Raw genomic sequence first — 144,179 nt, forward strand, 5'->3', positions numbered from 1 at the left:
GTTGTTTGCAAGATATCACTAAGAAATGATCTGGAGTTATGGGTCACAATGAAAGTTAAAGAGCAGGGATGTTGCAATGCCGTTTATTAAAATCTGCTTATTCCAGCAACTACTTTTCAGTGGCAGGTATGACTGTCCTGTGCAAATCACTAGTCAGGAGTTTCAGTGGCAGCTTGCCGATGCAAACCTGACTGATTATAATCACTGCTTCCCTCCTCTGCTGTAGAAATTTGCACTGTGACACAAAATACCAGATGCTGGACACTGGCTACTATAATAAAAGTTAATTTGCAGGATGGCATGGGCTGCATTAATTTTCCACGTGGCAAAACACTAACAGCTGGCCAGTGTTGCTTCATCAGCAAACTGAAAAAGGAAATAAGTAATGAATCATATAAAGGGCTTTAGATGGCAAGTGTTTAGATCAGTCAAAGCCACAGTAGGCTGGAGGGATGTAAGAATAACTTAAGAGCACACAGCAGAGCAGCACAGTGACAGCTGAAATTTTTTGTAGCTAAAACACAAAAAAAACCCAAAAAAAACCCAAGATGAAGGCATTTACCATGTGAAAAACATGGTTTATGTTAAATTTCTATGTGATACCAGGTAGATAAGGGATTAACACCCAAGCCTGTGATATTTCGCTATGTACTTTAGCAGCAAACCCTTAGGTTTTAAATTATATTTTTATGCAAGTAAAGAAAGTGCCCATGGAGCAGCTGCATTGCACATGGCGCTGCAGTGGTCACTGCAGCATCCTGGTCCAGCAAGACAGCTCTTGCTGAGCCCCTGAGTTGGCATGAACAGATGAGTACCAAACACCCGGATCCTTTCCAGGACATGAGCAGGGTATAGCATTACTCAAGGCACCCAATTCTGGATCAAAAACAAGAGTGGAGCTGCTCTCAGATTTGGGGTTGCCTTTAAATTCTAGGTTCACTTTTGTATCCCATCCAAAGATACTCCTATGAAAGTCAGACACAGAGAGATAAGGAGTAATAGTAATTTCTCAAACATGATTCCAAAGATTATATATATATTATATACCCAATGGTGTTGCTGTTAAAAGACAGCCATCCTTTACAGTTATAAACTGTGTTTAAATTGAACTACATCTTCCTAAACAGGCTTATGTTTTGTAAGCCATGGTCTGAACATGAAACAAACGCAGCCCTAAATGTTTGTGGTTAGGTACAAAAAGATATTCAGAGGACACTCTGGGCCGCTGCTCTAAACAGCACAGCCAAAGTTCACAGCCAGCAGGAAGGGATATGGGCAATGCCCACAGATACTGTGCCCTGGCTCCCCCAGGGAGTTTATACGGGCCCCTTTCTGTTTGAAGGCTGACTACCAAGAGGTTTGGCATGGGACTCAAAACTGTGTCACAAGTTACTTGCCATTGTCTGCCACAGCGTCCTCATTCATCTGCACTAAGCAAGGGATGATTAAAATAAAAAACAGCTTTGAGACCAGAAACAGTGTGACAGAAAGACCATGGCAAGCACAGACAACTGTTTTAATTGAAAATCTGGCAGTGACAGAAACATCAGTAAGAAAATCAGATCTTGACTAGTTTGCCCATCTTGTTCCCTCTCCGAAATAGGTTTAAAGCACACACCTGAATTATTCTAACTGAAAGCCAGTGTCATTTCAAACAAATAGCTTGTTACCCACACAAAAGCCATTCAGATAGTGCAATATCAAACAAGAGAGCAGCAGCAGACAATAAGCTAAACTAAGCACCCCTTTGAGAGCACTTCATTGAGAAAGCCAGCTGAGCTACAAAACTGCTGGGGATGATTAACATCAATGCAATTTATTGGCTTTCTTCAAATAAAGACCTCAGTGTAAGGAAATGATTGAAGAGACAACTAAACTCTGTTAGAGTCATAATTAACAAATTATAGGCTCCATTACACATATTGGTCTATACAACGCATTCAAGATAATGACAGAACAAGCTTTTTTTTCCACAAAAAACATTTTATTAACATTACTTATTAATTTTTATTTAGAAAATATTGTAGGTGAAATTAACTGAAATTCAGACATGACCAAAATACAAAATATAAAAGAATGTGCAAAAGTATTGCCATAGGCATAACCTACCATAAGAAATATAAAAGTGCCTCAAAAGAGGGACTACTCTTTTGTAGATGAAATTTGCAGAAATTTCTGCTACAGCTATTGCATTATCGCAAATATCAAAACTGTCTGCAGATGTAATCAGCATAGCTCCATTAAAATCAGTAAAACTATGCTGATTAATACCATATGGGGATCTGGAGTAACTTAGCAGAAATTTCAAATGTCATGAAAAAGTAATGGCTACACTTTTATTTTAATACTCAACTAGCTTATTCATTGCCTTTGTCAGAGTGTTTATCAAGGCATCCCTATTCCAAATTCTCTCTGTGAGATGAGCTGCATTTAAATTTATACTTCCTTTACTGTTATGAAGGCTTCTGAAAGCCTTTACTAAGACCATTGACTGTAAATGACCATTTATTTAAATGATAGGGCCAAACTATGTAAACGGCAGGGCAACAAACCTCTGAATACGCTTCTGAAAAGTTCCTTTTCTTTAGCAAGCAGAGGATTCAAAAAAAATTTTAAAAATCCATGCTAGATTTTCAGTGCTGGACTCTCCTTAGTTATAATAACAGACATTTGATTTTTCAAATTTTAACTGATTTGCAACAGCTGAAATATTCTCCCAAGGCAGCAGTAACATTCCCCCCATAAAAACATGGAAATCTAAACAAGCCTTTCCAAAATATTATTGCAAAGACAACACAGCAGAAGAATCAAACTTAGGTCCATTCTTCTATTAAATGCAGTTTCTTATAAAAAAGTAAATTGCATAAAAGGCAGCTCTGAAAGACAGAACTATGTCAGTATAAAACTTTGTGAAAAATATCTTACAAAAGAAGAAAGTGGAATCAACAAAAAGTGTTTCAAACATCCAAGTGCACATCAGCTTTAAGACTTCAGGCTATACATCTGAGATTTTTTCTTCAGTTTTCTCACTATTTTTCTGCGGGATAAATTTGTTGGCTTGTTGATACCCGGTTTCTGATTTCCTGCTAACAAAACAAAGGAAGCAGTTAGGGAAACTGAAGGACAAAACTGTTACTACTTGTTATTGTTTGAGTTTGATTCATGTTACACTGTTCACTGTCCAATAATAACAAACATAGCAGAAACTGTAACATGTGTTCTGCATTCCCTATTCTCACACTGTAAGGACACCAGTGTGTTCACCTTTGGCACTGCAATCCTACTTTGCTGCTCTTTTCCTGAGCAGGCATCAAAGCCTTATCCAAGTGTCCTGCAGTGACAGCAGAATGGAACTAAATACACTGCCCTCTATTAAAAAAAAAAAACAAAACCAAAAAAACCAAAAACCCAACAACCAAACCAAAAAAAAAAAACACACACACAAACAAAAAACTCCAACCTATTCTTACATTTCTCTGAACAGTGGGACAAAGGTTAAAATACAGCCAGTGCTTGTGGGAAATGTAAAGAGAAAATTATTTGAGTTACTGCACAAAACTCACAGAAGCTGCAGAGTGGCCCAAGACAGTCAGAGCTAACATCAGACATGCTTCCAAAAGCTGCATGAATTGTGTGAGAGCAATTCAGAAAACAAGTATTCTGCGATCTTGACTAAAAATCTTTGTCTTTCTGCTACCTATTTACCAGCATGTAGAGCCACTGTGGCCAATTCCCAATTATTTTGCTGTCACCCCAATGCATTTGCTTTCTTTTCCAATATAAACTTTTAAAGATGAAATTAATCACAAACCTTTTCACTCAAAAAGCTATAGATCAATTTAACAAACAGTTGTATATTTGCAGAGGGAAGGTCAACTGAATTCAACCTGAGACTCCAAGAGGTAACATGAATGCTGCTGAGGAGGAAATAATGGAAGCAGGAGAGGAGGAGTGGCTTAAATTGCCCGAATTATTTCCTTAATGTTGCTGTGCACTCCCAAGCTCTAGAAATGAATATGCATAGCACAACATTAATCAGCACTAATTATGCCCTTAACTTTGGTCTTCAGCTGTATCAAGCCTTACTGAACTGTGAAATCCCAGAGTTGATGAAAAAGCTTGTAACTGGTACTTTGCATGTGGCTATCTGGCGCTCTAGTTACAAGACAGAGAGTATCTCCTTACCTCTTTCTTCCACACACATAAAAGAAAAAGAAAAAAAAAAAAAAAAAAAAAAAGAAGTGAGGAAGAGAGAACCCCCGGGTGAATCTGGCTGGGTGTGGGCAGGGGAAGTGTGGAGGTGAGATGCTGAAGAAGCAGTTTCCTTCCTCCTCTCCCTGAACTCTCCACACTGGAGCCTGGCCCAACCACTTCACAGGTAGCAGTGGATGCAAATTAGATAATCACAAGCATCTCAGATAAACTTAACATACTATTAGAGACTCTCTCATAATACAATGGCAGAGACACACTCAGACTTGTCATCCACAGAAATATTACTGTCATGACTAACTGGCAGGCAGTATTTTTATTTCTGAGGACTGTGCTCAGGGTACAATCCTTGCCCCAGACCTGGATTTCCAGCCCATAACTGAAGAATCATCTCCCAGCATAAGGCTTCTGACTATACAACTTCAATACTGAGGTACTCCGATCTTGTGCTTATTATGTTTAAAACAGAGCTGCTTTTTAGCTTTTCCTTTTTCTCTTTCCCAAAGGCAATGTACATGCTTGATACAGCCTTAAATATTTTCCCATTAGAATCCATTTTTAAAATACTGCACTATGTCTGCTTCCTGAGTGTTCTGGGCAACAACATACAATTCTCTATCTCTCTCACTTATTTTCCTATCAAATTAATTAAATTAGAGTATTAAAACTTGCAATAGCTGCAATATGACTGCAAATAAAAGCACAACTGTTTTGATTTACAAGCACAGCCACTAGCTGGTTTCAATAAAAGCATTAGGAAAATCAAATATCATTCCAAGCTTTCCCCCCACAGCCTGAGAAACAGCTGACACAGCACAACTGATGAGGCAGAATCTTTAGTAATGGGAATAGGAAATGTGAGTAGGCAACAGGGAATTGAGGAAGGATGGTAACTTCTGAAAATGCAAAGGAAAAAAGTAAATTGATTTCACAACAGACTTTAATCCTATTTAAAACTATCCAGAATAAAAGGATATCTTCGTTTGTGGTTGTGGAGATACTGAACAGTTTAAAGACTGATTCCTTGTAGGCTCTAGGAAGTAGGCTTAGTCTGTGTGCCCTCCTCTACACTTCATTCAAATATGGTGCAACCACCTCGCATCACACTGATCTTGCCCGAAGGATTTAGCATTGCCTTTCAATTTTCCCTGCCCTTAAAAACATAAGAGTCCAAAAAGCATACCCCTGTAGCTAGCCAAGGTGAGTAAAAGAACACTATGAAATGGATTACTTTAAATGCTTATGACTGACAAAATATGAAAAGCAAATAAAAACAAGAAACAAAAAAACAAACAAACAAACAAACAAAAACCAACCCCGAAACCAAAAAAAACCTCACCATTTCTGCAGACATTGTAGCAATCCTTTTCAGTGACAAAGTTGTTGGCATTTCCACCACAGCCAGTATATCTGAACTCTTTACATGATTTAGTCTTGGTGTCAAAGTAATAGCGAGGCACAGAAGAGGAACACAATCCTTCATCCTTTGGGCTATAGCATAGCAAGGGGCCAGCTTGGGAAAAAGGACAAAGGAAAAAAAAGAGAGAGCAAGAAAAAGTATATAAATGTGATCACTGTAGGTGGCTTCTTAAAATTGATCCTGAAATAAATTTTGTGTCTAAACAGCTCCTTTTCCCCTTGAATTGACAGTATTACCGATGACTTCAGAGACTTTCTACATCTAATTCCTGGGAGCTGCGAATCTGAGAAAGCAACAGACCATCCTAGAAAACAGGATTAAATTCCATAAGTGAAATTCATCAGCTATCCCCATTTGTGATGCTATACATATGACAGCGAATATTTTTATGTACTCTTATTCTGTATATATAGGAATATAGCAATAATTTTAGTGGAACAACCTCTATAGAGGAAAAAAAAAGGCACAACTTTGCTATGATTTTCCCAGCAAATTCTGCTCGCAGCAAAAAGTACAAATACAACAGCTTTCCTCAAGAGCATGTTTCTTTTTGCCTCAACAAAATTTTATTTTTTCTGCTGTAGCCCCTTTATCAACTCATTGTATGTGCAACAGAAATAATTCAGCTTTCACCTAAGAAAATGCTGATAATATGCCATCAGCTACAAATAAATGTCATCAAGCACTAATACCACTTAGGGCAGTGACAGCTTTTACACAGTCTGGTAGATCTTCAAAGAGCCTGTCTTGAACTAGATATTAATCTGGTGTTCATGTCAAAACTTAGTTATAGTCACCTGCTCATAATTGCCACCAAACTTATTTACAGCTCAAATGGAGAGACAGTGAAGAACCACATCAGGCATCTCACTTTTGTAAGAAGCTGAGCTGTTGAGTGCCAAAAACCTGAGCCGCCTACCACCATCTCCCAGGCCTGAATTTTAAAAAGGCGCTTCTGCTTTACATTACACTTCCCTGAATGTGACTGCAACAATCTCTGACACATCTTCCCCAATATAGATCTTCAACCTTATTATTTCTCTTCAGATACACCTGTACAGCTCTCTGGAAGTCAAGAAATTGATTTGGTATAGCTGTGGGTGCATTTAAGATCTTTGCATTTTTGTTCTTCCAGTAACAGCTAAGACAACATATTAAAATTAAAGTCGACAATATAAACATCTGCTTTACACAAGTGTTCAAAAATACCACTGTATGGGTATTCAGAGGAAAATATCAAATGAAGTATCATCTTCATATTACTTTCAAACCATCTATTTTATTAAAAATTTGAAACAATCATTACTTTTTTCTGGCAGACAGTGGTCCACACAAGACTGCAAATCTCTGAAGTTGTTGCCATTTCCATAACAGCCACCATAGATGAATTCCTCACACCTCATCGAGCTCAAGTTAAAGGCATATCTTCTTAGATAGCTCCTGCAAGGTCCTCCATCAGCCTCCATCCGGCATAATTTGGGCACTTCTGCAGAAAAAAAAATTAAAAAAATCACCCTCTGTAAAGCCAGCGCTTGCTGCTTTGCATACAGAACAACATGGTAGTGTAGGCAAAACTGTATTACTTCAGTTGCAGACAAGTCCCAGTTTGTCCCACCTGCTTTTTTTCTGGAGGAATTCAATGCATTAATTAGTGAGTAAGTGCAATATTAAATCACATTTAAAATACTAATAGATAAATTCCACACATCATCTCTGGGTCAACTGACTGTATTTTCTGCCCAAAACTGACATCAGCAAGAAGCCGCAACAAGCAGGAGGGTCATTAGTTGGACTCGATCATCTTAAAGGTCTTTTCCAACCTAAATAACTCTATTCTAAGACTCTGTGATACAACGGGTGGGTGCAAAGCGTACCGCAAAGCCAAGCAGCCTCCCCGGTGTGTCCCCTCCAGCCCCTGCCCTGCCACTCCGGGGCCCTCTGGGGCACTGCCGGTCCCGGGACTCACTCTTGATGGTCCAGCAGCTCTTCTCGCAGTCGTCGAAGGTGAGGAAGTTGTTGGCGTTGCCGTAGCATCCCCCGTAGGTGAACTCCTGGCAGCTCTGCGTGTGCCGGTCGTAGTACCAGCGCGGCACCAGGGCGCGGCAGGGCCCCTCGTCGGGGGGCAGCAGGCAGGCGCGCTGCTTCTCTGCGGAGACACCAGCCACCGGGGCTGAGGCCACCGCGCCGGGGAGGCGGCCCCGGCCCCGCGGGGTCCCACCGAGGGCCCGTTCCTACCTGTGAGGGGTCGCTGGGCCAGCGCGGCGCAGGCCAGCAGCGGCAGCAGCGGCAGCAGCAGCGCGGGCAGCGGCAGGCGGCGGCCGGCGGCCATGGCAGCAGCAGGGTCCCGGCAGCGAGCGGCGCTTCCCCTCCGACGGCAGCGCTTTATATGCACCGAGGCGGCTTCCCCGGGCCGCCTCCTTGCGCAGGTGGTGGGAGGGGAAGTTCTGATTCAGCGGGGCAGGAGGTCGCCGCTGACCCGGCCGTCACCGGGGCGCGGGAGGCTGCGCGCTGCGGGATCCGGGGGCGCGGGGGGAGCAGCGGGGGCCGGGCGGGGGGCGCCGCCGGGGCTGCCTCCCCGCAGGGTGCACCGCCCACGGCCCAGGGGCCTCCGCCCCGCCGCTGCGGCGAGCTGGCTGGGGGCCACCCCCCGCCCCGCTCACGGTACGGGATGATGCTCAAAGAGCGTTTCCCGTAAATCACGGCGAAATCCGGGACAGGTCACTTAGCGAAAGCCCCCCTCTCTCATCATTGCGCGTCCCACCCTCGTCATCCTCGGCTTCACCCCCGAGGCCTCTCCCTATTCGGGAGCTCCGGGTAGAGGACGGTGGGACGCCGAAAATCAAACGCTGGTCCTGCTGCAGGTCCCGATCCAGCCGGATCGAGTAGAGGCTGCTTAGCGAGCGCCGCCGAGACAGACGCGCGGCATTAGTTTCCCTCCGTACAAAACGCTAATGAACTTGAGAAAATGAGGCATCATCAGAGGACTTGGACTCTGGGGAAAACCGAGGGGCCCAATGGATAACAACCCTGCCAGTGCAAAGAGGGATGGACTTCAGGAAATATCATGACCTGGTTTATTCTACAGATTGTAACCCCACCAGGCAATGAGGTGTGATCTGTGGGAGGAGGGGGTGAGCAGCAAACAGCATACTTTCCCTCTCTAATCTGTTAGACACATTGCATTAATTGGTGTTTACCCCAGACTGAATATAGCAAGAGAGATAAGAGTGGCTGCAAGTTAGGCGTGCTCTCCATAGATAACGACAAACTAATCTGATCTCCTATTGTTCTTCTCTGCTCCCTTTACAGCGACATTGGTCCATAGTCCTGCAGGCAGGCACTGCCCTGGATGGGTTGCAATACAGGGCCCAGGAAATCTGTGCCCTGCAGGAAAGAAGACACAGTCTGTATGGGCTGTAAGCAGGAGGCACTTCAGGGTACCCCGATTACTTGAACTGACTTTCTCTCCATGGCTTCTGTGCTTTACTTATGTCGTGAAGGACTACAACCTAGCTTCCTGACATAGTTTTATTTTTCGTAAAGGCAAGAAAGGAGCAAGTCTAATTCCTACTCCACCTACATGACTTCTGAAAGGATATGGAATGGCACTTCTTTCCCTCCTTTTTCAGAACTGCTCCCTTTTTCACAATCTCCAGTAGCCAAAGTATAAGTGAGTACTTTACTGACAAGAAAATAAATCATGGTGCAGCTTGAGTCATCACGATAGGACATATCTGCCATGCTTTAGATTCTTATAGCTACAATGGTAACTAATGGGTGTCCTCATTTTTAGGGATTTTGTTCAGCATATTAGGCAGAGCAGCTATATCAAAGCTTATGTCCCTCCCAAAGAAAAGAACCAACCAACAAACAAACAAACAAAAAAACCCCACATACTTTTTCTATTTCCAAAAGAAAGCTGACATTTCTAATATTGGGAAACTAAAGTGGTTTTAATATGATGTTCTTTAATATGTTGTCCTAGACTGATGTCAGTTTTCATGACATTTTTTGGACTTGCAAAGAAAGAAATTTAAATACCACTTTAAACAACAGCAGCAAAGTTAATGCTGTAATGCAAACACCATTTTCAATATTTTCAATTTCCTCTGTGCACAGACATATAGAAATCAAAGTCTGATTTAAAGCCACCTATCCATCAATGCTGCTATTCAGCTTCCCCTTTGCTTTAACTTAGATCAGGTAAATATCTGTACAAATATATGAACCACAATAAAACAATAACCACAATAACACAGCGAGTGGTAGAAAGTCCATTACTGACTGCCATCTGCAGAGCCAGTCACGTCAGCAGACAGGTCAGTGAAAGTTTTCCATTACAGAGCTATGGACACCAAATTCTTCCCACTCCAACCATGACAGTGGCATGCCAGAGCCCACCTTCAGCTCACTCCTGCACCCTACACCTGCCTCCACCACATCACAATGTTTCTGCTCCCACCGACAGCCCAGGCTGTTCTGAGGCACTGGCCAGCCAGCTCTTTCCACCTGTTTTGACTGGCCCAGGACCAGCAGCTGGTGGGGTTTGGGAATGCAGCTGTCAGTGTAGGTTATGGACGTGTAGAAAGTGCATGCCACCAGCTGGGGAGGGGAAGATAGTAGCCATAAGGAGAGGAAGAGAAACTGATTTTAGTGAACTGGCTGAAGTAAAATGAATACAAACCCCAAGGGCACTATAGGAGCAGCGCTGGAGAAGATGTAAATCTTGCATGCTGCTGACAGCTGCTTACATCTGGTGAGTGGGAAGAGGTTGGAGAAAGCAGTGTGTTTAATGGGAAAAAAACAGAGGTGGGAAGAGGGAGGGCTAACTGCCTATAAAGATCTTTGAAATGGCAGATAACAGAAGGACTGCAAGCCCATTTTAATGGCCTGTAGCTATGTTCAGTCTCAGGGGTCCTGAATTGTTCTTCCATTGCTATTGAAGGAAAGCAGCTGCTAGGATGAGAGATGCTAGGTGATGTACAAGCATGCATGGAGGGACCAGTTGGTTTCTAAAAGCATAGAAACCTATTTGGGATCTAGACCTCAAAACCATATGCAACCACAGGAGAAGAATTTCCTAACTCCTTCTTGCATTTTCTGAATGCATCACTTCCCTTATGTTGAGTACTCCACCCCAACACCTGTCATAACTCCATGTGTTCGGAGACCCTTGCGCAAGCCAGGCACAATAACCCTCTTATGCAGAGTTGCAATTCTGCTTTGCAGACATACCTACCAAAAAGTTGCCATGTCTGGCATTGACAGGCTGGCCACCTGTTGAGGCACTTTATATGGGAGTGGTTTCCTCCCCTCTCTACCTTAGTCCAGTTCATCTGTAGTGGTAATGCACAAGTATTGAGGAAAGTACCCATGCACACCACCTGCTTCTGCCTTAGCAGCGGGGGAGAAGAACACAGAGCCCAAGGATGCAGGTGGCACAGAGCATGAGTCATTTATATGGCCGAGAGGTGCATGGGAAGAAGATGGGGGGGGAGAAATATCTCACTGCTGGGCCAAAAGCTCCAGCCGACCTCGCTGCTCTTGCCCCGCACTGGAGTTGCAGAGGTTGAAGCCAGGGAGGTCAGCACACGAGGGTCTTCCAGCTCCCGGCTCCTGCTGGGACGGCCGGACCTCCCTGCGCTGGCAGGGCCCGTGTCAACGCCCCGGCAGCGGGGCCGGGCCGGGCTCTAATCCGGTTAGGGGGGATTAGCACGCAGGTTTAAAGGCCAGAGCGGGGAAGGGGTGCGGGCGCGTCGGAGAGGAAGCGGCCGCCGCCGAGTAGCGGGGCAGCCCGGCCGGCAGCGTGTGAGTGAGCCCGGGGGCGGGCCGGGGGCGGCCGTCCCACAGCCCCGCCACCGCCCGGGGGCTCCGGCCCCGGCGCCCTCGCTGCCCAGACGTAACCTTTTGTCCTCACTCCCTGCGCGCTTCGGTAGTGTAGACGATGCCAGCCATCAACATCGAGGACCTGAGCGAGAAGGACAAACTGAAAATGGAAGTGGAGCAGCTCCGGAAAGAAGTGAAGCTGGAAAGGCAGCCGGTGAGCGGGCGCGGAGAGGGGACCGGGAGCTGCCCGGGGCCGGGTGTGGAGCGGGGGACGAGCCCGTTCCTCCCCGGGCGGCGGGGCCGGGGGCGGCGGGGCTGTGGGAGCCGCTCGTCCGCAGAGCCCCGGCTGTTTTGGGACGGCCGCGGTTTGCACCGACGGTCCTGCCACCACTTTGGGTCAGGGGCCGGGGACGGCGCTGTTGGCACAGCACCGGTAACATCGCGTAGGAGCGCCGGTCCTTGCCGGGGGAGGCTGTGGAGCCCGGGGGAAGGAGCGCATCATCCCTGGGATAAAGCGCCCCGAGGGGCTGGCACGGGCCGGCCCGCCGCGGCAGGATTTGGCACCCCTTAACTTAATCCCGGTGGATTTGGCACCCCTTAACTTCCCCCTCCCCTCGAGTCCCTGGCGCCCAAGGCCGGCACAAGACCGCCTTGCCAGGCGAGGGAGGAGCACGTCGCGCTGTTCCCCTCTTCTGTAGGCAGAACGCCCAGGGACGTGCTGGTGCTCGGGGAGGGATCGTCCTCCCCTGGGAAGCCAGGGGAGCCCTGTCGCGGCACTGCGCCCTGCCTGGCCCGTAGCCGGGTCTCGGCTGCCCGCGTCCCCGCCCCGCTTCCCGTGCTGAGCAGTGCCCGGGCAGGAGCCAAAGCACCACCCGTGCCGAGCCGTGACCCACCCAGCCTTGTTCCATAGACATTTAGACATTTACACTGATTGTTCCTTCCCACAAGTACTTTCCCCTTAAAGGTTTATGGTTCTGTACATTTTCTATAGATGAAAGATGTGCAGAACTGGTCTTGGTCCATGATGAAACTAATTTTTTTTTTAAATTCTGCATGCCAGCAGAGGTAATTACACCTAAATATTACACCTAAATATTACACCTAAATTACACCTTCAAGTTAGGACCAAAAATACATTTGTATGTGGGAATCAGTAGCATGAGTCATGTTGATTACATTGAAGGTCTAGGTTTTACCCCAAGAATAAAAATGCCAATGCTGAAGTTATGTTTTAGCTGTGAGTTGGGTATCAGTGATTGTAGATGTTACAGTACAGTCTAAAGCTCCAGCAGTACTGAGGGCTCAACGTCTAACTAGTGTTGATGCCTATATCATCTCTCAAAAGATGATTCTTAGACAACTGAAATACACTCTGCAGGATATAAAGTTTTGGAAATAATAATTTAAATACTTTTCTACATGTTTGGAATAAACCAAAACCCTAATCACTTTAAAAAAATGGATATTTTTCAATTTTCCTGTAGTGAAGCATGCTTAATTCTACCAGTGCATTGTAACAGAAATTTCTCTGTGAGAATGAAATTGATGTTGTAGTTGCCACGGTCCCCTGGTACCTGTATAGGTGTTACAAGGACTGGGAAATGCAGAAACCACATTACTGTTGGTACCAAAAGAAAAACATCAGCCAAAATTTTCTTGACCCCCACTAACAACTTTACAACATAAAAAGGAAGTGGACTTTGGAATGAATAAAAATTTCTAAATGTATATTTAAGCAGGCTTTTTTTCTTATAAGTGAAAGTGATCTTGGCAGTGCTGGCTGAAGTAAAACCGTGGTCCTTCATATACTTTGGCGTGCAACTGTACTATGGTGTTAGGTGCTCCAGTTTGAATGAACAAAGTCAGCAAGGCACAGAAGAACAAGACACATAAATGGGATTTCTAGGTGCAGCTTCTTCTTTGCTCTAAAGCAGATCTTGTTTTATGCACTGTTTAATTGGGAATTAACTCTGTTCTTTCTGATGGCTTAAAGCTTAATTTTGCACAGGCCATGCTCTGTTGTTTGTGATGCAGCAAGTAAATTCAATGGTTCTCTTGTTGTATTTTTACCTTTGAAATAAGATATAATTAACAGAGGAGGCAAGGGGCCTTAAATTAGAAATACTAATCATCTAGTGGCCTGGCCAGCAGCTGGTTCCTGCTGCTGACTCTGCACAGCAGTACCACTGCAGGGCCTGTGGGTAGGAAGGGAGGAGGTGAGGACAGAGCAGGAGTGTGTCCTCAGACAAGCCAGGCGTTTGAGCATCTAGGGACAGCTTCTGCTGACACAGAGAGCAAGAGATTGTGTGTGCACAAGGAACCTCAGGAGCCCCAGACGTTCACTTGTGCACTCTCAGACTCCACAGACACCACTACCACATGTGCTGCATGTGCTCCAGTGTCAGTGAACAGAAACTAAACACCCTTCTTCTTCCTAGATGGGTTCTATGCAGGCTTGCCTACAGCAGTGCTAATTTGGTATGAATGCTATGGGAACTGTTATGGTCTCAAAACACAATAGGCTCTTTTATTAACCATTGTTTGAAATAACCCCAGGTAACCAGTAAATAAATTGTCTTTCCTAGTTAGACTCTCATTCAAGGTGCATCATTGCTGTAGTAGAACTGCAAAGTAAGAATTGGTATTACCACTGAAAAATCATTGCTGAATGTTTTGTTTGTGAAAAACATATAAAGCTATAAATACTTTGAAACTGAATTGAAAGTTACTGACCCTGAAACTATTGACCATAAGTCATGCTGGTGCTGAGGCAGAGTGTGATCCGCAGCTTAATAAAACTAGATTGGTTAATTATGAACACAAGTTTAACTATGCAGCAATGGCTGTTCGGAGAGGCGTTTACATTCTCAGAGACACTCACATGTTCTGTCAATATCAGGCTGTGAAAAGAGAGGAAGGAAGCTGAGTATGCACGTGCTTAGTGCTCTGTGGCCAGGTATTTTGTGCTTGGTGGGAAGGTGAGTGAGAGAGAATATAAATTCATGGGTTTCCTCCACTGCTGAACATTTCCCATGGCCGTAACGCAGCCACTTTTCTGTCCTTTCCCTCGAGGTGTCCAAGTGCTCCGAAGAGATCAAGAACTACATCGAGGAGCGGTCGGGAGAGGACCCGCTGGTGAAGGGGGTCCCCGAGGACAAAAACCCTTTCAAGGAGAAGGGAGGCTGTGTCATCGCTTAGGAGAAGGAGCCCCGCGCCTGCCCCTGGAGCAGACATTCCTCCCGTACCCGTAGGGAGTGACTAGCGTGTCCCCACCGCCGCCGGTCTGTGTCGAACGAGCACAGGAGCGGATTTCTTTTTATTTTCTATTTCTCCTTACAAAAATACAGAAACCCTCGCGAAAGCTGCCGAGCCCCGCGCCGGCCGCTGGCCAGGGCCGGCTGTGCCCCGCTCCCCGCTGTGGCCGGCCTCCGTCGCTGCGCGGGGCCCGCTCGCCACCCGCTTGTCGGTCGCTTCGTGGCTGTTCGTTGGCATTAAAGAAAACCTGCCCGTAACCCGAGAGCTGCCGTGACTTGCTGCAGGGGCGAGAGGGGCGGGGCGGGGCGGTGCGGGGGCTGCGGGGCGACCCGGGCTGGCTGTGGGGACGGGCGCCTGTCCCGGCGTTTGCCCGGCACCGGCGGTGGCCATGGCGCTGCGCGGCGGCAGGTGCTGGGCTCGGCGCCTGGGCTGGGCGCTGCGGGGCCGCAGCTCGGGGCCCCGGTACGCCGGGGGCACCCCGCGGTACGCCGGGGACACCCCGCAGCACCGCGACCTGCGGGAGGCCCTCCGGAAGGTACCAAGGGGCGGCCGGGCAGCGGCGGGACCGCGGGACACCCGGCCTCGTCGCCCTGTGCGGGGAACGAACCAGGGCAAGGGCAGCGAGCCGAGAGAACGGCTCGGGGTGTGCTTAAATGAGTAAAGTTCCCTCTGCCAAGGCCAGAAACGGAACCATGTGTTCCTGCCTGCGGGTGACCCGCCGGGTGGGAGAGCGCTGCCCGGCGTGTGCTGCCCGGGGCGGAGCGGGAGCTCGGTCCTGCAGAGCAGGGCCACCGGGCGCTGCCCGCGTTCTAGAGGCGCACGACGGACGCATAATGGGAGTCTCCTGCAAAGCTCAGTCATAAATCAAGAGGAAACGGAGCGCTTCTGGTAACGTAGCATGTAGATTGAATGCCAAGTGGCAACCTGCAGGTAGCAGTAGTGCTGGCGAGCTCTGTGTATTCCATGTCAGCGAGGTCAGTGTCACCTGTAGATCTCCGTGGTACTGTTCAGGGCACCTGCCAAAGCCAGAGAATCAGCAGGTTCGGCTGTAGGGAGCCCTGGTGTGGTGCCCACTGTAGGGCTGAGCACCAGTGGGAAAGAGAAATCCACCTTTAACTTATGAACTGCTGAGGAAAGTGCTGGAGTTCAGTACCTGCTGCAAGGGCCAAACACCATTATTGTGGCCACCACATAAGAACATACAATGGGTTCAGGTGAAGGGAATGTAAGGACTTATCTCAGATTATAGGCAAGTTTCCACATTCTAGCTGGTTGTGCAGTGCTCTGCTGTAGTTTTTTAAAAACAGTATGCTCTGGATTGCCAGATACTTTCATGTGACTTTGGAGCTATGCTGTCCTGTCTTTCATGGATGCTTTTAAAAAGTACTTGCAGAATCTTGTATTTCCTTGAATACACTCAATTATTTCCAAACTTCACCTCACCTCCAGTCCGCTGTGGACAAAAGATAGTGGAGGTACTTCTGAAGGTAAGATTTTTTTAAACTTTCACGCTTCCAGTGTTAAAATATCCCAAACCCAGTGTTTGGGTCAGATTTTCTGTCACTGAGATCTGCTGTCATCGAGCTTTGGGAGACGGGGATGTATCTTCTGTGTTATAAAAAAGAAATCCGAGCAAGGAGGAAAAGTGATGCATGACCTGTCTCTTTCTTAGGAAATTAGTTTCATTATTCTACATTCCTGGACTCTTTGCAAGGCAGAAATAAGATGATACAGAAAGAACCAGAAGCTGGAAATGAATCCTCACCTGGATTAAGAGTGTAGAATTTTGTAGTTAATACCATTGTGTAAAATTTGTGTTGATTCTGTCTGGAGAGACCCTTCATATATCTATGTATCTGCAGAGCTATCTCCCAGTGAACTTGTTCCCTGGCATGCTGCTCTTCATTACCTGCCAAGGGACAACAACTGCATTAATAAAAAATTCATGTCACGAAACGCACAGGACAAGGCCAGAGCTTGTAAAGGAGATAATCTGGTTCTTTGTCATGGATAGGTTAAGGCACACATTGTTTTGTATCTCAAGTATTTGCAACTGTGCATTTATTGAGGACAGGGGAAGTAGCTATATTAGTGTCTGCTAGTGCAGTGTTTGCTGCTCTGTTGTGTGACACACTGCTTTTTTTAAATAAAACTTTCCCCTCCTTTTCCCCTTGTTTTTGTGCCCTCCATGCCTACTGAAGTGCAGATAACAGTATGCCCTACCTTGCTGGGTTCAGTGCAGATAATGAAATCATGGGCTAAGAGGGAATGTGATGCTACATTTATCACATAAAACCCTGTGATGAATATATTGTAGAATAAATCACAGTAGACAATATAAACCTGCTTTTTCATTGCCCTGCATTTAAAAAATGCTTATATAGCACATATTTTAGATCTGCTCTGATCATGTTGGAAAAAAAGAAAAATCACTATTTTTGTCAAGTTCAGTCTGATGTTGTTACACAAAGCTTCTAGCAATCAATGTTTGTTTTGTCTTAAGTTAAGCCTTTCTCCAGTGACTTTAGGATAAATTGAAAAGTGTCCCCAAAATCTTTGGGAGAGAATGACCATTCAGTGTCTGCAACACATTTTAAGTATACCTGTTATATATTCTGGGGCACACTTTCCAGTAGCTAAATCCAGATGTGAGTACCACAGAAATAAGAGAAATGAGCAGTGCAATTCCATTAGTGAGAACTAGGGTTTTTGTTTGTTTGTTTGCATTAATTTTATTTTTTAGTGTATTAACGTACTTTAAATGATCTATAATTTCCCAATTGTTCTGAGCAGGATGAGGAAGAGACTCTTATAATTCCAGGGGGCTGTTTTTAGCAAGGGTATTGAAATAATTCTGTGAGTGGTTTCCTTTACAGCTTTATAGGTCACCACCCTTCCTCTTGGAAATTGAAAACGTAACTTTTCCTTAACTTGTTGAACAATGCTTGTAGTACACTGATATCCTACAGCTTGCTTCAGTAATTACTACAGCTGGTTTGAAGAAAAAAGTTTAACTTATTCTGTGTATGTGTGTCTAACAGTATTCATATACATACAGAATGTATATGGGCTGCTTATTTGTCTTTTTCCCTGGCATTAGTAGTAAGAAGCTTTGGGAAATGTTGAAATTTGGCCTACATTTTGCTAGAGCTGCATGTAATGTAAAAATGACATTTCATTTTATGCCCAGTGGTGACTGAGTATAGTTACACTGTGTTGTGTGTCTGTAGGATGAGAATTTCCCCCATGATAGTGAGACTCCACCAAAGGACACTGCATCATCGTTTGCCACTCTTGGCTTGTATGTCATGAGTTTCTATTTATTAATATATATCAATATATTTTTGCAGCAGTTAATGACTCTTTGTATTAGAGCGTGCAGGATCTGAATTTAATATTGACATTTCCTGTAACTTTCTGGTAAAATTTCTGTAAATTTTCCATCAAAATAATATGGCTCTTTCTGACTACCTGCAAAATAATGAAGGGTGACAACTATTAACGTTGGGGCACCTTGGATGGAGTTGGTTTATTTATCATTGTAAGAAATCATAAACCCCTGCCACAGGATGGTGAAGTAATAGCTTGTTGGTATTAGAAAGAATCGCTTAAATGCCAGTTTCTCACTAAGTTGGAAGAGAGAAAACATGCAGCTGAATCTAAACAATTACATGACTGGCGCTGGGATTTTAAAACCTAATTTATCATACACCCAAGTTAAAGGCTTCTGGAAGAAAACAGTTGGATGTGACACTGGCAAGGCTCACAGATTCTGCACTGACTGCCCTTTTGTCTAAGGGAAGCAAAATGTATTCCCAGGTTCTGGGGTATTGCAGTAGTCTTTTTCATCTTGTGTCTGCCAGAAACATCACACAAACATTTAGGGGCTAATTCTCTTGCTGGTACCAAGAATTTTTGGTAGCAATTTATCAGAGAGGAAATCTTCATAATTGAATTTTGTTGTTATTGGAAGAGGCAGTGGGGATACACCGCTGTAATATGAGAGACCATTAAGTACACCTACCAGTGCCCTACCAAGAAGTGCTTTTAAATTAGTGTAGGAAGAGTGAGAAAAAAATGAGGTTCAGTTTATTTAAGCGAGCTCTCTAAAAAGCTTTTTCTCATAATAAAAAAAATGTCACTTTCTGTACAAATGCTTCAGTGTGTAGCAAAAGTGCAATTAAGGCAATTTTGTAATCAGTGCTCCTGTTTGTTACTTGGTGTCAGAGTAGAGCTGACATTGAGTTGTTATGTCCTAACATATGTCCTAACGTGGATTTTTTTCCTGCCTCATATCAGTGTTAGAACAAATTTCCACTGTATCTAGTTAGACTTTCCAGTGAACAGTTTTTAGTACAACTATGCCTAGTGGATATTTTTGTGCCTCAGATCTAGCTATTGCTTTATCATTGCCACATTTCATTAGGCAATGCAGTTATGCATTTATGACAACTAAAATTGTGTCTTAATAAGCATTTTATGCCTGAGGGAAAAACTGGGGTTGAGACTGGTTTTGTCTGATAGTTCAAATGTGATGGTGTGGGCTGCAGTGAGAGAACTTCTTTTGTGCCTCCAGGGATGTCACCCCGATTCAGAAGGAGGACCCAAACCCCAGCATGCCAGCCTCTGGTGGGCATTACACTCTATCTAATCAGCTCCTCTGTGCTGGAAAGTATGATTTTCAGGAGCAAGAAAATCTCTGTGGTCACTTGCTCAGTCCTGTAACTCTTTCATAACTCAATACAAGTAGCCTGGATACTCTTCCAGTGGCCAGAGCTCCCTGTCACCCAAAATGCTTGTCCCAGATCAGTGCCTAGATTGGCACAGCACACATTTTTGGTCTTGTAGGACTACCTTGGTTTAAAAGCCTCTGCCCTCAGATCCTAGGAATAGCTCTGCCCTCAGCACTCGGTTTTTTCAAATTTTGGGATCCTCCCTTTTCTACCATACTCTTGGACAGGGCAGTTGAAAGGGGTGTATTTGTGAGTGTGGAGGGACTGCCAAGACACTCAGGTCTGCACAGGAGGGATTCGTCTTTGCAACTGTCTTTGGAAAAATGACAAAAGGAGGGAGAAGGTGTTGGCTGGGATCATGTGTGTCCCTTCCCAGCTGGAGCTGCCTTCTAGCCTCTCATTCCTCAGGAAATGGTTGAGCAGGGCTCAGCTCCAGGGTAGGGGAAAGCATTTTCTTAGCATGGTGATGATGTGTGCCCTCTCTGCTTCAGCAGTGGGGCCCCCAGATGTGCCAGCAGCTGCATGGGGTGGAGGGCAGGACATGCTTCTGCACTCCCTGGTGAACTTTTAGCATTTTAAGATTTCAGTAAGTGTTGGCAAAAACTTTGTAGTTGATTCAGGGTTTCGATTTTTTGGTTTCCTGAAGTAAAAACTGTAGTCAGATGTATGGGACCAAAAGATAATCAGTATTCAAATTTCTGAACCAGTAATCAGCCTTGCTTTACCTATTAGGTTTATTGCAAGGAACTGCATTGCAGTGAAAAGGAAGAAATACAATGATTTAAACAGAAACATGTCTAGATACTGACAAATGAATAGACCAGGCACAATTGCAGAATACTTATAAAGTGCATGCTTTTTTCCCATGGAAAATCAGATTTTGTAAAAATAGATGAGAACAGGTATGCTTTATTACGCAATGAGAAACTGCCAGCTCTTACATTATAGGGTTTTTCCCTCCACTATTTTTTTCCCTCTGAAAAAGGGAAAATTTCCTTTAATAACTGTTTGTTCCCGTATTTGGTGATCACTGCAGTCTTTGGTACCCAGTGCAGTAGCAGATTGCAGATTACTTTGTTGCCTGTGGCACAGCTTAATTGAGGTACAAAAATGAATTGTTGTGCTCTGATTAGTCAGTTTTAACTGCATGTATTTCACATTTAAGCCTTATATTTTCCAGCTATTAGGAAAACTTTCTGGGTTTTTTCTTTATATAAGCCTACTCAATATTGGTTTAAAATCCGTTGGAATCTTCTTTGGAAGGGCAGTTCTGGCCACAGCTCTGTGCAGCAGCATTGGAGAAACCCACTTTTTTTTTTCTTCTCAGTGATATATTCCAGCTGGCTTGAAGTGTACTCTTCATCCAGTAGATTTTTTTCTCTGTGTAGGCTATACCTTGTCCTGCAGGCACCAAGTAGAGCCATTGGCTTCTGCATATGACATGTATGAAAAGTGGGGGAAATAAAATGTTTGAAAAACTTTAGTCAAAAATACTTCATTTTTGTTCTTTATTTTAATTATCAGGAAATTCTACGTCTAGGACATTTTTTCTGCCACGTTTTTCACAGGGTCACAAAATGGATGTCTACTTTTAAACTGAACTTTTTCAGTTCAACCCCATATCATCATGGAAAATGTTTTCGTGGCTTGTTTCCAGAAAAAGTCTGATGACAGCTCAGGGTACAAAAGTTTCCATATCATCATTGAGGCCCAGCCTCAAATCCCATATGCAAATAGGGCAAATTTTTCATTGACAATTCTTGTAGCTGATCATTTGCCCAGGTGTGTCACATGATATATTTGGCTGGGTAGCCAGGAATATTGAGTAAGAGATGCATATTGTATCCAAATGCCAAATCTTCTATATGGTGGGCAAGAGGAGACTTGTCTGTGAGGCAGAGAAGTGTTTTGGCAGCATCTGGGACATTTGCTGGCTGGACATGAACCCTTGCATAGCAATGAGTTATGTTTTACATAGATCTCCTAGGTGAGCTCCTAACTAATAATAATGCATGTTTTTATAGGAGGATTGAGGGCTACCCCCCTTGTTTCAGTTAGTATTAAAAAATCCCCCAAAACAACAACAAAAACAACAACAAAACAAACAAACAAAAAAACCCCCACGTACACACCCCAAAAAAAAACTACAAAAAAAACCCCAACCAAACAACCCCCCAGATAACCCAACCACAAAGAAAACAATCCCCAGAAAACAGTCCTGCAAAACTTCCTGAAGACCTTTGCCCTGTGCTGGTGGTGCATCCTGAAAGAGGAAGCAGTAGGCTGCAGCTTTGCTCTCTAGATTACTGCAGACCACAGGCAAGCCTGTAAATGAAGGATTTTGCTTGCCAGAAGAAAGTGCACTAAATAACTTTGTATGAGCAGGCAAGGTTAGCACTGCAGGGAACATTTTCTGGCTGCTGTGTGGTTAAATCATATTTATTTAATGGGGTTATTTTTAGCCTGTTGTGGTGTTTTAAGTCACATACTGCCTCTGCTTCTGCGCCCGATGTCACCACAGACTGAATGATTGCCTCTTCTGCTGCAGCGCTGAGCCTGTCCGGTCAGGCTCTCCACCACCATGCTGGGTGATCCAGGCACGTGGGCAGCTCCTGGCTTCTGCTAGGGTCTCCTAGCATGTGTCATGGGAGCTGGAAGCACAGCACTGCCATCCATCCTGCCAGTGCTGGAGGGACTTCATAAAGGAACAGCAGGACATGGATTTGCCTGCTGTGTGCCGTAGACATTCTCATCAGTGAGCTGCCGTGGCAGAAGCTCGGTCTCTCCACAGCCTCTCTAGTAGGGAGCAGCTGCAAGGAGCTGACCTGCTTCTCTCACACACCTATATTCTTCCTAGTTCTGTCTGGAATATGTTTCCACACCTCAGTCTCCTTCCCTGTGGCCTTTCCCTACCTTTCTGAAGAGTATTACTGGGAAAGGATTGTCTATCAAACTTTATTTAGGACTTTGGAAGAGTCTTGAGAGAGTCAAGGAGGGCTGTGACCTCCATGTCCTGGAATGAGAAGAAATGAGTAATATATTCCGAGAAACTCATTCAGGTGTGCTTGGGATGCATGCCTTGGGGGAACCAAGATGGAGATCAGCATGTGGGAAGTGGGCAGCTGCTCTTTGAACTGGGGACTTTTTTCTTCCACATGTTTTTCACAGGGTCATGAAATGGATGTCTACTTTTAAATTGAACTTTTTCATTTCAACCCCATAAAACCTCGTGGAAAAACTTCCCTAGGTCTTCCTAGGCAGCAGCTGAGAAGACCTGCACAGGCTGCACGTGTGGCCAGTCAGGAGCTCACCAGTGGGGTCCTGGCTGCCTTGCACCCCTGGGGTGGGTTTCAGTGTCCAGGTTTGGTAGCACCAATGTGTGGCCCATGGGTTTGCCCACCTCAGCTTTGCGTTTATTTCTTTTTTTTTTTTTTTTGCCTTAGCATCTTTCTAAAGTACTGCCTTGACCTCAACACAGTGTTGCTACAATGCTGAGTTGTCTCCCTGTGCAGTCACTGCTTCTTGTGGTTTTGATTAAAACTGAAGGAAAAATGTAGTTTTGAAGGCTGTTAATTATTTGCTTTATTTATTGCTGATATAGAAAGCAAAGGAATCTCTGGTCTATTATCTCTTGTTCGAGTCATTGTTGAACTAATGTCTAGGTATAACCACTCAAGAACTGTCATTAGTGGTTTGTTGTTTATTTATTTGCTTTTTACATTAAAGATCCCATTAACTGTGTCATCTTTGGTTGTTATATCAATAGAGCTCGGTTCAAGTACTGTAACTTGATTTAAAGGGGAAAAAAATTCTGCTCCTAACATAATATGGAACAGTTATGTCATAAAATCATAGAATCATAGGATGGTTTGGGTTGGATAGGACCTTAAAGATCATCTATTTGCAGCCCTCCTGCTCTGGGCAGGGATGTTGGACACCAGATCAGCTTTCTCAAGGCCCCTTTCAACCTGACCTTGAACTCTTCCAGGGACAAGGCATCCACAACTTCTCTGGGCAATCTGTTCCCGTGTTTTACCACCCTCTGAGTAAAGAATTTCTTCCTAACATCTAATCTAATCCTGGCTCCACAGACTCCATTTAATCTTCTTAATCCAAAATACCTTTTTCTTAGACATTTTCTCTTGCTTCTCTAATAAATTACTCTAATCTCAGCTGAGGTATAACTCACAGGAAGCTGTAGTAAAAATCTGTGTAATTTTTTAAGAATTCAGGTTTTTGTTTCAAAATTCATCATCTTGCTAATAATGTGCTGAAACTGTACACTGTGCAGTCTTACAAGGGGTGCTTAGAAGAGGTACTGTGTGTAGAACTGGTGTGGTCTTTAATTTCTGACTTGCATGATAGGAGGTGAACATGCTGGTGAATAATGAAAATAATCTTAATTGCTGTAAAAGTCATCTGTACAACCCAAATTAATTCAGGTACAGTTTCTACTGTTGTAGAATGCATTTATTTTACAATTCAGAATTAAATGGCATTTCTAATTTTTCTGGGTAGTTGCTGATGCAACTACAATATCAGCAAAAATACTGCATCGGCATCATATATTTTTGTTACTTTTCTCATTTAAATAGCATACTAAGTCTCAGTGGAAAATAGTCAAAACTGTGGCAGTGATTTGGGGGGATATTTTCATTGTTGTTTTCTGAAGAAAAACTAAAATTACCTGTTTCTAAAAAAATCTGAATTTATGTCTCTGTCCCCTTTCCAACCCTGCCATGGCATTTCCCCAGACCTGGGCAGGAAGCTACAGGTGCTGTTTTCACAAAACTTTGTCAAGACAGTTTCTAATGAAAACACTTATTTTTCTTACCATCATTCAACATGAAGTAAATTTGTTGGCTTGATCCATTTCCGACTCGGCAAGTATCCAGAGTGTTTTTAATAATTCACAGCTGGTAAGAGCCCTGAGGCTTTTTTTTGGAGGCTCCCCAGAGAACAGCCTGAGCTTGTGCTGGGATGCAGGCTAAACCAAGGCTGCCTCCAGAGCCTAGTCCTTTAGGTTTGCATTTTTATTGTCCGGATGAAGTAGCCTGAGAACAACACCAGTTCCATACAGACTGTTCAAACATACAGTTCACATGAGATTTACTGTGCCCTTGCTGTCAGGAAAAGAACAGGTTTTGTTGTGGTATACTGGTAGTTCAGCAGGTAGGAAGGTTATATGGCTCCTTAATCAACTTTACATCCCAAATGCCATTGAGATTTGGCCAGCTAGATCAGGTGGAAAGATTTCTTTTGTGGCTGGGAATATCTGTCAGATGACATCTGTTGTATGCTGTTCTAAATATTTCTACTTTTAGAAGATTTAGATCTTGTTATAGTTGGTATCCTGGTGATGGAAGTCTAAGTGCTGGCACACATGATTTCCATGTTTCTCAGGATAAAGCACATATAAATAAGCAGAGCAGCTGCTCACATAGTGCTGAAGGCTTGCTTCTGTGCAATTACCAAACACTGCATGGATACCTTGGGTTTAAGTTAAGATCCCTACATAATATTTACCTGAAGTTCAAATGTAAAATATTTTTCTGAGGGCACAAATGCGAGGAAATAGCTAAAACCAAGGGAGGGGACAAATCAGATGGTTAAAGTACAAAGCATTATTTGACCTGTCCTCAGCAAGGTTTTAAACAAATGTTTAATTTTGTGATCATTCAGTCACTGCTGGCTTGACCCTTTAAAAATACCTCTCCTTGTTTCAATTAGCTTTTCTAGGAAGGGATGACAATGCCCAGTAATCAGTGCTGAAGCACCAGCCAGTTGAGCAGTACCATAGTTCTTCAGGAATTTGGCTTATGTTTTTATGAGGTTGTACAAGGGAAGGTGTTCCCATGAAACCACAGTGAATGGTCCAGTAGCTAAGAAGAAACTGTGGCTATCTGTATCTGGACTGTGATTTAAAAAAAAGGAAAATTAAGGCCATACACAATTTATGATTTACGCAGTGAGGTTGTCTTTGGGGGTTTAATTGTTGTGTCATGCAAGGAAGATCTTGTTTTACTCAATGTGGCAAACTCACCTGGTAATAAATCAGTTCTGTTAAGCAATTTAAGTTTTGCTCAAAGGCACAGGAGCAAACCTGCAGAAATCATGGCTTAGTCATTGAGAATCTGCTTAACTTCAAAGGTAGCTTTGTACATAGGCTACAAAAAAACTTGGCCTAGTACCAGCTACAACGAACAAAACTCTATGTTAGTATATTCACCACATATTTTTGCCAAGATCCATCAAAATACTGGAATAACTTTTTGTATGCTCTTTCTGTGGGTGTTGTCCAATGAGCATTGCCAGATGCTATAAGAGCCAAAAAGGTGTAACCACCTTCAGCATTGAGGGTCAGCGTCTTAGGGTCTGAGCATATGGGACATGGTAATACAGAAGAGAAATGTGAGCTCTCTTAGATAGGGTTCTGCCAAGTACTTTTTTACTACTGATCATTAGGCCTGTGTTAATCAATATAACAGTGGGAGAGAGATAATTACTGAATTAGTTGAATGAGTTGAACATTCAGTATATGAATTTCTCAGAATTTGGTGAAAGAAGTGAAAAAGTGATTTTCTTGTTACCAGCATTCAAGTATGCTTATTTCTGTGGCCAACTGGAAGACAGAAAGCAGCCATATATGGGCTGAAATTCTCCAAAGAATGTGCAATAAATACATAGTTTGGAAGAAGGTTTCGCAGGGTCTCAAGAACACAGCAGTCATGGAGGGAGAGGATTCTATTTCCAGCTCAAGAAATAGTTAGCACCGCAGGACTTGTTTATTTAGTGGGGAAAGAAGACTAAGAGGAGTAAGTTCTTGAAATAAATTCTCTCTTCATGAAACAGCATAGTAGTTAAATCATGGTCCCATGTTAAAGGCATTACCTTTCTCTTGGGAACTGGTGTTTGTTTTGGTAGGGTTTAGTCTGGGGGGAGGATGTTTCCTATTCAGACCCTCTCGTGAGGCTGACCGAGGTGTGTGGTGCCCTCGGCTGCATGGCAGAAGCAGCCTGTGCCAAGGCCTGGTTTGGGCTGCAGAGCTGGGTGGAGGTGGGCACAACCCAGCTGCCTCGTGATGAGCTGGTAGGCAGCAACAACACACCTGCAGAGTGCCCACTTTGCTCCTTTCCCATAGCCATGGAAATCTGGGACTTTGTGGAGCAAAACATCCAGCTCTTGTGCCCTGAAACCTGAAGGTGTTGCTGAATGTAGTGGCTGTACTGCAGATGTGTTTTGCTTGCAAAGGGAAGGGAAGGGAGCACTGCAGCCTGAGCAGTGTAAGGATGGTAGTCAGGCAGCTCAAGACACTGACTTTTGGAAGGTGTGCAGCACTAGCAGTAGCACAGACAAGAGCTGCTCAGGGACTAGATTTGGAATATTATCAATTCTGGAAGAAGGTCGTACTTTTCCAGTACATGTTCTGTCAGACTTCTGGGGAAGTCTAAATACTGACATGCTCCAAACAGCACCAACTTCCTTGAGAGTGTTTCAGGCAAAGGGAGAGGAAATTATTCTCTTCTACTTGACTTTCTTGGAAATGTGTATGGTCATCAAGAACAGATCAACCTTTTTTGCCAAGGTTCTTTTGAGGATAATCCAGATTTCCTTTCCTGTCACTTTCTAGAAACTGTACCTAAAAAGGTAACAAATAATGAGGGAAACAGCCGTTTTCATAGACCTTAGAGGCTTAAATTTGCCCTGATGGCCTGTTCTAGTAGTAATTGTTAAAATAATTATTTACATGTGCCTGATTACATTTGTTGTAATAGTTGTGGGTGAGTGGAAAACAAGGATATCCATCAGGAAGTAAGAAAATTAATGGGCTTTTCTCTGTATATTGTTTTGTCTTTTTCTTCTTGAATTGCAGTTTTTAGGTGAAAGTAGTCAAAAATTTTTGTGCAGGATGCCTGTGTTTATAAGTTGTACAATTTTTTTTTCCAAATCTAGATCATTGACAAGGAGATTAATCCCTTTGTGGATAAGTGGGAAGAAGAAGGACAGTTCCCAGCACATAAGGTGTTTAAAATCCTGGGACAGGCTGGATTCCTTGGTGTGGATAAGCCAACAGCTAGGCGAGTGTGTAACTCCTGACTATTAATGATGATAGACTCAAAAGATTAATTTGCTTTTGCCCCAGGTCAAAGCATGGGTTGGAATTCAGTGCAAAGTTTGCTTATATTCCTGTCACATACAGAGTTACCAACTCTGCAAATACACAAAATAACATTGTTGTACTTAAGTTGGTATTCTTCTAAATACAAGTGTTAAAACCTGTATGACTATTATTTTAAAACTAGGGAAATGAACATCACTTCAATTTTCAACATAAAATCTGTATAAGAACTTTTCTTCTGCATCCAGATACATATGAAATAATCCAGATCTTGATTAAAGAAGCCACAATTTATAGGCATTGGAAGCATTTTAAGATTTGGCTTATTGTACTGCCTGAACATGCATCCTCTCCGTCACTTCAAAGGATGAGGATAGTGTGGCCTTTTGGCCATTATACCCTAGATTGTCTTTAAAATGCATTATTCCAGCCCACAGAAGCCTGAACAGAATAGGAGGCTGATGACACAGAGAGCAGGTTTTTGTGTGTATGTTCATATATGTCGGTGACCCAAAAAGTCCAGAGGAATAGGAAGTATTTCTGCTCTTCAGCTAAGATACCTATACTGCTATCTATTTTTTTAATATGTGATATAATATATACTTGTTTTCTTTTCAAACGCTGCTGTTACATGTTCAAGTCACAATTCTCAGTGATTTTCTTTACCACCATTTTCCTGCATTCAGAGCAGCCCAAAGTGTTTAACAGTTAACTGCAGATAATTTTCTATATGGGGTAGCTCACATAATCTCAGCTATGCTACACCACATCATGATATTGCTAAGGCACAGGATTCTGTGCAACAAATTATGTCTTTTTATCACTTAATTTCAGAGGAAATATTCCCTCCTGAAATGAACTCAAATTCTTATAATGTGGAAGGTTGTCCCACAGCTGTTCAGCTGTTAGATCTCAAAGAACTGTTGGGCTGTGATTGTCTGACAAATCCAATTAGGTCTGAGCTGGTATTTCTTTACAGAAATGCTGACAGTTCAAGATTATGCTCAAGATCTATTTAAAGGACAAATAGGATTACTGGGGGAGAGAGAAAACCACTTCTACTTTCTGCCATAATTGTTTGATAGGCAGATTTGAATTTGCATCTCAGTGGGTCTCCTTTGCATTGCTGATATTCGTGTTGGGTGTAATAATGGTGCATTGCATGGCTAGCAGATTTCAGTTCTGCCTTCTTATATTCATCTCAGGGCATGCAGAGGCTTCAGCTGGGTTAAGCAGCCTCAGTGCTGAAGGTGCTGCACATACAACAATACAGAGGCAGGAACTTTGTATAACATTCACAAAATATCTGGACAAGAAATAACTGGAGTAAAATCCAGTGAAGAAGGGACTCGTGGAGGTAAAGGTGGCACAGAAAGTTGCATGCACTTATTACATGTGTCATACTCATATTTAAGACTATTTTAACTTTGGCTTTGATGTTTGCATCTAGCTGTTAATATAATTTATTTGACCTCTGCAGCTACATTTTATAAAAGGTGTAAAAAATTGATAAAATCCTCAGCAAACTGTGATCCATCTCAGTTCAGTATTGTTGGGCACAGAAAGTACACCAACTCCTTGGAAGCTGCTGTCTTTGCAGCATTCAGTTGTGCAACAGGATGGCACCAGATCCAGCTTTGCTCTGTAGTGGTGTAATGCCACCAGGTACATCTTGAAAGTCCTGAAACATTCTCCTGATCGTAAGTCAAAGTAAGCTGTGTAACAACACAGTGTATGTGACTGCACAACTTTGGCAAAGCCTGAAATTCTTTGTCTTCTACGCTTCTACACGGTGCTTAGGCATGCTGTATGATTAGTGTATACTGTAAAATAGAATTTAAAGATCCACTTCTATACTCTGCTCATCCACTTCTGTTATTCAGTTGCTGTTTGCAGAGGAGGAGAAGTCTTATGAAAGTTGAAGAAACCAAGAGCAGCCAGGAGCTTTGGAGGGGTGTTGCAGGAGAAGGGAGGTTAAATTGATTTGGAGAGAGCAATTGCAATGCAGAGCACTTGTGAGTTAACAGCCCTACTTTCACTTTCACAAACCAAAATTATCATGTTGTATCTCTTCAAATCCAGATCATAAGACATTCTCTTTAAAGAGCACTGATTTTTTTTAAAAAGTTAATTCACTTTAGTAATAGTTGCTATTTTGAAATACAAGTTTTATTGAATTTGTTTTCCAAGACTCTTCTGTCAAGTACGGTGGGTTTTTTCCCTGCAGAAATAATTTTGAAGCTTTCTGATTGGGCAGAAATGGGTCACAAACTTGTTTTGCTTAGATAGAAGGAAACATCTGTTGGATTTTAGATTTGTTGAAAGTAGACTTTTTCCTGTATAAGCCCCATTCCCTTTATGAACAATGAGCTGCTTCATGGGAGTCAGGTTTTTAAAAGAACGTGCCTTACATGTGTCCTTTATCACTGGAAACTTTCTCTGTGTGGAGAACTGATTTGGGGCACTATTTGTATTGCAAAAGCTCTATCAATTCCCACTGTATGCAGTTGCAGGCTACAAACTTGAAAAAGCTTTTCCTGTATATTTTTTCACAGTTGTTTACACAGTAGTTGGTTCTAGTGAATATTGGCTGTAGTTCAGGATGTTCATTGGAGGTCATGTAAACACTGTGGGCAAAGCTCAGACATGCACCCATAATTGGAGAATTTTTAAGATCATCAGTAGATTTAATTTACTGTCTGGTCAGTTCTCTGCCAGAGAAAGAGTCTTCTCTTTGAACAATTTCTCTGCTCTGGTATTCTTTACATGACTCAAAAATAGTGCGTATGTTAGTTTTCCTTAGGAAAGAGTTTGTTTTCTGTTACATTGTTAAGATTCTTCCTACTAGTAAAATACATGGTGAAAAGTGAATATCATTCATGCATAAAAAGTGTCTTTTTGCTGTATGCAAAATGTGCATAAATTTACTTCATTCAGGATTTAGAAGAAAAAACCAACATCCCTATATATTTATTATTCTTCATTTATATTTACTGTGTATTTCTTCATAAATTATAAAATTCTGAGTTACTGAGCTACTGCCAGTCCCAAAACTAAGGGCAGAGAATATTAGAGCAGGCAGCAGAAATATTTAACCAGTCTTGGTAGTTTGCCATTGTCTGTTTTGCTAAGGGAAGTGGGCAAGACATATTCTTTAAACTGTTCTATGTGCAGATTAGATGAGATACTGCATTAAAAGTGGAAAGTATCTGTGTGGTTATTTGTGATCTTATGGCTTATGAATCAAAGCCTTGGCTGTTGCTAAATTTTAGGATGTATTGCCAAGAATGCAGGCTCAAAATGTACTGTGTGCCTGCATATGCCAATGCAGATGATTAAAAGTTGTTTTATCAGCCGATGTAAAAGCACAGGAATCCTGTAAAGGATGGGAGAGAAGGGTTTGTGGGAGGGCAGTTTGCTGTCCTGCATATTCACATGGCATCACTGTGAAACATGAGGGATAATGATGCCTGCTCTGGGTGTTAGTGTTTACACTGGCAGTACTGTAGGGATATTCAGTGAAATGTGTTAGCATCTAGAAGTAATTATGACAAGTTTGTCCAAATAGTAGCCTTCATTTATTAGTGTCAGACACCTAGCAGTGAACGTAGAAAATATGTTCTTATATATTTCAGGAAAATTAAGTAACTGTGGTACAATTTGCACATGGATGGGAAAGTGTAGTTCTACACTGTCTGTCCCCTCCCCCTACTGCTGGGACAAACGGCAGATTTGGGACTGGAGAAAGCAATAATCATTACCTTCTTGTCACTTCAGACAGAGAAGCATGTAATAAAACTAAAATAATGTTTCAAGTGTATGATTGCACTGCAGTTGGAAAAGGATACCTTCCCTTCAGAAGTTCTGTTTATTACAAGTGTCTCTGTGTTCAGTGCGGGGAGGGAATATAGATCTATACTATCCTCTAAGGTTAATTCTGTTGTTTTCTTTGCAAGTATATATTTATCTGGTAAAATGAGACCTTGTGAGGGTTTGGGCATGGAGAATTACTTGGAAAAAATATATGGGGTTATTTTTTCCCCTTTCTGTAATACTAAGCCTTGTGATTGCACAGAATGAGCACAGAAGGACCTGGGAGGAGCAATAACGAGAAAGGGATTTAGTAGTTCAGGTGAAACAGGATTCTATGATAACTTAGAAAGTAAATGGAAGGTGTTCAGGTGCTTCTGTGGATAGAATTAGGAGCGATGTATTTGTCAGAAGTGAATTAATTTACCCCAAGCTGTTCCTGCATGGCAGTAGTGGACCAGCTGCAGTGCTTATTCTTGGTTTAGTAGATTTAATTATAGTCGGCTGAATCAACTGCTTGATCTTTTTCCCATTTACAAAAGAGTGCAATAATCATTACTAAATAGTAGATGCCCTCTAAAAGTTTGCAAGAGAAGCCTTTGGGCTGTGCTTTCAGACACCAATGAACCAATAAATCAACACTCTCAAGTGTTTACCAGCTATAATCTATACCTGTTTTGCAATCAAGAAATAATTTTGATAGGCCTTCAAAAAGCAGTAGACCAAATCAGTCACTGCTTTATTTGAATCAATTTGATGACAAAAATTGTGATGTGTGGCAGAGGTTTGGAGACCTTGATCAGATAAGTATAAGAAATTTCAGATGCTTGGACCTTCTAAGTCAGTGGATTGGATTGAAATCTCAGGAAAACGGGGTTTTGTATGTGTATATACACCTGAGTTTTGTGTAGTTGAGACTTTTTTTCCCCTCCTCCAATGTTGTGAAATGCTGACTACTCAAGTCCCATCTAGTATCTTGCAAGAGCATGATGAAATTCAGTTGAAAATGGTAAGTGGGGGACAGTTTGCTGCATTTCAGAGATCATCAGGTATTTCTGATCAGACAGAGAAATGAGCACTTGAGTTCACCTTTGGTTTTTCTTTAACTGTGAACCTGACTTGGGAAATGGTTTTGTTTCTTTTCTTCATGGCTGGTTGGGAAATGCAGTGGTACCTCTGGGAACAGCTTGTTCAGCTATCAATAGCAGCCAGCAGAGAACTGACTTACTCAAGGACACCCAGTCTTTGCAGAAGAGATAATCTTCCTTTAAATGTGTTGTTGATAGATGGATCAGATTAGTTCCTGGGATTCTGCTTTTGTGCTTCAGATAAGGCAAATCCTCACGCTTGTGGCTTGTAATGCAGATCACAGCAGTACTTCATGCAGTTCAGGTGTGCTAATAACAGTGCCTTAGGGGTCAGACATAGGAATTTCTGAAATCTGGTATGTGTACAGGTTATGTCAAAATTATATTGAGAAGGCAATTTAAAATGTCTCTTTCCTGGAGAAAGCTAGAATCATCTAACTGGTAGCAAATGCTCAGTTATGTATGTGCAATTAATGCTTGAGCTCTTGACACACATTTCTCTCACAGCAGACCTGCCATGCCAAATTCCCTTCTGTGAATCACAGGCTGTGCACAAACTGTCAGACCCGAAGTGCTAGGTGTCTTGAATCTGACTTGGAGCACTTAGAATCTTAGATGAGACTGTTACAAGCAGCTGTTGCTGTTCTGCCCCTTTTCTACTCTGGGCTGGGCAAGAGAGTCTGTCCTCTGTTGTGCTTGACTTCCCTCTAGTTTTGTAGGAAATTTTGCCCTTGGGGATTTTCAAAGAGATATATCTGATAAAAATCTGATGTTCTTGATTTTATAGTTGTGTATAAGAGAAGAATGTACACTAAAGAGAACAGTTGAATATATTAAAGAAATATGAAATAATATAATACCTGAAAAGAATGTAGGGATTGAGACATTATCAGGTAAGACAGGAACTCTGATAAAAACTTCAGGAAGTTTTTATTAGAGGCGTCTTGCTTATTCTTTACTTCTGTAGATCAAATAGGAAGACTGTCTTTTGACAAAGCTTGGCCAGTGAATGAGGTTATACTGAAACAACCTGGGTATTACAAATATGTCCAATTTACACATAACTGTCTTTTCCCAGCCTCAAGATTCTCGACATTTGTCATAGACATAAATGACATAATTTAAAAGCTTTCTGAAAGTATAAATGCATCTCTTATGCTTACATGTCAGTACAGATTTGAAGTGTGGACCAACTGTGAGAGACAAAATGATAAGAAAAGTGTTCTTCCAATCACCAGAACTGTACATACACTGAAATTTAATTTTTCTGTTTTACAGAAAAAGTTTTGAAGTAAGATCTCAGTGTCAGGGTTTTTTTTTGGTTTTTTTTCTCCTTTGTTTTGTTTCTTAAGCAGAGGTATGGGAAGCCATTTGTGATAAACAAAGTTCTTCTTGCAGGACAGTGTATTTAATGAAGAATGTGTCTGTTTGTTCTCTTTCTGCCTTTCCTGGGTGGCCTAGAATTACTGATTCCTATTATCTCTAGTGCAGTAGCTATAATTTTCCATAAGACTACAAACCTGCTCTGTGGTCTTGCCTGCCCTGGGAGATACCTTCAGTGCTGGGCAGCAGGAGCCAGGAACGTGGCATGACTCTGGAGGAGGGCAGGAACTTCTTGCATGGGACCTTTGGAACAGCACGACCTCTGTACGTGCACTCCCCTTGAGCCTGAGAACTGGCAGAAAATGGGCACTTGCCCAGAGCCTCAACCATTTACAAATCAGCTTCACTTGTACACCTGAAAGGGGGAACAAAGATAGGATTAAATGAAAAATTCCCATGAATGTGTATCACAGGAGAAAGTATTTGAGTTTTTTGTGGCATCACTGAAGGTGACTTTAGTCAGAGTTTCTTCTGCTTCCTATACTGTGTGTCAGATGAAATGAATGGGACTCTTCTCACCCTTGCTTTATTATTCAAGAAGAGGGGTCTCTCAACAGAGCAGAAGATCAGTGAGTAATAATCCTTCTGAAAGGATTTTTTTTCCTTTTTACATTATGTATAACCAGTGAAACTCCTTTCACGGAAATCATAAGGAGCAAAGTTTAACAGGAATCCAGAGAATATTAAATAAATATACAGATGGTGGCACCATCCACAGTTACTGCGGGGAAAGTAATTGTATTTCTGATCATCAGCTGCTCACTTAGCAGGTGAATACACCATTTCACAGCTTCTTGTACTCTGTGGCCTCACCAAATCCCCCTGAATAGCACATCTAGCACTGCTCCGTGTGCTGGAGTCTAAGCCTGGCAAAAACATTCACAATACATATTTCGACTTGTTCAGGATCTGTCCACAACCTAAGAAATTAAGCCTTTAATTAGTCACAGAACCCTAAAGTTTGGAAAAGACCTCTTAGATCATCAAGTCCAACCATTAACCCAGCACTGCCAAGTTAATTTTTGTATTTTTCTCCATCTTTGTATGTTGGAATGGTTGTGAACATGTTTTTTACTACTATCCATATTTATTTTCTAAATCTTACTAACTATTTTCAGCCGCCTCTATCTACTTGCGTTTCCCACTGAGCCTCATCTATTTCTTCTTGTTTTTTTCCCTCTTGAGAGGGTTCTGGTGGGTCCTTGTGTAACTTTCCTAACAAATTCTATTTGCTACTTCTTCTATTTTAACTGACTTTGAAAGGACTGAAGACAATAAAAATATTTTGCAAAAAAGTAATGAAGAAGGTCTCTGAATACATTTTCTGGTGTTTTTGGTCTTTGATTGTTTGGTTGTTTTAGGTAGAATAATGAGGGGCTCTTTCCCCTCCCACCCTTTTTTTTTTCCCCAAGAGCAATAGCATGAGAGCAATTTGCTCTTCTGCAGCTGGTGTAAAAGAGCTGTTAGTTGAGTTTGTCACTCAGAGCTGGTCAGGAAATTCTTTCCAGTGTGTCCAGATGCTTCCTGTGCACAAGGCTGCTGTCATACTTGGCACATGATTAAAAAAAAATCACACTGAAACTGTTTTTTATTTTGGTTTTAACCAGGTCCTTTTGCACCATGGAGGGAGGACAGTTTTGCTGGGGACACAGTGACACTGTGCTTGGGGTTGTTTGGAAGAACAAAAAGGAACCATGTAAAATTTCTATTTATTTGTTTCTAAAGCCTTACACTAATTCATATTGTGCACATGTCAGGTTCTGCATTATTAAAAGAAAATAGTTATAGCAGCTGATACTTGTAGCAGTGCTGCATTTAAGAAGAGATTTTGGCATCTTTGTATTCTGGGAAGTATTTGAGCATGATGCATCCTCTGACCTCTTTGTGGATTGTATTATTCTTTTATATGCTTCTGCATGGGAAAGGTTGTGTAAGCTGTACCTTCTGGTTGTTCCTGTAAAACCTGTGGGCTGCTGGACCTATAAAGGAAACAATTATGCACTTGTTACCTTTGGACAGGTCTCACCTGGACTCCCTGGCACCACGCTAATGAGATGTCCAAATAAACCCAATTCTCTCAAGAATAAAGGGAGTTTCCTACATTTTAACCCCATGTCCTTCCCAACACAATGTTGGGAATCCCTTCCTCAATCTCTGCCCAGGTTGAAACTGTGTGTCATCAGATCCCATAGCCCCAAAAGAGGATGTGGCAAGAGGAGAATACAAGAGGAAACAAACACCAGGAGTAAAATTCTTTACATACAACTCCTTTTGATAGGAAATGTTTTGCTCCTTCCGGTAGAACTTTGTAACTATTTTCAAGACACTAATTTCACTTTATTCTATTTTTGCATTTATTTCTTTCTACAGAGAGTCCAGTTTCTTCTTTCCTAGAAGATGGATGAGTATTTTGATCTTTGAAAAGTTTGCTTCATCATCAGCTTAAAGTCACCAGCAGATCTTTAATGCACATGAAAGATGCTATAAGTTCTGCTGGATGGGACATTTCAAACAGAAGGAATCCTGAGTTTTGGAGATGCCCACTGAACATGCTTCTGCAAACTGATTGTGCAAGAACTGGCTGGCCTGTAAAGCCGCTGTATTGTGTAACCCATAAGCAGCTCCAGGGATTTCAGAGTATCATCTTTGAGATGGATCAGAATTTGGCTACTGCACAGATTCTGTGGTGCTGCCTGCTAAATTAGGGAAGGGAGAGAAAATATCCATTTTCTGTTAGGAAACTGGAAAAAGAGCAGAAGATAATGAATTGGACTTTCTCTAAAGATATTTTTCAAGCAGTTTAGTTAGGTGTCTGAATCATAAAACATATAAATGCAGAGGATTAGAATCTTCCAACTTTGATCTTGCTAAAGGTTTGACAGGTTTTAATTGCTCCCAGGTTTCAGACTTGGAAACAGTTTAAGATGAAAAAACTAAAATTATGAGATTACAGGAGATTTTTATCTTTTCAGCAACCACTATCTAAACCTATAGCATAGTGTGGTTTCTGCAAGGAAAAATGCACAGCAGAGTGTGGAAGGTGGAGAGGGGGGCCCATTCTATGTTGTACCTTGTGCCTGCATGATGATAATTCAGGAGGCATCCTCAGGTCTTCTCTCTAAGTTTTAAGCTGTCTGGGGTTCATGCTGAGTTCTGTGGATAGGCTCTCCAGCATGGCTTTAAAATATTTTGCCAGGATGTGGGTAGATGTGTGTTTGTGGTGTGCACAGCCTTCCATTGATGGATTTAGTCAGGAGAAGCTGAATAGAGAGTGGGTATGGGGACATGGCTGGGAGATGTGGGGCTTGAACCTGCTCCCTTCTCCCACCACTCCAGCGAGCTCTGTAATTAGCTTGTCTGTAATAAAAGGCGGAAAAAACCTCCAGCAGAGACTTTCCATGTCCTGATGAGAGATGAAGCAGCACATGTGAAGGGTGGTGGGCTCTCACAGTGAGAGAGACCACCATCATCTACCATCATCTCCTTTCCTGTCATTTGAATGAAGACACTGGTAGTGCTTGAAAGAAAAAAATAGCTCATATTTTACATAATTTTCCCTTCATTTCACTGTTTTAGTTATTCAATGGGTAGTTGTGAGCTGTATTCTGTAAATGCCTCCACATGCTGAATGATCTAATTTTCCATGTGGGAGTACAGAATAAACTTTAGAACACAAAAGGTTGCACAGAAAGGTGGCATTAATTATACAAAAGTACCATCCGAAGGCAGATTATTATACAGAACATTCTTTTTAACATTATGAAACAGCTTTTAATTTAATACTAAGTTTGAACTGACAACATTCAAAAAACAATCACAAAGCTTTGGAGTTTAATTTCTTGTAAGGGAGTATCCTTAGAGGTAGTTGTTGAAGCATATTAAGTAAGTTTAGGAGGAAAGGAAATTTAAATGTAAGTCCTGCTGAATAATAATAAAGGGATTAATTGAAATCATTAATTTCTGGTCATAACAGAGCTTGGTCAGAACAGTACCTGAGATCTTCTCTGAGTCTCAAATATCCACGAGCTGTAAATATGAGAGTAGTCTTGTAGAGAACAACACTGCAGCTGGGGGTACTGGTGGATGAAAAGTTGGACTTGACCTGGCAAATGTGCACTCATAGCCAAGAAAGCCAAAAGTATCCTGGCCTGCATAGAAAGCAATGTGGCCAGCCGGTCAAGGGAGGTGATTGTCCCTCTCTCCTCTGCCCTTGTGAGACCCTGCCTGCAGTGCTGCATCCAGCTCTGGGTCCTCAGCACAGGAAAGATTTGAGCCAGTTGGAGCAAGTCCAGAGGAGGGTCATAAAGATGATCAGAAGGACAGAGCACTTCTATGAGGAAAGGCCAAGAGGGATGGTGTTGTTCAGCCTGGAGAAGACTCCAGAGAGACCTTGTTGCAGTCTTTCAGTACCTTAAGGGAGTTTATAAGAAAGGTGGGGACAAGCTCTTTAGCAAGGCCTGCAGTGATATTAATTGTTCTAAATTAGAAGAGGGTAGATTCAGATGAGATGCAAGGAAAACATCTTTTACAATCAAAGTGCTGAAGCTCTGGAGCAGGTTGTTCAGAGAGGTGATAGATGTCCCTGCTGTGGAACATTCAAGGTCAGGTTAGACAGAGGTCTGATCTAGTTGGAGCCCATGCTCAGCACAGGAGGGGTTGGACTAGATGACATTTAAAGGTCAAGCCAAAACATTCTATGATTCTACACAGTTAATTTCACAGGCATACAAATATAAACAAAAGCTTGCAAAGAAAAGGATTGTAATTTGTTTGATGTATTGTTTAAAAAGAAATAAGAAAATTAGGCAACAATTAAGAGGAAAAATCAAAACATAATATGGCCACTGATTTGTCTGTGGCTAAAGTTGCAAAATATGAAATAGACAGTGATGAGGTAAGACTTATGTTTTGTAATTATCCCTGGCTTTGGAGTGGTACAAGCTCTTAGATGTTTCCTTTTTATCTCCAATTATGCCAACTTATTAAAAAAAACCCTAAAAAACACCAAAAAAAAAAAAACAAAAAAACCCCAAAGCACATAAACCACCAGCCTGCTCCAAGAGCTACACTTCTGGGGTATTAGAGGCCACCAGTGTAACCAGGTCCATGATGCTGGGTGGATGGTGGGAGCCAGGCTTCACAGCTGGGAGCTGAAATGCAGAGATGGCAAAGTCTGGAGCAGAGCCAGAAAATGAACCCTAAATTTGGGAGTCTAGGTAGCTGTGATGAATGTGGGAGACAGGAGATTTCTGATCAGGATGGTTTGTGCTTGCTCTCGGACAGTCCTGAGGGAGTTACTGTAGTCCAAGACTTGAAAGATCCCAACAGATGAACCTTGTGGAGAAGTGTTTACCTCCAGCATCTCCCAACATCCCTGTTCAGCGTTCAACCAGCCTTCCCACTCTTGTCTGTGATGTTTTTGAGTCAAGATTGTTTGGGGTTTTTTTGTTGTGAGGGTGGTAAGTTTCAGAAAAAAAGGTGAATGTTTTAAGAACATAGTAGAAAATGTTCTTGTTCAGGTGTCATGCTGTGAAACCACTTGGCAGGGGTGGTTTTATTTCAGCTGACTCTGGAGAATTGAGGAATGCCACAAATGCATTTTTAATGGTCAGCTGCAATTTTAATAAGTAACAAATTGCACCAATCAGGGCATAATTTAGAGTGAAAAATATCTCAATGATATGAAGTCATTCTAAAGCACAGGGCCAGATGAAAACACCCACGTTCAACACAGGCTTTGAACTCACTATGTTTGTGAAGCTGAAAGCACAATCCAAACACTGCTCTTCTTTTTGGTGTATGAGATGTGTGTCATCTGCAAAGGATGAAACTGGAGGGATTATAGTCAAGAGTGGTTTAAAGTTGTTCATCTGTTAAAACCATATGTCAACATACATCTTCTTCATGCAACAGTATTTTCAACACTCAGGCTGCTGGCTGAGACTTGGATAATTGCGTTTAGCATCCCTGTTGCTTGTCTGTGGCTTTTTAGCTGCTATAGGTCAAATATCACCTTTCTTTAAATAACCTCTGCAATAAAAGGCCTGAGTGCTAGTTATTGGGTTTTGGCTCTATTGAACATCAATGAGAATTAGGGACATACTTACACTTTTAGTTCTTTGAAAACTGAGATTGTAATGAGAGAGAGGAAATTATGTGATAAATATGCTTCCTCTTTGTTTGCCTCCTTAGAACATCTTTCCTTGCTGGTTTCTACTAAAGCTTTCAAGCTGCCTGGAAGCATGTAACCAGATCAGTCAGTCTGTGCTGGTGTGTGTCTGCTGCAGACCTCCCATCTCCCAGAATGATTGCACTGTTGCAATGCCCAGCAGGGAAATGATGGGCGGGTGGCAATCGCTGCTTGCAGCGATTTTAAAGGCAGCATCCTCACTGACTTTAATAAGCCCTGGATTAAAGGGCAGGAGACATCTAAAGCAACTTCTCTGTAATAAAGGAAAGCTCCCTGAGCCACTCATGGAGATGTCACACAGGGGATGGGCAGATGTCACCATGCCCCCTTTCTAAGTTTTTAAAGTTTGGGCAGAGTGATACCTGTGATGAAATAACACCAGTGCTACCTGGTCTGCAGCAGTGGTCTTTGGAAGCAAGGGAGGGACACTGAAAGCTGTTTTTATGAAGCTGTGATGTGGTTAGAGTTTGTTTCTGAAAAAAACTACTGAGTGCTCAGTTTCATTAATGCTTTGGGATATTACGAAGCTCAGCCAGATTTAATTTGAGGTCCCAAAGATAAGCAGTTCGTGAGTGTCTGAGAAAGTCCTTAGTGGGTGAGAGGAGAGAGACAAGATATGTGTGCCATCAAGAAAAGAAATGTGGTGTGAGCTGAAGCTGCCCACTCCCTAGGCCCAGCTGGGGCAGCTTCATTTAGAGCTACTTGCCCCACACACCCCAGCCTTTCTCCTGGCTGCAGCCTGAGAGCCTGGAGTGGGGAGCTGGTGGTCAAAGCCTGAGCACAGAATGGGGGGAGCAGAGCACTTGGAGCTCAGATGGGATTTCCCTCTACATGATGGCAAAAACCACCACAGTCTAATTATTTTTTGTTTGCTGGGTCAGCAGGCAGAGTAGTGATCATCACTGATGCCATAAATATTTATAGAAAAAAATTCCATTCCATCTTCCACTTTCACTGAGGTATTTATTCTCACTGTTTCTCTGTTTGTTGTCAGGTTACACACCGGATTCATTTTTCATCACTCTACACTTGTGGGCTAATGCAATGTTGCATATATTCAGATATCCATGAGAAGAATGACTATACTGTTTTTGCAGGTGTGCTTTTTTACTATATATTTTGCACGCTGGTAATAGAGTGTTTCTGTATTGCTTTGAGATGGTACATTATTATTGTTGAGTGTTTTTTTTTTCTTCTTTTGAATATATTATCAAAGCCTTCACTGGTTTGTTTTTTCTAAGAAAATCTTTATAAATCCACTTTCAAAGCTGTGCCTTGCATTTATACATATTTTATACAGCCTTAATATGTTGAAGAAAAATTAGGGGTCAAGCAGAAGCTCACAGATCCAATTAATGAGTTCTAGTAAATGCCCTTAAATCCTTTGTGCACTGGGAGTAGAGCACAGGGACACCCCTCCTGATGCTTATTTTCACTTATTCCTTCAATATTTAATTAGCATGGCTTATTCACTAATTCTCAGTGAGTTTTGAAAATATTTAATTGGAAACTAATTAGACCAATTACCTGACTATTAATTACCCAAACCTGCAGATATAGGAATGGTAGGAGATCAGTCCATGTGAAGACACTGGGTGCAGTTTTATGTCAAGGCTGAATCTCAGACGTGGCTGTACAGACTTAGGCAAATCTCTCCAAATCTTTCTCTGTACCCCTTTTGTCCTTTGAAAGAGGGAAGAGGGGAGTGGCATAACAACCTCAATGTTGTGCTTGGCCTTCGTCCTGCGGGGAGAACCAGGTCAGCCCCAAGCAGTGGTGTTCAGTCATGTCTGAAACATGAGTCAGAGTGGCAAGACATGTTGCTGGTGCAGAGTTGTGCATACCAAGTGTGTGTCTTATGGCACATGCATGTTTGTGTGTGCATATGCACATCGTGACACATCACAGAGTCGCAGAATGTCTCGAGTCAGAAGGGACCCACAAGATCACAGGGTTCAGATCCCTGCCCCTCTCAGGACTATCTAAAACTAAACCATACGACTAAGGGAATCATCCAGACATATGCATTTTCCAGTCTTTAAATTAATGAACAATTTTTATTTTGCCATAATTTTAAATGGTGAAATAATTGTATTGCTTGTGGAACATCATATTTTTCTGAGGCTCTTTCCTGACTGGATTTACAGATATGGGAGTCTGTGGAGGAGGTCTTGTTTTTCAGAGGTTCAGTGTCCTGAAGTAGACATACTGCTAGTTGGAGATGCTCATTTGGTAATCAGCAAGTAAAATTTCAGTGAAGCATTACAAACTCTTAAGTTTTCCATTCCTGCTTCTGGGCAGATAGGCATTACTGTAATCTTGCAATGAATGTATGATGAAATGTGTTACTGAGATTTGTAAACTTGCCAGTTTGATTGAAGTGAGGAAGCTTGCTCATGCTTCATAACTCTTGTGGTTTTGTATAAACATTTCTTAAGGAGTCTCAAGTTGTCATAAGGAGCATATACCTGAGTCTCGTTGTTACTTCAGTAAAGACACAGAGGCTTAGATCTCACTCTTAGAAGAATAAAAAAGGAAAATTATGCTTTTTTTTTTTTTTTTTACATTTTCCAAAACAATGCTGTCCATTTTTCCTGCTGGTACATTGGTTCTCACCTGAGACTTTAGTCTTGCATCTTGCTGAGTGTTTGGATGTGACTTTTAGCAGAGGACTTGCAGGCATGGAAGCATTGCTGCAGTGTGCTGTGCAAATCCCGCCCAGCTAGTTGTTTTCCCATAGACCTGCAACCCTGCCAGGCAGCAAAAGGTGTGGGTGGCAGAGCAGAGCCTGTTTGAGAAACCACCGCACAGCTTTGGGGTCTGGCCATGCAGCCAAGTGGGAATTAGACTTTTCTGTCCATAATTTGTTCAAATGGCAGCATGAACCCTGCTTCTGCCTGATTAAAGTCAGTGCAGCAGTAAATACTGCAGTAAATAATAGGAAAATACTAGCAAGATTTATTTCTGTGTTTGCAACACAATAGGGGTTCCAAATTAGTTGCTGCAGGTGCCCAGCATTTTCAGAGACCCTCAGCTGCTGTTAAATCTCAGTCGTGCACTGGGACTTTCAGTGTTTGTTCTTCACACTGACATCAAAACTGTGCCTGCTTTCATGCTTGTCTCCCAACCTCCCATTGCAGGAGGGAATGAAAGAAGCAGTGCTGTCTCCTGAAACACATAGGAGATGAAGTGTATCTTATTTTCATGAGAATATTCATGAGGAGCTGCAGACTGAACAACTTGAGTGTGTAGTAGTGAGGGTGTCTGCAGTTTCTGTCACTCTTCTTATCTGATGACAGTAAGATGACTTACTTGGGGTAAAATTGGATCTCCATGCACTTGGTTGCTCTAAAACCTAAGTAGCAATTGAGAATAATCTTAAGTAAGGTGTCTTTTAGTCTGTTATCTAGAATTAATGCAGTGTGCGTTATTGGCTAGGAAAGCTGTGGTTAATTTGTTTAAAACTGTAGAAACAACAGAGCCCTTTTCCTCACACATGCCATGTCTAGTGGCAACAATAATAATAATGATAAAAAAAACTTAGATCAGTTTTTAATTTTTTAACTCACCTTAGTTTCCTATGATTCTTCTGTTTTTCCCAAATGCAAAATACTGAAAAAAACCTATTTTTTATGCTGCTAGAGACAAGTAATGTATTTTATTTAGTTTAATTTGGTCTGTGATCTTGATTTATTTTTTACCCATCTGTTAATCAGCCAGAAAGACATTTTTGAGAGGTCTTTTTGTTTGACTGTTGGAATAACTTCACTCTCGTGCTGGACTGCTTCTGACAGTGAAAGAACTAAGTTTAGTAAGCAGCACTGAACCATGTTCTGCTGTAAGAGTTTTGCAGTTACCCTTTATGTTTGAGCAGAATTTTATCCCATTCTTTCCTTCTGTTTCCTTCTTTCTCTTTGCTACAAGGCTGCTTTTTCTTTCTGCATCTGTTTACCACTTGTGTTGCAGAGGTCATCATTGTAATTACCAGTGAAAGCTCGAAAAAGAGGAAATCAATCTTTTCTGTGTTTCAGGGAATTTTCATCTACAACTCTTAGGACAAAAACTAAATAAACTGCATATTTTACTAACATTGAGGACAGATTTGGAATGGAAGCTATTAGCTGGGCATGTCTTGGCCTGAAAGTTTTTGGCAAACTAATGAGGTCAAGGAAGAAATTAACAAAGCTCAAAGGATTGATCTGTAGGAACAATTTAGGAGCTCTCTAGTTGAGCTATGGAGTGATTAGAGTCATGTGATTACAATGTAAGTGTCTGGCATAAACAAGGAAATGAGGTCCTGTTTAGGACAGTGGAAGAAAATGAGAAAGACAGACTGAAAAACTGCCAGCAAGTGAAATGCTGAGATTATCACTTCTCACCAAAAGTTGGAAACTTTACTGGTGGAGACATACCATTTGTATTGATGAGAAGATATGGAACTGGGACTCAGTCTTCTGGGACCTTCTGTAGAGGTTCCTGGCTTGCTTTCTCATGTCCTCAAGTCTTTAATCATCATTAAAAGCATCTCTATAGATAAGACAGATATAAATGTCTCTTTTCAGTGAACAGTGCAAGAGTATGAATAATGAAAGAAAATCAGGTTAGTATTTCTAATAGGCAGCTTGTCTTCAGAATCTCCATACATTTGTTCAGAAAAAGTTTTTATTAAACAATTTCCAGCACATTTATTAGTTTGTTGTCTATTAGCAAACAGGCAAAAAGACCATTTCTGACTGCAGATTATTTGCTATACACACTTCAATCACATATATATTTATTTTATACAAAATTATTGCTCTGTTTCTTTGTAAAATAAACCTGGCTTATATCATCATTGAAAGTAGTGAAAATGTTAAGTCATTTATCATGCTAATGAGAAAATAATCTCAACTGTAAACAGAAAAAGATAAGTAAGGAAACCATCAGTCTTCACTTTTCATGCTGCTCCCTCTAGACAGCTTGTTAAGTCACATTGAAGTTAGAGAGTGTATGCCATGGAAAGATTTCTAAAGCAAATTTTGGGGAACAAACCACCAAAACTGGTGTGGTTTTGTTCATGTCTTTTGTTATTCGGTCATGTGAAAGACACAGATAAAGTATTAAACAGACAAATATGAAACTTCTGTATAGAGTTTGGATATGAGACAGAACACATTTTCATACACATCTAGTTTGGTTTTATATTATTCAGACAGCCCTGTTGGGATTGGTGACACTTATTAAAGAGTGTGTAGGGTGGCCATTAGAATTAGAAAAAAGGGAGCTTTAAAGTGGAAGCATATTTTCATGCCACAAGGATTCTTAAAGAGCTGGTGTAAATTTTACAAATTGATTTTAAAAAGCATCCTTCTAATAGTTAAAAGTGGGGACCCTCTGTGTTTTGCAGGGAGATAGCATAACCAGTGAAGTACACTGTGGTGTAATTTAAAACAATCTGCCGCTTTTTAGCACTGGTTATTTCATAACTCTTCTGTTGCTCCAGGCAGTTGGGATTGTGTGGCTGAGGGATGGCGAAGCCAACAGCCAGATAAATTATGTTTAGGCTGGAATAACAGCAGAGCTGCTGGCAGCACCACAGTGTGACAGCTGTGGCTGCTCCAGGAGTCAGAAACCCTTCTCCTGCTGATTTCTGCTTGCAGATGGGACAGTGGTTATCACACTTAGGGATAGTCTGTTATCTTCAAACCAGTCCTCACCGTGGGATAAGGAAAATGAGAGTCCCAGCTGGTGAAAGTCCCAAGCCTTTACCTTTACCTGTTTTGGGCTGCAGTCTCTGTAGAGAGAGCTGTGAGCCCTCACCCACTGTTAGGTTTGTCCTGTACAAAGCCATTTCCGTGGGGCTATTCTTATATCAGACAAGATTATGGGATGGCAATAAAAAATCCTAGTCTGTTAAAGCTGAGTGGTGGAGCTGGGTTGTTTCTGCAGTCTCTGCCTGCCCCCAAAGAAGCTTTTTCTTACTGTTTGCTTTTTCCAGGAGGAAACTCCAGTTAAAGCACATACCAAGTTGGTTGTGAGGATTCATATTCTCTTCCACCCCTTGCTTCATTGAACTAGATTTTAAACAAAAGACTTTTATTCTTAAACTTCTTTCTCCCTTGTTTTTTGCAATGGTGAGCATCACTGCCCCCAGATGTCTGTCTTCCTTTCCATGAGCTTCCCTGAAATTTTTCCTCTGTTGTGTTCCTTGTTAATTAATTATCCTACTCTCAGCTTCTTTGTTTTCTCCTTTGGCTTCTTTGAGACTGTGATAAAATACCATAACTTGTTTATCAAGAGACTTACTCTTTATACTCATGTTAGTTATCTTGCAGCATCTACTTTGTCATCGAGACCAAAAACATCACAATAGAAAATTGTAGGCAATGCACTATTTCTAAATTACTTTGTCCTTTCCACACCATCCTCTTCCATGTCTTTTACTAGTGTTGTAAATCCTGCTGTCATCATTAAGGGAAAGTAAGTAGTAAAGCATTTTAAAAGAAATTTGATAGTACAATACCAGGGCTGTATTGCCTCACTGGCCATTTATTTTGAAGATATATAAAATGCTTCCATGCTTATGCAGGGAGATAAGAAAATGAAGGTAGATGAATGGGTAAATGAAAGATAAAAAGTACAACTGTTTGGCCTCTCTCTTCCTTAGCAGGAAAGACCTGATAGCAGGTAGTGCCTTGTATCTCTAAGTAGAATCTGACCGTCAAGACAAGGGGAGGCAGCAAGGCAGTGTGGGGAGCTGAGGGCTTTTTGCTTAGCAATTGGCAGAGCACAGCACTGTGGCTGTTGTTCACAGTTGAGAAACTTAGTTAGAGGTCAGATTAAAAAAAATTAAAATTGAGTCAACAGGGAAACATTTGGAGTAATTAAATTCCAATTTGATTAGTTTTTATATAACCTTGTTGCGGCACATTCTCCATTGCTGGCAGGCTAAACAAAAGGGTCTTCTGATCCTGCTGTAAAGTCTGTATGAATTTGGTTTGGATTCTTCCACCTTTTCTGTGTTTGTAATCAACAACACAATCAGATCAATGAGGCCCATTCATCTTGCTAAGATATTCCAAAAACATCATGAATGTGGGATAAAGAAGGTAAATCTTCATTAGCATAAGAAACAGGACTGAGTGAAGCACAGTGCCCAAAGCTGCATTTACACTGATGAAGATTTTTCATTGAGGAAGAAATTAGGGAACAGTTTCACCCCAGGTTAGAATGGAAAACACAAACCAGAGAATGGGATTTGTCTGAAGACACATCTTAGCTCTGGAAAGCTGGCATGGAAGGATACACTGTGAGATGAAAAACAAACAAAAAATCATATCAAAATTTGTTGCTTGATTACTCAAGCATATTCATTTTCAAATAAGAGTGACAGTTTCTTATATCTCTTCATTCCAACACAGTTAAACTTGCTAGTTCCTGTCTTTTGCTTAAAGTTTTAGCCTAAAGTTTTCTGGAAGCTGACAGGCTGCACACATCTTCTCAACTGCAGGGCAAGATTAAACAGAACTCCAACAGCACTAACTACTCCAACACAAAGTCAGAAGCAAGCCAAATCTCACAGAGTGAATTGCAATTAAATTGCAAGTGGAAGACATTTTCCAGAGGTAAAACATTAGTGTGGGTGAGCTCAGTCTGCAGCAGCAAAGCTTCCAAACAGCAATTTCCCTAAAATGGTAAAAGGTTGGGGTTTCTTTTGTGGGATTTTCTATTTCTTTCCATGGCAATACTTCTAACACATAAGAAAAATCTGTGCAACAGGAATATGTATCTAGTCTTTCATGTAAACCTCCTTAAAATGCAGAGAATTGTCACATGGTTTGGTTTGAAAATGTAATTACTAAGGTCTGTCTTTTAGTATGCTATTTAGGTGAATTTGTATTTGCTGCATTTTTCATGTCTTGCTTTAATTAATTGCTCTCAGTTCATACTTTATCAGTGCTACTCCAAAATTTAGAAAACAGGATTAACCACAGTTTGAGATTTCAAACAAGAAACAATTCTTTATTGAGGCTTGGTAGTGTAAGGGAAATAAGCTCAATCATTACAGTTATACTATGTTTGCATAAATGAGAGTAAAATAAATAAGCTCTTTCTTTTCCTTTGCTTCTGTGTTGGAGATTTTTGAGATATGCATTCATTCATGTTTTACTTGTTTTATGTCACCTGACTTGAAGTGATGAGGCTATAGCCTAGAAGATGCTGTGATCTTTTCCAGATGGAAAAACTCATTTCACTTCCCCCTCCCTTTGTTGTTGTTGTTGTTTTTTAGTTGGTTGGTTTGGTTTGTTTTCTTTTTTAATGGAAAGAGAATTCCAGCTTTACAAGTGAGGAATTGGTCATGTAAGTTTTCATTGTTTCAACGATGTATAGCTTGGTCTTAAAGCTTATTGCTAATTTTTAGTGTTCACTATTCAATGAACAATGTATTTGTCCTTTCCTCAACTATTTTAAACACAGGGTGAGAGTTGAGCATAAATTGATGTCTTTGGTGTGGGCTTTCTCATTCTTTGTGGCTCTGTACAATGATGTAGTTGGGAAAAAGGAGGCACAGTCACTGCTGCTTTGCTCACCATAATTTGCTGTTGCCAGAATCACTCAGTTTGGGCCTGCCTCATGCTGAGAGATGCTATGCACTGGATTAATCATAATAAGTTAGCAAATTGTTCTTAAGGAGGAAAAGGATTATAATAATGCAGCGCTGAAAGGATGTGCAGTATGCTCAGCATGCTCACAATTATTATAAATTGTAATACATTTGTTATAGTTTTGTCTGAGACATTGCAGAAGCTTCAGAATGGGTCACATTACAGATGCTTATATAGCACTTTGTTTTTTCAGCATCTCACTCTGCACTTTGACCATGCTAACACTGATGAAAAAGCTGCTTTGCACCCTTGAACAGCTCTCCTGGCTCTTGGGCAGTTTATAAAGACAGTCTGAGTCAGTGTGGGCTTGGTGTCTCCACCAGACTAAGGGTACTCAGAGATGTTGATCATGCTGTATTTTTGCATGACTGTGAGATACAAGATGTGTGCTGGAAATGCATTTTAAGCCAGAGCCATTCCAGGACAGACGTCTGCACATCTGCTACCTCTGCTGTGCAGCATGGAAAGCCCACAGTGTCTCAGCTGCAGGGGAACTGCAAGGGTCCAGCAGCAGTGGGCTCTTTGTGCGTCATCAGGATGATCCCCACAGCCTCAGCCACCTCCCGTGTCATGTGCTGCCCATAAATGAGGAAACTAATTTAGCCCAGCACCTCTTTGGGGTGCCTCTGGAATACTGGAAAGCTTATCAGCAAGCTCTTTGGAGATGTTGTTTAAGAGTAACAAGGAGGTGATGGAAAATATTTCTCTCTCTGAACAGAAATGTCCAGGAGACCACATGAAACAAAGGATTCATCAGCAATCTTACTTACAGTGGCTGCACAATGAGATGGCTAACTGTGATAAAAGGTGCCTATGGTAATAAAATCCTCTTCAGTTCCCTTTCTTACAGGCCTGTGCTGCCCACAGAAGCCTGCAGTGATAGATGGATGCATGTGAAAATTGGGAAAATAGTTTGTGACTATTGAGTGTCCTCCGAAAATAGTGCCTCTTATGAGATGTAAAGTTATGTAACTCAAAAACATGACAAGAAGCCTTAATATATTAAAATAATTTTCTAATTGTGTGTTTTGTTTCTGGAGATTCTTACACTAGTTGCCAATAACTTTCATGGTATTTTATTTTTTATTTCAGATGTTTCAGTTACTCATTTAGAAGCACATAACACTGTATAAACACCAGGTGTCTGATGGATGGTTGCAAGTGCTTTAAAAACTCTTTGCAATTAGGTGGATCTAATAGAAAGTCCTTCATACAAGACCAATTAAAAAATTAGTAGCAATATGTAGTTTTGACGAAAGCTTTTTCCTACACGAAAAGGCTCCATTTCCCTCCCCCCTCATCGCCACTTTTTGTCTACATGTAGATCTGTGGGAGAGATAGGAAAGGCATGATGACTCTGGAATATCTGTGTCCTTGGGAGGTGGAAGGTGGAGGGGACTCCAGCCTCCCTCATTTGTTGTTGTTTTCCTGTTTGTTTGTTTGTTTTAATTTGAAAGGAAGGTGTGCTATTGGCTAGATAATTGAGCCATAAAGATAATAATTCAGGTACTTGCCAATACTTCTAAGATTGTTTTTTAAATATCTTCTGGAATAATTTCTGAATTTCTATGAAGAAGGTGGGTTTTTTTTCCCTCAATAAAAATTGTTTTGCTTCTATTATTTTAAATTCAATTTCAGGGACATCCCATAACAATACAATGCATGTGTTGATTTAATGTAATTTGCCTTTCAGAATTTCTTGGAGAAAGCAATGAAATTTAATTCCTTCACAAATTTGCTATGTGACCACATATTCAGTATGTTGAATATGAAATACACATTTATTGCTATGTAACACTAGAGTGATATTTTGAGAACAAGAATTTGAAATAAAATTTGTTGTATAGATACTTATAAAAAAAGTAAATTACTGAGGTGAGTGGTGAACCCGTCTTGGTTTCCTGAATGGTCTGTAAATATCCATAACTGGGAGAGGTCTGACTTTAGTCTTAAGTGTTTAAATAGCAAGTAGTGCAAATGCATCCTTACTGCAGACTTTAATTTGCTATGGCTAAGTCTATATTCTATTTATGTTGTAAAAATTTGCAGCTAAACCGTATAGTAATAGGGCATTTAACTACTGAGTGCAAGAATTCTTAGGATCATTAATTATAATTCAGGTAGGATTGGGAATCAAGGCAGGTGACAGGGATATTCTGGGGAGGAGGTTTTGTTGGTTCTCTGAACTCATCTCAGTGTTCTACAGATACCTTTAGCCATGTCATTGTTCCCTTTTGCCCTAGATTAATCTCTAGGCATGTTATGGACCCCAGTGTGTCACACTGGTAACTGTGTAATAGGCAGTTTGATGTGATTTTAATTGCAAACTGTGCAGTTATTCTCTCTGGGAACAACCTGCTTTTCATTGCTTTGCAACCTGATTTGTTACTGATTTCAGAACTAAATCTATGAGAAGGAAAAATATAATCCTGATCAATAATAATTGCTTGGAGGAGACAACATTGTGTGATGAAATTCTTATAGAAATAATACAACACTCTGAGTAGAAGGTTCTTTTAAAGAAAATAATCTTGAATGGGGAATTTTTTTTGTGGTATGCTTGCACTATACTGAAAATCCTTTCTCTTTTGACCAGTAACACATACAAAGCACACCCTACAATGTCAGCATAAATAAAAATAGTAGCTAGCATATTTCACATCGGATATAGCAGTTCAGATCAGAATCCTGTTGTGTCAGCTCTTCTACAAACAGAGAGGAATAATCTGTTTCATTATATGGTCTGGCTGACACCTCTTAAGGACAAGGATGCACACAGAATCATAGGCAAAAATGAGAACTGAGCCAGATATTTGCAGCTCTCGAATATGGTTTAAAACATTTATCCACATTCCTTAAACCAAATAAAAGTTGTCAATGAAATTTTTTCTCCATTAAAATTATCAATAATAGAGAAAGCATGGAAACATATCAGTTTTAATGAAATATTGACTTTATTGGAGAAAATGAAGGGAAAGGCATTGTTCTGACATTGCAAAAACACTTTTTTTACTCCAGAAATGGTTTTTATTGTGATCTTTCTTTTGTGTGTCTTTAAGAAAAACTAAGGTCACCTGACAGAAGCATACAATTTAATGTTATAATATACTCAGATTGCTTCATTTTTATTTGACTTTTGTTCCCCATTTGAGATCAAACCCATTGCCCTTCCTGGAAAACTGCAAATTTGGGTTTTGTCTCAAAGAGCTCACCACAATCCATTGCTCAGAGCTAGAAATACTCTTTTATTGCTTTGCTTTTGCTAACAGAAAGCAGTTTCAAAAGCAGTCAGGTTTCTCAACAATCACAAATACAGGAGATGGTCTCCTTTGGTTTCTGCTGTCCTTGGGAAATGAAACCTGTGGAGGTGCTCCAGCAGCACGATGGATGGGCTGTCCACAGGGTGAGTGGTTGGGAGCTGCCAGAGACAAGGAGCTGTGGGACTGGTGGCCCCAGCCCTGCCCACGCTGAAGGCTGTGTCAGCATGCAGATGCAGATGTTGCCAGCTGAAGAGAATTTATAAACAAGGAAATTATCTCATGACAGAGAGTGTGCTTCTGGCTGCAGCATTACTTGATGGATGTCTCTTTAATATTCTGTTGGCTGTGGCTGTGCTGGGTCTATGCGGACCTGCAATGTGGCAGGCATTCCAGGATGGCATGTTACCTTTTTCTCAGTATCTGACCCAACATCTCAAGGACAAGCCATGAATGGAAATTCTAATGGAAAGTCATTTAGTCCTTTAAGTCTGTGCTGATCAGGAATTCCTGTGGAAACCTCCTGCAGTGCACTTCTGTTCCAAGTTTGCTGCTTCTAAACTAAGACATCTGTGCTGGCCAGGCTAGCTCCAGAGCATGTCCAAAGTTTATTTCATTATTCACTCCACACATGACGAAATCTTTTTTTTTTTAAAGTTATTGCAAATTAATATTTTTTAAGTTTCTCCTCCCCATGCCCAAAATTAAAATTCTCAATTTATAATTCCATTTGTAGATTGTTGTAGATTGCAATTTTTTGAAAGTGTGAGCTAGTAAAATTTATGTCTTTGGGTGTGACATATTAAGTGTCTAAAGTTTTCATATCAGACAAATGTGAATTTCCATCAAGCTATTTATTACCTTGGACTGGAATAAAACACCTTGTAGGGAATAAAATGAAACATAGCTTTCAGCTGATAAATATTTAGTCTTTGTATTAAATCTTAGCATAGAAATTTTAATAAGTAGCAAATGTAATAAATCTGTAATCCTTAAATCACTTAGTATTGCTTCTTAGTTTAATTATTCATTTATTTGGAACTCAGAAGAAACAGAATGTTTTTAATATTGACTGTATGTCCTGATACCTTAAAGGAATGAAAGTAATTGGATGTCTGAAAGACATGAAAGCAGTAAGTCTGCTTTTTTGTTTATAGAGAGCTACAAAACTGAGTACAGTGACTCCTTTTCATCCAGCTTTTAAAAATTCCTTACAAATGTACATATTCATATTCAGTCCTGTTACTCTTCTCTGTGTTGTGCTTAAACTGGGGTATGTTCTTTGGGGTATCTCTGTTGGTTACCCATTGATAAGTCAATTCCCATTTTCTTTCCCTGTTGACCTATGGATGGTTGAATGTCTGTGCATTACTGTGTGTTCCTTATACTATGTATTTGTGTATTCACTCTTAAGATCCTACTGGAAGAAAATTTGCAGACTAGCATAAACTTTTTGTAGGAATTTGTGGCAGTCCATGTGAGAGGACGAGTCCTGAATAGAAGCACCAGCAACACATAAAGGTGACGTACCTGCTTCATCCTTGTACAGGTGTGGGACTAATTATTACCTGTTCAATGTGAACAAATATGTTTAAGACAGCTGAGCAGCTGTTCAGACATTTTCTTGGGAGGAAGAGCACATTTTACATGGGGCTGACAGATGCTGATGACAGATTTTGGTGCCTCTGAGGGCTGACTTATGGTTGTGTCAGGAGGTCTGCAATGGACACACATGTTGTTGGAGGATTTGCTGCAGTGGTGGCCTGATCATCAGAAGGGTGGCCACCTTCAAGCTGGGGAGAGCAAGCATTCACTGCTGGATATGCCTGATTCAGAGAATTTACTTGAGTATCTGCAAGCAAAGCTTAGGGTGGGCTGGTAGCAACGTGTGTGCTCGATGTACATAAGGAGGCTGGCAGCTGTTGCTGGTTGACTGATCCCAAGCAGCAGGCAGGTTGCAAAGGTGATATCTATGAAATGCGTTCTATGATTTGTTTATGAGCTTGCCCAAAGAGAATCCCCATGAGAAGTAACATGGCTTTTCAACTGGAGCTCAGGAAGGGTGATAGTCAGCCTTTATATTTCTTGACTTCATTTTTCTGTGTGTTTGGTGTTTATTTCATTTTCTTTATGCTGTGGCATTTAGTTTGACTGACATTTTCAAATGTACAATAATTGAGATCTGTGCTCTTTAACCTTAAAGAAAAAGCTGTAAGATATTTCAATTAAATTCCTATTCTTTGGAACAGGTGTTGGATCAGACCGGAGTGGGGGGAAATAAGCTCCATTTAAAACTCCAGTCAAAAGACAACTGAGGAGTCTGTGACCAGGGGTTGCTTAAAGGTTTTCTCTGGCTTCAAGCTGATGCAATAGCTGGTTCCTGTGGCTATGTGCACTTTGGATCTTCTTTTTCCTCTTTTTTTTTTTTGGCTACTACATCTTTTACATCATTAATATTTCTTATGTTGCCATGTGTACATTTTATTCTGTTGTACTGGGCAGCTTAGCTTTTCCTCCCCCATAACATTGTTTGTACACATTTTTGGGGGTTTGAGTAATATTGTTCTTAAAAGCTCTGATTATCTTCTGAGTTTGATGTTTTATGCAAATATGATTACTAACTCAATGTCACTGGGTGATTCTGCATAACCACTTAGAAAATGAAGAAAACTTACAAAATTTTGAGGGATGTTTTAGAAATCAGAGGGTAGCAAGTACAGGTGTTGGCAACTTGGTGATTTATAATATACTGCTCTGGCTTTTTTAAGTGTCCTATACAGCTCTGAACCCTTTTAAAACATGTCCATGCTGTCCCTAGCTGGGGCCAGGTCTGTGTGGTGCATTTATCTTTATTTATTCAGTGGCAATATTTATCTGCTCAGTGGCAGGCACTGCCAAGTTCCTCTGTGGTATTTTGTGGTGGTGTTATAGGAGAGTTTTTATCCTTACACTTTGTGAGAAGTTTCTCCTTTATTTTATACTGTAGATCTGTCTTAATCTAAAACAGTCCTATACAGACCCAATCACCTTATTTGTCTCAGTAAATTTAGTTTCTGTGGTGGCAGCTGTGATGATGTCTGTAGCAAGAAGGAACAGAATACAGAATACAGTACAGAATAATACAGAATATAGAAGGAGTTTTGCAGGAACACACATTTTGCATTATTAATTGCTCTTGGGATTCTACTTGTGGTGCCAGCCATGAGTGCTTGAAAAGTAATGAAAAGCCAATCCATATTTTTCCTTTTCCGAGTGCTACTGGATCATGAGTGATACTAAAAGTTTGGTTAGCAGAGTAAGTCCTTACCCGTCTTGAAATTTTTGCTCTGTGAGAGAGCAAGTACTGAAGATGACTGTGATCTTTCTAGGATCAACCAAATAAAATCGTGAAGCACTATAATTTTTCCTGGTTTGGGACAAAATTTCATTCAAACTAGGGGAGTTTGGTCTCTCTTACTAAGGTAATCTGTTAAAAGGAACTTTCCATCTGTTACAATGGTTTATTTGTGTCTGGAGGTTTTTCCTTTGTTGTTTTTTAGTTTGTTGTTTTGTTTTGATTTTTTGTGAATTGATCTGGGGGGAAAAAATAGCCCAAAAATACATATGTCTTAATCTCAACAAGACTAAAGTGGACTCACAGCTTTTCTGTTACTCTTAATGAGAGGTTTTTTCCTCTACAGCCAGCCAGATGCAAATAACCAAGAAGGCAGGGGGTGTTTTCTGAACTTCATCAGTCTCAACTTTTCAGAATGGATTTATGGGATATTTCCACAAGACAGAGAGTACACCCTTGGTAATTTAAATCCCTTCAATATAAAGCAAAGGAAAAGAATTATTATATGGATTTCTGTACTGCCCTACCTGATGACATTTGCAGTTATGTAGACTCAAGGCACTTTGTACTTCTCTGGAGTTGAAATTCTTGAACCATATTTATGACAGGTAAACAAGGTTTGAGCACTTAAATTTTGCTTCTGTTGATTTAAAATTGAAGGCTGTGATGAAAACTAGCAATTAGCTCTGTCATCCTAATGTCAAATATAGAAGTCTCTCAGACCTATCTCCAAACTGGGATTTGATTCATGCTTTGTCTTTCACAAATATGAGAGCACATATTTGGGGTTTTTTTTGCACTGAGGTAGATGCCCAGAGTAGAAATAATACTGAGTGATTTTCTTTGGTGTAGGTACACATCATTGAAACTTTGGAAAGTATGTAAACAAACAAGATAAATTATATAAGTTAAGCATTTAACATGGAGTTCTGGATACAGCTGCGTTGTGTTATCACCATCCCTTTATCCAGGCTCACATTTTTAAGATACTGTGAGGACCACCTGTTTCACCTTGCTTCAATTCACTTACAGACTGTTTTCACCACAGATATTGTCATTCCCATTAACAGCTACTAGACGGGGTTCAGAAGCAAATTCCAAATAGAGACACTTGTAAACTCTTACAAATTTTTGACTAGAGGCTTCAAGCCTGTCTCATCATGGAACAGTCATATTTGAACAGGGATCTTGAACAAGTGGCAAGAAATGCTCTGGTCTTCACAAAAGTGAAATGATTATATGAAAGACTTCAGCTTCTCGTTTGCCATTATGACTCCTTTTTCATAGACTTTCTGTGCCTTTGTTTTTCCAACTGGTCTTGTCTTTTTAAACTGGTCTTATCACCAGTGCTTCCATTTTGACCTGTTGCAACTAGAGATCATGTCTTGCTCTCTTACTTGTAGTTTTGGGCATCATTTGTGCTGTCTACCCTAAATTCATATGTAAAACTCCTGATACCTGAAATTGTCAGATTTAGTAGAATGTACACTTGTGTCTTTTAAAAGCAATGCTTTTTAAGAATCACTGTGTTCTTTTGGATACCTATTCCACTGCCAGGATCTACAAACATGACATGTAAAAATTTGCTGGTCTGTATAAAATAAGGAGCTTTTGTGGGTTGGGGAATGTTAAAATAATGTGATGGTGGTGGTTAGTAGAAAAGCAGAGATCCAATTTAAAGGAATAGGTTAATATACTGACCATGGTGTGATAGGTTCATCTTGGCCAACCACTAACTCACTCACCCTCTTCAACAGGACAGGGCAGAAAATACAATGCCAAGGCCTGGCTGTCGAGGAAAGTCAGGGAGACTGGCCACCAGTTACCATCGCAGTAAAAAGCAGACTTGGCAGGGGGAAAATTATTTTAATTTCCTGCCTGTTAAAGTAGATGTGTGTGGTGAGAAGCAAAGGCAAATTAAAATAAGATGTTCCACCATCCTCTTCCCAGGTTCATCTCCCATTCTTCCTTCCTGACTCATCTACCTCACTCCCCACCCCAAGCAACACAGCAGGATGGGGATGGGAGGTTTTAGTCAGTCCATAGCACATCCTCTCTGCCCTTCCTTCCTCCTCACACTTTTTCCTTCCTGCAGCTTGGGTCCTGCCCATGGGCTGCAGTGCAGAATCTTTATTTATTTGTATGTTCCTGTGCTCTCTGCTTTGGGCCTTATATTTTAATTGCTTTGTAAAAGAACCTGAAATCCAACAATGGATGAGATATTATGTTAGGCCATTTAACAGATGGAAGTTGTGCTATTATCATCAAAACTGTAACAATTTGAACATAGCTGAGTTGCCTCTTTCTACCCATTTTCAGCTATAAAAGCAATAGTGCATTAGACTTCCTGCCTAGTTTAATCTACTTTGTGCTTTGTTACTTTAATTTTCTTGCAAATTAAAATTGGTAATTTAGCCAAACAATTCTCTAAAGGTCCCTCGTCTCATTTTAAAGTAAAATGAAATATTTACCCCAGAAATATTTTACATGTGAATATTTAAATATAGTTTGTTATTCTTGATGTTGAGTTTTTTTTGGTGTGGGCTTTTTGCTGTTTATTTTTTGAAATTGGGGGGGGGTGGTATATTTGTAAAGCGATCAAGTCTGGAATTTATTTGGTTTCTTTCACTATGGATTTTCACCAAAAATGTCACCAAAATTTTTCACTCCTATGTTAGGCATGGTGTTTGCTCTTCTGAATTAAAATTTAATTGACCTATTAGCATTACATCATAGTACAGATACTTCCAGGAAGTGGTGTTTGTCGATGAGACTGGCAAATACAAACGTACCACCACGAGCATTTTGCCTTTTTTTGCAAATAAGAGTTATTCCGAAAAAGAGTAAGTTCTGTTCCAATTAAAAATTGCACATTAATTTCATAAAAATTTACCATCATCACTGAAGTGGATGGAAATAAGAATGGCTTGGTGGTTTTGTCACAGATTGAGAGCTGAGTCCCATGACATGGAGGGAAATGTGCTCTAAGCAGTCCCAAAATCGCTGTCTGGAGTGCTGGCAGTGGGTCTGCGAGCACCAGGCTGCCACTAGGAACTGAGGAAAAAAGGGAATTTCTTTGGTGCTTGTAGCCAGCACTGCCTGCTAATGCTGTGTGTGACACCACTGGCAGCCTGGCTCATTGTAGAGGGCCAGTTCTCCAAAGAGGGGACATACCTGTGTTTAGCCATGGCCTAAGTTACCTGGATTACCAGGGTAATAATGGCACAGACTGCACTGACAAATCAATCTCGACCTTGATAAAGTATTTGGGGCTCAAAAAGACATTCCCTATCATTGTCCATCAAATCACTCACATTTCTCCATGAAACTTTAACTTCTTGGCTCCTGGAGCAGAACTGATGAAAGCTTAGGTGTGGTCTGATTAATGGTTTTACCATTTGCCTCTGCCCTTCGTGCCTGCATCTGTGGTTGTCTCTTGTGTTATCTATCCTCAGATTATAAAGTCTTGGGATTTTATAATCTCTTTGCCCAGCAGGACTTCCCTCTCCACCTTCAGCTCCCAAAGCTTCATTCTGCTCCTTTACTCCCTTTGGTCAGAAATTCTTTCATTCTTATCCTTTTAAAAGTTGGCCTTTTTCAGTATTTTGTTTTTAAAGTGTATTGCTTAGTAATTTATCTCAAATGAGAGCAAGAAGAGTCTGTTATGTGGTCGTATACAATGGATTGTGGTATGGACAAAGAACGTCTCTAAGCTGGATACTAGGATAAAGCAGCCTTCTTTGGGTCAGTTTTGTGCATAACATTCCTCCTGGGAAGTTACTTTGGATAAATCAAAAGAAACTAAGGTTTTGATCTGTGAAATTTAAGTGAAAGATGGGAATATAACTGCCTCGTAGACGCAACTAAAGATAAAATCAGTAATAACAGTAGTCTGACAATAAAAGCATTGACTGATTTAAAATAAAATTTAAAAAATCTAATGAAAAGGATTTGTGAGGTGCCAGAACTGAGGTTTTCTATTATAATTCTGCTATAGATCCATTCCAGATTAACAAAATCTCTCTCATGCCAGATATCTTTAAATAGTCTTGCCTTTACAGGCACATACATTACTGCTCCTCAAAGCATTTATTTCTTGATGGGGGCTATGTAAAGGCAAGAAAATGAGATTATCTGTTATGTTAAACACATTTCCATATTGCTGATGTTTCATTGTACTGCTTAAGCTCCCAGTAGGAACTTTAATTTTGTATTTTTAAGAAACATTATTTTCAAGCAAAAGGTTGGAAAAGTAGCAGTTTTTTTAATTCTGACAGTCTAGACTATTCAATATGACCTAAAGATAAATGTTTTTTGGAAACCAAACTTTATGCTTTGCCTTTCCTATTGTGTTTTTCCTTTCAGCAAAGAAAGGATGAACAAAGATAGGTTTTTTGGGTTTAGGAAACAGATGATGGCATGCAAAGCCCCATGTTTCTATGCACTTTGGTGTTTTGACCTTTATTTAATGGTGTTTTTTGAAAACTTCAGAGCAGGTCAGTGAAGGGTGTGCTCAGTGTTTGAGGTCAGCAAGTGAAAACAGGCGAGGGTCATCTGCCCCTTATTGTGTGTGTGAGGGGTGAGGGTTTGTATCTATTTATTTGAAATTTTCTTAGCTGGTCTTCAAAGGAGCTAAAAGAAAAAAAAAAGAGGCAGCATTATCTAATCAAAGCTGCTCAGTCAACTAATGACGTCAAGTAGTAACCTTAACCTTCACTTTCTCACCGTATTTCCTTTGGACTATAAGCTATTTAACACAGCTAAAAAATTACCTCATCCATCATAGCAATGTAGCCTTTTTCTGTGCTTCACTATGTAGTGGATTTATCAGCACTGGGCATGGGAATGAGGTGAAGAATAATTTCTTCTTTAATTGAATTTTCAGACTGGAATGCTGGGGGGAGAGGGGCAGCAATGGGCTGTGCTGGCACCAGGCCAGCACCCCAGCTTGTCAGCTCCCTGTGAACAAGAGTGCTTTAATCACTGCACAGACTGGATGCAGGGTGTGGAATAAACTGTACTGCAGTTGTGTCTAACATGAATTTTGAGCTACAGCAGTACTTCAGAGTAGAAACACGACCTGCGTGTGGTCGCGCTCCATGCTGACTTGGCTGCTGTGTCTGAGAAAGAGGATTGCATTGTGTGATGAGAGCGGGTGTCAGGTGTTATCATGGGGAAATAGAATCACTTATTACCTTGTGGTGTGATTTGTTCATATGACCTTGCTGTTGGAAAGAATAATTTTGCCTTCTGGTATCATTTACAATAGCATGTCACTTCTTCCTGCTGTTTCCAGTAAAAGTAATGAGGCTACTTAGGATACTGAGCTGGTGTGACGTGCACATAGATAATTAGAGCAGGTGTCATTCTCAATTCAATTCTCAGTATTGTAGAGAATAGTGTGGTATTGCTTTTGTGAAAGGGAAGCTGGTAATTGTCAAATACTTAAAAATTAGCTGATAAATGGCAGTTGGCAAATCTTTGCAGTAACAACATCATTTTTTTGCTGTTTTTCTTGTTGCTTATGCCAGTCTAGAATATGAGAATCACAGATTTGTTTTTTCCTCAGAATATGGCGGCATGGGTTTGGACTTCTCCTATAATATTGCAGTGGCAGAAGAGCTGGGAAATATCCGTTGTGGAGGTGTTCCCATGGCCATTGGAGTGCAAACTGGCATGGCTACCCCTGCTCTTACAAGGTAATTTTCAGAAAGTTTGGTTTAGCCTAAAACGCAATTGTCACGAGTAGAAAAAACAATACTGTGTAGATTTACTGCTACTCAGTAATGCCTGAGGAAAGAACCTACTCTCTACTTCTTCCAGTTTGCTTTAGGGGAGAAAATACTTCCTCTTTTTTTTTTTTTTTTAATGCTAGAGTTATATTGGTTATATGTTAGAACATAAACCTTGTTGAGTAGTAGATGATATGTTTACAAACATGAAATATTGGTACCACAGCCAATTAAAAATTTTGAATTCCAGAATCCAATTTGTTCATGTTTGTCTTTTTTCTTATATACCAGTGCAGTAATACTAAGGATGCATTTAGTTGTAAGGATTAGGATCAGTCTAATTCTGTTTTATAATTTACTTGCTCTTTTTCCAGCTTTGCAAGGTGTCAGTCCTAAAGTTGTAGCACATATATCATGCTTCCTAAATATGCCTAAATTCTAGGCAATTAATAATTTTTATTTTTATCATCAGCTACGTCAGTGTTCCCATTTAAATCACCTACAATCATTTAGGCTCCTGCATTTTTTTAATCTGATTTCTTGTGGCTTTTTCCTCCCTCAAAAAAAGTTACCACCTTCTTCATGTAGGAGTTTTGCAGATATTCTGTGTCAGAACAGCAGTTCTTAAAACTAGAGTAGGGCAAATGGCTGATCCAGCAGTTTGCCCCTGGAATATGGATACATCTAAAATTCTGGAGGATAAGGGTGGGAATTAAATTCTAATAATTATGTTGAAATTGGGAATTTCTCTGCACTAAACAGATATACAAGAAGGGAAGTTTCACTCAGAAGAACATTTTAGGGATTTTTTGATAATTTTTAGGGAGTTGTTGACTTTTTTTCCCCATTCTGAATGGAAATGCCTGTAAATCTACTGAAGAGTCTGAAATATAAGCTCTATTCCCTTGACATTTGCTTATCCTGCTGTATGTGTGACTTTGCAGGTCTCATCTACAACAGATTTTTCTTAAAGTTTTCTTCTCCTTTGTGTAATGCAACAAAACCTTGCTAAATGCATGGAGTTCAGTGTGTCTCTTGCAACAGTGGCTTAGCTATAGTCCAACTGAGTATAAGAACAGTATTTTAGAAGACTTCAGACAGTACTACCTTGACACCATGACAACCTTTTATTCAAGGAAATAAAGCAAATCTCTGGGCAAAAGAAAATGGGATTTTGTTCCAATGCAGTTTTTTGGCCTTCTGTTACTCTGTTCTGCTGTAGTAAAACAGTGAAATTATGCATATTTGTGCTAGTGAAATCCGAAAGTGGAAGTTCTTGGAAAATAACAGTGAAATTGTTGTTAACTTGATGAATTCTTTAATTGAGTTTGTATCTGCATTACTGAATTTTTCCCCCACTGCTGAGCCAATTCCACTGGCTATTTATACAGTACAATGTGTGTGCCCCACACACACATGTAAAAGTGAGACTTGGTGATGAAAAGAGAAAGCTGGTCGCTACAGGAAATTTTGCCTGTATGCCTCTTTACCTCATGCTGTGTAGTGGGAAGACCAACTGCTTGTCCTGGGTCATGGATTCAAATGGCACCCATGTCCTGGATGGTTTCTCTAAAAGTATCTGTGTACCATGGAGATTCTAAACACGTTCGTAGAGATAAGTCAGATTTTGCATCTTGGCTGTGCATTGTTGCACAAATCAAATAATGATGTGGGAATCAACCATCAACCCCTAAAAAAGCCTCTGTAGCTCTTTGTTGGCTTTCATAACCTTGGACTTTGTTCAGCATTCATCCAGCACATATTGAGTGTACCTACAAACTAACTCCATGAATGTGATTCCTGTAATTCCCAGAATCCCCTAAGCAGGGGATTCTGGGAATTACAGGAATTTCTAAATCTTTCTATGGGATATAGATATATAATATATAATACAGGAATCTCTAAATTTAAGAACTAAATAGAAAATGCTTTGTCTGCAGTGATCTGGCCTTTGGTGGTTTGGAGCATAACTTTCTGCCAGGGCTTTCAAATGCATTCAGATATAATACTGCCCTTCTTGCCCGCAAATAGAGTGGAGAAAGCAGCTCCTAGCTGAGGCAGTGAATTATAGACATTTCCCAGAGTTTATGGACATGCCTGTAGGATGTCACATCTGCAGTCATACCAAATCAATGTAGAGCTGCTTATCTCAGCAGTAGGCACTAAACTTCACTTTTTTTTTTCTCTGTTGTTCATAGGCAAATAGTAAGCAGATTTAAGATGGGTAGAATTTTACAAAAGCGACATATTTTTTAACACAAAAGCTAGCAGCTGAGCAAGAAGCTAGCTGTCTCCTGCAAGGCATAGAGACCCACCATCTTCTGAATATGGTGCTGCCCAGCTTTTTTTTTTTTTTTTTTTAAACTGCAAAATAACATCTTCTATAACCACATTTTTGGAAAGAACTCAACTGTTTTCTGGAACTCAAAACAAAGAAACACATCAAACTAAAAATATTATTCTAAGCAGAGTCTTGCTGTGAAAATCCTCTGTTGAAATGCTAAAGGTTAGGAAAGTTTCAAGCATTAGAAAGCATTGCCAAAAATCACCACTATCTGCTCTCATAATCTGATTTTCCATGTTGTTGGTTGGGCTGTTCGGGGTTTTTTTTTTGACTGGTGAATGTGCAGCTAACCATACTTGATCAAGCCCCATGGAAAATTAAAAAACAAAGTTTTCTGGCTAACAGACATTGGTACTTTGTTCCAGTATGCTAGAGGAAAGAGTAGGCACTCCAAAGTTGCTTCTTTTATTTATTTGGGATTGCTGCTGTGATTTTCAGCAGGGACAGGACTAGGAATTAAGCTCCTTGTGTGCACCAAATGGAAGTGTCTGCCAGATCCCAGTCTGTTCTCTGGCTGTCCCATGTCCTTTGTGCCAGGGCTGGTTGGAGGGGGTGACTTAGTCTTAGCTTGAATGGCACCACTCCTTTGGAAGTACTGGGACAATGTTTTAGAAGGAAGCCCCAGGAGCCTAAGGAGATGAGTGGTGATGATGAGCTGAGAAGCCTCACAACAAAGAGGAGGCTGAGGAGGAACCTGAATTTATGGATTCGTGGACACATAAGATATTTCATGACCCAAGGAATTTTTCAGTCACACAAGAAAGGTCTGAGAACTAGACCATGAACTCACCATTCACACTGCAAGAAGAAATTAGTGAATCTTAATTAGGACAAAATCAAGCATGAAATGAGATGTAGCATATCTTGAATGGATACAGTCTTCTAAACAGCAGGAAAACAGCGTGTGCCTCTTAACTGAATTTACATACAGCCAAGTGAAATTTTTGTGTTAAAATACCATCCACAGTTTGCTGTTTTCCCTTTTATTTTTGTGGAGATAAAAGAACAGCTGGAAGGAGCATTAATGGATTTTACTGTGTGATTTAAATGTAGATATGAAATATAATTAATTTAAATACAGGTCTTTGCAGATAGTGGCCATTTCATGTCAAAAGTTTTCAGTCACCACTAAAACCTGCAAAGAGGTGCTGCAAAAAAAAGGAGACCAGGTCCTCCATCCTGGTGGTTGCAGAATAGTGCAGGAGCATTGAGAGGAATCCTCAGGGGTTATGTTTATTTAGATCTGGAACTTTTAAACAACAGTCATGAAGATAAATTTTGGCCATCTAGACACATGTTTCTGTGGGAGTAAGATGCCTGAACACTTTTTAAAACGACTTTGAAATGATTGTGACTGCACTTCTGGTGAAGACTCTGAATCACAGCTTTGGAGGGTATTTATTCTATCTTTTGGCTCTGGGACAGCTTTTACCCAGTCATAGGAAAACTTGTGGGTAGAACAAAATTTGTAACTAACTTCTAATAAAATTTACCTTCATAGGGTTTTAATATCATATTTTTTTGTTATGTCGTTGCAGGTTTGGTTCTGAGGAGTTGAAAAAACAGTTCCTCGTACCAGCTATAGCTGGTGATTTTGTGGCTTGCTTGGGAATCAGTGAAGCTGGAGCTGGGTCAGATGTTGCAAGTAAGTTAACCTAGCAAACTGTCAGTTTTAGACAGCCTGATGTTTTAATGGAAAGGATCTGTTTTTCCTGACCTTTCACTTTGCCTCCATCCTTTGTAAGAAACAAAAGGAAGGAAAGTCTGGTGTGGTGAGGGCAAAAAGTAGCATTCTAGGAATACAACACATCCTTCTCATGCATCCAAAAGCAATCAATTTTGACGTATTTGTCAGGTGAATCAATGGAGTAATCTTGTATAGGCTGAGCACAACAGATTTTTTGCGGGCCCCAGTTTTCTTCTAGTGCTGTCCTGCTCTGTCCAGGCTCACTGCTGGCAGGAGCACTCCAGCACCTCGTCGTCTGCACAGCCACGTTCAGTGGTGCAACTCTAGATGTCCTGACAGAGAACAGAACCTGTTCAGCTGCACTAGAACTGGGGCTGCCTTGACAAAGACCTCTCCGCTGAATGGGGGGAAACTACAGAGCCTCTCTGTTCTGAAAATGATGGCATCACTTTCAGAATGATTTCCTCTTGTTCATCCTTCACCTAGGCCCCTTCTGTCATTCCTGTGAAGTAAAAATATCTCTCAATTGGTGATTGCTTTATTTAGAGCTAATGAAGAATTTGCAATGTCAAATCTATTATCTTTATGATTTAGTTACTTTACATGCAACTGTTTTTTTTTTTAGTGCGAGAATATGTTTAGAAACCACGAGAAATGAAACTATTATTCTGAAGTGCCTGAGGCAGTAGAAAATTTGAAAAATTAAATCAAAGAAGATACAGTAGAAAAAGAAAATATGTCTCCTCTGCTAATGAATCATGGAATTCACAGAAAAGGGACTCATAAGTGAACAGTTTTAGAGGTTTAGTTGTTGGACAAAGCATGGCCAAATTGACCATATTGTGTTCTTACAAATTACTGAGACATCTTCCTGCAGACAAGCTTGCCAATGTATGACAGACATTTTTTTTTATCCGAGGAATCCTATATCCATCTCCATGAGCAAACTCCTGTTGTTTTTTCAAGGCAAACAGATAAACATCCAGTGCTCGAGCAAGGTTGCAGCAGGTAGATTTCAAGAACGTTAATGTGGATAATGAAATAATGGCACTAAATCTTCCTGCATATTTTACTGCTGTTTTCCTTTCTGGGTTAATTGAATTTATTCATAAGAAGAATTCCATAACTTTAGTGTTTATTAAATAGTACTTACTAATAATACTTACTAATTATAAATAATAAATTCAAAATATTAAATTTCAATATTATTTAAACTGCATTATTGCTTGTTATAGTTTAAATATTATTAGGATTTAATTAATAAATCTTATAATAGCACTTAATAATTTATTTATTAAAGTAATTATGAATTTGAATTTTGCTAATATAAGAAATACAACATCATTTATTTTAATAAATGCCTCTCTAGTTTAATTAGATGATCATCAGAAAATTCTAAATAGGAATTTAATTTTTTTGATGCAGGGTTCCAGATAATAAGTAACATAAATATTCCTTGAACAGCATCTTGTTTATCATCTAGTTAAAGTGGTATGATGCACTTAGATGAATGCAGTTAAAAACCAATTTGGAATCAAAGAGGATTATCTACTGAACCTATGCTGCAGCTTGGAGACACACTGCAGGATAAAATGAAAATACTTTTTCCCCTGTCCTGGAAGAGTAGATCTCTGATATTAATGCCAAATCCAGTTTACAGTGCTTCTGAATGGCAATTAAATAGACAATTTAGGTATGATGAACAATAGCTTGTGTTCTGGCACCAGTCTGCACCATCTCCAGATGGCCCAGCTCTAAAGCAGACTGAGGTGTGTGAAACTGCACTTGGTGCTTCCTTTTGTTGCTCGTGCTATTGGGATGTTTGTGTCCCTAAGAGAAGTGAAGGGACATGGCAGCTGTTCACATGTGAAGGTTGGGGACGTGCTTCTGCCATGTGAGCCAGTATATTTTAACCTGAAGAATGGCACAGAGTAAGGTATCTCCAACATTTTTTCCTGCAGTTCCAAAATTACTGAAGGTGATACGAACACAGAAAACAAAAATGATGTTAACATGAGAACTGAAATGTGCCTCAAACTAATTTATTCAGAATTCAACAGAACAAAAAGGACTATGTATATTAGTCTAATACAAAATTCATGTCAATTTGAAGGAACACCTGTCTGCTTTCAAGTGTATTTATTCTATATTGTCCATAGTAGTGACCATGTGCACCAAAACTAGCGCAGAGTTGGCTTGAGAAGGAAAAACAGAACAGTACAGATGGTACAAAAACTGTCTTTAATTTCAGGATTCTGGTGCTACAAAGCATAAACATTTGTGTCAGTTTGAATGGTATTGTCACATTCTATCTCACTCCGTTTCCACAATTTATAGAATGTAGTCTGTGGGTATATGCAAGACCACATCATGGAAAACACTTTTCTCACACACATCCTCTATCTTCCAGTTGTGTTCAGTTATCTGCAGCTAGTGACACTGTTCATATCTACCTCTTCAACATAAATATCTTGCTCCATTTTGTCTCAGTGGAATCCAGCCTTTCTGCTTTTCAGGATTGAGTTTGTCTTTTCTGAGCATAAAACCCCAGAATTCCACGTGGTGTCTCTAATGGCACAAATACATTTCCAACCCTGGCAGAAGTATTACTCTCCAATACATGATGTTACACAACAGCTTGCAGACTTGTGAATCCTGTGATTAACTGTGGATCATCCTCATTACCAGTTTGCTATTGAAACATTGCAGGATTTAGCAATCACTTTTACTACTTTGTGTCTGAGTACTCGTACTTGCCATGTTGAATTTGAAAACTCAAGATCATTCCTTTCTTGCTGGGCCATACTTCAGTTGTCTGTGTTGGTGATGTCTCCCAAGTTTATGTCACAGACAAATTTCATTAGTGTATTCCTGTCCTTTTAAAGATCATTAATACAAATATTCAGTAGGTTTTGTCTAGAGGCTGATATCCAGGGAGGGGCTTAACTATTACTCTCCCTGCACATCAGAACTTCTTGTTTTAATGTAACCTGATGCAATTTCTGCTTTGCCAAGTTCCTTATGCACACTTCCAGTTTTGACCTAATTCTTACATTTTCAAATTTTAACTCATAGTTACCTAGTAGTGTTAATTTCACTTGCTTGGGTCCAATAGGATTTTTCTCTAGAAAATCCTATTTCATAATAAATCAGGTTGGGTTTAAATTAATGGGTAAATTGAATTCTCTTTTCTTTCCAAATGTATTTTGAGGCTGTGCAGATTGCCAAAACCAACAACCTCTGTTTTCACTAATTTCAGACTTTCTTGTATGTGTTGTCAACCATATTTGAATCTGTCTATAATCTCCGGTGAATTTTTTTTTTAAGTATCCTCTATATGCCTCAATTTTTTCCCATTCTCTTTTCATTTCTGTGGCTGAAACAGTTTTGTTTCCCACCACAATATTCTTTGATTTTGTTGGTTTTCATCTGCAAGATTTAACTTAGTTCAACCTGTTGCAATACTTATATTCTAAACTCCAAATTGTAGCTTACTTTCATGATTAATCCTGTTCATTTCCTGCAAGTCATTTCCTGGTTTTTGAAGTGATTATTCATTCAGTTAGACTTGAAGGTATTTCTTTAAAGTTTTGTGTTGGTTTTTTTTTCCTGTGTTGATGATGTAAATTTAAGATATATGTTCTTCACATTTTACTTTAAGGATGTGTGTTGCCTATCTTTGACTGTAATACTGACCTTAAAAGTTGAAGCCAACCTTACCTTTAGTCAGATCTGTTTAAGTGCATGGCTGGACTCGAGTGCAGTGGAGAAGAAAATTGAGGCTTGAGTAAGTGTGATTTGAACAGTGATGTGACCAGCCCTGGTTGCTTTTATGGCACTGGCTGTATCATTCAACTCTGGTGATGCCTTGTACTCTTTCCTAGAAGGGCTCATCAGAGAATGCTGTGTAAGAGGTTGTGAGAGTCAGTGGTGTGTGCCTGCAAAAAGTTATGGAGCTCCCACTGAAGTAGCCTTTTCCCAGAGATATGGTCTGTCAGGCAAAATAATTAATCAAATATTCCAAATTATCTTCATAGCCATATTCCTGAGTCTACTTGACCATAGTAAATTGTTTAAGTAGGTTTTCAAAGCCTGCTATATTTTAAACATAAAATTTGTATTAAACATAATTTTTAAACATAAAATTTGATGTATTGATTTGATCATCTTTCTTAATCATCTCTAATTAAGAGATGATTAAGAGAATCAGTTCTTCACAAGATCATTTGAAATAGTTGTTTCTCAAGTGTTTGAAGCAATCTGCGAACAATTGAGTCTGGAGTACTTGAACATTCTCATTAGTAAGGTATTTGTTCTTTAATCTGTATTTGGGTGGTTAGGCCCCTGTGACGCCATGCCTACAAGAGCTATTTACATTTGTGGTAACATCACAGTGCTCATTGTTCCTTTGCAGACCTTCTATGGGACTTCTATCTAATCTCCTCAGTAGCTGTTCTACAACAAAGGGATGTGTGATGTAAATCACTGTGTATGCTCCCATCCTTGTCACACCATTTCAGTACAATCATATTTCTTATTCCAGCTCTTGTGTGTCCTTCCATTATTATTTAGTCTCCATATATCTGAGTGTCCAATGTCTGTGTCCATGTATTTTGAGTGCCAGTACTTTAGATTACTTAAGCTTCTTGGCATTCATTATTATACAGATTTCATATCAAGTCCCTTGGACAATTTGCCACAGTCTTTTTATTGGATAAATTCCTCTGTCTGCTGGTTTTATTCACATGATTACCGTCTCTTTCCCTTGCTTATGTTCCTTTAGCCATAGCTATATCCCATACTTCCTTCTTTTATACCTAATATAATTTTCTCCCATCATTTTTCTCCTGTGCCTTCATTAACAAGAAAAAATTTCAGCCATGCTGACCTCAGACCCAGTTTACCTCCTAAATGAAGATCAGATACTTGAGTTTGCTTTTGGTTTATGTTTAGAGCCACAGGGAAGAATTGCATGTGCAGACTGAGGTGATTGTGGATGAAAGTAAACAGGCCTGCCCACTCCACTTGGTGTCTGACTCCTACCCTCCAAGTCTATGATCCCCCTTCAGTGGATGGTCTCTCATGGATTTCATAGTCTTGTTAGATTCACAGGTGCTATCAGGAGTGTGGCTGGGTTTTCTCATACCATCTTACAGCTGGATATTTGCTGGAGAGTCTTCATCAACTGGGGCTCTCAAAGTTCAATTGCAGGGAACGGAAGGGACTCCTTTGGAAACTCTGCTGGAGGATGAATAATAACTAATGATTCTCTCTGATTGTCTGTTGTAGGTAGGACTGTTTGCAGCATGATGTGAACTGTTGCAGATGAAAATAAGATTGTTTTTTGCCAGGGTGTATAAATAGCAAGTGTTTAGAACTCCTTCATGTCCACACACTCATTGCATTCAGACTTGGCCTTCAGTAGTTTACCAGCTTTGAAGGTATTGCAGCTATTGTGACCAAGAGCGTGCAGGAAATGCATGTTGATTTGTCTTTATGCATTAACAGATACAGAGGCTTGTGTTTGTTTAAGTCATGACTCTGGAATTGATGGCCTCCTCAGGACTATGGCACACAGTAAGAGAAACTCTAACAGATCATCTCACAGTGAAATGCTTCTCTCCGAAGTTTTTGACCACCACATTTACTTAGGAAGTTTTCTGCTCTCATCCGCTGGGATGAAGACTCCACCTAAAGGAGGGTGGGAGAAGTAGTCCTGTTTCCCTGGCTTGCCTTCCGAGAGTTTCCAGAGTAGTTTTCCTTATGGCCTGGAAGAGTTATAGGACAGGGGAGTATGAGGGAGAACCAAATAGTTTTCTGTCTTGAGAGCAAGGGAATGACCCTGCCAGTCATAACTGGACTGATATACCTCTCCTTCACAAGAATAACCCTTCATTTCCTGTGTTTTGAAATAGATATCAAGACAACGGCTGTGAGAAAGGGCAATGAATATGTCATAAATGGTGGTAAGATGTGGATTACGTCCGGGAGCCAGGCAGACTGGATGTGCCTCCTGGCAAACACCAGCGAAGGACCTCCCCATCAAAATAAATCTCTCATATGTCTGCCAATGAATCTACCTGGTAATAACATGGAACACTTTGTCTTCTCATTTGATTTTATTGGTGTTCTTTGTATGCCTAGTGCAAGAAGGAAAGGTGTTTAACCAAAAATATATCTAGGGAAGTTGTTCAGATACATTTTCATGGCAATGATTCATATCCATATGAAAATAAAAGGATAAAGAGTTTAGAGATTTCAAAATTGGGAAATACCTCTAAAGCCTGGTGGGCTGGTATGCCTGCTGAAGAGAATTGCAGGCATATTCAGAGTGTTTCATGGCTGTACTGTGCGAAGGGATCCCTTCACCAGGGCACTATTACCAGTTAAATTATAAAAATAGTCTAAGAGTTAAATGTGGGCTGGAGTAAAAGATTCAAATATCCTGGAAGTAGGGACTTGGTTTTGAATAAGACTAGCAATTCAGCTGAGGACATAGAAGAAATACTTCCCAAGGTAAGGCTACCAGTTTCAGTGGTACATCCACACAGTGTCTGTTCCTGAGTAATCTGCAGATGAGTGCTATATGCATAAAGAACATTATCCAGAGAGGCTGCAGTTAAGATTGTGCTGGTGGGGATCTTTTGCAGTTTTGACACCTGTTCAAAAGTTTTTAAACCTTTTCAGTTTTAACTCATTTTAATATTTAAAAATATGCAACATAATAATTTATGTACTATATAATATATAGTATATTTAATACTTAAGTTTTAAAATTAATGTTTCTTTTATACAAACAAATAGTTTAATACAATTTAATAGTTATTAAAGCTAGAATAATGTCTATTAATGTATTTATATATAAGATATTTATACTCAGGGCTCTTTTGTTCATTCAACTCAGAGTATTTTACACACAAAGTATGTGCCATTATTGGCATTTCGCATGTAGGAACACCACCATAACAGTGAAGGGAATGAATCTATGTTCACTAAATGGATTGGACCGAGAACAAAACACAGGTCTTCAGTGTTGCAAAAGAGGATGATGAGAGCTTCTTAAGGGAATGTCTTTTAAGTGAATTTAAGTGTGGAGTAAGTCAATCAAGTGAGTTGCTTTGGGAATCAAGCAGGTTCTGAGTGAACTTCTACCTCTGCTCATGCAAGACAGGCTTTGAATGGGAGCTCATGGAAGACAGACCTGAGCTGCTTTACTAGTTGTGAACTTCATCCTTATTGAGAAGTGATGAGCAAACATGTAACTTACAGCCAGAATTGCTCTGAATTTCCAGGTAAATTCACTATTCAGCCATCTGCTGATAAATGAATGAAGTCCTTCTTGTGATTTTTCATGGATGGGTCAGAATGCAAATGCAGTACTTCTTCTCTGAGATCAATCTTCCTAAAACAACAAAGCAACTGACCCACAGTTGGTGGCAGATAAAATACATAGAAATTGACTTAGAGGTTTTCAGCTCTAATACTTGGCTTATTCCAAAAAGACACTAGTTGTCATAGCTCTAGGGGGGAGGGGGGAGATGTTAGATCTCACAGCCTACACACAGACCTTCTTTACCTGCATTAAATAGATTTAGAGTACAAAAATTGTCTGAGACCCCTTATTCTGATCTGCAGAAGTGTAGAAGTCTTCCTAGGAACAAAATTTGTGCTCCTCAAAATGCATGTGTTCTAATTCTTCTGTGATGATACACATATTTATCTCCAAAGGGGTCACAGTACCAAGATTGGTGACCTTTTGAAATGAAGTATTAAGGCTGTTGATTGTGCTCTGTGGGTGAGTCATATCAGAAGTGAGATTTTTCAGGAAACTCCATCTGGTTTGATACATCCTAAGGATGTCTGTCTGCTAAAGATTGTGCTCCGTGGAGGGCAGCAGACCAAGGCTGTACGGGAAGTGTCTGGAGGACATCACCGAATGATGCACTCTCAAACGTCTGGCAATGTGTGTGTGTCAAAGCTCAAAAACAACTGCAATGGAGAGCAAATGTGCTATGTCTGACTCACCTCTTCAGGCACCAGCCTATAAGGCTGGGGAAGGAAGGATCTGTGGTGTATTTTTTGCTAAAAATCTAAGTTGTTTTGTATTTATATCATGTGGTGGGGAAAAAAAAGGGAGAAAAAAAATTCCAAGCCTGAAAATGAATTATTAATTTCAACAATTGATAGTTTATTTGATAGACAAAGTAGAATTTGCTTCTTCTAATTTTTGGTATATATACTCTCGAATCTGGGCTGAAGCAAATCATGGTCTAGATTTGACAGACACTGCTGAATATATTTCTCATAAAGGAAGTTTGGATAACAGCGCCATGGATTTACAATAAATATCCAAATTAGGTGAATACCTCTAGTGCAATAACAATGTCTTTAAAAGGCATCTGAATTTTCCATATAATAAAAGAGAATCTAGCACATTGCAAAATGTCTGTGTGTAAGGTGTATAGACAAATGGCTTGCAGCCCTGATATGGTAACTGTTTTGTCCTCTGGTTTGTCCTCTGAGTCCTCAGATAGCTCTAGAGAAGATTGCAAGGAGGAGTTAATAAGGAGAAGAGCAACCAGGAAAAGAGAAAGAGTGTGTTTCTTGGATTGCAATTTAAAATGTGTCTGTTTCCATTTGTAATGGCACTAAATGGTGTCAGGAGAGAGCAACTGCCTTTTTCTCAAGATAGAATACAGGAAATAAAAGAGATTGTCAGAAGGCTGGAGGAATGGGAGAAAATGAAAAATCAAAGATGCTTGGGAAGAACTGCCCAGGCAGAGAAATAGCAGTCCATCTCAGTGATACTGGTGTAAGTAGCTCAAAATGGCTCTGTTACAGTGATTCTAGTAAGTCATGTGCTTGGCCTTGTTAAATTCAGATTTGTTAGTTATTGCATGTAATTTATTTAATACAGATGAACTCCAGGACTTACCTGGGACAGTAATTTCTACTGCTGCTGGTAATTTCTCATTTTTAGTACCCCTTAGGAAGAGAAGAAAGATAATTACATGAAGGGAGATTTTGATGCCCCCACAGTGGCCAAAGAGATGATTATGTACGATTGTCTTCTACAGTGTAAAGCATGTGCTAGCCTCAGAAGGGGCATCCCATGAGACTGATGCAGCTTGGTGAGAACCATGAATTAAGAGCAACTGAAACTGATAGGGCATGACAAAGGGGGATGCTGCTGGACCCAGGAAAATTGAACCACAACCCAATCTGGAAGAATTACAGATAGAAATCATCAGCACATTTAGCTCACTAACCAAGCCTGTAAGAGCTTTCTTCAGTAGTATTTGCTGTATGTGGATCTGGGAAGTAAACAACAGGAATAATTTAGCAATGTAATAATGAACTGGCAGCAGTTGTGCTTTCTTGAGGACAGTCCTTTTAAACCACCCACTAACAAGAGCAGTAAGTGCATCTTCATATGGGTGAGGAGCAGTGATTACATAAAGCCGGTTGGCTTTAGACCATACATGATCTCTGCAATTCTCACAGAAACCAAATAGCAGTATTCCAATGGGAAACAATGTTCCTGATTTCATCTGGACTTCTAAATTGCTCAGTGTGTGGTTATTTAGCTATGTTTTTAATATGGAAACAAACCACAAATGATTTTTTGGCTGACTGAGTACAAATTACTGGATAATTTTCAATTCAAAAGTCAAGAAATTTATGCAGCTGTTCTGATTTTACTCCTGCATTGATCATATATCAAAGCAAGTCTTCCTAATACATAATCTGTTTACAGCTTGGTTGGTGGAGAAAAAATCTTGAGTGGAACTTGTGGAAGTCTATGTGAACATTGTTCTCAGAGAAGTCTTGGCATTTGTAAATAATGTCAGTATTTCATCTCTGTGAAGAGTTGAAAATTTCCATAATCTTATTTTGTGCAGCCAGAGAGAGTAAATTTGAAGGAAATGACTGCCAACCTCTTCTGCCAAAAAACCAAAGTAATTTTCATATGTCTGAAGGCCTCCTTTGAGTAAAGGATGAGATGTCTGTATTAGTTCGGAAGGAGATGTTGTCTGAAAGCTGTGAAGAACAGCAAGATACGAACAAGTACAGAGGGACCAGAACAATCTGTGTGGTGACCAACCAGCTTCTACTGAGCCATGCCAGAGAGTAGCAGAGGGCTGAAGACGAATAAAGAGGAAAATAACAACAGAATACCTTCTCATCACAAAGCTGGTTGGAATAACATGGACATGAGTAGTAAAAAGCTTTGGTTTTCTGGCAAATATACATATGCTGAGTTGGAGGACTGTTTTGCTACACATACAGACTTGTCAGATGTAATTAACGTGTTATGCACAAATCCTTATGCCTAGTTGTTGTCCTCCTTTTGCTTTTGAAACATTCTTGACTTTCACCCGGAATATCTGGATTAGCTCCAGATCAACAGGGAGATAAAAGCTGAAGACAGTAGAAATGCCACGGGAAAACAGTGGGTGCCTGTTAAACTCTCGTGGCACAGGGGTAAGCCATGCTTGCATCCAAACAACAGCAGGGAAGAACTTGCAGCTATGAAAAAACAAACAATGGGAAGGAGTCCTGCCTGGGCTGATGAGGTAGCTGAACCCTCATGTGGCCAGACCTGAATGAACCAGGTTCTTCTTCAACAGAGCAATGCATGTGGGGTCAGAGTCAGTGCTGTGTAGAGAGTCTGTGGGGAAGCAAACCCTCCTCACAAACATATACACATGAAAACTGAGAGTGATCACTGTACCAGAAAAAATGAGCATAGGCTAGGAAGGGGAGGATAAATGAAGAAGAGAGGGAAGGAAAAGGATTTCCAGGAGGAGAAATACTCCTAGCTGCAGCTTAAAATGTAGCTCTGTTTTTGTCCTTACTGAATATTTGTGTACTGTTTCATAGCAGTGCAGGCACTCGGCAAATATTGCCAAATTGAATTTCAGCATTTTATTGTAATGCTAGATAAAAATCAAATATAAACAAATAAAATTGCATTGTTTGAGGACCTGTGTGGAGTAAGATTATTAAAACTAGTAAATATTTATTATTTGGGGATATAATGAAAAGTGGGGTTTTTACATTTAAAGTTTCTGATTTGGTGGTTTAATAAAGTGGAAAAACCTTTTAAAATAGGATCTGGGCCATTTCACTCCAGAATACTGTTATGTTTTTCCTGAAGGTAGGTTGCACTGTTGTCTTGGAACGTACATTCACATCTGCAGACTTTTCCTTCTGAAAACATTGTATTTGTTCATAGTGCTTCTATTTTTTGTGGTCTTTCTCATACACCTTTCTCTTCAGGCATTCATGTTGCTAAAAAGATAGACAAACTGGGCATGAGGTCATCAGACACAGCTCAGATCTTTTTTGAAGATGTAAGGGTCCCCTGCAAGAACCTCATCGGTGAGGAAGGAAACGGTTTTACATACCAGATGTTGCAATTCCAAGAAGAGCGGCTGTGGGGAGTAGCCAGTGGTAAGTCATCATTCGTGCTTCTGTAGGGACACAGTGATCACTCTTTGCATGACTAACAGCACTTTTCTTTTCTTGTAAGTTGCAATGATCTTTTAGTATCTGTTTTTGAAATCCGTCATAGCCTGGATACAGACGACATTCCCTTTCTGTAGAAAAATTCCTTTTTCTGTGCAAAAACCTGAAGCAGAATATATTTTGTGGGCCATTGCAGAGGCTCTTTTTTCCCTTGTTTCTTTTTCTTGTTGCTACTCTGCAAAGAAATTATGGCATCATGTTATGTCTATTACAAATATAGTGCAAAGGCTATCAAAATATCAGCATGAAATAGAAGGATAGTGACTTTTCCTGTAGTACAGTGCGTTATGATGCTGATCATGGATTTTAGAAAGTTAACTTATTGGCTGTGTAAAGTTAAGTGGCTCTTGCAGGATGTCAGAGCTTTGTTTTGCAAATCTGTTTTACCTCTGTACAATTTGGACATAAGTGGTACATTCCTTTCCCTGAAGTTATTTTGTCACAGAGTTTATGTTACTCAGAACTCAGGCTGTACTCAAATCTATGTAGTTGGGTTTTATGGATTGTGGATAGTCCAGGAAATCAGATCCAAGACTAGATTGTCTACTTTCAGCCTGCAAACTTTCTCCCTACACCTCAGTGTTTGATTCTTCAGGTTAAATATAATGTGGTTCACTGTAAGAAGATTGGTCCTCTTTAGATTCCAGGGTTGTCTAAATAATGTCACTGTATTCATGCTCCTGTGCATTCCCTGTCTGTCACTGTCTGTGTGTGGCTGGGAAATTAAGCATTCTAAGAAGTGGTGTTTTGATTCAGTGAACAAATAAAAAAAGCACTCACTACTTTGGGTTCATCACAGACCAAATATTTTGGAGTTCAAATGCCTTTAAAAAAAAAACTCGTTTATTGAACTAAAGTTCTTAGTTCAGCCTGGGATAAATAGTACATGTGAGAGTAGTTTTAGCAAAGGACGGGAGGTTACACTTGCCAAGGATGTCACTGCAGACTCAGGCAAGCAGGAGTTGTGATCCTACCACTGCTTCTGCTTTAATTGAGATGTATACAGACTACAAGGATGTGCATTGTGCATTTCTATGCTCAGTTTGAAGTCTAAATTAAACAAACCATGAGAAGCTCTGGGCTGCAGTGAGACTCCCCAGGCAGCATTAGTCATGCCCCAGGCAAAAGTGACGCGCACTGACCACATCAATACACAAAGCCTGGCAGGTTAGATCACTCCTGCTAAAACCACGGGCAGCTTGGTACTGTCCAGTCTTGCACAACTGCCTGGCTGTCACTGTGCTCTGCCAGGAACTGGAACACCAGGTTTCAATTCCTTTTTTTGTCCAAAACAACGCAGCAGGAGCAGGTGAACCCTTGTCCTGGATGAGCAGCCTGGGAAGGGCTTCTCTCCTTGCCTGCTATGGCCAGGCAAGGGCCAGCAGGGAGGAAGAGTCTGGGAGCTCACCAAGGAGAGGGAGCTGCCTTCTGCAGTGGCTACTGTGTAAAACTTGCTGGACACCTTGGGTTTGCTTTGTTTCAATTATCTGATATAAAATACATAAAAGCATTGGCAGCAGGGACAAGACCCATGGTTTGGGCCAAGCTGCAAACTTCAGAGATCACCAATTATGGTAAACAAGAAAAAGAGTAACCAGTGTTCAGAAGGGAGCCCAGTACTCAATGGGTACAGTTTGTTGTGTCTAGAGGTGTTAACTTCCTGTCCTGAAAATAGTTTCACATACATTCAACCATGACTGCTCAGGTGAAGGCTCAGATGCGTGAAACTATTTAAGTGCCTTTAAGTGCCTTAGGTCTGCATGTTTAATCCTGGTCTTCACTTCTGCCCCTCAGTAGGACATTTCTGTTCCTTCCCAGTTCATGACTGTGGCATTGAAAATCATCAGTCTACTTTTAAATGCTTTAGGGACCAGTCCTGGGATCCTCACTTTCACTGCTTCCTTTAACTTGGAAAAGGCAGTTGACTTGTCTGTTTTTCCTTTCTGGGTGTTATTTTGTTGTGTTTGGGGTTCTTTGTTCTGTTTCTCTTTGTTTGGTGGGGGGTTTATGTATTTTTAATTTCAAGTATCACATGCTCTACACTTCTTTTTTGTTTATTAATTATCTTCTTTGTGGCCAGTATCTTTCTTCACTTGTTTTTTTTTTTTCTTTTAAAATCTATTTTCAGTCAAACAGGTTTAAAATACAAATGGAAAACTAGCTTCCTGGAATTGCAAAATTTGCTCCCAGGTGTGGTCTCTTCTTCTGAGTGACACATCATCAAAGGCAATGGTCAAATTCACTGTGTTTCTTGCTTCACTGAAAGAAAAAAGTGCCACAAGTCTCCCATGTTGTGACACTTGGTAAACACTGTCTGTTTGAGGGCCTGTTGCACTGATCACAGGAAAAGAATGTTGCTATGGCAAAAAAAGCAAACAGTTGTCTTGTGAATTGCTTAACTCGGAGACAAAGAGGGAGTTCAGAGTGCATGTGAGAGCAGAATGACACTTTTCTAATGAATTCTATTTGCTCCTGCAACTTCAGTTTTATGAGCACCATTGAGTCATGGCCAGTAAGCAGGATGACAGATCCTTTTGCATGGGCAACATACATCCTTAAGAATCAGATTGCTCAGCTTAGAGCTCACTGTACATTTCATTAGAGAATGATCAGCCACAACCTAGGAAAAACATATCAGTTTCATTTTCTTTTGAGAGGAAACACAGCAGAAGACAAAGTGTCTTTACAGTGACCAGAAATTTTAAGTGGAATTATATAAGTTGGATGGAGATACAAGGAAAATATTATTCTGCATTGACAACTTCAAGTGCTTTCACAATTCTCAGCTGTGTGGTAGGCCACGCATTCCTTAGGCTGCCCTAGGGTGACATTTCTTGCATGTGTTGTCAGTTGAAACCCATGGGGCTAAGTTTGTCTGAGGATGTGGGGAACATTGTATAAGAAAAGGAAACAAATACACAGAAAAAGAGGGGTGTTCCCTATTATGAATGGCGTTTCTCTGAATTCGTATGACTGGGAAAATATTGTGCACTGTTATGTTGTTGAACATGGCTATTGGCTGTCATGGTATTTATGATGTGCTGCATTTTGGTGCTGTTTGCTACACAGCCAGGCTTTGCCATGTTAGAGCTGTGCTCAGAGCACTGAGTACCTGTCGTCAGCATCACAGAATGGTTTGGGAAGGAACCTTTAAAGTTCATCACGTCCAACCCCTCCACCGTGGGCAGAGACACCTTTCATTAAACCAGGTTGCTCAAAGCCCATCCGTCCTGGCCTTGAACATGTCCAGGGAATGGATATGTCTTGGGGCACCCACAACTTCTCTGGGCAACATGTTCCAGTATCTCACCAGTCTCATAAGACATTTCTTAGAATCGTAAAATGATAGAATGGTTTGGGTTGGAAGGGACCCTAAAGATCATGTAGTTCCAGTTCCAAAACATTCTTCCTTTTGTTCAATCTAAATCTACATTCTTTAAATTTGAAACCAGTCCCCCTTGTCCTGATACTACAGGGTCTGGTAAAAACTCTATCCCCATCTTCCTTATAAGCTCCCTTTATATATCAAAAGGCTGCAGTAAGGCCTCCCCAGAGCCTGCACTACTCCATGCTGAACAACTCCAACACTCTTAGCCTGTCCTCATGGGAGAGGTGCTCCAGCCTTTTACTCTTCTTCAGGACCCTCCTCTGGACCTGCTGCAACAGATCAATGGCTGTTTTGTATTGTGGGCTCCAGAGCTGGAAGCAGTACTCCAGATGGGGTCTCAGGAGAACAGAGTAGAGGGAGACAATCACGACCCTTGACCTGATGGCCTCTTTTGAAGCAGCCCAGGACAGTGCTTAGATTTCCTCTGTTTGTTTCTGTGTGCAAATGACAGTTCCTGGAATAAGAAGGGCAGTAATGGCAGCAGGATGGATCCGCAGGGGCAGGAAGGAGACAGTGTATTGGAGAGGTGGACACTGTAAGAGCAGTTTTCCCAGAACCCCAGTCTGAGCCATAATGTGTGGTGACAGCCTGAGGAGAGTTTGACCAAAGTCCCTTCATGATCTTTAGACCTTTTGCAAGCAGGACCTGAACAGTTTCTGTCCTGTTTCTTCCCACCTGATCTTGCTCCTGCCTCCTCTTTGCTGTTTCCTCTCTCTTTTTCCCTGGTGCTGGATGCTGAGAACCACACAAGCTGTGCTGGAGCACCTTGCACCAACAGACCAACACAAGATGAATGCCTTGTCTTTATTCCTTCCACCTCCCTTCTGCTCTCCTAGCACTGGCATGTACCCAGCGGCTCAGACTGCACTGTATTCTTCCCAGATTTCAGTCGGAGGGAAAGGGACAAGTGGTGCCTGGATACTCCTTGCTCTTTCCTTACATTTTTCAAGCTGGAGACCATAGACATACAAGTGAAAAAGCTGTTGATGTTACACATGCTACAGTGTTGTGTGATATTGTCCTTTGGAAGGACAGTATTTCTATTCAAGAGATGTTCCTGAAAACAGAATTTTATTTTCCTGTCCAGAAAGCCAGCATTTGGGTGACAATGTAGTGTGTTAACACAGAAGAAATGAGGGCATTACTGTATTTGCTCTTCTGAAAAATAAGCATTGCAGTTAGTTGTATGAGAAAGGAGGGGAAAATATTTAGGTAATGAGAAAAACTGATCACCCTATGGAATGTGGAGACATGATGTGAAAAATGGTGCTCTGTGGAAGTGATGGTGAATGATCATGGCAGGGGGAATTGGTGGGATGCAGAGTCTACACAGGACAGCAGTACAGAGATGAAATTTAAATAGCAGTGGTCTTGAAAACAAAGCAAAAAGATATTCACATGATAGTCCCTTGCAGGAGCACACCAGGCTCCTGCAAGGGACTATCATGTGAGTAACTCACAGTTAGGAAAAGGGATTTCCCACTAGTCCAGGGTTTGAGTTTATTTTGCATTTTACATTCAGAGTTTTGTGGTTTAGACTTTAAATGCAAATGGATGTGGATATGCATATTTTGAAAAGAGAAAATGGGACCCTTCTCATACAGATAGATTTGTGAAATCATGCCCTGCTGCTTGTCACAGTAACATGAGTCCATATTTGCCAAACAAAATTCTCCACACATTCTGTATCTGCTGTTATCCCAGCTACACTGCAAGGGACTAATAGCTTAGTCATACACTTCAAGGCTGGTTTGCATTGGAAGAGAAACTTTTCCCTTTTTTTCTTGTTTAAAATGAGATTGCACAAAAAGCAGCAGCAAACTAGCTCTGCTTTAAAGCATCGTCTGCTGCCTCTCTCACCTGTTTTACAGCAGTATCCTATTTTCATGCTGTTTCCATTAGGAGAAATATTTAATGTTTTGTTTTAAGTGGGTATGAATTTTTCTTCTCTATGCTGGGATCACAGAGCACAGATGTAATAAGCAGTCTATTTGTGTTTCTTGATCTCAGACTAGGTTTCTGTCTTTTCCCTCAAGGCTTCCTTCAATTTACATTTCTGCAACCTTCCTCACTACAAGCACACTACACTGTCTGCCTTCAGATTTTTTTTCCAGGATTTAACAAACCTTCAGGACACAGGTAGCATGTAAAATAGGAGTTGCCACAAGCTTTTGCTAGGGCCCTAAATGAGACACTAAGCATAAAGTTTATCTCATCACGTTGGTACTGCTTTTTATGACTCTCCCTCTTTCCTACCCACTTCTCTTCCCTCTCTTCCAGGTTTTGGCAGTTTAGGGCTCAAGTGAGATAGGTGTCTTCAAGGTACAAGGAAGTACCAGACTCTTCTCAGAATTGAAGCTTCACCCCAAACTGAGTGTACAGAACAATTTCCTTTTAAAAACCTAATGTGTTGGTTGTACAATGTGAATAAACCTTCTCTTTCACCAAGAAGCTCAACAGATCTGGCTAAAACGATGCCTTGTTCTGTGCTTTGTTTCTTCCAGCCCTGACACTAATGGAAACTGTTATACAAGAAACTATTGACTACACACGGCAGCGGAAGGTGTTTGGCCGGCCTGTCCTGCACAACCAAACCGTGCACTTCCGCCTGGCCGAGCTGGCAGCCGAAGTGGAGCTCCTGCGCTTGCTGCTGCACCGCGCCGTGGGTGAGCTCCCACATCTGCTTCCCAGATGTGCTTCTCTTTGTGCAAAGAACCTTGTCAGGCTAAAGGAACATGGGGAGGTGACTTCCAGAGTGACTGACTTTTTATGCCTTCTTTTTTTATTAGCTCTCTATGTAGAAGGCAACGATGTGACAAAATTTGCCTCCATGGCTAAGCTAAAGATGGGTCGTCTGACCCGTGAAGTGACTGATAGCTGTCTCCAGTTTTGGGGAGGAATGGGATTCACCAGTGAAGTTTTCGTGAGCAGGTGTTACAGGTAAGAGAGTGATGAAAATACAAAGTGGTTTTAACTGAAATTTAGCCTCCTGTTAAACAATCACCTACTTGAAAGGAGCAGCAGCTTCTCACCAGTGTGAATGGTCTTGTTCCACTTCATAGCATGTCACTGAAGTGGGTTGTGGATGCAAGGACACCCAGTGCAATTAACTTTGAGTAGACAGGTGTCGAAACTTACCTATTCTGTTGCCAAATATTGGCTTTGCATTAAAGTTGTGAAGTTTGAACTGCCCACAGGTTAGCTTAAATGTCAAATGAAAGAGGAAGACTCAGTATTTTGCCTGATGGTCCTCTGGTATCTGTCACAGAGTAGAAAAAAAGGTGGGAAAATTGGGACCTACCAATCAGTGACTTTTTTCTCTTTTCTTTTTGTTTGCTTGTAATCTTGATTACAAGAACTGAAATAAAACCAGAAACTTTCTTCTAAAAAGAATGAAAATCAGCTTTATCTTTTTCCCCAGATATGTGTGAAGCTGGAGTTCCCCACTTGGCTTCTGCAGTAGCCTGTTCTGATAGCAGTCTCCACCCTTTTAGTCACACTGGATACCATGTAAGACATACAAGAGATGTAATTGCTTACAGAAGGTTGTTAGATCATTAAAATGGTCCAGAGGCCTTTTTGCACATTAATTGAGGTCCCTTCAGATTTTAGTCTCTATCTACTTAGAGCAAAATTCTCCTTAAGGAAACAGGTTTTTTTGATATCTGGCCTCAGTGTCCTATATTCTGTAGAAGGACCAAAATTGACCTTAGATTCTCTTGCAGTAACAGCTTTCTGTTCAGCCCTTACGTAGACAATACCTAATCCAAAGTTAGACAAATCAGTGGTTCAGTTAGTTGAAAGTTTTGGTAAATGTGTCTGTGTAAAGTGAGAGCAGAACACTTGAGAAAATCTGCAAAAAGCTTGTTTCTTCTTAGGTAGGTTGAGTTAATTTTTCTACTTTTAATAGCATTTTATGAACAATAATGTCATTGCAGTAAGTCAACAGATCCTCAATATTTTTTACAAGTGGACTCCTGAAATTTTCTTACAAAGGTACAGATTGCTTTATGATGGTGGCTTTAAGCCAGCTATCAATATGATGGTTTTCCTTAGTTATTTTTTTCACAGCCTTATTTTAACAAGTAATGGTCATTGGTGATAGAGATGTTAAGAACTACTGCAGTAGGCAATCTGAATAAAATGAATCCCTGTCCTTACAGCACTTACTGTACATTATGTAGTCTGGATAGATTAATGTGTACATGCTTTTACATAGTTTTGTTTAAGATTTCCTAGCCCAGTATAGTGCTAACTGTGAGCAGGGCTTTTCTGTGTGGATTCCAGAGTGATTTCCAAGTATAACAGCACAGTCACATTTTTCCTTAGAAGAAATCCAGAGTGTTTCCTGTTGGTGTATGCAGTCATCTGGCTAAAGAAATGTATCTTTCTACCTCTAAAACAAATACTCTTATAAATGAGGCTAAAGACATGGTGATATTTATACTCTGAAATTTTCTATGAATTAGTTAAATTCCACAATTGAGTAACCAAATGTCCAGGAAGAGACAAGGGGAGTTTTACCTAAATAAACAATTACACGTTCAAGATAGAATCTTGTTAATCTGTAACAATAAGCAAAGCAGCAACTTCCCTAAAGCCCTTCTTTTTACTACAGCAGTCTGAGTAACCATTCACGTCACTGTGATGTTTGTCCAGTAGCAGCAGTATCATTGCACAGCAGGACATCTAGTCCTAATGTTCAAACATTTTTGTAGCATAATCTTTATGAAGTTCCCAAAGAGATGTAGGTTAGTCTTCAACACTTCTGGCTGTTACTCACTCCTCAAAGAACATACAGTACAATGCATAGTTAGTGAAGAAGTCTCTGAGTTTTAGTTATTAGGGTCAGTTAGAGATCATAAACAGAAACAGCACAAAACTGCCAACTTATATTATTGAGATCTGTCATTTAATCAGTAACATTTTAAACTTTGTAGAACAACTGGCATGTCTTAATTCCTATTCTCTAGAAAGCATGAAGAGAGGTGCTTCACCATGTAGGTGTCTATACTGGGTTGATTTTAGATATGTAAATGTCTCACTTGTACAGATTCTAATAAGAAGAATAGATTTAAAAAAAGAGAAAAGCTTAGAGCTCAAATATCGAAAGGTTTCATAGAAAAATACAAGACAATATAAACCCCATAAAGAATAGACTTTCCAAACTGTACCCTAGTAGCAGGATTCTGGAGAAGGAAAGCACTAGCCTGGAGTCATGCTTGTTTATTTTTCTCTTTGTCTGAAAGGCCTTAAAGACATCGCAACTTGGCAAAAATCTATTATTGAACAAAGCCATCATTTATATGAAAAAGCTGTCAAGGTTATGAGAGACTGAAGAAAGAAACCTTTTTGAATCAAGTTTATTGCAATTTTTCAGACTTCCTGAGTTTTAAAAAATTTCAGGTAGTGATCCATATATTTTAATAGTAATTATGTGCGCTTCAATTGTTATAGGAAGAACTTATGTGGTCTTAAAACAGTTTGATTTGTTGGGTTTATTTTAAATTCAGATTGTTATTAACTGCTAAACATCATGTCAAACTGTTTCCGGTTCTCAAAATTTTTTCTCCTATGGGCTGTGATGGGGGAGAATGCTATCATTTCTTTACTTGCTAAATTGTAAAAGACTCAAGAAAACAGTAGTGAAAAATATTGACCACTCATGTGAAATAGAAGTGTAAGTAGCATTGCAAATGCACAGCTGCAGAAGAAACACATTTTCATTTTACTCCTCAACTGTCATGTAGTTATTGCAATATGAAGGTCTATTTGTAATTGAGGATAGTGAAAAACCAAACTTCTGTATAATTTTAAGTGGATTTTTTTAATAAGTAATGTATTTCCATCTAGATTTTTTTCCTTCCCATATTTTAAAAGTTAGTTCAAATACTTCATTCAGTTTCATTTTTTATTTCATTGTTTATAGTCTTTCATTCTTTATAAAACATGTCTAGACTTGAGTGAGTCCAGACAACTGGGGGTTTTAATCAGCTTTTTTCGTTATAGTAATTTATAGTTGTACCAAACAAAATGAAACCTATCAATTTCTTCTGACAAAGACAATTTGCTTTGATGTCTATACCTAACTGCTGAGACAAAACTTAATACCAATTGCTGTCATCTGTGAAACAAAATCTGCAGTTTCCACCTTTTTCTGCAGAGGCTTTGAGACAGACGCCCGTCTACCTCTTTCTTTGACTTTTATGAGTACCTTGAGAAGGAATTTAGGAGATGAAGCACATGACATTTACCTTTAAGATAGCAAATCAAGGCAGGTTAACTGTAGAGTAATGACTTTAAAGTAGAGCTGTGTTCAACTCCCTGCTTTATGCTCAGAGCAGGCCAAGGTGATGCCCATTCCCTCCTCTTGGCCTTCAGAATGTCCCTGAGAGGGAAGGAGCAGGGTCATGGGAACTGGCAGGCACAGCTGTGGGCTGTGCCAGCCTGGTCAGAGGCCTGCTGCACTGAGTGGCACCAGCTCAAATTATTCTGTCTAGAACAAAGCCTCCTTCAGATTCTGCTTAATTTGGACAGTCTATAGGCAATCTAGCTGAGTCTGAACATGGAAGAAGTCACAAAATATTAGGCTTGAGGGTTCATCAGTACCTTTTTTGGAGAAAATTCTTGCCAGTAGTAAAACCTTAAAATAGTTAAAACCTGAAACAGTGAGTTATGAGAAAAAAAGGGTAAAGGTTTTGTAATCAAGTGCAGTTTGTGCTGAAAAGAAGCAGTGTATAAATGGCCAGGGAAGCAGTGATACTCTGAGCCCCGCAAACCTTGGTAAGGTTTTTTACCAATGGCCTTCTAACTAGGGAAGCGGAGAGCAGCATCTCTGGGGGACTGCTGCCATAATGCCAGGCTATAATGGCATGGGAACCGAGGCCGTAAATCACCAAAACTCACTTTCTTCCCTGTCTGACTGGCACTGATCATTGCCAGAAAAGGGGAAAAAAATTCTTAAGTTTATTTTGGCAGAAGTTTGAAGTTTCATGAAGACACCTGCATCACAGATAGTGCAGCAGGCTCCTCTCAGCTTGTTTGGGAACAGAAACAGCTTCAATCCAATTCCATATGGTTTTCCAGAGGAAAATGTAATGTAGAGCAGCTCCCACAGCAGGCTAAGCTTCTCAGCTGTAGGTAATAAATGGTACTGGAAGGCACAACTGCAAGCATGATCACATTTTACCAGCTGGAAGCTACAGACAGGTTTAGTGTGCCATGAGCTGCATACAGCACATTACAAGATCTAACAGTTTGCTTGTGCTATGAATGGGTGCGTGTCCCTGCTTTATGGCTGGGGAATTCCCACACAAGGGAGAGCTCAGACTGGGATAAGACCGGCCCTGATTTTCAGGAAAACTGGGACCAGAAGTTTTAGGGGCAGGGTAGTAGACATGGCCCAAATGTCACTCAGGGTGCAGAGGGGTCAACACCAGCCAAGAGAGGAATGTTAAACTGCAGACTATTTTAGATTACATTATTCAGAAATACATTTTCAGGCTGTAAATTACAGGGTTCCTAATCATTAGAACAACTTTGTTATCTCATAACCTTCAAATTAGGGTAGTCCAAGATGAAAGGGAGCTCGGTTTTTCTCCTTCAAGCAGTGCTTGACACATTTCTGAAGGCTGTATGACATGGCCTCTATGGAAGTGGGAAACATTATTTGACAATGTGGAGGGCTTTTTTTTTCCTGTTGGTACCTAACTAGACATTATTAATCACCTAGGTTGAGTTTGGTGGGTGGGAATGGTGCCTCACCCTCCCTCTTAAGTGCAGTTTTTTAACTTGACATTGAAGATTTTTTTGCTTTTATTCATTAAAACATGGATTAATTTTTACCATTTATCTCTCTTGATTTGGTTGAGTGAAGTCTTATAATCTACAGTGAGTATTTCAGACACATGGGATTTCCTGAATGTAAGGAAACACTTCACAGGGAATATTTTAGAGGGATAGAACACAATAGTTGGATTTCTCTCCTTCCTCAGGTTAACTGCCACTCTACAGCATTCAGTGACGTTCAATAAGTAGCTAGAGGTTTGGTCCCTCAAAATGACACCTTTAAAAACTGCCTGGTGTGCTGCAGGCTGGTTCCTCATGGTCCTTGGTCAGGGGGAAGCCACCCCAGGTTGATGCTCATCTCAGCAGGGCTGCAGCTAGTTCAAGATGTGCTGCTCTGTCATGTGGCAACAAAACCGTAATGCAGAAATCAAAAGCAAAATGTTACTGTGCCAGATCAAAAATCTTTACAGCAGTGGCCCAACAGTGTCCCTTACAAAAGCAATCAAATTCCAATATTTATATATATTGGAACACGGTGTATTAATACACGGTGTATTAATATGCTGTATTAATAATGCATTCTTGATATAAGAAAAACTATCAAGCCATAAGCATACATTAAATAACTGATAGAGAAGCTGACTTCACCATGTGCTCTTTCCCAGCTTCCTTACAGAGTTTCTGGCAGGATAGTTAATCCCATGGTTTCAGCTTCTCATGATGAAAGCAAGTTTCTTTCCCAGAAGAGGGCTGCTGGATTAAAATAATTTGTGTCTTTTGTCACCTTAATCCACTTAAATTAGGGGGAAACCTTCTGCCTTGTCTCCCCAGAGGAGAGATCAGCATTAGTCACCTGGCTGTAGATTCTGTAAGAAATATTCCTTATCTCACCCATACAGACAAAAATATAATTATCAGCAAATTTGTAAAGATATAGACAAGCACAAAACATATGAAAGGTGTTCTGGTTTTTTGAGATGTGTCTTTATACGTGACAGCCTGACTTGTCTGTCACACACACCACCAAAGCCAGATCTTACCACTGCCTATTTGTAATTTCACATAAACAAGCCCCATGTGTCCAGGATTCCTGCTGCAGAGAGAGGATTTCTATTGACATCACAGAGGAGTTCTGAGGATTAGTTACTTGCTGTTGCTACAGTGAAGATGCCAAATGCTGAGCATTGGCAGGGGCTTTCAGCAGCTTGACAAAGCAGACAGCACCGCAGCACTAAGAACAAGCAACCTACCACTGTTCCAGCTCTGCTGCCTTCAGCAAGGCCCATATGAACGTGAGGAATCTTCAGGTTTCTAAGCACAGGCAGTTTAGAATTGTTCTGGTAGCTTTATTTGTGGTGTTTTTTCCTTCTCCCCTGAGGTAAAATATTTGTGAGTAAAATTGCTTGAGGCTGCAGTAGTGAGCACTCTGGCTAGCACAGGGAACCTAGGCAATACTCTTAGGGTTGACTTGGGACGGCTATGGCAGGCTTTAAATGAGTGGGATTAGAAATATCAAATAAACAGTAAATATTCCTGAAGCATTAATTTTTAAAGCACAAAAGCTTTATATAAAACTACACTAGAATACTATACAGAACTACTTGTAATATTATACTATGTAACATTAAAGTATTATGTAATATTAATAAGGCTTTTACCAGATCTTACATAGTCATTAGGAAAATCTGGATTGGTTAAAAACCTTAAATGGAAATTATACCCTTTCTGTGCAATTCTCCAAGACCTCACGTACTGGTTGACTCTTTTACCACAGTTAAGCAAATTAAAGTGCTGCAATGCTTTTTGCTGCCGGCCCTGGAAAAGCTCCCTCCCCTCCTACAGTTCAACTGCAAGCTTAGGCACCTACAGGTTTGGGACAGGCCCAGCAGGCGTGTTGTGGGACGCATCACAGCCCACCTGCCCAGGAGCCAGTGGATGAGGTGTTCTGCAGGCATGTGGCATTTGTATCCAATGTGTAAGTAATTCTGGGCAAGTTGTCCAGCACAGCACCATCAGAACAACATGCAAATGTTTAAATCTACTCTTTATATTTCTGCAGGGACTCAAGATTGATGTCAATAGGAGGTGGCTCAGATGAAATCATGCTTTCCATCATATGCAAATACATGGACATACTTCCAATAAAGTGACGCATCTGCACTCTTCCTTGAAAATGAAGAAAGCAAGAGCATGACTTGTGCTGCACACTGAAGGGGTACAGATCAGTAATTTTGCCATCAGAAATCACATCAAAGTCTTTCACCATTGCCATTCTGTTTTCCAGTGTCAAATTTTTGTTGATGTGAAGCACTCTGAAAGCTTGCAGCCTCCTGCATTCCGTTTTTTCAGTGGGTGACCTAAGTTTTCCAGTGCCTCTTGCTAGGCACACAGAAAAAAATATGTTCTTTAATCAAGCTTTATCTACACTTCAGAGCATCTAAGCTGATAATTATGCAACAGAACTTCCATATGAATGGAAGCTACGTAGCCTAATCTCATTTCAGTAAAGCTTTGCTTTCAAGATGAACAATCATGGCACAAATTATTCCCTGCCATAATGAAACCCCAGAACAGTGCCTTTCCTCTCAATTAACAGGTACCTTCCCTATCTTTCACTTTTAGCAAGCAATCATTAAAATGAGCTCTGTCATCTTTGCCAAATCCGTATCAATTTGTACTCCACTCTGTCATGGACTTTTGGTGATGGGAGTAGTGTTAAATTTTTTTTGCAGAATTCTACAAACAACTGTTTAAATGTATCTGAAGCTTGCAGAGGCTGAACTTCAGCAACAATGTACCATGTTGTATGCATAATTTTTAAGAAAAATATTAAAAATAAACACATTAATATGAAAACTGTGCATAATTACTGAAAGTCTTCCTAATACAGTCATTTAAGCTGGAAGAGGCAGCCTGTATTATTGATTAAAAAAACAAAAATTGCCCCTTAAATACAGCACCATTTCAAAAAAATACACTGGTATTCTACAGTAGAAAAAAATGTACATAAACAACACTAGCTAGGATAATACTACAGGACACTTTATTTGTAAGTTCATAGTTGGTTATTAATGGTAACACATCATACAGTATTTGTAAAAAAGTTTTTCAAAAATTGTAGATACAATTTCAATATCTACCAAACTTATTTTTTTTTAATGTTAAACTCAGCAACGTAATAGCCTCAATGATTAGAAACTACTTGGTGAGCCAAAACTAAGTTCTCACACCCTAATGTGACTGCACCTCCAACAAATGCATCATAATGTACATTAATATAAAATTCAAAATATCTGCCATTTTATTTCAGACATCATGCACTGTAGATTTGGGGACTATCACTAATTGGAAAGTAAATATACTAATGGTAAAATTTCAAGTGATTCAATTGAATCATTTCAGTTTTAAATACTTTAAATATAAAGAAAACATTTGTACTGTGTCCATATTGGTTGGTCCCAATGATGAAAGGCATTTGCTTAAAAGCGTAGATGTGTAAACATGATCTGTCACATTTAAATTAAAAAATTAAAAATCCAGTTTTAAGTAACTTCTTGCCAAAACACGCAGTTAAAGTTACTTACACACTAACAGATCTAAACACAAAAGTAATTTTTGGGAAAACCAGTATTACATTTGTTAGCTTCAGGCCAGCCTTTAATACTCCACAGGTAAGATCTATTTAGAAAGATCTACATATTCTTTGTGCTCTTGCAACTGAAATGACTATATGCCTGAAACTGGAGCTCTAATTTAGAGCATGTCCCAGAATGAAAAGCAGAATGAAAAAGAGAGCCTTGAAGTTCTGCAATTACTTCATTTTCAAATAACCACTGTTCTTTGAATTTTTTCAATCAATTCTAAAAACTATTTTCCCCTATAAAAATCCATCCCGCTATGCTAGCTGTTTCTGCATATTTACAAATAATCCCCCCAAAACAGGGGATGATGGAAAAACTCTGATACATTAAGAAAACTATATATAACTTTGCATTAATTGTTAATGCAATTACAACAATTTCACTGTTTTATCCACAAAATGTGCCACTTTAAATCAATGTCTTCATTAACTAAGACTACAGTTGAAATTATACAATGTAAACCAGAGGTAACATGCATCACCTCAGTTTAATAATCCAGTATATCACAAAAAAAACAAATAATGAAAAGAGCATCATGTAGCATAATAGCTTTGTCTGGCTTCCTCTGGAGAGTGTTCTCAGTCTGCCCATAGTTGCACCTAGAAGTCCACCCGTAGAGTCAAAATCATTCTCCTACATTTAAAAAAGAAACAACCAAGCAAACAAAAGAGAAAAAAGCATGTAACTCTGAGAAAGAAATATCCTTACAGCTCACTCAGTATAATTTTCTCTGTTTTTTCAAAGTTGCCAAAATTAAAATTATTTTAAAGGCAAAAACTTACACGCATTTATCCAGGGCTATTATTACCCCAAGCCAAAGCAAAGTGTAAGCAAAAAAGGCATTTCTGACTCTCTTATTTTTTGCTTCCTTCTTCTATTCTTGAATACAATTAAATATAGAAGTGCCTTTTTAATGATACTTGACATTTGCTGATAAAAAACCTAAACTTGTATCTGAAGCATAAAGATCTAGGTTGTGCCTTAAGAGTAATGTATTTGCACATCTTATCTTTTTGAACAGAAATACTGATACTGCTGACAAGTCAGTCACATGTTACAGTCAACAATAAGCTGTCAAAATTATAATACCAATATTCATACTAAAAGACAGGATGCTTTACATTATTAACTTCTAATCCTGAACCATATTTAAAGAAAGGTAGTTATTCAATACTCACCATTTCTGATAACATTTTATTCTGGTTTTTAACTTCTGTTCCAATTTCAATGGAAAGCTATAAAAACAAAACAAAACAAAACCCAAAAAGTATTAAATATGAAGAATCAGTTAATACACAGATTAGAGAACCCAGTCAAAAATACATGACATGACTAGCATTTTCCCCAGTGAAAGCAATACCTGTTATTTTCAAAAAACAAAACATGCACAGTATTCTATCAATAACCCTTAGGGAAATAAAAGATTTTCCATCTGACTAGATGAGTCTAAAGAGTCACTAGAAGTACTTGATGCTCCTCTTCCCCTTTTCCAGATAATGCCTTACTTGAATTATTGGACAGACTTTAAAAAACTTAAGATCTAGTCAAGTCTGGAGTAGCAATTACCCATTCCTGGAACCACTGTTAAAACTGCTGGCACACAGCAGAGAGAACCATGAGCACTGGTTTGACTCCAAGTGTTGCCGGAGCTGACACTTTTAACCTGCAAACACATCTCTTTTGACAAGCTGCTGTGCTATAAACAGGAGGACTTTCTTCGGTGAACTTGTGTAGCTCTTCTCTGCTTTATGTCACAGAACAGGAGGAAAGCTGCACTAGAGCCATCCTGAGACAGTGACCAGGGCCAGCAACAGCCTGGGCAGCAGCCTGAGACAGGTCCCAGCTCAAGGCAGAAAGTGAAGTGAAGTTAAGGGTTGGAATCAGGGAGGAATGAGATCAGGCACAGCGGGAGCTGCAACATCACAAAGGTGGGAGCCAGCCAGAAGAGCCTTGGCTTAAAGCAGCTCTGGAGGTAAACAGGGAAGAGCTGACACTGATCCTGACTCTTAGTGGCTTAGCCTGACTCTGTTATCAGCACACTGGCCTTGAACAACTGCTCAGCTCCTGGGGTGGAGGGAAATGCACTCCAGGCCCCCATACTTTGGATTAGCCAAAACCCATTTGTTTTCACATGTCAGAACTTGAGTCTCATTATCTTGTACTGATGCATTTCAAACACGAGTGAAACTGATTTTACATGAGGCTTCTTGGACTAGGTGAAGGCTATTCCATATGCAAAGATTATCCCATTGCATTAAAAGACAGAACTACAGAAATATCTCCTTGAGGAACCATGAACTGCTCTGTTGACATACATGGATTTTGAAATGTTACATACCACAGCAGGAGACAAGAAATGAAATTTGATAACAAAGGTCAAACCTTTTTTTTACCCTTTAACTTGCTCCAAATTCTTATTCTAATAGAATAGAATAAACAGGTTTATTCTAAACCTGTTTAATTTCTCTTCGAGACTAAACCAATTTTAAGCAACAGTATTAGCAGTAAGACTTTGAGTGAGTTCAGTCCTAAAAAGTTCACTGGAATGTGCTTTATAAAACTTAAAGCTTTTAAGAACAAGAAATCCACACAACTTTAATCTCAGAGCTGTCTTTCAGTTAGACTTGTTTGAAAGAAGTCCTTAATCTTTGTAAGGAATCAGAATCATCAGAACACCAAACTTCTCCAGAGGATATTAGCATGCTATTTCTAAGAGCTGTTTTCACATTACATATTTTTTTACTGCAACTCCCATTCCCCGTTCCCCTGTACCACTGAGAGTTGAGGGGCAGAGAAAATTGGGAGTGAGGCTGAGCCCAGGAAAAAGGGAAAGGTAGTGGCAAGCCATTTTAAATCTTTTATTTAAATTTAAATCTTTTATTTAAATTTAAATTTAAAATTAGATTTAAATCTTTTACTACTCTACTGATTTGACTGTCAATAAATTCATTTCCCCAAGTCGAGTTTGTTTTGCTCATTATGGTAGTTGGTGAGTGATCTCCCCCTGCCCTTATGTTGATGCATGAACCTTTCATTGTGCTTCTTCCTCCCTTGTCCATCCACCTGAGGAGTGACAGAGCAGCTTTAGCAGGCACCTGACATCCAGCCAGGTTAACACGCCACAATTTTAAATTTCTGTTTTAAACTATGTCTACTGCTTCCCTGATTCACATAACTGAATTTCCTGACTGTGGCGACACCACTGCAGTTAAATACATACCGATTTAATGGCACTGACTTTTGAACGCAGACTTTCTGTTAACCTGTCATTCTCCTCTTCATAAACACTGTAGCCACTGTTGGTATAGCCATAGCTCCCCGCAGCTGCTCCATCACCTGCAAACAAACAGTCAGTAGGCAAGCTTCCTTCAGAACTCCTTGCATAAACATCCATCCCCTCTCCAGAAACAGCACATAGCTGGGCGGCCTCTGCTCAGAGGGAGCTGTCAGTCTGACAAAGAACTGAATGCCTAAGCATTATCAAATGTCCACTTCTTAATTATACACTTCCTGATATCTCTCCTGATTCCCTAAGAAGTGTTCCCAAGAATTGTTTTATTTCATGAAAATACCACTGCACAATACAAATCTGAAGTGTAGGAGTAAATCTAGGGTAGTGTCAGACACATCTGGTTTAGCCCCAAATACTTTCTAGAAGGAAGCCCCAGAACTCAGTCATTCACTTCAGAGGTGTAAATATCTCCTAAGCTTGACAGTGCCGTCACAGCACCCACACGGTTGTAGAACATGACGTGGGAGTTCAAAGTTTCCTTCTAGTCATCAACATGACTGCTGGCTGAAAAATGAGGCCTAAGCTGCTCAAAACACTGAGCAGGAACTCTGCAAGGATTTCTCAATTTGCACCACATTATATCTGTAATAAATTTATAACAGTGGGGATTCTTGGTTTTTTACTCCCTAAAAATGGCAGGAAAACAGAGAAGCACTTAAAAAAAACCCCAAATGAACAATTTCTGAATTTGGGAAGGACTTGACAGAAGAGCAACAATCTGCCTATCCATGGGAACACGGCTCAAACTAACATGCTATTAGAACAACTGAGCAGCAGCGCAACTAAATGGGGCAAGACTATTTACAAAAGCATATAGTAACAGGACAAGGGAAATGGGTTTAAACTGAAAGATAGTACGTTTAATGCAATATTAGAAAAGAATGCTTTACTGCGAGGGTGGCGAGGCACTGGAACGGGCTGCCCAAAGAAGTTGTGGATGCCCCCCCATCCCTGGAAGTGTTTGTTCAAAGCCAGGTTGGATGGGCCTCTGAGCAACCTGGTCTAGAGTAAGGTGTCACGGCATGGAGGTTGAACTAGACGGTCTCTGAGGTCACTTCCAAACCAAATCCTATGATTGTATGACAAACACAAACCCTGTCGCGGCCCGGTAAATCCAGCTGGGCTAGAAGGAGAGGCAGAGGCAGGGCTGACGGCCTTTCCCCGCCAAGCTCCCGAGCCGTGCCAGCACCCTGCACCCAGGGCACAGCTCCCCTCACGCCTCCCGAGCCCCCAGCCCTGACAGAGGCCGGGCCCTGCCCGTGTCGAAGCCCGGCCCGGCCTCGCCGCAGCGCTTACCCAGCCCCGCGCGCCTCATGGCTCTGCCCTAAGCTGCCGCGGGAGGAGCGGGACGAGGAGCAGGAGGAGGAAGAGGAGGAAGAGGAGGATGAGGAGGAGGCCGGAGCGCCGCAGGACGCGGCGGGTTTGGCGCGGCGGCCGCGGACGCTTCACCCGCGAGCGCCACGACAGCGCTGCGCGCGCGGCCCGCTGGGTGCGAGCCCGGGGCGCGACGGGGCCGCGCGGGGGCTGCTGGGGACTGTAGTCCCGGTCTGGGGCCGTAACACAATGCCAAGAAAACTAAAATTAAGTGCTGAGAGGAGCTTTTAATTTCTTTTTTTCTCTGTGAAAAACGCCAATCGCTTGTTTTTAAAATTTGAAAAGTTTAATAGTAATAAAATGGTTATAAAAATAGTAATACAATTAGAGTAATAATAATTTGGACAATTTGAATTAGGACAATATGAGACAATAGAGACAAAGAGTTACTGACGTCCGGATACCTTTTTCTGGGCAGCACGAGCCCGAAAAAGGACACACGTTAACAGAGGGTTAACCCTTAAAAACAATAGCCTGTTGCATATTCATACACCTCATACATGATGCATAAATTCCATTCAAATACAGGATTCTGTCTGATCATCATCAACTTCTTCCTCTGAATCCTAACAGCGCCTTCGAGGCGGGAAGAAGTTCGTTTCTTCTGATAAGAGGGCAATAAATTCTTTTTCTCTGAAAGATTTAGGTCTCCTGTGGCTGCTATTTTGCTGCAAGTCCTTTGCTTAAAAAAAGTATCTTACACAGCATAGTTTCTATTCCAACTTTTTTTAATAACCCAAAACTATATTTAACACACTACTCAAGAGAATCAATACAGCATTACTTTCTAATACAACACACATAATATTCATTTTAATATTTGCAAAAAAACAATCATAAAATATGCGTTTTTCACATTCTCCCTCCACTATTTATTTAGAAGCAACAGGCGTGCCACTGGAGCATACAGAAACTTAGACTGGAAACTTGAAGATTACATTATTATTGAATGTGATTTAAAGTTTTTTTCAAAGATAATTTATCCTTCATTCTTTAACCCCTTGCAATGCTTTAGCACTTAAGGGTTTTTTCTGCTTATAGGAAGGATGTGACTCACTGAATTGAAATTATTTGCCAGGATGATACCAGAAGGATTTATCAGTACTCCAATGTAAAGCAAAGTGAGTCCATGCAGAATTTGCTGTTTCAGGGGTGGTGTCCACTGGACTAAAGAAGCTGAACTGCCTTTCCAGATAAACAGGCTGCCTTTTCAGTAACTGCTCTGGTGTTTGTCTTCTGGTATGAACTGGGACCCTCAGTACTGGACCAGCACCTACTTGCACTGTACAAGGTATTTAAACACAGACCACAGCTCCTTCTTCAGGGAGCTTGCAGTACACCAGGAGCCTCCACCTAGGCAGGCAGAGTTGTAGAAGGAAGAGTAAAATAGTTCTGGTCAATAAGAAGGCCCATGACACCCTGCTGACCTCCTGTGTAATTGCTGTAAGACACCCCAAGTCTCCAGTGAATAAACCCACAAATACTTGCAGCATTTCTTTTCTCTCCCTTTGTGGAAGTGCATTTGAGACCTTAATCTTGTATCTCTCCAAGTTCTGGACGGATGTTGAGAAGCTGCTGATTTATTTCTTTCTCTGTCACCTCTGGATGCCTGTGTCTCAAACAACATTGCAAAGAGTAAAGTTAGTTAATGCAGAAAATTACTATTTATTTAATTATTGATAATTTAAGCAGTTTATCCAAAATTTCAAGTACAGCATCATTTGCTCATCTGAAACAGAGGAGAAGGCCAAGGAGAAGAAATGAGCCGCAGAGCTGTCCCCTGCAGTGCTCACTGTGACGTTAATCCCCATGGGATTCTGTCTGGAGCTCAGCAATTCTTACAGGAATTTGCTAGCTGCCATTATTGATAACCCGAGACTTGATTTACAGCAGTTCAGAGAAATGCATCAGTTGTTTCAAAGATGGGAAAAGTGCTATCACCAGATTGAAGCTTAAAGATGGAGCCCTTTGAGGTAAAACCATCTGAAGTTCACAAGCAGGCCCATTTTTTACCTTGCTGGGGCAAAGAAATCTCTTACAGGATTTCATGCTTAGAACAGCAAAATTTAGATGTTGAAAATGCACAGAAAATGAACAGATTCTGAGAAAACCTTCTTCCTGAGTGCTTCAGATTTGAACTAGGGCTCTGTTAGGAGCAATGTCCTCATCATCAGAATTTTTGAAGAGGGCTAGTGTGACAGTCTATACAACAAGTAATCAGAGAGTTAAAACGGAAGGTTTAGGAGGCAGTAGGAAATGTCTTTTCAGAACAGCTGGCCTCTCTCTCTCTTTGTTAGGTGTAATTTTATTTACATTTTTGTCTTCATACACTATCCAAGAAAATTATTGCATTTGGTGACATTGCTATATAAAAAGTTTTGTCTTTACAGTATTTGCATATTATATGTCACCTTTTTCTTTCCCACATGACTCATTTTCCATTTTTCAGTAAACATGGATCTATACATAACTAGGTAAAATGTATATCTCTTGACAAGGACCGTAGTTATACATGTTAAGGGGCTCATTTTTCATTTTCACTTACATTTTCTGCAAAATAAAATCCCAATTAACCACTTGTAAAGTGTTCACAACTCATAGTGTAAAGATACATAATCTCCTTATGATGTTGTGAAATTACCTCTTGAGTCTATACGCAATTTACAAATACCACATTTATTCTACAGTTTCTTACAGCAAAGCATGAAAATGATAGTGACATGACTAATGTTTCAAATCCATTTTAGTCATAGTGAATTTATGGTTTTTCATGCACTGGAAGTACCTCATATGAAAGTTAGTTCGTTCTGTAGATCTCCTGGCATTACAATAAGGAAATCGGGATTCCATTCTGCAGCAGAGGCTGCACACAGAGGTCAACTGTCATTAATATGCTTGTGTTACATTTCCGTGGAAACAGCTTGTATTGATGTTAATGATTTCACAGAACACATCTGTGAAATAAATATAAATACAATTTTTCTGTCAATGTGATTAACAGTACTGTTACTGCCTTTCTCCCTGGCAGCTCCCTGCATGGAGATGTGCCCTGAGCTCCTCAGCCTTGCAACCCAGCTGTGCATGGGCAGCTGTGGCTGCAGCTGTTCCACGGCATCTGCAGATCTTCCTGCCAGGAAGCCTGAGTGAGCAGTCAGCAAGTGGTTTTAAATGAGTGACTCATCAGTGTTTGGTTTGCCAGCAACAACATACAGGAAGAAAAATCACCTTAAAAAAATAAATAAAGCCCGCAAGCTTAGCTATCTTGTCAATGCTTTTACAATCTTTTAACAGTAGCCTGCTACAGGTATGTCATTGTCAGAGACCCTGCTGAGGCAATGTGCATGTCAGTCTCCTTTCCCCAAAATATTAGTGAACTATTTACTCTTTAAAAAAACAAAAATCATGTCTTTTGTAAGAGAAGCATTCCACATGTCCTACCAGCTGTCCTGTCACTGCTGCAGTTTTTACTGACTCTTTACTGACTTCTACTGGTTCTCTTTACTGACTCAAATTAAACAAGATTAATACATTTATATAGCAAACAGCCGACAGATTATATTAGGTTATATTAGTGGATTACTCCACTGCAAAAGCAATAAAAAGGAAAAAAATCCCAAAACCACAGCAAATCTGATTCAAACATGCTGTAAAATCAGTCTTCCAATACACAGCTGAAAGCCCATGACTTTTACTAACATGATATAATAATGAAATTATTTTAATCAAATTATTAAATAAGTAACAAGAATTCCAGTGGTTTTACATGTTTAAGACTAGGTTTTTACAGTCTTCATTATTAACTTGCTACTTTCAACAATTACAGATTGTGGAAACAGCCTGCCTAGTCACAGGCATCATTAGCAAGTTGAAAAGCAGATGTTACACAATATAATGTTTAGTATCAAATATTTCAATAAATGTTTTGTTAAGAAGTTATCTTCAATTATTAAAAAAACACTTGCTAGTTAAATCTTGATCCATTGTGCAATTAAGTAGCAGCTGACATTTCTAACTAAAACTAAAACATTATTGACAGAGAAGCAGCACAAAACAACAGACTATTTTAGTTAGCCTCAGTATTTTCAAAGGAGTAATGTCAGCATCTTTCATCAGTATCCTTGTCAATTAATATCTTAGTTTGTTCTAAGACTGTTTAGAAAATGAGAACTCTGAAAATGCTCTGTTCCAACAAACCCATTCAAATCATTCAGGACTTTGCTCCCATGTTGTTAAGCTGACAAAAGTGATAGTGGGCTTAGTATGTCATGAGCCTTGATCTTCCTGGTTGTATTGTCCAAATGATGCTGTCAAGAAAACGAAATACTGTGTAAAACCACACCTTCTGGAAGACTTTAAACGGCTGAAGGAGTCTGCTGCTCATTGCCACCCAGATTGTCAAGCAAAGAATTAACCAGGTCACCAGAGGAATTGTATGTGCAGTCGTTGCAAATTCTTAATCATGAGACCATATGTAAATCACTGCAAGTACCAACAAACCTGTTGGTGTCACCCATCATGATGATTCAATACTTTATTAAATACTGCCAAAGAGAACCATGGCTGTTTCTGATCTTAAAGCAATTCCATCATAGATGGCACCTTCCTTCTGGAATAATTTCATCTCATTTTGTATTCTAACAATTTTTTATGATGTTATTTTAATAAGACAGTTATCAAGTATCTGCCTAAATAGCCTTTTTTATCTTTAGAAGATAGCCAAGAAGACATCTACCTGGACAAGATTCTGAGAACTCCTGTAATCTTTTATAAAACCGTGTTGGTGGGAATCAGAGGAGCTTCCTTGAATATATGTAACTGTATTTATCCCTGCCTAGTCGTCCCAAGCCTTTCCATACACAAGGTCAAATGATCATTAACACTTTGTAGCTATAAAGACTTCCTATCTCATAACTTTGCATATGTGTATGATTACAGGTTGAAAAATCACATAAACCTATCATAACATTTTTCAACTCAGTAAATACGCTTAGAGCAAAATTTGCTGTCTGTATTTATACAAAGAAGTGATGGAACACTTTCCACACAATTTTCTTGTTCCTGATTTCAGTACCATCTCCATTTTACAGTCATAGTAGAGGTCCCTCAGGAAGCTTGGTTTTTCAGACACATATCAGCAGCAAAGAATCACCCGGGGGAAAGAGAAACAATATCTGTAGTTGCATCAGCAGAAAGTGTCTAGTGAGAAAATACGGTCTTTTTCACCTTTACAACACTTTCAAAATTTGTTAGCAGTGAAGGCATCTTTCTCCTCACTTTGATATAAGTTGTATTAGGGAAGTATTGAGCTTTATATTACCTCACGCACCATATAATTTAATTATTACCTAGTTGCAAAATACTGTGATTATTCTTATTTTCTCCTTCAGTTGGTTTTTAGTATCATAAACTGCTCTGGCTCCTGTTTGATTCTGCGGGGAACACACCAAGAAATCTCTGGTGTATTTTTATTAATTTCTTGTCAGTGCTGTTAAATTACATCAAAATAAAGAAGAGAGGTAATGGACACGACTGCTGTCTCCCTCCTGAATTTCATTACGTAAGGCTAGAATCAAAATTGACTGAAGTCATGGAGAATTTTTGTATTGACTTTGGATCAGGCTATAAAGTTTTATTATAAAAACACCTCTGCTGATTATTTATCTCCCAAGTAGTGTATGCTGCGTAATCTATGAATAATTCCAGTCATGATTTCTTTCTCTAATATTAAGGTACCATTTCTGATGTCAATTTTGACTGGGCAATAATATCAGCTGAGTGAGTGATAAGAATTCAGAGCCATGGCAGAAGCCTGAGCATTAATAACTGTAATGTCTAAAGAGGAGGACTAACACATTTAAAATAAAAAGTGGAAGTAATTTTTCATTTCAGTGGAAAAAATAAATGGAGCACACAGTCCCAATTCTCCATAAGATGCAATTAAATAGTGATTTGATGATCTGTGTTATGTTTATTTTGACCTTTCAAATATGTGGGAAAGGCTTTCACCAGTGAAAGCAGAGAATTCAATAAAACTTCGAGCATGATGATTTTCAGTGAAGGGGGTGCTCTTTTGCAGACTTGCAGAGCATTTTCCTACAGGATATTTTTCAAGACAAATGGAGCAGACATCATGCTTGTTTGTTTGTCCAGCAAAGCAGAACTGAGAACGTGAATTAAGATTCCTGGATATTGGAGCTAGCTTTGTTCTACCTTTGTGTTTGCCCACTGAAGAATTACTTAAGAAGGAAAAAACAAACCATCATGTACTTCCTCCCTAAGAGAACTCTCTTTAGTCTTCTCATGAGTCAACAAAGCATGCACAAACCAATTTATTTGATGATTAATTAGAGAAGCTAGTGCCTGAACATAAATCTGCAAAAGCTCTTGCAAGCCAACTGTTTTCCAGAAAGACCATTATAAGTAAATTGCCCATTCAAAGCACCTTTATAAAGATCATTTTCTTAGACTGCTGCATGGACTGCAGCAGCTGGGTTAATTACCTCTGCTGTACAGAGCACAGTGCTAATGGGATGATGTGACTTCCTGTCCTGTTACTTGTACTTCGGTTGGAAATTCACAGAGTTAAAATACAAATGTTAGTTTACTAGAGCAATGCTGAATGTCTATATACTCCACTGGTGTAAAAGAAAATGTAGACAGTATATCTGAATTTCATACTCATGAATCTTTAGTTATAAAGATAATTTTTTCTTTAAAGGAGATTACTAGGATAACCTCATTCATTAAAATAAAAGTTGTTATTCAATATGACTGTCTATTAAGTTATGTATTCCATATATGTGTAAAAGCTATGCTTTAGGAATTACTAAATGAAGTATACTAGTACCCCCGTTAGAATCCCTATTTCCTGGCAGGATGCATGGTCATGGATCTGGCTTCAAAAGTTCCTCTGATGACTTTCTGCTCACTGGTGTCAGCAGTATAAACTTTAGACCACATTTCTCTTTCATAGGTCAGCACAGATCACAGACCACAGCAAAAGTAGGGATGATTCTGGCCACACAATCATGTTTTACAAGATGCAGTTTTCTGCATCTTGACAAATCATGACCAACTACCATGTGACTGACTATATATAAATCACAGAATATCCTGATTTAAAAGGGTCAGGTCCCACAAGGACAAGGATTCCCAAGAATTACACCACATGCCTGAAAACATTGTCCAAATGCATTGTCCAAACTGCTTCAGGCCTTTTCCAGAAACTACAGTTCCTAAGAAATTAGTAACAGAAAGAAGCCTGGAAAAAACAGCAAAACTAGACAGCAAAAAAGACAGATCTGAGGCACCTGGTTGTTGTGCCTAGCATTTGCTTGGCACATACAGGCCAGCTCACCCTGTGCCAGATGTCAGACTGGAGGACTGGAGCCAGTGCTGGTGTGCAGTTTGATGTAAGTGTGACATATCCAGCATGTGTCATGTGTGTGCAAGGCAACGTGCGTGTGCACATGGCATGGAATGCACCTCTCTCGGATGTGACTCATGCTCTTCATTAATCACAGGAAACACAAAATCTCCTGGGCCAAGACTCCAAGAAAGTCCTGGTGACCTGCCAGGACAGCAGGTCTGGCTCTAATCCTACGTTTGTGCCTCCTAACATGGTGGTACATGAGAGGTGAGACTCAGTGTGAGCTCCCACACTGCTGCTGGGAAAGGGGCAGTATTTCTCATTTCTCTTGCAGCACGAAGTGCAAATGACAGCTCAGGAAATGTTCCTAGAAAGTGATATGCAGGATGGAGAGAGAGAATGATTGGATTCTAAGCTTGGAAAATAAATTCTGGGATTCAGCCAAAAAATCTCTGTTCCTCTTTTTCCCTGTCACTAGAATGTTAATTTCTTGCCAACAATGTTAAGAGGTTTATTTAATCATTTTTACTAATATGCTGTAATGTATTGAAATGGAGCTTAGGAAAGAAAAAAGTGTTATTCATTGTCAGTAAAAGAATAATGTCCACTATTTGTGTTGCAGTAGAAACAATTACCTGATCTATCATAGATATTACACAGGGAAACATAATTCCTTCCTCAGAGTCAGTGGGAGAGGAATGACCCTTTTTTGCATTACAATAGAGTAAGATGATATGGTTCATCTTGTATGTTTTATAGAAAGGCACAACAGCTCTCCTGGATGCCTTATAACTCTTGTGATCCCTGGAGTATTTTATCCTACTGTGAACATTAAATTTATGCCTCATTTTAGCAACAAGGAAGCCATTTGAAGGAAAAACATATAGAAGTGCAAACTGAATAGAAATACTTGAATATAACATAGTATATAAAATAGATCTTTTATATATGTCTTTGTAATAAAGTGGAATTTTTTTTTTTGCTAGAAATAATGTACATTTGATAAAAGAAGCTATATGCTCTGCTTTAATGTTGCTGCACTCTAATTTCCAGTTTTATGAAAAAGACACAGAATGTGCAACCAAGTTTGCAAAATCGTGTTCACACACATCACCAAACAGCCATATACAAAGAGCTTTTGTGTGAGGCTCTTCAAGGTCATGTTTTATTGTGGAATAGATACAAATTCTGTGTGTGCACTTACTGGTGATAAGAATCTATTCTTAGGAATCACATAATTTATGGAGCAAAAGCTCATTTTAGAAATTATAAGGAAATATTTGATATCAATCACCCTTTAACAAATTCATAAGGATTTTTGAAGATTTAGATGAAGAGAGTTAAAAATAAGCAGATTTGTTCTATTGTATACTATGAATTGATTTTTTCAAAGCTTTTTTCTGACCTTCCCTGCATCCCCCACCCAGTGATTGTCACAGAGAAGAAATTCATCTCCCTTATGGCACTGCCAGCAGGGAGGGAAGCAGCCAGCAGCGTTCAGAAGGATCCCTGCACCCTGATGTGCTGACAGGCGCGGGAGTTTCTACAGGAGGAGAACTGAAGACAGAAGAGCTGCAAATTTCTCTGCTGTTTCAGGTTGAGCATCAGGTTATCAGGTGTCCATGGCAAGGGTGCTGGGATGAGCACCCCTGTTGTCTCCACTTTTGGCCAAGTCAGGCAGCAGCCTTGGTGCTGATCCCAAGGAACAGAGAGAGAAGAAAGGGGCAAGAGAGGGACCTTGGGAGCTGCCTGGTGTGTAGTCTACTGCAAGCTTTCCTGTGAGCAATGAAGGCAATGAAATCTTTCTCTTCTGTTTTGGTTTGGTTGTTAAAAAGCTTAAGAACTTGAAAAATACCTTTCCCTCTACTGGTGTGTTATTAGGGTCTTGTTCACTGGTCAGGTGTCTGCAGGACACTTGTGGGAATTCAACACCAATAAGGCCAGAAGCCTTTTCAAATTTGACAGCAATTACCTAGGGTTTGTGCTCCAATGGATTCAGGGACAGAATGCTGTGTCACTGGGGACTCCTGGGATAAGACTCCTCTCCTGGAGAAGTGACGGGGAAGAAGGGAGCGAGACCTTCTTAGACTAGAAGAAAATATGTGGAGGGGTAGAAATTAAAGCCTTGTGCATGATTAGTAAAAATACAAAAGCAAGAAAGTTATGCTGTGTAGGAGATGTTCTGAGGGAGCTGAGATATTCAACTCTCCCTACCCAGGAGAATTCTCAAAAGATGTTGATTCCTGCTGGACACTCACATGTAAAGGATGTGAATATTGTAGGCAGCTGAAAATGAGAGTATGTTCCTTTAAGGGCAACTTTTGCTAAGAGTTTAATTAGATGAGTTTTTACATCTTAACTTTGATGCTCTTTGATGAACTGGCTTGTACAAAATTGGTTTTCAGTCATCTCTTATATGAACTTTGATAGAAACCAATTCTAGCCAAGGCTTTTAAAATTGTCCAACTCACTGCCTTCAATTATTTAAGAGCTGTTGTTTTTTTTTTAAGGATCTGGAGAATATTACCTTGAAGTCAAATAAAACTGTTTACACATACTGTGAATCATCAGCAAAACAACTAACCCTCTTTCTAGGAGACGATAATGCACTGACAGTTAAGATTTTATTTAATGGACTACTAACAAGGATTTTAAATGACATTTAATGGATTTGAAAAGATTATTTTCTTTCCATAGCTGAATTATTAGTAGGTTTGTACTAAGTTGCAGGGTATCATTATTATTTTTACATCAGTAATGCCTTTCTAACCTCAATTAGCAGGAGATTAGAAGCCACGCTCTGAATGTTTCACTGAAATGCAGTTGTCAGCTATGTAAATGACTTTATAAATACGTCCCAAAAATGGAAATGGTTTATGCAAATTAACCTGAACCACAGTGTTGGAAGTATAAGAAATAACTCAGTGGTTTTGGGAAGTGTTGAAAAGCATGACTTGGAGAATCAGCCGAGTTCCATCAGACGCAGGAAAGGAGACCTCACTAACATTTTCAGGAGTGCCAAGGATGGAGAAGTACATCTCTTCTGCTCACCCGTTTTTCTTGTAAAGTATTTTTTTTCATTCTCAGAGCATTTCCTCTCATGTAAAAAGAATCATACTTTCAAATATATCCTCAATGATTGGAAAAACCCTACTACAAATGGAAATAGATTTAAAATTAATACCATTAATGTTTTATGCTCCTTAGTGGTAGCTGGTTCTTACAAAGATTTGGAAAGAAATATAAAAATCCTTGAAGCCTTTCACTTTGAATTATTTGAAAGCTGGTAGACTGGCAAAAAGAAATGCAAATTTTTTCCTTCCTTCAAAACTCCTGAATATTTGCTAATATTTGCTATTTTATCCATTTTATTAAAGGCTTCTCATGAGCATCTGCTCTGAATTCGCTTTAGTCATTGATTATTAATTTCTCACATACTGTCGTGAGATGTTACTACTCAATGTCTTTCAGTAGGTTTAACTCAGTAAATCTTCAATTGCTGCTCCTTGAACAGTTTTTATTTAGACTGTGTTTATACAGCTTGGTAGAATTTCTCATCCAAAAGATATTAAGACCTTAAAGACCACAGAATTTTGATCCTGAAATGAAAAAAAATAGCTGAAAGAAGATCCAAAAGAGGATCAGAAAGATGTCTGATGTGAAGCAAATTCAGATGTCAGGTTTTAGCTTGTACATATGTAATAGCATAGATGAAAAGATACACCCTCCTCAATTCCAGCAGACATGTTTCTTTTCTGTGAGGAATAGAGGACTCTGTCCTAGGTGCTTTCTTGAAAGATCTACCCATTCTTTTCAAATATTGATTCAGAAAAGCTGAGAACTTTGTTAAATGAGTTATAGTTTCTGTCAAGATACATAAAAATAGCAAACCATAGCTAGTTTAGAAGTTGGCAATAACAGTAGCCTTGTTAGGCCAGTGCTGCTTAATAGTTATTATTTCATAAAATGTTTATCTTCTAGCTTTTTTGAGAGCATTTTAAAGAAGTTGTCAGTTTGCTGTTAAAATGACATGTTGATGCATTCCTTATCTTCAATATGAAAAGTTTCCAGATAAGAGATAAGCTGAGATATTGCATCAATTACTACAAACTATTTGTAATGTTAAATTTGCCTGAGTATTGAAAATTGGAAGGGAGCTCTGGAGGTGAACTGGTCCAGCCCCATGCTCAAACAGACTCACAGCCAGAAGGCTGCCAGGACAGTGTTCAGAAGGGCTTTGAATGTCTCCAAGGATGGGGATAATGTATTGATTATCCTATGTCTCTTAATGACTCTTACAAGCATTCTGAAAGCAGGCTTAGCATTTTTGAGAAAGCCTCAAGGACACCTTTGCCTACTTGAGAGCTGTGAAATACACAGTGATTACATTGCTGTACAGAGGGCTTACCTGAGAGTCTGGGCTGAATTTCCGGGAATCTCAAGTGAACACACTGGAATGGTTCAGTTATGTCTGAAGTTTAATATTTGCCTCTTGCTGTGTTTCATGTGTTTCACTGGGAGAAATCTACTGAGGAATTTCTTAAGCAGTTCTATTTTTTATTTGAGTTTTCAATTGTATTTCCAGTCCAGCCTTTTTATCAAACACACAGCAGTTTGCTGACAGAATTCACTGCTTCTGTTCAAATGCTCCACTTATCACCTGGTTTCTGCTGGATGCTTTATCTGTTTTTCAGAAAACACTTAATCTGAGATACCAAACAGCTATCGTAATACTGAGTATGTATTAGTCAATATGGCAACAAATAGAAAGCTTGCACACATCTATTACAGACAAATATGGCAATCAAAAACTTATTTAGCAGCAATTTCTGATAGCATCAAGAAATAACACTGATTGTAGGGCAGAGGATTTCTTCAATGTGAAGAAATAAATAGCCCTTAATATACAGTTCTTTTGTATGTAGTTTATTTGTTGCTTTTCATAAACTATGTCAGTTGAGTTTGTCATTTAATAATGGCACATGGAGAGGGGAAGTCAAGCTGTTAGGCTGTTTGTTTCTTAGCACAGAATTAGAGCACCTTTTTTCTCATTTGACAGATTTGGACCTTTTATACTGTGTGTATAGTATCCTAGCAGGTGTGTGTCTGTTACATCTCCCATAAACAATTGTTTGATTACCATCTGCTAACTCACAAAGATCCACATGGTCAGTGGAAGTGTTAGAAGTAAAAAACATGCTGAAAAACTTAAAATCACACTTTTTCACATGCCTCCTATGAAATAAACTGGCAGAACTGGGGCAGTACCCCCCAGTCCAAAGATCAGGGGGTGAGGTGGAGTATCCTGTGGTTGTGTCAGCACTGACCATTTAATTTAACTCATCAAGGGCTAATTTAACTCATTAAGAGCTATGCTCTCAGTTTGTTATGAGTATACTGGTCTTTGGATTTGCACAAGTGCAACCTCTTGAGCTCTCACGCACAATCAGAAGTGATGGCTAAGTGCTGCAGAATGACTCACACAAAGCAGGAAAAGGCAATGCTGGAGCCAGCAGCAGCAGTGAGGGCGCAACAATGACTGCACAGGAACCACAGAGGAGGCTCTGGGAGCAGCTCCTGTGCTCAGACAAAAAAGGGTTGCTTGTATTCCCATAGCTGTGGCCTATGCATTCAAGCAGTCTGCAAACCAACATATGCATGGCTGTATGTCCAGCAAGTGAAAAGTGCTTCTGGGGCTGTGGTCAGGTCACCCACAAAAAATTAAGGGGTATAATGTCCCTTGACAAATATATTTAAAATGAGGAAAAAGCCCCAAACTGGTACTTGCATAAGTAATATTTGAATTCTATTAATAATATTCTGAAGGAGTTTTATGAATGATTAAAAAAGCATTAACAAAAACCATGAAAAATCTTTTTCGTCAGTATTCCATAAGGAAAAAGCAACAATAATTATTTATGAAAATGAGCACCTCAAAGGTGATGTATTTACCTATGGACAGTTGAAAGATTGTGGAAGTACAAGTGTTTTACAGAGTCCTAAAAAACTATGGAAGAGGTAATTATAAACATAGATTTTACTACCTTTTTTACTGCTACTATGTTAAGAAGGAAATACATGGTTTTCTCAGTTAATATTTAATATCTCACTATTTTATACATCAGAGATATGCATAGATATGTTGTTAGAGTCCACTAAATATTGGGGGTTTGTGTTCATTTACATTGTGTGTCTTTTCAGTATCTGTTCAGTATTTGTCCAGTAAATTCAGGAATCATAGCTGATTTATTATTTGCATCTGCTCAGGGCCCAGGCTGCAAAAATCTCTGTTCTGTGGTTTACAGAACTATTGCAGTATTGCTTCTTGATGTCAGGCTCCCACATTCAATGGCAATTAATCTGTGCTGAAACAATGTCAGAACATATGAAGAATGTAGAAGGACATATATGAGTATGTATTTCATATATGAGTATCTACGTAAGTGTTTATAAATATTTTGTCAGAAAGACCACTGCTTTTCTCAACTGTAAATGTAAATTATACCTTATTTATCTAGGGTTCACTACTTTTGAGGCCTTTTTCAAATATTTTGTAGAGTGTTAAATGTCTGTTCAGAGTGACCATCAAGTTTACTGCACACGTACGGGATTGCTTATGCACCATCACAAATTGAAGTGAGCGTTGAGCCTGCAGGTGCACGGAAGGTTGGAGCTGCTCTGGGGTGAATTGCTTCATCTTCAGTCCTTACATAGGGCAGGTTGCAGCTGTGTCTGAAACATCTTGCAGCCCTAATAATTTTATTCCCATTTTGTGAATAATGCAAGAAACTCTGGTATTTCTGCATTGTGGTGGAAAATAAAAAAATATGAGTTTAATAAGGGATATAAAAATTTTAAAAGAGTGTATCTGAAAGAGGGATTTAGCCAATATTTAGCTTTCAAATCCCAAGCTGCAATTTCAAGAACCTCTCCACAGCTTCTGTCTCATAATGCACACACTTAAACTCCTGAGCCCCCCAGTCCTCAAGACTTTTAAGTACTTCTTCTCAGAATCAGAAGGATTTCTGCTTGGACAAGGCTGACCTCCTCAGGATTTTTCAATTTAGAGATCAGATACATAAGATTTTGGCAGCCAATCAATACCCTGATGTGGCTACTTTTTGATTGCTATATGGAATACTTCATCTCATATTACCACTCATAAGTTTCATAGCAAATCTAATGTAATTACTTTCTTTTTTCCCTGCCTTTGTGTGCTTTTTATCCTTGGAATGATTTCTGGACATGTTTACCAACAACTGTTGGGTTCTTTTTTTTTTACTAAAATACTGTTGCTTCTTCAGTAGTTTGAAAATATAGCTAATATATGAGCTCACAAAAAGGTTCCTTCCTCCCACTTTTTTCTTTGCAATTCTTGTTGATATTGACAAACTTTTGCTCATGGACTACAGATATCCTTTTTGGTATTCTGACTTTTAATAAGCTGAGTCAAACATAGGGAGTAATCATTATGAAGACAGCAGATTTCATTTATGAAAAAGTGAATTGCTGGAAGGGTGAAACCTTAGTCACACAGAAGAAACCCTCTAGATGCAGAGGTCCTCTTGTACATAGTCTTCATTCCAATTTGGGGTATATACCAGCAACTCACTCTGATAAAAAAGTGGCTGTCTTGAATGTCTCAAGGCTTGAGAGCTCATTAAAAAAAAAAAGATGCTTTGAAGAATATACATAACAATATCTCAAAGTTTGAATGAAACAAAATATATCCTAATTAGGATCAAGAACACTGTATCTTCTCACAAAGTCAGAAATATACTCCACAAAAACAATGCATATTTCTGTCAGCCACTGAAAGAGAATAACATTTACTAATTTGGTTGAATCCACCACTTTTTTCCATTTTTTTTCTAACCAAATAATGTATTTCAAATTTGACAGTTCTCTATATTATGATCTTGAACACCTTCCAAAATCTGTGGGCATATAATAAATTTTAAGTGAAGTCTGAATCAGAAGTTTTTTCTCTGATAAATGTTTGTACCTTTGGGTAAGGGAAGTTCTAAATGGATTACACTTATGAAGAAAAATGTGAAAATAGCAATTAAAAATCATTCTTCGTGTAACTATGTTTAAAAAGATCTGTGTTAAGCTACCATATGGGGAGCCTTCACTCTCAAAAAGAGATGTCTTATATTCAGAAACAGAGAGGCATTAAGGAAAACCTTAGAGAGCTTTTGTTTTCTGTCATGTGACTGACTCTAAATGGATAGTACTATTATGGAAACATCCTCCTGTAGATTTAAAATGTTGTAGAAATATCAGATGGTAATGGGAGATTATTTTCATTTTTAAAGAAAAAAAAATTTTGTTATTTAATTCAAATGAGAAACCATTAAAATATAGTTATTAAAATAAAAGAAAAAACAATAAACCAATAAAGTCCAGCTTTTGGGAGTTTGGGATTTTGTCTATGGGTATGTTTTATGAATCCATAAAATAACCTGTGCTTTTCCTTGGAGTATTATGGTGCATGTTTGTGATGACTGAGCTTTTTTACTTTCTCATCAATGTGCTTATGATTTCCAAGGTGGGGCTATTAGCAAGTCATCAGGAGATAACATCAGGTAAATTAAATGCATGTAAAGAGCCACATGGTTCTGCATTTACTTGGAACAGTTGCTCTAGAGAGGAAACACGCAAGGCTTGAAGAACTTGCAAGAAGTAACATTGTGTAAGTCTAGAAGTGCTAAGTTTACTGTGTTACCAAACCTATACTGGGGTTCCTCACCAGCTCTGTGACTCGGTCCCTTCCAACCTTCCCCGTTGGGTGATCAGAGGCAGCAATGCTGTGGTTACCTGGGAACTGTGTTGTCATTGCTCTTCTTCTGCCACAGGAAGGTGTGAGAAGTGGTTAGTCTCCTGACTGTTTCCAAGTGTCTAAAACTGAGACAGCTGGTTGGGGGTGGGAGCTTCCAGGGCTGAAAGTGAAGGCTTAACCCTGTTTTATTTTGGTTTTCTTTCTGTATTTTTTTTTCTTCCTGGGTGTACTGCTTCCTTCTCTATTAGCAGAAAACAGTATGGGGTATAGGACAAAATAATTGTTGCCAAATTTCACAACTTGCAGTCTGGTCTAGATTCAGCTGATTACTAGCTGATGTCAATTCTGACTCTAGAGTCTGTTGTAAACAAAAATCATACAAAATCTGGACTCACACTTCCAGTGTTCATGATGTTTTGGTGTGGCCTGAACTGAAGAGTGGTTTCCAGCTTTATAACCTGATTCATGTCTGCAGTATGTCCAAGTAGTGTGCTGGTGGAATATTACTGACAGTATTTGGTATGAGCTCCATGGATGCAGTAAGTTAAGGCACATAATGTGCAAATCACTTGTTCAGGCCCATTTAAAATGTCACAAGGAATAACTAGAATAAAATTCAGAAGCAGAGAGTTCCCATCCTTTACCAAATAAGCTGAATAATCTATGATTCAGGAAAAAGACTACCCTCAAACCAGATATTTTTCCTGGACTCCTTAAGCATAATTTGTGCATTCCTTAATAAAACTAAAAGATGTTACTTTTGTACGCTTTCACATCTTAAGATTCCAGTAGAAACAGTAAAGGTGAAAACTGAATATAGGGTGAAGAGTTCAACTGAAGCTTGCTAATGAGGCTTAATTTAGGACATTCTGTTTGCTGCCTTTTCATAAAGTCTTTCTCTGTTCTTTTTAGCTGAAAATCTTCCTTTGTTAACCTCAACTAGATATTAATAAAAATAAAACGCGGCTCAGAAATGTACACCCCGTGATAATTCAGGCATGCAGAGGTGTGCCTGCAGTGAGACATACATGCCCTCAGCAAGCAAAGATCTGATTTCATTTGCTCTAATCAACAATGGCTGTGAATCCACTGTGGTTTGGGGCCTAATTAGGTGATTGTTAATTGCTTAATGTGTGAAGGAAGAGTTCATGATACATAAGAGAATCTTCTGTTGCTGATTTCAAAGCCCGTGAGTAATCCTCAAGATTAGCAGTGGGACCATGGCTGACTCAGCTCTAAGTAGAGTCTATAAACACATTAGCAAAGCAAGAAGCTGATGAATTATTCTGTGGAGAACTCAAAGGGAAAGTTATTTCCTCTGTTGTCAGTCAAGACAGAGCAATAAATGTGGCCTTGCTTTGATTTGGTGTTCTTGGTATACTGCAGGTTTTCACTGTCCTCTATTATCTCCTTCAACGTCTGCTTTGTGCTTACCCTTCCAGCCATCAGCTAGAAAACCTCTAGACTCTGGCTCTTGTCAAACCTGAGAGTAATTGTAAAGTCCTGGATACTTTTTAAGCCAGAAGGAACTAAATCAAAGCTAAATTAAGGCCATGGGAAGTCCAGGAGTTGTGGCAGAAGCTTGTATTGACCAGGAGCCTGGGTAGGGGAAGGGATAAATTAGAGGAGCAGAGCCACTGATGCAAGTAGAAAATTGTTCTTAAGGCACCCCTGGATACAGACTGGTGAAGGGTAAGAATTTCCATGGTGACATTTAACGAAGCAGAACAAACCTCCTCCTAAAGAGGGACATTTGTTTTTTAATTCCTTTTCTCGTTTTGGACGCAGAGATGCATAAGAGTTTCCAGAACTGAGAGGCAGGAAAAAAATGAGTTGGGGGTCAAAAAACTGTTGCCTTAGGTAATGCTTGACCTTTTTCCCTTGTTCCTAAGTAAGTTGTAATTATAGTCTGACTTCTAGAAGAAACAACTGTTTGAAACATTAAATAGATGAATTCTGGTTTACAGAAATGTCAGAAATTATATATTTGATGACCTTAAAACATCTATTTCAATGTTTTATTATTTTACTAGAATTAAATACTTTTAACAAAGTGTATCGGCTTTTATGGGTGCATTTTTCATTTTAAAAATACTTAGAGTTGGAAATAAATAGGTTGTTTTTTTAAGATCTCTAAGTGTGTTGGAGTATGTTCCACATGTGAAAGACCCTCTGTGTTCTTTTGCTAAAGAGCTCATAAAAGACCATCTCTATGTTATCTTCAAATCCAGAGGATCACAGAGGTTAATGTTCAGATTGGAATATTTGAAATCAGCTTGTACTTAGATCAGCTCATTTATGTACTGTGCTGAAAATTAATTGTTGTACGTTTGGTGCCAATATTGGACAGTATGGCCTGTTGCTGACCTTGCAGAGCTGATAAATGGAATGTTTTTATTTTTCTGAAGAATGGTCTGTATGGCCACTGAGCTCATATGAAGGAATGTTTTGCACCTCCATAGTAATTTTTAGTAGTACTTAACTCTTTGTGTAAACAATTTTGCTGTTTCTTCTGCTGTAATTTCTTCTCAGCACACATCAATGGAAAACTGTAATTTAAGAGTTCCTACTTCAAAGGATACAAGTTTTCATAATATTTGGTGATCTGTGAAGTATGGAAAAGTCTCCACCACGAAGAGCTTTACAGTTCACACAGTTACAGCTGCAATTCCCAGTTCAGTGCAGTCACTATCAGAAATTACAAATCCAAATTGAAGACTTCCCACAGGCTCCTCTGAGGACACAACTTCATCATCTTGTACTTACCTACTTCTCACTAACACTCTTGTAGACAACCCTCTACTTGAGTAAATCACTTCTTGCTTGTTTATCAGCATGGACTGTGATACAGTGTGGTTTTTTTCAGTGCTTCCCTCTTCTATGATGAAGCATGGATTCCTGCAAGTCATCATCTGGCTTTTCTAGCTTTCTCAAGGTGCATTGCTTGAAACCTATATGAAGAAATGATTTTTCATTGTGCTCACTACTCTGTAACAAATGCAACCTTGACTAAAAGCGTTAGGTTGGTTGTGCTCTCAGCAGCTGTTTCATCTGAATGGCACTTTCCCATTCTATCACCCGTGAGACAAAGAAGAGGGAAGTTCAAGCAATGAAGCAGTTCAAGTGTCAAAACATATTTTGGCAAGGCAATTCTAACTGACTATTTGCAGAGTTCCTGATCACACTGTAGCCAGCCGTGGAAAAAAGCCACTGAGATTAATTGTTTCCTCAGAACTGTTTAAGATAAACAATTCTAATGTCTCTGGGAAACAGTCCCCTGTGGCCATCTGTTTCCATAAGCTTTCCAAAAAATGGCCCAAGTCTATTTCACCAGAAAGTCCTCAGTTTTACTGCCAATTGAGAAAAATCCAATAACATCAGGATAAAGCACCCTTGAGATTCATTGATGGCTGACAAAGCTGTTAGTGTCTATTTAGAGTAGAAACATCTGGTCTTTTTTTGGTTTTTATATGCAAAGCACTAAAAGCATAGCTAATAGATTAAGGTGCTCAGCATCTGGGCAAGGCAGGCCCATTAGGAGTGTGCAGAATCACTGATGGCTTACTTTGCATCAGTAAACACCATTTTATGGTAAAATTACTTTTTTCAGTCAACATTATTTAGATATGTGTTCTGTTGGTTGCAAAGTATGGGACTTACGGAGAAGGTCTTGGTAGTCTCAAGACTTGATTCTCCAAAATAGATTAAAAATACTCAAGGTCTAATAGATCAATCAAAAGACAAAAAGGGGATGAGAAGGAGAGCTGATCAATGCAGTCATGCAACAAAATTAATACCCCATAAAGAAAAGATACTCCAGACCTGTGAGTAGAAAGCAGTGCTCTGTTTCCTCACCAAATTCTCAAACCTTAGGTGCTCACTGCCCATGAAAGTCATTACAATGTTTCTAATTCTAGAACTGCTTTATGTAGACAATAATGTTGTAAGCAAGGCTAGCAGAGGCCACTTAAGGAGCAGATTTTGTTTAGCAGCTCGAAAGAAAAATACCAATTTCCATTGTCAGGTGGCTAAGAGCAGCATGAGCTGTGGACCTTGTGCAAGTGCAGTGGGTTCTTGTGTGGAAGTTTTGATCCCATCAGGAACTAGAAGGGTATTGAGTGTCATTCTGCTAGTGACTAAAAAGATGTCTAACTTGCCTTGCTTTATTGGCTCAACTCTTTCTTTAATTTAAATAGCTGTTTTCTTCTTAGCTGCACTGTAGAACAACAAAATAGTTGTGATGCTAAATTTAAAGACTAACTGATGTCGTTTCTATACTGGAACACTGTTGTGCAGAGCTTGGCAGAATAAATTAAATTGAATGATGTAGTCCAAAATTCCATATACTCTATTTCAGTCACATCCTGGGCAAGTTTGTTTCTTAATTGTCATAGAATGGTGAGCATTTCACATTTCATTAGACCAGGTTGCTTAAAGCCCCATCAAAACTTTCCTTGAATACTTCTAGGGACTTGGGATCCAAACCTTCCCTGGACAACCTGTTCCATGATCTTACCACCCTCAGTGTGAAGAACTTCTTGCTAATGTCTTTTCTAAATCTAGCTTCTCTCAGTTTAAAGTCATTCCTGCTTGTGAATTACCACTAAATGCTCTTGTAGTAATTTCCTGATCAGTTAATCATGCCTTCATCCCTTCAGTTATGTGCTACAGGTGACAGAATACTGGGGGGAAGGGGTTGTTATTTTGTTTGTTTTGTTTTGAGTTTTTTTTAATGCTTTCAGCCATGTATCAGCTGAGGCATCTTAGAAATTATAAGTCATTCAGAGTCTTAAGGGAAATAATTCAAAAGAAAATTGGTATTTTAATCTTATGCTTCTTACAAAATAGTGAATGTTTGTTTAGGATTCCTCACAGAAATTTAAGCAAATAAATATCTGAAATGCTCCACAAATAAGAGCAAAGGTAACAGGATTTCAGTTGCATGTAGGCAAATTATTTCTGTGTGTGTAATGACTGCCTAAAGAAATAGGCACTTGAGCATGTAAGTGATAATTATGTATGGTAATGTCTTGTTATTTACCAAACCATGCATCTTGCATGAGTAAGTGCTTTTTGTGTAGGAGCATATTTGTGTAACCTCTGCAAAGGGCCTTTCCTCACTCTTCTCTCAGCTCATGGGAAGAGATTGATTCAGGTCATGTTATTGGGTGCTTGGTATTCTCTGCAGCTTTTGCCTATCTGATTCAATTTGCCTGGTTTTGATAATGAAGTTCCCATTTTTCAATACTTTCTGTAGCAGCCTTTCTAAAGAAGTTTTTTTCGGTTTTTATTAGGAAGTAGAGGAAAGGCAAAAGGAAGAATCAGAGGTGCAGGTTCTACAAAGCACTGGGGAGTCCCTGTAAGGACCTTCTGTTTCCACTTAGACAGCATTCCCCTCCTGGATCTGCATCTATATTGCAGTCCTGTTTTAATAAATTCTCTTCTCCAGCTGACTATTGCTTGTGACCAATGAGAACTTCAATGCATATTTTGCTCGAAGAGCTCTTGCTGTAGCATTCCATTACACATGGACTGCCTAGATGCTCTGGAATAATAGTATGGAATGTATCCCTTGCACACAATAAAGTACATGTTCTTAGTCATGAAACTGATCCAAAGTTGATCTGTACCGAAGTTCTCTCATTTGAAGAAAAAACTTCATTAATATTAACTTTATTAATTTTAATGCTTCTCAATACATAGTTTCAAGTGAAATCAAGTAAAGTAACAAGCCCTCAAATAAGTCATAACACACAGCAGGAGAAAAGTGGGGAGTGGGCAGGTATAGTGGAACAGGTGATTCTCCTGTTGCATAAAGGAAACATCTGATGGTGAGCAGTAGCTGCTAACTCCCATGCTTTTAAACCTCTTTGATAATTGGCCAAATCTACTTCAGTCAGAGTATAATTACCTGAGTTACGTTGTTGTACTTCAGCTCTGTGGAGAAGGACCTGGGAGTCCTGGTGAGCAAGAAGCTGTCCATGATCCTGCAGCACCCTTGTGGCCAAGAAGGCCAGTGGTACCCTGCTCTTCGCTAGGAAAAGCATCCACAACAGGTGGAGGAAGGTGATCCTTGCCCCCTGCTCAGCCCTAGTGTGGCCACACCCGGAGTGCTGTGTCCAGTTCTGGGCTCCTCAGTAGAAAGGGGACATTGAGCTGCTTGGGGGAACTGAGCAGTGGGCAGCAAAGATGATTAAGGGACAGGAGCCTTTCTCTTATGAGGAAAGGCTGAGGGAGCTGAGTCTGTCCAGCCTCCACAAGAGACAGCTGAGACCTCATCCATGTCTGTCAGTATTGGAAGGAGAATGTCAGGAGGGTGGACCAAGCTCTTTTCCGGTGCCATGCAAGAGGACAAGAGGCAAGGGGCAGAAACTGATGCGCAGGAAGTTCCACCAGAATATGAGGAAGAACTTTACTGCACAGGTGACCATGCACTGGAATAGGTTGTCCAGAAATGTTGTGGAGTCTCCCTAACTGGAAATATTCAAGAACCATCTGTACACAATCCTATGCCTTGTGTTCTAGCATGACCCTGCTAGAGCAGAGAGATTGAGCCATATACCCACTGTGGTCACTTCCAGCCTTACCCATTCCCTGATCCTGTGTTTCTGTGATGAGTAATGAACTCCCCAGTCCTTAAAGGAAAGTCTGCTGTAGTCGGAAAACTTGCATCTCACATTAAATTATTACAGATTAATGAATTGTCTAACTTTAGACTCAAACAAGCCAGATAGGCCCTGAAAGTGTTCAGTTATCTCTGTTGATAGTTGCCTATACAGATCTATGTCCCTCTCCTTGTCTCTGTCTCATCTTAGTGATATTTGCACCTTCCTTCCTGTGTTAAATCTTGTGCTTGAAAGCCTTCTGAGAAAGCTCTGGGCCCAGTGTGCCTTATGATGGTTTGTTATTCTGTTCTCAAAGCACTTCCTGTGATTCAGCAAAAGATTCTCAAAGAAGAGAACATTACAAAACCTGACCATTTATCCAGAAACTGTACTTGAGTTTCAATGCTTCCACATCAATCTTGAGTTGCAATGTTTCTGTAGAAGTTGAGCTGAAGGAAATTAGTACCATAAAAGGGATACTTCTGTTTTGCAGAGAAATTCTCTTTAATTTGAATGTGAACTGTGGCTTGGTGCCAGTACATTCAGCTGTTTTGCTCTGCAGTGAAGTATAAAAGAGCATAAAAGAGGACCTCAGCTGTATGAAATTGCTTTGACCTCTTTCACTGCATCATTCTAGGAAAACTGAATTTAAAGAGAAATTAGCTAGTACAAAGACATGTGGAGGCTGTCTTCTGTCATGTGTTAGAGATTCCAAGGTGTGCTTCTCCAAGACAGGGACAGCTGTTCTCACTGCAGAAACCATTTCCTTCCAGAAGACATCTGCAGAGGAAAGTAATGCAGGCCTATGAACATGGTTCTATTTCAGTGTTTCATCTTCCTAGGCGCTTCATAGTATGGCCAACAGAGTGAACTGCCTCAGAATAAAGAAAATCTTAAAATGCTTATTGTTTTACAGCTATCCAAAGAACCCTCCTGGGATATGCATGTTGGATGTGTTTAACAGGAGCTGTTAATCTTTATGCTCTCAGGAATATTTTCAAGAGTATTTATCTTAAAGAACTGCTGCATCAAATGATTATGTAATGCCTACAAAGGTAATTGACAGCTATATTTTAATTAGAAATTTCTCAACATCAGGTTTCAAAGTGTATTAATCATTACATTAGAGTTTTTCCCCCTTTATATAGACTCTAAGAAGCTTGATCAAAAAAACTACTACTTGTAACCACAAACAACTTGGCATTTGTAGGAAATTCAGGCTTAATTCTGTACCTGAAGTGTGTTGGTGGCTTGAATCAGTCCTAGGTAAGTAAACCAATTTCTGGGCTATTTAGGAGGTTCTTGGAAAGTTAGTTTTTGGGGCCTGACACTGAGGAATGTCTGATGTTACTTGGGATGGGAGAGAGGAGGAACACTCTGAAAACATTTCCTGTTGGCTCTGAAGCAGGATAACTTCCAGATACCTTTCAGTCTTTGACAGGACAGGTTCTTTTGTTGCCTAATTTATCTAATGATTCTAAAATGCTGGGATCTCTGAAATGAAATTTTTGTCCATTCACAATAGTAAGAAACCTACCAGTAAACTTGGTAGAAGATTATTTATATGAAGACTTGAAGTAAGCATAAGTCTTCTTTGCTTTGAGATACTCTTTCTGACAGCTTACAATAAATCATAGAGAAGTGAATGATTATATTCCTGCAGTGGTCTCACACTATTTATCTTAGGAAGCATGAGTTAGTAATTTTGAACCACACACCTTTTGCTCTATCCATCCAGATTTTGTGCAGCTCTAGGGAATACAAAAATACAGGCCTTTCTGTGGTGCCAAGATACAACAGTAGCTAACTGGAAAGCTGAAATAGCATGGATTTAATGGAGAGAAACATCTGAATTGAACTTGTTCATATTTTAGACACTGCATTTAACTTGTTGCTGTGCTTTATTTTAAACATGCTTCCTAAGTGGTGTTTGTATTTGCCCCTGGGTTTATTCGGCCTCAAGTGAAGTTAACAGCACATACAGTTCTAAGGATCATTTTTAACCTTTATATGAATATTTTATTGCTGCTCGATGAAGCCTCCATCCAATGGAAAGCATTTGTTTCTAACAATTCAAGATCAAATCCTAAATTGTTATAGCAGGCCTGGAACCAGTGCACAGCTGGAATGTGAACATCACAGAAATGTATATGCTGAAAGGTCTGGAGGTGGCAGAGCCAGCTGTCCAGGCTCCAGGAGCCTGCTGCTGGATTCTCAGCTGCCCACTTGGTGTCCAGGCATGCCAGAAACCTGGGGACTGCTCTCTGAATTTTCTGCTTGAAAGTACATGAGGACCTGAGACTAGAATTCCTCTCTCTCTCCCAAAAACTTTGCTTTAATGCATCACACCAATACCACTTGAATACCGGAGACTGGCACTTCATATTTTGCATCCTAGTAAAATGAATTGTTCCTGTGTTTGATTTCATTTCCTTGACTCCTAACCTCCAAGCAGAACAATAAAAAGTTAACAGTGTTGGCTATGTATGCAGAAAAGGGGGATTTATGTCAGTGGAGAAAGTCTTGAAATGAGCCACCCTTCTGACAGAAAACAAGAAAACACTTTTCAAAAAAGTTCAGTTCAGTAGTTTTAAAAGTATTTACATATAACATCAAAATAAGTTTGTAGAGTGGTCAAATATATCTTGAATATTAGACTCTTAATGTCCCTGGATGTTCATTGAGTTGAATTATCCCAAACAAACCTGTAACAACTTCCCCACTGGAATATAATTTCCTTCTGCTGTGTTACATTCTTTGTTTCATTTTGTAAAAGAAACACCTAGCTGGAGAGTGGGTGGAGGCAGACTGCAATGAATCTTCTAATATTTGGCCAGTCATACATCTGCTGAGGATATAATCTGAGCACAGTGGAATTTAGAATTATGCCTATACTGGAATTGAATTATTTGTTTTCCTTGACATCAAAACTTGCACTATGTGATAATATATAGAGTATAACTGGGTTGGTTTTCTGGGTTTTATCTTCTTTGTCCTCCAGTACTTAGTTTCATTTGAAACATAATTCTACTACTGATAATCAAGACTGCAAGAAAAACCTCCCACTTAGGCCTTTGTGAAGTGTGACATCAGCTTTTATTTAAAGTTCAGCTGAGGAGAAAAATCTACTTTTTAGTGGAAACTAAAGGTAGTGTCTGATTTTTCCTTACTGTTAATAGCACCACAAACTGTATTAGTCTGGTCTTTATATAGCAAAGTTTTGAGTTTTCCAGTAGCTGACAGATGATGCTTTCCCCACCCCTTCAATGCTGGAACAAAACACATGAAATTCATCTGTGAAGTAAAATCAAGGTCAATAACACAGACTGACTTGGTTTAGTGTACAGCTGATTAGAATTTTATGTCTGTTCTATCTGAAAATGGTTAAAGAGGGAATCTCATTAACAAAGCACTGGGGGGTGGGGAAAAATTCTAGATTTATCATTCTTAAAGCTGAGATGTCATCAGGTCCACAGAGGCAGCAGGCCATGCTCACACATGACGTGAGGAGACCACATCACGCTTTCATCTTCTTTCTCTTATTAACAAAACACCTCTGTATGTTTTCTCCATGTGTACAGGCTGCCTGAAAACAGTCCCCTTTGGATTTGACCTGTCTTGTGAAATATTGCCTTGTGGTGGTATTGCAAATATGGATGTTGTGAACAGTTATCCAAGATCCAACGGTTTAGCAGGTACCACTGCCTGAAATCTTATTGCATTCACTACCGCTGCTATAATCCCTTCCCCATGGTGCAGTTTTCCTCTTCATATTTAAAATGCAATGATTGTATTATAAATATTGTTTCAAAACTTATTTGGTTTAATTTAGTTAATTTCTCATTAGCTCTGGATCAGGACCTTGCTGCAGTACTGACTCTGCTATACTTCATTTAATTATATTTAATGCAATCTCTTTGTTTCCCCAGGGGCTAAACAAACCTGCAGCCAAAGACTGAAAATGAGAACAGAGGGCTGCTTTCAGGCAGGTCTAGAAGAACTAGACTTAAAGCATGCATTGCATCTATGTTTAGTTCCCTATCTCTCCATAGTACTGCATAACCCCCTAACCTGGCAGCAGGAAGCCAACCCAACTCAATATGAAAAAAAAGGCTCTTTCCCTCTGGACAGCAAATAAACTGGTTTTGTGCATGTTTTGGGTTTCCTACTTTCCTTTATGCCTGGTCTTTCTAGATTCAAATGCTTATTTTAGCTGAAGATTTGAGTTTTGTTTGGAACATCTGGCAATGAGATGTGGTACTGAGCACCTCCACAGAACACGGGGCTATTCAGCTAAATCTCATTTCCACATTTATATGCTGCAATTGTTAGTTTTCTGACAATACTTACTGGAAGAGTCTGATTTATCAGTTTTCTTTCCATTTCCCAGCATAAATTGAATTCTGCCTTTCCAATGAGTTCCTATGTTTAGCACCATTACTGTGGCTCCATTTCCCATACAAAACAAAAAAAAGGTAGTTTTCATGCCCTGGGAGATATCCTGCTGTTTCCTAGGATACTTTTCACAGAAACTGAGAGATGCCTCTTTCTGCAAAAGTAGTATTGCTGATTGCCCACAGGTAGGGTGAAAAGGGCAGAGAGCAACTGGTTTGAGCTGAGGACCTAGGGAAAGCAGTGTGAGGAGCAAATCTGCAGAATCTGATGCTGTGGAAATTTGTGCTCATTTCTCTTTCCATATCTGCTTTTTAAAGCATCACCAGGTCCTATTTGCCTATTTTTACTGCACAGGTGCACACAGAGACGCACTGCAATAAAAGAGTCCTAAATGGCAAAGTATGTGCTCAAGTTTCACTGTGGGCATGTTGCAGCAGGAGATCACTGTGAATGAAGCTCCTCAGGAACAAAGCAATTATGAAGAATGAACAAAGTTAGCATTTCCTCAAAACCATGGGGCCTCTATGAGCAGAAGAAATGTGAAGGCCAGCTGTGGACATGACTGGAGATAAAGAGAGAATACAGATCTGCTGTTCCTACTGGGCCAGATGCTCAGAGAAGGGTTGAATTCCCTCTGCTTTGAGGAGTACTTGGCTTCCTATTACATCTCACAAGTCACTGTCCTCTATTTTCACAGGTGGCTTTCATACAGTAGTAAAAGCCAACACAGGATTAGGTGAGAATCTGGTTAAAACCCCATTTCATACAGAGGAATTACATATTCCTCTGGATGTTTCTGTAGTGGTTCCATGATCTTTTGCCTAAGCTTCAATTAGTATAGTCTTGTAATAGTATTCCACCCAGAAATACCAAGGGTTTAATAAAATTAACTCTGTGGTTGTGTTGTAATGTACTCTAGGGATTTGTAATTAAAGCTGATTAAGAGTATTCCAATTAAATTATTTTCTATTGGATTATGCATATTCTGCAGCATTATCATGTTTCCTTTTACTTTTCCCCAGGAGCCCAGGGAGGGTTCAGGGAGCAGGCTGCTATGTGGTGTAGAGCCAGCCTCAGCATTCCAGACAGCCCTTCCCCAAAGCAAAAAGCCTAAAATGGCAGCCCAAGAGGATTTGAACAAGGCTGCCAAGGCACAAGTGTTCTTGGCTGTATGGGAGGAAACTGAAGGCAGTCTCCAGGAAAGGGAGGTCACTGTCATTTTGAATGGCTGCAATTAATCTTTTCAAGCCTCATTCTGTAATGAGAGTTTGCAACAGTCTTTCTGATGAAAAACTCTTGTTTTTTCTTCTGGAATCTCAGACTTGTTTATTCCAGCCAGCCCTCCTCTTTTCCTAATGCACAGGGAAGTGGAGGCATTATCAGTGTCTTTAGCTTTTCTAAAATCTCCTGGGAAACATAGAAATAGCCAGCAATAAAGACCAGCAGCTATTATCACTGCTTTCTGTTATGATAGGTGTACAACCCCTGACACTGTCACTTTTAAAAAGCTACCTACCTTTTTCTATGTGCTCTGAAATCTTCTTTTAATGGATGGATTAGCCAGTAATGATACTTGAACTGGGTTGCCTTGGACTAACAAACCACTTATTCTTTTCTACTGGGCTTTCTAGTAGGAATGGGGACTTTTAATTTGCTTATAAGTAACTTAGAAACACAAGAGTCTGAGTGTATGGAGTCTTACAATGCTCCTTCTTCAGAGGGAGATCATGTAATCCTTGCTTTCTTCAGCTTCACTGGGGTCACTCCTGACCTTACATCAGCTCTCAGAGCACACTGTGCTACTCTGCTGTCACTGAGTACCAATTGTGGCAAATAACCCCAAAAATTTCTGCTAGAAACAAGGAACATTCATGCAATTGAAAGTCACTCTACTTGGATGTACTTTAATTATGCAGTATATTTGCATTTTTCAACATCAGCATCTCACTAATATCTCAGTTTAGAAATGTTAATCATCTTTTTTTTTTTTTAAGACTGACAGCAAGCCAAAGTTACAGCTGACTATATTCAGGTGTCTGGGAGCAGATCCAATAATTATAAAGAATCAGAGCAGCAAGCTCTACTTATAGACATCAATTCAAAATAAATATAGAATATTAAAGAATTATGACTTGGAGAATTGCTGCTTTTAAAACTAGCTAAGGAAGCATAACCTAGTGCTCAAGTGATAAGACAATTCATTAATATATTGCATGCTAAATGGCTGAGCTAAAGTCAGAACTTGGAATTTTTTTCTTGTAAATCCTACTTTTGAAAAGAAAAAAATTTGCCTAAAAGAAATCTTTAAAACAGGCAACATAGTTTCTTTAATTCATTTTTAACTTAGGAACCAAGATGTTTGTGACTGAATCCTCTTTTTCACTGTCTTTAAAGAAAAGGTTTTTATACTGTTATGAGAAAACTTCCGCTGTCTTTTATCTGAGAGAAGATTTTTTTAAAAATTTAAAAGGCTTAAAAAGTGTGGGAAATATTACACAGGCGTACAGAGGCAATAGTCAAATTCCTCTCAGTATAGCAATAATTCTTAAAAATATGCTGAATTTTAAGCAGTAACTTAATTGGATCAGGATGAAAACTGGTGTATGGAGTGAGTTTGTAATGTACAAAGGAATTCCTGACTTGCTCATACTGTTTGTACTGTAAGACAAAGTCACAGCACAATGCTCAAAAAAATAGACATGGGAAAAGAAACACTGCCAGAACTTTCTTCTTTGAGAGTTACTAGGCACAAAATGTTAGAAATCCTTCACCCGTAGGGATTTGGAATACACTTTTGTTTTAGCTTTCCACAAAACTCTGGCAACTGCTCGAGAAGTTGCAGTGGAAGCAAAGCATGGTGAGTAAAGCAAATCATAAGGGCAAAGCCTGCCTAAAAATATAAATCATTTAAAAGGTGGTAGATCATTATGTATTTAGGAAATAGGTTTTCTTTTTAAAATGTACTGTGCAATAATGACTGCAGCATTGCTACAGGAATATATTAACATTAGACTGATAACTAAATGTAAAATTAACTTTAAAAATTTGGGCTGTTAAAGAGCAAGATACATTAGAGGACAGAACAAGAGATTGCCAGAATGACATTCACAGTAGTTGTAAATGGCATTTTATGCAAAGAAAACCCTATACAATGTAACAAGGTAAATTGCACATTATTCACTGACATTTTTCATAAGGAATTTTTTGAATAAAAGTTTAATCAGCTCAGATGTTTGGAAGACATCTCTTTTTCAGGGTCTTTGATATTTTCAATGTGCAGAACTGAATAGTAGTCATGGGTTTGTTCTTACAGCTGAAAGTACCTCCTTGTCTATTTTGCTTCTAACATTTTTAACAGCTGTTAGAACCATTCAAGAGTTTTCTCTGCTTCATGAGACACTGAGATCAGAATTTCCACCCTGTCTTTGTCTTTGGGATTTTTTTATTATGAAAAGCAATAAGAGTATTTTGAATACCTTCCAGGGAGAAAATTTGGATTTTTATGAGAACTCAGATGGAGCTGAGGATGTCCACTCAACAAATAATGCAAGTGTGCATGGCTGTAGAGAAGGGGAAGGCACATGGATTTGAAGCAAACACTATTGTGTTAAGCACAGATCAGCCACCAAGTTTCTTGAGCTCTGAAACTAGGAGTGGCTTTCATCTTGCTTAATTCAGATATAACACTTTCCATCTAAGCTAATCATGCTAAGCTCAGTTTATAGTCAAGAAAGATGATTAGGTAAACTCTTTCAGCACTTACTATGAGATGAGCCTGACACTCTAGTGGGGAGATTGGACTCTCTACTCCCTTCCTGATGTCTTTTGGGCTCAGGTTAATGTAGCCCAATGAATTACTGCCTCATTTTTGCCACCAAGTACAATTAGGCCCACCCTCATTGCCAAGTTAAAGCTCTAATTAATGAGACATTGAAATAGCCAACTGTCCTGCCTCAGGCTGGGGTCCTCTGTCATTCTGTAAGATTATGCCTGAAAAGCCTCATGTCTAAAGGACAGGATAGCAAAATAGCCCACCCTGCTGTGGGAGGTGTGATGAGGGAGATCTCCCTGGTGTGTGCTGTGGGACCAGTGACCTGCACACAAATAGCACTCTGCCAGCTTTCTGAGGCATACCCACAGATCATGGCCTGAGCACGTCAACAGGATGTCAGGAGATTCATTGGACCAAGAATGAAGGCTCTGACAACTGTCAAATGTATACTACAAGTGCATTTCTGTGCTCTAGACTGAAATATTTAAGCTCTGAAATACTCTCTTCCACTTTCCCTAAGACATCTTGGGCAGCTTTGTCATGTGTCAATTACTATTTAATTCAGTTTTATTTTACTTTGCAGCTTAGGGATGGCTTAGTTTATTACACAGCCTTGTGTAGTGTCCTTGATGTATTGTTATGAGTACTTTGATTCCACCTGTATCTGATAAGAACTGCTATTCCATTTACTTTTCACTGAGAGGACAATTTTTCCTTGTTATACAAGTGTTGGGCATTTGATCAGACAATTAAGTAAACCTGGAACAGAACATAATGAGAGGCATGATGGTCTTTAAGTTGTCTGCCACTCTTGGTGTGTCAATTAAAAGCTCTGTTTTATTATAAGCTCACAGCAGAACACTGTAACTTTCCGTGTAACATCAGTCATAGGACTAATCAGCATTAGCTCCTTGCAATAATAGCACATTTTTTACACATGGGAAAATGTCAGGCAGATTTGTTCAAGATTGAATGGTGTTCCCAGGTAATTTATGGCCATTTGTTGGGATTTAAGCCCAGATGGAAATTAAGCACCACACACAGTTCAATAATTAAAATACGGTAACAACTGTAAATTTTTATAATAAGAAGAATGAAAAAGGAAAAAAAAAGTGATGCACAATGAATTCCCTCACCACCCACTGACAGATGCCAGACACCGCTTCCCAAATCCAGATCAGCTGCCCTTCCAGGCGACTCCCCCCAGTTTATATACTGGGCATGACTTTCTATGCTGTGGAATATCCCTTTGGTCTGCTTGGGTCACCTGTCCCAGCTATGCTCCCTCCCAGTTTCTTTTGCACACCTCCTCACTGGCAGAGCATGGGACGCACAAAAAAAAAGTTCTTGACTAACTATAAACACGACAGCAAAAAACCAAAACATCAGTGTGCTGATTCAACACCATTCTCACTCTAAATCCAAAACACAGCACTGTAACAGCTACTGAGAAGAAAGTAACTTTACCCTAGCTGAAACCAGGACACAATTACAGAATTTTTATTCCCTTCTCTATCAAAATAAATACATGAATAATTAGTTGAGAAGGAAAAAGTTTGTACCTCTGAGAACAGACTGAAAAGGCAAACACCTTTTGCAGGTTAATTTAGGTACTGCATACATACTGGTATGAAGGCATAAAAATATATAGGGAAGGTAGAAGTAGTAATATTTTAGTTTATTAGGAGCTAAATTTTGTTACAAAAGTGAAAAACCCTGTAAGGATTAAGGAAGAATGGGAAGACAATGCCCCCATTGTTACCTTATACAAGGGACTTAAAGGATATGTAGATGACAGCTCTTTTTAAAAAAGGCTTCAGGACACCAAAAAGAGATTATTCCATTTAGGAATAAGTTGTGAGAAGTATATGCCATACTTTATCACATTAGTATATTTTTATATTTAGAGAGTACATATTATGGGTTATTATTAACAGTACATTTAAGGTATTCTTTAGTGAAAAGCAGGACATATTTTCAGAATTTCTGTTTTAAGGCCCAGTTCTTGCTGTGAAGAAAAAAAAATCTGTTCAGGAAAAAATGTTGGCAGACTTATTACAAAGTCTTGAATTAAAAAACAAAGTAAATAGGGAAGCAAGTACTCTGTGTCCTCAGATTACCAGCCCTTCAACCTATGACTCCTGGACAGAACCACATACTGAGTTCTGTAAACTCTACTTTGAAGGCAGAAGTCACAGATGAAAACTTTTCAGTTTAATCAAAGAGTTGGAAGTCATGAAGGGCCTGGGAAGTCTGGAAGCAGGTTTTTTGATTACAGTGATAAATGGCTTTTGGTTCCCAATGTGTTATATCCACAATTGAATGTAGCTTGATTTATTTTTGCAAATTCCCAGAGCACAATTTGTGTATGCATTTGTCACTGTCACAGCTTGGGCTTATTATATTGTATTCCAAGACAAGTACATCCTCTGTCTTGGAGGTCTAATTCTTCCCTTCATGGACACTTCTGGTAACTGAGGTAGTCTTGGGAAGAACCAATGGTTTTCTCTTCCACTTACTTCTGTCTCTGTTATCCCTGATATTGGTCTGCTTGTTATACCTCTGTTTCCCCTGAGAAAAAAGTCTTAAGTATCCTACCTTGAATAGTACACTTGTCTCAAAAAACCCCACGCTCATTTCTAATCTTTGCGATTTTCCACTTGCCAACACATTGAGTATTTTTCCCTGTGTTTTCCTTCTTGTTGCTTTCATCTTCCACTGGGAATTTTTAAATAGCTTATCACCTAGTTATTCTCTTGATTGCCCGAGATACGTCATTTGTCTTGAGTGACTTGAAAACAGCCTCACCTTCTAGAACTGATAGTACATAACTCTAGATGGGGATTTTTCCAATTGTAGCAGATGGGTGTATTCCTGACTGCTCCTACACCTGTTCCTTTTTAATTGTGAGGAAAAGAAATAAAATAGTGTCCTTCTAGGTAACTCCTTTCACTTGAATTATTAAACCTTATATTGAAAATTATGCAATTTCTCCATCAGGCAGTTTTCTTTATGCTGGAGCCCACAAGATGATAATAAGTGATACATTTCACACCGCATTACTCAAATGAGTGGTGTCTCTTGTGAAAAGCTCAACTTTCACAATTTTGAAGCAGCACTGTTAATGCTCAAGTGGATTTTCTATTTCAGCTTTTCCAGGAAGTCTTTCCATTCTGAAGGCATGTACTCCTGGCTTTATTTTTTCTGTCATCTCATTTTAAGCTTAGTTCCCCTTTGTGCTCAGGCAGTGACTGCAGGTCTCCAGCTGCCTGCTTCTTGTTTCCTCAGTGTCCCATGGAGAGCTTCAGGCACAGTAGTTAAGTGTTGCAGGTCAGTAACTTCTTACTACAAGGATACTGAATGTCAAATTGTTCCTCAAAGAAATAGAAACTGGTCCTTAGTGCGTCAGAAGAGTTAATTCTATGGTTTCCTGTCCCTTTCCTGTTTGTCTCCTTTTGGGCTGAGAGGCTTCTGTTCAGAACAAGCTGAGCCAGTCACTTGGGTGAGACTTTGAGGATCAGTGTTTGCTTTTTAATTTGAAAAGTGTTCCTCATTAACACAGTCCTCTGCTTGATTTTTGGTGTTTGGGTTTTTGGTTTTTTTCTTCCTAACAAGTGTCATGGAATCAGAACTTACGTGTTTTTGCTGTCTCTTCAGAGCTCAATTTCAAATATCCATCTTAGCCCATAATTCTGCTGTTCCCAGCATGACAGCTTTCGGAAGGGATGTTACATGAGGATATATACATAAGGATGTACATGTATCTTGTACATCCATTATGTTGCCTTTCAATGGCAAATTACCGATATAGTGAGGATGTTAGATGTTACTCATACCTATAATACCTATTATAAGTAATTTACATAGATTAGAGGTAATACAATAGGTAAAACCTCGAGAATTTTTGATACCTGATACCTGCTGCTGAACAGTTCCAGCACGACTGCTGAAGAAAAAATGAAAGATCAGTAGTAAGACACCTGGGGTGTTGCAAGCCAGGTTTATAGACAGCATTGATGCCCTTATGAGATATCACTGATACAAGGCATTCTGGACCAGAGATGATAGTCCTTACTATGTGCTGAACACATGGGGTCATGGTTTTCCATGGTTTTCCAGTTCATAGGTGTTACCTTACTGTAAGGAATAAATCTACCAACAAGTTTATTTTTTCTATGATGTTATCATTCATCAGCCTCTCATTACAGAAGGCTTATAGTGCCATTTGTGAGGTTGTCATCACTAATCTTTGCCTCTGTGTGATGATTCATTGTCTACCACCTTTTTTTGTCTTTTATCAGTACACAGATTCTAGGAATGGGTGAAAAATTCTGTGATTAAACAAAAGGCTAATTGTAGAACAGTTCCCAAAAACCTGGTGAAAAGCACACATAAAGTATCTTATAGAATTCCCAGATTATCTTCTGAAAACTTCCTTCATCCTTAGGGAAGCTCTTTACATCACATATATAGAGAATTCTGATTCCTTAGCATGGAGCCATGTTAATTTCTCCTTGATTTTTTTTTTTGTTCTGGTCTAGACCAGATTAGATAGAACAGAAAAATATTTGATGATGTGATAGTCTTGCTCTAAGATCAGTCTGCTTCTGAAGTATCCATGGGGTCAACATGATGTAAGCGTAACTGTGCATGAACATTCAGATTTTTAAAAGAAAACCTGTCTCAGAAATCTGATGAACTTCAGATTTTCATTTGATAGTCATAAACAGACAGTAGAAAATCTTCTATATTCCATTTAGGCAATAGCTATACTCCAGTTTATTAGAGTTAATAGTTGTGTCAGAGGAAAGACTGCACCATGCACATAGATATAAGATGTAGATGAGGTTCAAGATCCTCTCAAATGATTAAATTGCCTGTATATACCATTCAGAGATTTCTAACACATTGAGAAAAATGTAGATCTACCCATCAATGGAAAAAGGACTAAAAATGATCGTGTAAAATATCTGTAGCTAGTAATCACTTATACCCCACTCTTAATAAATATGCTTTTCTAGGCTATTAGTTAAAATGAAAGAAGTGAAAGAAAAAGTTAAAATGAAAAAAGTGGCTACTTTTCATACAAAGACACATAATGCGTTAAAATGTCATGTAAAAATGTACCTACATCCACAATTTTGGGCTTGGTTTCAGCTGGATTTGGTACCCTATGTTATCTGTGGGTGGCTGACTACAGCCAAACTTCAAGTGAGTTTTGTGATTTTTGTGTCTATCAGGCAATCGGTGAAGCAACTGGTGAGGCTGCAGACTCTGCCTTGAGTTCTCCATAGGGAATTCCTGTTGTCAAGAATTCTGCTTCTCTTCTCAGCTTCATTTTTCATTTCTCCTCAGTTTTCTTTGAGGTTCTCAGAATGTCAGACCCAAAAATGTTTCAGTAGGTGAGACGGAGCAATTAAGCTGTAACTGTATAAAGAGACACTAAAGGAGCCCATCAGTCCTTTATCCTAGTGAGATAACACCAAGTAGCATTCATTATGCTGCAAGGGCAATATGGTTCATTGGTCATTCATAAATACAAGAGATTCCAGACCAAAATCAATTACCACAAAAAATTTTAATATTCAAATATATTACATTCAAATTCAAATATATTCAATATATACATATATTGTTTCAATATTCAAATATATAGAAGAATATTAATATTTGTTGAAGGTTTTAAGTGTTTTGTCAAGTTCTTATTTTCTGTAGTTTTTATGTTGTTCAGAGGTTACAATTGATAACCATACCTGATAGAATTTCTTGATCTTGTTATTATGTTGGTTTCATTTCATTTTTTCATGTACCACTAAGCTAAATCAGTGTCCCTAGAAAAGCTTCCTCCTCTCAAAACCAGGGTGTGAAGGAGAGATATATTATCTCACCAGCCAGTTTCTTATAATCTCCTCTGTTAGTTAAGCAAAGATGAGTACTCTGAATATTCAAATAGTAGCAACTGGTATCTGTCTTTCCATGGAAAGATTTTATTCCTTAATAAATCAACTTCTTTTACTTTGAAACAACGAAAAAGAAAAAGTATGACAGAATAATTCTAGGACTACTTGAAACTCTTTAAAATAAAAGAAACGTAGTAATCAAATTTTTCTTCCTTGTTTTTATGCACATTTATGAACATCATTAAGCTTTTATATCCATTGCAGGTATTCTGAAGACATCCCAGCTATTTCCATGAATGCAGTAAATTTTGAGGACACTAAAACATCAGGTATTCTGGAAATACTGAAATTCTATTAACTACAAAGAATGTCATTAGTTTTCTATCTGTGATTCTTGGCAAGCTATGCTTCCTTATTCACTCAATGACAGAAATATCCAAGCAATTAAGATATTAAAATTATGGGGGAGTGGTGGGAGGAAAGGGAAAATAAGAACAGAAAAGAGGATAACAACTCAAAAAATGTATCTATGTTAAAAAATTACACAGTGCTCTCTCACTATAACATAATCAAGGAGATTTTCCTATTTTTAGGAAAGGCTGTCTTTTCACAGATGCAATAATAAAAAATACATTTTATTTTCACTCAGAGAGGAAAAATATTTACAAATATCTTTCTTGCTCTTCATATTTAAATATTTTTCAATAGAAGCCTGTAAATATAAACTGAACAGTGGCCCGTTATTTGCAAGATTGGTTTACCAGAGGTTCCAAGACTATGGAAAGTAGTAGAACCTGGTCAATAAGGAAACTTTGGTAGTATTAACCTGGTTAATACTACCAAAGTAAGAAGTTATCTATAGGGCTATGGAAAGCAGTCATTAGGAAAGGGAACTCCTGTGATAAATAGCATAGCTATGTCAGATAACATATATTTTGAGGTTGTCCCAAGGATCTCCAAGGAGTAGTGAAGGTAAAGGAATATCCTGCTGCTATGGGAACCCTTTATCCCATCATGGCACCTTTAGGTCAAAGTCCATTCAGAGCTCTTTCTTGCTCCCAGAGCTCTGAATTTAGACAAATTGTGTCTGGAAAAAATTAGCTTCCCAAGTACCATAAGCCTAATGAAGCCTGGCTATGCCTTGTTCCTTGATGAAAGATCTGATAGGAGCGTTGGTCAGAAGCCCTTGGCCATGCCCTGTGCTCTTGTGGCATCCTTCTGTAGAGCACAGGCTGCTGCAGTCACAGGAGAGTGGCCAGCAAAATAACACCCAAAAGATGGAGTGAATTTCCAAATATTCACACAATGTCCTTTCGTCTGCTCCCTTTTATAAATTTTGCAGGCACTTAATTATTATTGAGATCTCTACCTCTTCTGATCAAAATTGGGCAGCAAGCTCAACAAAATATTTATCTAATCTAAAAAAAGATACAACAGAATATTAAGATTCTGGCTTTTAACCTTCTACAGTAAAATAAAACAGAAGTAAATATGGTCTGTAGTCTCTCTTCAGCTTCTGCATACCTGACCATGGCAGATAGTCTTATCCGCATGTTCACTGTGTATTTACTGGTCATGTGTCACTGGTGCCTGAAGGCAGTCTCGCTTCACTGTAACAGATGATAAAACTTCAATTTTCACTGGACGTGCCCAAACATATTTCTCCTTTTCAAGAATAAATAGTTAATTTCTTCCGAAACAAGGAGAGTAAATGTGATTATAGAAGTGCTGATACTGTCCTGAGAGATACAAAGAGTAATAGCCTCCTCTGCCAGAGGAGTTCTTTGCTGAATGCCTAGATAAATGCCAGGTTTTGGAAGGATCAGTAGCTGCACATTAATCAATACAGGTATGTACCTCACCATGAGCTTGGATTTAGTGCTCCCTTAAAATTCAATTTGCAAAACCTCTTGAATTAAGAACCTCACTTCTCTTTCTTTCTGCATCACAGGTTACTCTTGGAGATGACATCTATGATGTTCAGATATGAGGTGGAAATAAATACCATTTGCACATGTACCTTGTCCTGGCTGCTGGGGACAGCAGGCTTGCAGCTCCAGGCCTGTTGTCAGCACAGTGAAGTGGCCAGCCTTGCAGAGACCGGTGGGACCAGCTGGCTCTCCAGCAGGGGCAGATGAATTTGGGTTGGGAGCTCTGCTGTTGATTAAACCTGTGGCTGTAGCACAGGGACAGAAAGGGAGCACCCATCATTTTTAAAGGGACTGGAAACAGCAAAGACTTCACGTATAAGTAACACCAAAATAAAATACTAAACCTGCTGGATTTTATTTGATGTATAGTTGCAAAAGAAGGACAAGAGACAGTGCAGTGAAGGTAGAAGTAAAGCTTTTGCCAAAAAAAGTCATTACCATTATGAACATCAGGCTCTTTCAACACACTTTTATGTCTGTAAAGTCACCTTTATAAAATCAGTCACTGATACCAATTGTTCTTCTGCCACCTGTTTTTGCTCTTTTCCCCTTAATACATTCATTTATACATTTCTTAATCTCCTTTATTCTGAAAAGAAAAACAATCAGAGCATGACAGTGTAATAAGAGAGGGTCTGTGTTATCAGCAGCATAGACAGAAAAGCATCTGTGAGAGTCTCAGGCTCTCTCAGGCAATATGGTTTTACCCCCCTTTATTTAGACCAGGACAGACTCTTCACATCTGTTAGTCTGCAGCAACAATTCTATTAATTTCAACAGGGATAGATTAATTCTTAGCTGTGCTGAACAATCAAATACTTATCTCATTTTGCTTAGCATTCTTCTTCTTTTGTGTGTTCCACTATGTACAATCCCTCTTACAGAAAATTGTGCTAGTAATACTGCAACACAATTAAATTTGTCATATGCCATCTCTGATTACCAGAGCTTAGCAATCAGTCTGAAGGGTTTAGTTTGAGGATTTTTAGGAGGTAGACAGCAAAAGGTCAGATACCAGAAGGAATGAAACTGCAGGTTAAAAAGCTGCTGTGAAGAAATCATTCCTGGAAATGTTTTGTTGAAAATAGATCCAGAAAGGACTTTCTGATGATATTATACACAGTTACAATTATGCACATTTCTGAACATTTGATAGCAGGAGAACCTCTGAAAACCATTAAAATTATTTAATATAAATGTTGATACACATTGCCTGGATAAGAAATTCCCTTTGATGAATAGAATTCACTTCTAAATGGCACAAACCCAAACTCTCTTCATATCAAATTTCAAGCCAGTTCTTTCAGAAACTGAGAGAATTGGAGCATGTCTATCCAAGTCAGCACTGCTTGGTGTGTTCCTTGAGAAGAGGCTCCATTTCAAACTACTTTTTTGGACCAGTGTGTCTGTCATAGACAGAGGAGCCACAGTGTCCTGCCTGGGTTTTTCTGTTTGTATCTGTCTTATGCCACAAAACTGATTCCAGAACTGAAAAACCTTATGGTAAATTAACAGCTATTATTAAGAGCTATTATTAGAACCTATATTAAAAGCCAAATTATAGCTGGACATAAAGATGTGCTCACAGCCCAGAAAGCCAGCCATATCCTGGTCAGAATCAAAAGATTCATGGCCAGCAGGTCAGGGGAGGGGATTCTGCTCCTCCACTCCGCACTGCCCGCCTGCAGGGCTGCACCCAGCTCTGGGATCCCAGCACAGGAAGGACATGGACCTGTTGGAGCAAGTCCAAAGGAGGGTCACGAAGATGAAAAGAAGGATGGATCACCTCTTCTATGAGGAAAGGCTGACAGGGTTGGGGTTGTTCAGTCTGGAGAAGGGAAAGCTGCAAGGTGACCTTAAAGGGGGCTTATAGGGAAGAAGCCACAAAGCAGAGCCTGTAGCCAGAAGAAAAGGAGTAATGATTTTAAGCTAAAAAGGGGTAGAGTTAGACTAGATATTTCAACCTAAACTTTTTTATGGTTCTATGAAATGTCAGTGGACCATATCTATTTCTGCAACAAAAATTTGACTACAGATTTGCCATCTTCTGCAAAAATTCTCACAGCTGTAATTCATTTCAACTTTGAAGGAGCTGAGTGCAGTTCCCATTTGCATTATCAAAGCCTTACTGCTTTCATGATTCCAGCCTACCACATACAACCAGCTATCACCATGGTGCAGTGATTTTGCAGCAGCCAACCTGCTTCTATGGAGCAGCAGAGAGTAACACAATAATTATCCTGAATGACAACATAACTACCTTCCTATCTCTGCGTTTAATGACATAACTGTGGTCTCTTGTCACCCCTAAAAAGACAAATATTAGATGTACCTGTGTTTAAAAGATAATATTGACACTTCCCATAGCTTCATTAGTACTGACAAATTGTCTATGTGGCATAACAGTGCAGAGGTACCTAATCTGCTTCTAAACGAGACATCTTAAATACTGCAAGGAATGGTGTCATATTTGAGTGACTTACATAGCTAAGTTGACTTTAGTGATTGTAGTAGTCAAGCTGACAGCTTATTTAGGGGGTGCCACGCAGTTCAGTGCAATAGGCAGGCAAACTTTTACTGCAGACAGAAAATGAATATTCAGCAAGAATCAGCCACATACGAAAGATGCAACAACAGGTCTTTTTAGCAGGCACTGTATAAACTGAAAAACTCCTTACGGAAACTGCTTAAATAACTCCAATATGATGTCCAACAATTAAAAAGTGCCCAAGATGGCAGATGTCACATCTGTAGCATAAATCTGGTAAATTATCTCTGCTTGATACAGACTTTGCCAAATGTGAACCTGGGTTCAAGGACATATGATAATTGCAATAGGCCATACTGAACTCACAGGGAACTACAGTTGTAGGGGTGGCCAGATCCTCCCCCACATGTCACAATGTATGAGCTTGGAATAAAAATGAAGACTTTTAATTTAGTTTTTCATTTGTGGAATGACAATTCCTTTGTATTCCATAGCTTTCTGCTATTCCATTTCTCCTATTTTTTCCTAGTATCTCTAGCTTCTAAGCTTAAAGCTAAAGTGAATGAACATTAAACATTAGTTTCTCCTTGAATTTTGCCTTTTCTCACATCCTCCTCATGGAGCCACAACATATTATAGTTTCCATGAAAAAAAGAAATAACTTCCCATTCCACACCTCCTTGTCATGACCAGGTCACCTGTAGGTTCATTTCTCTGGTAATGTAGTTGGATGCTGTAAAACAGATTTGTTAAAGAACAATACTTTATTCATCTTTTCACATTGTGAGAAGTTTGCTGTCCTTTACTCTCTCTGCTAATCCAATCCCTCTCATTCAGTCAGTTCGTACAATATCACCTGCAAATGTGTTTGTATGCTGCCTTTATTTCATTCTCATTTATCACCGAATACCCACCTCCTCAGCATTCGGTTCAGAATTGTGACAACAAGAATTGTGTCATATCCTCTGTACATACTATTGGGTTTGCTGTAGCAAAGTAATAGTTTTGGAAGAACGCAGAAGATTCAAATGATAAAGCATTTCTGTGGTATATCTGTGTTGATACAAGGTGAATGAGGACTCAGTCCAGAAAAGCACAGTAGTGCTGAAAAATACCTCTGTCTTCCCTCTATATTTAAAATACCTATTTTTAGCTATACTGATATGTTTGGACACCAGTCACAGAGAAAAAAAATCATTTTAGCAAAGGAAAATAATAATATAAATTCTCCAAGATGCCTCATATGAATAACATTAAGTTTCAGAACAGCAGCACAAAAATTTGAAAAAGTACATTGCAAAGGAGATAGTTTGAGAAATTTCTTGCCAGCACAGTGCTATACTATTTTAATAGTCTAATGAAAAGAAATCTCTCAGCAGCTTAGCTGCAGCCCTAAGAGGGGGCTGCTGTGATATGTAGCTGCCTTGTAAACCTCATACTAAGTGATCCAGGAAATGTCCTGGCCCTTAAATAACAACATGACAAAATACAGGGAATTAAACAGATACAAGACAGCCAGGCTGAGTTTTCTGCATTTTCACCTGGGATCTTGGAGCAAGAATGGAAACCTTAAGCAGAATGGCAATAATGCTGGCTAAAGTTTAACTGTTTCATCTCAAAAAAAACCCCCAAAAAACAAAATTTGGTTTGATTTTTTAAATTTAGGTAACAAAATTTCCAGGCTGTACATATTAATCTAGTTATTAGAAAATATTTCTGATAACAGAGAAGCTGGGGACATGGTAAACATCATGAAAATACAATGTGTATACTTTGAAATCTTGTTTTTCACACACATGGAGCTTTTCACTAGCTGCCTAGATCTGTAGATACAAGATGGAAAGAGCCTGTTTCAAAGTGGCAAACACTGTTCAAAAGACTGCTGAAAAATGCAGGATTGAGTCCTGGAATCATATATTTGGCATCTGAATGAGGCTTTTCAGGTCTTTCATAGCCTGTCTCGTTCAAATTCACTATACTGTAAATTTCTAAGAGACTGTAGTCTTAGCACATGAATCCTAATGAAACCGTCTTACTAGCACAGCCAAATCACTGTGTAGAAAGAACTTGAATTTAAATTTAAAAATTAATCCTTTCTAATTGTACAGCTTCAGTGAAAATGTGCATTGACATTTAGAAGAGCAAGTTTTTTTAATCAAGATCATATTTACTAATGGTGACAATAGCTCTTGGGGTTACCTTCATTATATGCAACCTCATAACTTTTACATGTAGAGACAAGATTCTCAGGTTTCTGTGTATTACACAGATGTGGGTATGAAAAGCTGTGCTGAAACTGACATTTTATTGGATTTCTAGTGCTGTAAATTAGACAATTCAGGAAAGAAAAAAAAAATGAAAGCCTTAAGCCTCTAAAAATTTGCACAGTATATGGTTTGGCCATTGCTAAAAGCAGCAGAGGTAAAAGGAGGAGCTGCAAGAACACTTGTGTGTGTTAAGGACTGAACTTTTGTTGCGCTCTGGCTGCTTTTATGCTCTCCCTCTGAACATCATCACCAATATAACCTGCTAGACTGAATATTTGGGACTGAGCTGATGAGGTCTGGCTGCAGCACATACAAAAACCAAAGCCTCCAAACCTATAAACATTCATACTGGAAACATACATCCAAAAAAAAAAAAAATAGAAGCTTAAATGACTTTTAGCATATATACAAACCAGCATCTTGGCTACCTGATACAAGCACAAAATATATACACTCATTTCAGCTACTGCACGACTGGTTTTGACAGTGAATGCTTGAGAAAACTTGCAGCCCAATATCCATGTGTTTAATGGAAGTTTAAATACCATAATAAATACCATAATAAGTGTGTATTATTCATCTAGATCTAAAAAGTGATTCAGAACTTATAAAAACAAACATACACAAAAATACTTGCATAATCTACTGAAATCTCATAAGAACAGAGAAAATTGTAGCTATATTAATATTGTGTATTCATTAAGTGGAAGAAAAAGCTGACAGCCCTAGAGAGATATAAATTTGCAATAAATCACTCTTTCAGAATTAAATGTGCAAACTAAAGCAATTAAACTATAAGCCATTGTAGCAGTATTCTCTGCTTGGAATTGGGGTAGAACAACTCAAACAACACTCTATTTGCAAAGCTGTCAGTGGTGAATGGAGAAAGGGTTGTCTTGTTGCTTCTGGTGCTGAATGCTGCTAAAATCAGCCTGATTCAATTCCAAAGTTAGGCACCCCGACAGTGAGGGGAAGATGTGACAGAAGTGGTGAAGTACCAGATACAGGAATCCACAACTGATGCTGTTGATAACTCATCTACAAATGCTGAGCTCACACAGCTGGCCCAGAGGGACGTGAGTGACAGTCAATCACTTTATACTACAAAAGTCCCATCCAACTCTTTAATGGTGGGGTCTCCTCATACACCCCTTCTGGGAGTGTGTGTGGAGATTCTTCCCTTCCTTGAGTGGGGATGCTCCTCATGGTTACCCCTCAAGGCTCAGGGAAAGAGATCTTCCTATGGTTATGGGTATGGGTGAGTGGCATCAATCTCCACTTAATAATTGGGTTTTCTAGCTTTAATATGATTGCAACAAGATAGCTTCAAAAAGAGTGCACTATGCTACTACTTATAGCAACTTATGCTGTGTAGCAAATAATTCTGGTTATGATCTTTTAGTCTAGTCATTACCATAATAAATAATTTATTTTTATATAAATAGATCTGGTTTGTCATCCTTAATCCTGAAGGATGAAGTTGTTTAAAGGACAAATTACACCTATACAATCCTATATACTCCTTTAAACATAAAACATTAAAAAGTTTGAGTCAAATACTGCATTCAGCCACACTTAGACTCCTGCCAGAATGCAACTTGGAGGGCTTCTCATAAACATTGTCTGAAGCTCCTGTTTCTGCCTGTGATAGCCACCCATTTCAAAGCTAAAAGTTTATACCTTGTAGGCATAAAAACAAACTGGCTTGCTGAGAGTGCAAAAAATTTTACTTCACAGTTTCTCAGGTTTTTATGTCACACAGGCTACAGCCGAAAGCTGACTCTATAACATCCTCTTACATGTGACTAGGTGGAGGCCTTTTCTTTGTCCATCCCTGTAAAATCTACAGTAGTTCTACATAAGGCTAAATAATATTGAGAAGACTAAGACATTTCTTAAAGCTAGATATAAAGAGGTATAATTTCCTTCTGCTTTTCCTCTCTTCCTCCTCCATCCTTATAACCTATCAGATTACTCCCTACTGCCCCAGATGTTTGTCAAAGTATTTCAGTCAGCCTTTGCTTTGCTTTCCAGTCTGCCTTTGGCACTCACTCCTCACAGACTCCAGGCTCTGGAGGCTCCTCTTCTCCCTTAGAGTCTGTTTATCCAAAGCCATAAAGTGCAGTGCAGAGCAAGGAGGGATCAGTTTCACAACTGCTGTGCTCAGATTGCACAGGGAAATGAAGATCTGATCTGCAGTGGAAGAAGTGGAAAGTAAGCAAAGATGTGTACCACCTCATTCATTTTTCAAAGCAAATATCATCAGCTTAAAAGTGAAAACAAAAATTGAAATAACAAAAAGAGAAAGGGATGGTGATATTCACTCTGATATTTCTCTTTAATGAAGCCACAATTGCTGCTTAGTTACACTCACCAAACCTTACAATGAAACACAATTTATTTAGATAAAATTTATTATAATCAATATATCTCAGTCACCTAGAAATTAATTAAAAGTTGTAATAGATAATAATTCACATAAATGGAAAATGAACTTTGTGACTTTCTGTTTTTCTGTTTTTTTTCCTTTCTGCTTTGTATCTTTGTATAGGGCAAATAGAACATAATGTGCAATAATGATTATGAAATTCTTTACACTTTCATATCTTGCTCCATTGCTCTTTGCTTGAAAAGAAGGTACTGTGCTCTGTTCTGGCCCAAGAAAATAAAACTGGCAATTATTATTTATTTCATCCTAGAAACTATTTACTCTACCAATACAGCAATATGTAGCAAAATAAACCCTACACAACAACCAAACAACTCCTATATTTACAAACAGAAAATTACCAAGTAAATTTTAAATTGAAGAGATAAGTAAGAGGTGACGTCAATATAATCACAAGTTTTTAAAGGATTTTCCTAAAACTTGGGGATTTTCCTGCCTACGTTTGTCCTGCGTAGTTCCCTGCAAATATAAATAGCAAAAGTAGACATAAAGGTCAGTCAATATGCTGGGGGAGCATCGGTGATCTTTCCTTCTACAGTTTGCTATTGCTTGACAAATTACAAGTGCTGAAAGAAATAACATGAGGCATTATAAATACCATAGTGCATTCCAGGACATAAGTTTCATAAACTTTTTGAGTCAGATTGTTAGAAAGACTGAAAAAACCAGCCTATATTCCCTGTTGGAATATTGTGATTTAAGCAGCCTTTGGATTAAAATAACAAAGAAGTGGTTTTGATTAAAACACGTTACATGAGATTTTTCTCCATATGACATATGTGGCATATGGAAGCCACACTCCATATGTTGAGTGTGGAGACCTACCCACCCTCCTCTGAATTCAATGGAATAACTATCCCCATCTATATCAATGAATTTGTCTCTATATTTATTCCTTGCAGACCTTGTTTCATTATTGTGAGCTTATATTTTTTCAATGTTTATATTTTCTACACTTCTTTTTCCATTCCACCTTCTTTTTTTGAAATTGAGTGTGCCATCACTTCCCTGGCTCTGCTAGAAACCTCTCTCTTGACACATCCTATTATCATGTTTGTTTTTTTCATGGCATCATATTTAAAAATGTTCACTATCTTTTGATAAATTCATGTAATTTGATCTTTATGTGTTTGCTGTTCTCAGCTAATACTTAGAACAAAAAATTTTTACTCTTAAATTCCTGGCATTACAGACAGCATTGCTACATTTATAATTTCTATTATTTTTGCACTCTGAGTCATCTAGTTTCTGTAGAAAGATACTCTGGTGTTCATCTGTATTCACAGTATCTTGCATTTTCTGTCATCACTCAGTTTTGTTCCCTTATTTCTAATGGGGCCAGGGTCACTGATGAAAACAGTAAATGTGCAGGGTCGCTATAGGACTCTGTCTCCCAAGGATGCTCTGGGCAAGCTCTTTTTCTTACCACACTTGATTTTTCTCCTGCTCTGCCTTCAGCCTTAATTCCTTGAGGAATGCCAACAGCTGCTTCCTCCAGCCTGCCAGTTTCATTTGCTTTATGTGAGTAGAACCAGCCAGAAAATGTCAGTCTTGTCTAGGGTGCTCCTCCAGAACCAGGTGTCACAGAGACAACACAGAAACTCTGATTTGGCTTCCACATGTTTCACACTTTTAATTCAAGTGAGAGAAAGAGTGTTTGTTCCTAGCACACCTTTTTATTTGCCATCTCTTACTTTTGACATTATATGATAAAAGCAGTTTTTTCTTTCTGACAGTCACAAGCACTGGCTTCATATCAAGATTGACCTTTAATTCATTACTGACAATAAGCAAGCTCTGAATGTGTATTTGTTTAGCTCACAGATATCCACAGGGACTTCATACAAAAATAGACTGTGGCTCTGGAAATTGCACAGGAAGAAATGAAAAGTGTAACTCAAAGTGTTTTGATTTCCCTTGCTAATCACCAGGGGGAGGAACCCCTCTCATATCTTCTGGATAGAAAATCAAAGACAATTCTTCACTTTGTATGTGAGAAGGTCATAAAAGCTGATTAACCCAGCCAAAGGCTCTAAAATATTCAGGAAAAAAATTTAAGACTGGGTAGTAGACTTCACAAAGCACTTCAAAATGGAAAATATAATTATATTTTCATACATGCTACTTCTGACATTCCAGAATGGTATACCTTGATCTTTCTACTTGAAAAC

General features: G+C 39.6%; 4 protein-coding genes across 8 annotated transcripts; 2 read left to right on the top strand and 2 right to left on the bottom strand.

Moving 5' to 3' along the window:
• Positions 1–1,536: 1,536 nt before the first annotated feature.
• On the bottom strand, positions 1,537–8,195 carry TFPI2 (tissue factor pathway inhibitor 2). 2 transcript variants are annotated; one of them, XM_030971537.1, is made up of 5 exons: positions 7,868–8,195; positions 7,599–7,778; positions 6,939–7,118; positions 5,552–5,725; positions 1,537–3,083 (listed from the first exon to the last, which is right to left on the bottom strand). In XM_030971537.1, exons 1-5 carry the CDS (start codon positions 7,959–7,961, stop codon positions 2,983–2,985), a joined length of 729 nt encoding a protein of 242 aa, XP_030827397.1. In that variant the 5' UTR covers positions 7,962–8,195; the 3' UTR covers positions 1,537–2,982. The 2 variants fall into 2 exon arrangements, with proteins under 2 accessions (XP_030827397.1, XP_030827396.1); XM_030971536.1 differs by having other exon boundaries at positions 1,537–3,086; positions 7,868–8,193.
• Positions 8,196–10,957: 2,762 nt separating this feature from the next.
• LOC115917570 (guanine nucleotide-binding protein G(I)/G(S)/G(O) subunit gamma-11) lies at positions 10,958–14,970 on the top strand. 4 transcript variants are annotated; one of them, XM_030971722.1, is made up of 3 exons: positions 10,958–11,067; positions 11,569–11,672; positions 14,531–14,970. In XM_030971722.1, the coding sequence occupies exons 2-3, from the start codon at positions 11,577–11,579 to the stop codon at positions 14,654–14,656; spliced, it is 222 nt and encodes a 73-aa protein (XP_030827582.1). In that variant the 5' UTR covers positions 10,958–11,067; positions 11,569–11,576; the 3' UTR covers positions 14,657–14,970. The 4 variants fall into 4 exon arrangements, with proteins under 4 accessions (XP_030827582.1, XP_030827580.1, XP_030827578.1 ...); XM_030971720.1 differs by having other exon boundaries at positions 10,966–11,067; positions 11,574–11,672; XM_030971718.1 differs by having other exon boundaries at positions 10,992–11,103; positions 11,574–11,672.
• A 131-nt stretch (positions 14,971–15,101) lies between these two features.
• Positions 15,102–90,599, top strand: LOC115901451 (probable acyl-CoA dehydrogenase 6). The gene is made up of 9 exons (XM_030944125.1): positions 15,102–15,248; positions 27,400–27,530; positions 60,825–60,971; positions 64,887–64,993; positions 70,951–71,118; positions 76,319–76,492; positions 82,460–82,621; positions 82,745–82,895; positions 89,803–90,599. The coding sequence occupies exons 1-9, from the start codon at positions 15,102–15,104 to the stop codon at positions 89,891–89,893; spliced, it is 1,278 nt and encodes a 425-aa protein (XP_030799985.1). The 3' UTR covers positions 89,894–90,599.
• Positions 90,600–90,696: 97 nt separating this feature from the next.
• BET1 (Bet1 golgi vesicular membrane trafficking protein) lies at positions 90,697–96,149 on the bottom strand. Its single transcript, XM_030971640.1, has 4 exons — positions 95,973–96,149; positions 94,605–94,720; positions 92,563–92,619; positions 90,697–92,017 (listed from the first exon to the last, which is right to left on the bottom strand). The coding sequence occupies exons 1-4, from the start codon at positions 95,989–95,991 to the stop codon at positions 91,862–91,864; spliced, it is 348 nt and encodes a 115-aa protein (XP_030827500.1). The 5' UTR covers positions 95,992–96,149; the 3' UTR covers positions 90,697–91,861.
• Between the last annotated feature and the right edge of the window lie 48,030 nt (positions 96,150–144,179).

This window comes from Camarhynchus parvulus, chromosome 2, assembly GCF_901933205.1.
Source record: "Camarhynchus parvulus chromosome 2, STF_HiC, whole genome shotgun sequence".
Lineage (NCBI taxonomy): Eukaryota > Metazoa > Chordata > Aves > Passeriformes > Thraupidae > Camarhynchus > Camarhynchus parvulus.

Coding starts and splice junctions, on each gene's coding strand:
- TFPI2 (XM_030971536.1), bottom strand. CDS start 7,961: ATGGCCGCCGGCCGCCGCCTGCCGCTGCCCGCGCTGCTGCTGCCGCTG. Junction 7,779..7,867: donor GGCCCAGCGACCCCTCACAG/GTAGGAACGGGC, acceptor GTGTCTCCGCAG/AGAAGCAGCGCGCCTGCCTG. Junction 7,119..7,598: donor GAGCTGCTGGACCATCAAGA/GTGAGTCCCGGG, acceptor TTTTTTCTGCAG/AAGTGCCCAAATTATGCCGG.
- LOC115917570 (XM_030971718.1), top strand. CDS start 11,062: ATGCAGGTGGCACAGAGCATGAGTCATTTATATGGCCGAGAG. Junction 11,104..11,573: donor GTCATTTATATGGCCGAGAG/GTGCATGGGAAG, acceptor TCGGTAGTGTAG/ACGATGCCAGCCATCAACAT. Junction 11,673..14,530: donor TGAAGCTGGAAAGGCAGCCG/GTGAGCGGGCGC, acceptor CTTTCCCTCGAG/GTGTCCAAGTGCTCCGAAGA.
- LOC115901451 (XM_030944125.1), top strand. CDS start 15,102: ATGGCGCTGCGCGGCGGCAGGTGCTGGGCTCGGCGCCTGGGCTGGGCG. Junction 15,249..27,399: donor TGCGGGAGGCCCTCCGGAAG/GTACCAAGGGGC, acceptor TTCCAAATCTAG/ATCATTGACAAGGAGATTAA. Junction 76,493..82,459: donor GCTGTGGGGAGTAGCCAGTG/GTAAGTCATCAT, acceptor TGTTTCTTCCAG/CCCTGACACTAATGGAAACT.
- BET1 (XM_030971640.1), bottom strand. Junction 92,620..94,604: donor AAGTCAGTGCCATTAAATCG/GTATGTATTTAA, acceptor TTGTTTTTATAG/CTTTCCATTGAAATTGGAAC. Junction 92,018..92,562: donor ATAAAATGTTATCAGAAATG/GTGAGTATTGAA, acceptor TTTTAAATGTAG/GAGAATGATTTTGACTCTAC.